The 125,280-nt window shown below is 32.4% G+C and overlaps 3 protein-coding genes and 1 long non-coding RNA gene across 5 annotated transcripts; 2 read left to right on the top strand and 2 right to left on the bottom strand.

The window, feature by feature from the left end:
* Positions 1 to 3,746: 3,746 nt before the first annotated feature.
* On the top strand, positions 3,747 to 16,184 carry LOC136986876 (transcription factor ces-2-like). The gene is made up of 2 exons (XM_067284506.1): positions 3,747 to 4,189; positions 15,609 to 16,184. Exons 1-2 carry the CDS (start codon positions 3,853 to 3,855, stop codon positions 15,902 to 15,904), a joined length of 633 nt encoding a protein of 210 aa, XP_067140607.1. The 5' UTR covers positions 3,747 to 3,852; the 3' UTR covers positions 15,905 to 16,184.
* A 9,668-nt stretch (positions 16,185 to 25,852) lies between these two features.
* LOC136986753 (protein adenylyltransferase SelO-1, mitochondrial-like) lies at positions 25,853 to 52,013 on the bottom strand. The gene is made up of 14 exons (XM_067284361.1): positions 51,425 to 52,013; positions 48,316 to 48,454; positions 47,774 to 47,919; positions 47,567 to 47,690; positions 46,790 to 46,902; positions 44,462 to 44,565; positions 44,215 to 44,384; positions 42,768 to 42,799; positions 36,988 to 37,188; positions 32,903 to 33,023; positions 32,524 to 32,690; positions 31,116 to 31,288; positions 27,317 to 27,430; positions 25,853 to 26,308 (listed from the first exon to the last, which is right to left on the bottom strand). Exons 1-13 carry the CDS (start codon positions 51,748 to 51,750, stop codon positions 27,339 to 27,341), a joined length of 1,908 nt encoding a protein of 635 aa, XP_067140462.1. The 5' UTR covers positions 51,751 to 52,013; the 3' UTR covers positions 25,853 to 26,308; positions 27,317 to 27,338.
* Positions 52,014 to 59,737: 7,724 nt separating this feature from the next.
* LOC136987186 (uncharacterized) lies at positions 59,738 to 60,833 on the bottom strand. The gene is made up of 3 exons (XR_010882586.1): positions 60,745 to 60,833; positions 60,417 to 60,487; positions 59,738 to 59,911 (listed from the first exon to the last, which is right to left on the bottom strand). It is a non-coding gene; the product is annotated as an uncharacterized lncRNA (long non-coding RNA).
* A 14,545-nt stretch (positions 60,834 to 75,378) lies between these two features.
* Positions 75,379 to 86,668, top strand: LOC136986738 (zinc finger protein 235-like). 2 transcript variants are annotated; one of them, XM_067284343.1, is made up of 3 exons: positions 75,379 to 75,423; positions 81,858 to 81,927; positions 82,351 to 86,668. In XM_067284343.1, exon 3 carries the CDS (start codon positions 82,551 to 82,553, stop codon positions 84,246 to 84,248), a length of 1,698 nt encoding a protein of 565 aa, XP_067140444.1. In that variant the 5' UTR covers positions 75,379 to 75,423; positions 81,858 to 81,927; positions 82,351 to 82,550; the 3' UTR covers positions 84,249 to 86,668. The 2 variants fall into 2 exon arrangements, with proteins under 2 accessions (XP_067140444.1, XP_067140454.1); XM_067284353.1 differs by lacking the exon at positions 75,379 to 75,423 and adding an exon at positions 75,440 to 75,499.
* Positions 86,669 to 125,280: the final 38,612 nt, after the last annotated feature.

Here is a 125,280-nt window from a genome sequence, read left to right as displayed (position 1 = left end):
GTACCCTCCATGCGCTACAAGTTGTAACGCTGTGATTTCGTGAAGCTGTATAATATTATTGTTTTATCCACTCTATGTTTTCATCTTGTCTCTTCAATGTAACATTCTGTAGCGTCAATTATATTATTTCCTACGCCCTGGTTGTGCCACTGGCAGGTACAGAGCATGTAAAACTCTTTACGTTTAATAAACAATGTACTGTACTGTACAATGTACCCAATTTGAAGCTTAATACGAGTAACTCCTGTACTGTACTTTCTGTTAAAATTTTATGAAATTTTGCAGGAAGGTTTTCATATTACGGTGTAGATGCTAGTAAATTTTTGTGATTAAAAGACAAGGGGTGGAGAGACAGAGGTCATATCTCGAGTGGGGCCGGACTTAATGAAGATTTTACTCGTTATTAACATTTCCATATTTTGTAAAACTCATTGCTACTCTCAAAATTAAGCTTTGTACCATGTTATAATAATTAATAATATAAAAAGTTTTTTAATAAAATCTTATAAAGGATGACACGACACTCAATTTTAACATTTTTGCCGGAAAAATTACGCACATCGTTGCTGGATTTTCTAATATGCGAATATTTTCTAACTGATATTTCGTTCATATAAATAGAAAGTAGACTTATAATAACAAATTCGTATGTCGCTAATACATTGTAAAAGTTCCCCTAGAGGCCTAGACAATGCCTCATTTCTGTCTCCACATCGTGCACAATAATGTGATTTATGTGACCCCGCTCCTTCTTTAAATTGTACAGTACAAGTAATTATTGGATGGTCCTATATTATATTTCAGATCAGATTTAATATCAAATTTAAATTATTTATTAATGTTTTCTTTTCCAAATTGAATGTTAATATTTATTAGATCTAATCAAATCTACTTTATGCTAGATTTAAATTTTGTACGTGCATCGAATAGGTAAAAAGTTTATATTGGAAGTATACTAGATACATCTAATACACCTTATTGCTGAGAACATACATTTATTACGTATAACTAACGTTTTCGGCCCACTTTATGGGCCATCCTCAGGTTACAGTTGTTCGACTCTAATGCAAAATCGAACACGTTCAAAATTAAACTAAATTAGAACATACATTTTAAATTTAAACAAATAGAACAAGTATAACACCAAATAATAAATAAGAAAATCCAAATAAAACACAAATGTAAATGAAAATAAAATACGTGTTATACTTGTTCTATTTGTTTAAATTTAAAATGTATGTTCTAATTTAGTTTAATTTTGACCGTATTACGAACGTATTACGGTAACTAACGTTTTCGGCCCATAAAGTGGGCCGAAAACGTTAGTTATACGTAATAAATGTATGTTCTCAGCAATAAGGTGTATTAGATGTATCTAGTATATTTAGTAAGAAGGCTGAGTTTGAGTTAGTGATATATTGGAAGTATTTGGCTTATTGATATAGGCCTATAGATTAAAGAAATATTAAGTGCGGAACTGGAATAAAAATAAATTTTATTTATTTAAGTTACTTGTTTTTGTTCTTGCTACTTTTACTCCCGACTCACACATAAGAATATGACATTCAAAAGCTAGTTTAATTTAATTCGTTGTTAATTAGCATAATTCAAATATACATTTTTAATGAAGATGTTATGAAGACATTGTCTATTCTATTTCGTTGATTATATTTATGTATTATATTAATTATATTAATATAGGGCCTAATATAAATTATATTAATATATTTATATAGGTGCCTTCGCCCTGGAATTTTTACTAGTTTTATGTATCGAGGAGGAGGGGAAGGCTTCAATAAAAAGTCCTCCCGTCTTCGGTGTGTAAAACGGACGTATTGTGAACACATTTATTGTTTATTGTACTTTATTGAATATTAAAAAACATTTAAATATTGATGACAAGAATTTCATAGTAAATTGTTTTTGATAAAGGTTAAAATGTTCGAAACTTATGCCGTAATACAACAAGTTCTCACTTAACATCGTTGAAGAAAGATACAAGTGTAGTACATTTGTGATCATTTACAATTATTTTTGTTGAGTTTTTGATTCTGTGTGGTGGAAAATAAATACTGGAGGTTGTAAACACGATCCAATTAGAATAATATTAACCGAAATATATCTTGTTTATATCTTTTAAACCATAGTAAATTGGTTTCGTTATACGTCGTTTCGCTTAACGTCACAGTTTACAGGAATGACATTAAGTGAGGACTTGCTGTATAATCTAGAAAACTTTTCTCATAAACCTATTCATGTATGAGAACTCTCAACCTATATTAAAAGAAATATTTTATAATCATATTCTTATGTATAATATTGTAATGTAAAAAATTACATTTTATTTATTTTATTACCCTATTAATCCTGTTAATCAGTCTATTGGGCTACTTATTATTCTTTAAATTCCATTAATTCTATTAGCTATGCTTTCTTCCAAGGCAGAATTAAATAAATAATTAATTTTTAAACATAGCCTAATCAGTAAGTCTTAGAAAAGTGAACATAAAATCTAAATTATCTTCGTATAGATCCTATATACATAATAATCCTCATGTAAATTTTACATAAAAATCCTACCAAGTTACTTTAAAAAATAATAACAATTATTTTTAATAAATATGTTTTGTTTCGTACGCTATTAAGACAACATAGCTTAAGCATAATGAGATTTAGGCCTAATAATTTACAAATATATAGGCCTAAACTGTAGATAGATCTAAACATCAGTTATGTATAGACCTATCTATATTCTGTCATTATATTATTTAAATTAAACAAATTCTCTTATAAAATTAATAAATAATCACTCCATTAATTATCAATTCAAGATATTTATAAAAAATTATTTTTTTATCTGTATCTGTATAATTAATCATTCATTCTTTATCACGCGTATTTATTATACTTCATGTAAATAAATAAAAATATTTAACATTCTAAAAATTTCATTTTATCTGTCTAATATCTTAATTTTGTTCTATTTATCATCATAAATAATAAGATAAATTATGTAAATAACATCATGAATTTAGATCAAATTATTTTACTTTAATAAACCTTTCAATTTTATGAAATTCCTGTTTTGAATGACCTGAAATTAAATATAGTCGGCTTAATTCAGTTGTTTATTTATTTAAGTAATTAATTAATAATTATAAACTATAATCAAATTATGTAGTCCCACAAATTAATTATTACTTTACGTGTTGTAGTATTAAATTTAAATGATTTAAGCCTGTTTAATTTAGATTTCACGCAAAGATCTTTATCTACAGAACTATATATTTATAACATATATACAGAATGCCACGTGATCAAACAAATTTTTCTGTTTTTCTCCCTGATTATCATTATTAAAGTTATTAAAACAAGTTTCGTTATACAAAAATCTATCAAAACTTATGACAGCTTTCCAGTAGCTTTTTTGCGATATTTCGTGCTAGATTCTTGTTTGTATAATTTATTAAATCGAAAAATAAAAAAAAAAAATTTCAATGTGTAATTAAGAAATTCTTCAAATCGTTATTGGTTACATTCAAAAGCAATCAATCAAATACGTAACGCTTATTAGCTGATATATAATTACGCATAATGAGCTGTAAGCGCATTGGCTAACACTTAACCAATAAAGACGAAGCCTTAATACGATTGATATTCTGGATGTTTGATTGGATGATCATCGATACTAGCTTGATTTCATTTATTTTTTATTGCCAGAAAATATTCGGAATGATTTTAAATGTTATTCCCTTTGATGTTTCAAAATTTTTCATGTTTACATAACAAAATCGTTATAAGATTCTAGAAAGTTGTTTAGATTTTGCATTAGAATAAATAATAATAACAAATATGAATATGGGAGGTGGACCCGGTGTAGTGACTGCTTTAACCAATCTTCGTTATCCTCGAACATTGTTAGATTTAGATTTTCCTAGTCCTTGGACCATTTCGGGACACGATCGAGAGGATTCTATGCCTAGTCTATGGCGCACATTGCCTTGGTTACCTTACAGCGGATTATGGCCAGAAGGGAAGATTTCCGAAAGTTTAACGGAAGGTAATAGCATATGCAGTAACCAAACTATTTCTTCAGCTGGAACCGGTGTCTCTAATTTAACACCAACATCTCCGACGTTACAAGTTTCACCAGTTTTAGATCCAGTAGTCGCCTTGAAAGCGTTAGAAGGTAAGTTTCTTGTCAAATCTTTGTACTGAAAGACAAATTTTGTTGTAAAGACGTTTAAAACAATCTATTTGATGAATTACGCTTCTTTAAAATAAAATCATATCATTATTTGTTTAGATCTAGTTAACGATTTAAAGATTCCTTTAACTAAATATTTTGGTTGTTGATGCTCAGAATCACTTATCATTAGTATTAGGCCTACTTACTTTATATAAGTTTAAAAATAACAGAAATAAAATATAAACTTTTTATTAAATAAGACCTGAAAGTTTGTAAAACAAGCTGGCAACTTTGGGGCTGGACTTTTCCGGCATTTATGCGTTTTCATCCCTAATAATTGCTACCATTAACTTTATAATTATTCGGATTGGTACGGGTGATATTAAAGTGGTGGAGCCACCATATCTCTCGAATCCGTGGTCCGATTTTCCTAAAAATTTCTAGAAATATTTCTCGCTAATACACAAATTTCCTTGCAAATTTTCAGAAGTTTTTGACAAAAGGCACAGAAATTATTAAGCTTCAAATCGGGTTAAAAATTCGTGCCCCACATACACTTCCATACGTACAGAAAAACCTCCCCTTTTTTTATATAACAGCCGAGAAAGTAGTAATATTAACTTAAAATATTCAATAAGCTCAATTTGTTTATTAATAGTATTTTTTTATAAAAAATTTAATACAGAATACCTTTTATTAATTATAACTCTTTTTAAATTTAAGTTTAGATAATAAATATAAAATAAATTACCTTTTTTGTTTAATTTCGAAGTTTTAATTCTTTCACACTTGACTAAAAACATCGCCTAAACCTTATAGGCTATGATTAAATATCTCATGAATCTTTATAATTTCTTTTAAAATCACTAATTACACTAAATTAGATTCTATAAAACCTTTTATTTGTTCAAATCTATTAGGCCTATATATTTATAAGAACGTATGCAAAATAAAATTAAAAATTTATTCTAAGGGTTAATTTTCAGGTCCGTAGTTTAGTATCCATTATTAAAACAGATTAAAGATGATAGGAAATTGAGATTATCATTCTGTATAATAGCATTCTGTTTTGTAAAATAGATAATTACAAAAATAATTATATTTTTGTTCTAATAAATCTCTTATTTAGAACTAAATTTATCTGCTAAATTTATAGAAAAAGATTCATTTTTATATATTTTATAACCATTCCATTCATTGGTTGTTGGCGGCAGTTGGTACTGCATGTAAAATTATACAAAGAAATTTTTTTTATAAAATGCAAATTTAAGTTACCATTTGACATTTTTACTTTCAGTAGAGTGTGATATTTTTCTTTTGTAAATTCAAAAAAAGAAATTAACGGATACATCAACGTAAAGTGATGAACATCACGCAGATTAATTCCACGTGTATTTAATTAGATTAGTTGTATTAATTTGTTTAATAAAATAATTAAACTTTATTTAGTAACGAAAACATTACAATCCATTACAACTTATGTTTTTTTTAAATTATTTTATTAAATATTAATAAATAATGTAGAGATGTATTTAAAATTTTCATTTTAATTTCAACTTATAACCAGTGAAAAATAAAAATTATTAAATTTTTCAGCACATATTTTGTTATATTTTAAAATATTAATAATTTTAATTGGTTCTTTTATTAATTAGAATAACTTTAGATTGTTAGATTCACTAGAATGTGCCGATTTGTTAATATTTTTCACTTCTAACAAAATAAAAATCAATAATTATCATATGCCTAACTGTATCTCTTTCTGAATGAAATAATTTTCTAACTATAACTTAATCAGCAAGCAAATAAAACTATTACAACGTCATTAATTAGCATATTTAACAAAACAAAGATATGTCGTTGTTGTATAGAAGGAATGAAAGACAACAAACAAACTATTAACATTAGGTCTACTAAAATGTGAAATATGACGAAAATTTAATAATTCTTCACAATATATCAAAATTTTGGTACTTGTAAAGTATAAAGGTACTTTTAAACGTTTGGAAACGTTGTATTTGTTGTTATAAATGATTGTGATAAGTGAAAAACTTCACCAGCAAACGTTTGAATAAGACAAATACAAACATTACAGCAGTGTGGGTACGTCCTTCCTACATAAAAACAAGAAAGAAGATACGGTCCCTGTGCCCAGTTAGTGTTAAATAAGAATAGTACCCGGCATAGGAGTACACAGAAAAGTTCCAGGAAGGGGCAAATAATTACATCAATAAATTTTTTATTTAATTTTTGGGGGGTTTTTCAAGTAGATTACAGAATACAGTATTGCATGAAAACGTCCATGATCGAGGATGTAAGGTGACGTATCTCAATCACTTTTACGATTATAATTTGTAGAATTTTTTACTCCATCCCAGGAGAGGGCAAGTTTCCCGTTGCCCCCCTCTGCATACGTTCGTGACGTAGGTCCGGGGAAACGTATTGTACTGTACTGTACGTGTATCAAGGGTTAAATTAAAGTCACGTGATAGCTACATTCCAATATATTTTCTTATATTCTTTTCTTCAGTTGATATTTTGCATATATTTAGAAAATTAAAGTTTTATAGTAATTACATCCTTCAATGTAGAGTAACTAGAATAAGCAATAGTGTGTATTAATAATGGAAATTTTCAACAAATAAAATATAGATTATAACACATGATTCCGAGGTCGGTGACAAAAATACGGGTAGAGTAGCCTATTCTTAGTTTTGTCTTCGACTACTGAAAACTTTTTATGTAGCCTACTATTTATATATTACTATACTTTTACTTAATAATTTAATATTTGCATAACGAACAAACAGAATTGCGAGAAGACAAAAAAAAAAAAAAAAAAAAAAAAATTATAAAATTAATACATTTATCCAATTAATTTTAGCAAATTAAAATATGTAATTAATTGCATCAACGGATTTGGAATTGTGTCTTAGAAGGTTTAGATCAGTTTAAACAAAAATAAAATATTAATATATCTGACACAATTTAAAGTGATCAATTGATATTCTTTCTGTATATTCACTCATTAATCTCTTTATAAATTTATATTCTGTTGCTTGCATTAATAGGCAAAGGGGTCTATATTTTACAGACACAAGGATTTACATCAGTCTATAATATTACTGTATAATACAGTAGTTACAATAATACTGTTTGTGTAGATTCCCAACAGGATCGATATAGGAATTTTGAAGGGGTCAATGGAAAAATCAGATAATTATTATGGTTTTTTAAATAAGAATAATAACAATTATGTGACAAATTCGTTAACTTATTTAATAATTTGCTTGATATATTACGCAAAATCTCGGGAAATAAAAATTTTAAGGGATATATTGAAAAAGATATGTTCTTTATGGGAGTCAACTCAAGAAAAAGGTCGGAAATCCCTTGTATAAAACAAAGTTTAATACAATAATCTTGGGATAATATTGAACAGAATATTCAATAAAGACAATGTATAAGCTGCCATAAACACAGTTTTTCTATTCGGATCTTGGTTTCCATCTTCTGAAGAGACATAAAGTAGTACAGTAGAGCATCGTTATCCGACCTAATTGGGGACTAGGGTTGGTCGGATAACTGAAAAATCGGATAACCGAAAAGTATGAAAAAATACATTATTAGTATAGTGTATTAGGCCTGGTTTAAATACTAGCCTCCCTTTCATGGTCGAGCCAGTGCTGCCAGCTATGACATGCAAAAATTTAACAAAAATAATATTATAGTAGCCAAGACATAACCAAATATTGTAGCGCCACATCACTAGCGGACATTTGAATTTACCGACTAGAACGCGGTCGGTTAACCGATAAGTCGGTTAATCGGAGGTCGGATAATCGATGCTCTGCTGTAGTAGTATCCTATATAGTAAGTCCTATAATTTATCTGTATATTATTTGCTTATTAATAATCCCAATCACTCAGTATGCAAAGTTTTATGAATGTTGACTAGTTACAATTGATTTATAATAATAAACACTCTATGTGTTCCTATATAACATAATCAATAGTTGGATATGAACATGTCCTACTTTTTTAATAAATATACATTTAGATTTTTGAATTAAACCGTCAGAATTTGAGTTTTTAATTGAAAATTTATCTTACTTCATTATATTACTGTAAAGTTTCTTTATTCTCGTAAGTTAGTGTATGAATTTTAGGATATTCATTATTATTTCGACTCCCTTCACTATTGCATTAGCGTAAATTATAAAATGAAAATGTTCTTATATAGAAATATCATCTATTAAATTATATGTTATAAAGTGAGTCACTTAAACATAAATTAATTTATTTTCTAGACAATATTTAATTTAAATACCATACTTGATATAGGTCTGAAATAAAATTTTCAGCAATTAATTTGAGACTAAAATTGCCAAAATTTTTCTGCTTATTTTAAATTTGTTTTAATAAAATGATAAATAACAAAATTAAATTAACAACTGTAATAAAATTTCATAAAATATAGCCCTGAAACACTAAGTATTATTACTATATATTAGTACACGGAATTATTACTATATATAGTACAAATAAGTAAAAGACTGATTTTATCTGACTTCATCGGTTTTTAAGATAAGAGTTTTTAATAATTTTTATCTTTTACATAATTTTATTAAGTATTATTAAACAAATAACATTAAAAACTATGAACAATATGAACTAAATTTATATACTCATTAAAATAGCATCGGGATTCGTAGAATTATGTTGTTAAAGGAGTAAATTAAAACCTCTAGGAAAAGAAAAAAGTAAAATTCAAATAGAAAACATAATTTTCTAGTGTTTTTGTTTGTATTTTTTTTTTCTGTAAATATATTCATATAGGCTAGACTAAGATACTACAGTTTAAAATTCATTGTAATTATCACTCAGTTACTTTACAAACTATAAAGCCGGATACACATGTAGTGAAATAGTACACCTGAACGAATTTTATTCGTTAAACCGGGTTTAACGAATAAAATTTTAATTCTTTATCTTACTTCCAAAGCAACTTTAGTAATCAGCAAGAAGAGATGCTATCAAAGGCTAACGTAGATTATTATTATTATTATTATTATTAAAACCCTCTACCCGAATTTAATTTTAAGTTTTATGTAGTTTATATTACGATTTAAATCGGAATTATTTAAAAAATTGTATTAGTTTATCTAGCAATATTTACATTTCTTTTTAATCTCGGTTTGAGAAAATGTCATACAAGTAGAAGTCTTGTTTTAGTTATTCAGCAATAAAATTAAACCATTAAATCGCTTATATATATATACAGTTATTTAGGCTACATACAGAAATTCGTTTCGTGCTATATTTTTATAACGTAAGAAAATAAGTTTATCGTGTTTTTGTTAAAATACGTTTTTGAATTTTCCTTTCAAACTTCGAAATAAATCTTTTTAATTATTCAAATTGTTAAGTTTATATTAACCTGGGTTACAAGTAAACAGGTTCGAAAATATTATAGGCCTATAAAAGTTTCTCGTGAAGTTTCTCCCATGAACCTATGGCGTTGCTCCGTCTTTTGAGGGTCCGAATTCATTATCTTGTAGGGCTTAATTGTTTATATTTTCAATTACTTCGTTTACATGTTCCGGGTTTAACTGCACACTTTGATATATATTGTTAACAATTTAAATACCCTAATAAATAATAATAATAATAATAAAATTTTAAAGCAATTTTTCTATATTTTAATCTAAATTTAATAAACAAAAATACTAAATACAGTTAATTTATTAATTGTTTAATTAGTTCAGAGAGATATATTTTGATGTAAATAAAATTTTTGAAATATTTAACATTCAAAAAGCCTTTTTCAGCATATTCTTCCATTTTAAACCATTAAAAATAAATGAAAATTTTAGAATATTAAATATCAACGACTTGCTTGACTTATCACATCAAAGCATCAGTAACTGCAATAGTCTTCATAATAATTTTTAAAATTTTATATTAATATATTCTAAATTAATAATAAATTGATCAAAAACTTAAAAATTTACTCGCACGCGACAAAATTTAGTTATTTTTCCTGTTAAAATTCTATTTTAGCGATCAAATTTCTGGAAAGTCAGCTTAGGAGGATCGTTCTCTTCAAGGTCTTTATCATTAAAATGTTATTAATTTAACGAAATTTTACTAAATTATCACCCTTTCAACCAACTCCATCTTTAAATAACATTGAAAAAAGTAGGATATTATGTTAATCTGCCTTTTTTTTTTTTCCTTGATTAAAATTGTTATACTAACTTGTGTTTAGTTTATACAATGATCTAATGCTATTAAGAGGGGGAAAGTGTGGCGATTGGTCAAAAAATGTTTCCCCTCCAAAATTTTTACATTTTTGGACTCAGATGACCTTGAATTGTCGAAAAATGCAAAAATTTGGGGATTTCTCTGTAAATATTGACGTTAGTGTATCTGTGTTGAGGTCACGATTCTGTTTACCCTGTTTGAAGCTTAATAACTCCTGTGCCTTTCCTCGAAAATTTATGAAATTTCCCACGGAGGTTCGCGTATTAAGGGGACTGATACTGTTAAATTTTCGTCGTTAAAGGACGAGAGGATGGGAAGATAGAGGAGGTCGTGTCATATCTCGAGTAGGGACGGACTTAATGACGATTTTACTCGTTATTAGCATTTAAAAATTTTTATAAAACTCATTTCTATCTTCAAAGTTAAGCTTTTTACCAGTTTATAACTATAGAAAATTTTAGAAGTAGCATTAAGTAACTTGTATGATAAAATATCAAATTAAAGAAATTAAAGCGCTTATAAATACATTTATTGTATATTTAGAATATAGGCTATATAACTCCTAAAAATCAAAGATTAATTTTTTATTTATTTGTAATTATTTTTATAATGTTATAAATTTTACTTAACAAGATAGAACAGTAAAAAATAAAAATTTTAAGTAGAAACAATACAGGATCAGGCCCACATAATGGTAAAAGTTACCAGAAGTGTCTCCGTTACAAAAAGAAAAAAAAATCCCAAACTTTAGCCTTTATGTAGCAAATATGAGTGATAAGCGGTGAAAAAATCTGTTTATTTTATTGTATTTGTTCATGTATTTTTCTGACTTTTAAGTCTGACATTTGTTAATGATCCGAACTGGTAACACTCCACTTACACCTGACAATATAGAGCTATAATGAGAAATTACATCAAAATCATTATATTTTCGCCATTGTTTTCTCGTAAGTTCTATTTTTTACCATCATTTTCTTTCTGGACTTTAATTTTCAAATCACAGACCTATAGGCCTAAATTCCCACATCCGTTCGTCTGTCTGTCCGTTAATCTCCGTTAGACAGATGAAAATCGAGACCCGGTATTGAAAGCTTAGGGCCAGAGCTTCGATTAGCTATACATGTACTGTATTTCCGGTCTGGGCCGGAATTCACGTGATTTTTTTGCATTAAAATATTATTCAAAAATTGCAGCCAGGCAATGTGGCGATTTCATAATAATATAGGCCTACATTAATTGTTTTTTAAAATAAATTTGTTAAAGAATTGAGCCATTTTATATTAAGTTTAATTTATATTATTCACATTAAAACTTGCAATAAAATATTTTAAAAAATGCCTAAAAAATGAAACAAAGTTTTTAAAAGGGGGTCATAATTTACACGTAAAGTTAAAGTCTTTTCATAATAATGCCCTTTTATGCGCTTGTAAAATTTGACGTTATCGCCGGTCACGTGTTTTCGTGGAAATTTCGCATTATTTCCCTCTTGTTTGAATTACTAGATTATCAAACATGATTTTTCCATTAAGTACTATCGTGAGGTTATTACCACGTGTGAAAGTAGATGGAGAGTAATTGTTAAAGCATTATAGACTTTTAGAAGTTCATAATGACTTGTTGTTTGACAAACATTGAATTTTGTTATATCAAACAATAGATCTGAGCTTGATACTAAGTAATCCGTTAATGTTTAAAAATTGTTCGTGCAATAAATCGCTTCGTTCACGGCATTCTGTAACTTATGTATCGACATACAGGCTTGTATGTCGATACATATAATTAATAGTTGCAAATACATGCAAAACCTTAAGGTTTCTTTAAATATTTAAATTTAAAATATTCGTGAAGTTTTTATGATAGTTTTTCTGCAATAATCAAGAATAATTTCTGCATTTTACTTTCCAGGCTGTTATACAATATATAACGAAGGGAAAGTTAATGACAATCGGACAAAAAATTATCCCCCTCCTCAAGATTTTTGAACTCGGGGCATCTTGAAACGTCGAAAAATAAGAGTAGGGGGTTTTTTCTGTATGTATACGTGCAAAGAGTAGGGTTTTTTCTGTATGTATACGGAAAAATACCTAAAGTTTTATATTAAAAAAAAAGACATTATGTATACACTACACAGTGTGTGGGAGACAGTAATTTGTTCACCTAGTTTGAAGCTTAATAACTCCTGTGCCTTTTGTCAAAAATTTCTGAAATTTTGCAAGGAGGTTCCTGTATTAGGTGTATTAATGCTGTAAAATTTTTGTGGTTAAAGGTCAAGGGGTGGGGGTTATGTGTCGTATTTCGAATAGGGTCGGACTTAATGAAGATTGTACAGTACAGTACTCGTTATTAGCATTTACAATTTTTTAAAATAAAACTGATTTCTACTCTCAAAATTAAGTGTTTTTGCTTCTTTACAATAATTAATAATATAAAACGTACTTTTTAAAATAAAATCTCATAACGGTGCAACACACAATTTTTAATATTTTTTTCGGGAAAGTTAAGCCACTCGTTGCTGGCTTTTTTTCCTACGTGCCTTATTATTTGGATATGAGATTAAATAAGACCATGTAAAGCCTAATTTTAATGAATAGAAAGTTGGAATAATTTTCTAAGACAGCCAAAATGCGAATTTCATACAAGTTAACATTCATTAAATACAACAAAATTTGAATATGGTCCCATCCATGTATCACTTGTGCAGTTTAAGGAAAAGGGGGTCGAGTACGGGATAAAGTTAAGTGCGTTGTACAGGTCGAGGCATTGTCTACTTGGACTTTTTTAGTAGTAGGCCCCTATCAGTGGCATGCGAATTTGTTCTTATAAGCTAGTAATGTAAATAAAATATTTTCAGATCTTTTTAAATTCATTCCTTCAACGTCAGGGGATTCGTGAACTATTCTACACGCAATTAAAGGGGGAGAGGGCTTACTAAAAGCACATCATTGTGAAGGAGAGGGGAGGTCAACAGGCCTCAAAAACTGTAGGTACTGTAATTAATGTATAACCCTTAGGCCTATAGTATGAAAAATAAATAAAAATAAATACATTTCTATTAATATAGCAATAGTCTACTAAATTTAAGAGCATAAATTATACTTTTAAGTGATTAAATAAAAATATTTTAAACGATAATGTTTATTTTTATATTAAACGAGCAAATTTTTATCCAATCTTTGTCAAAATGTTATAATATTTCAAATATTTCTTTTATAAATCCGACAGAAAACTATATTCATAAAAATAAAAATTTCGAATTGTAAACTTCAAAATCAAACTTTAATATAAACTTACTTCCTAAAGTAAATAAATTTATAAATTTAGATTAAAATTTTAAATAAATTTACAGTTTTTAAAAAGTCAGTTATAAAATTAGAAAATCTTTAAAATATATATACTTTTTCTCTCTTATAATCGAAAATCCATGGTAATAAAGATGCGGGTCAACACGTATCTTTAACTGTATTTATGAAATATTCCTTTTATATAACATTACGGAAAAAAAATATATAATTTAAAAAACAAAAATTATGATATATTTATCTATTTTTTATTAAAAATGTACTTTATGGTTTATTTTTTTTTTACAATGCTCTACAATGCTTCACTTTTGGGTTGCTATGGCCAGGATCTGCAACCCAAAACTGTAAAGTGATTTGATATTTGAGGTGTTCATTTCCCTTTATATAAATCGGCAAATCTATTGTATTTCCAATTTCTAATGAATATATGTAAATAAATTATATTTCTTTTGTCTGTCGAATTTTCGTACTTTCTAGCTGCAGACGTTGCGCCCATTTAGGCATACTGTCTGCTATTATTCCGCGCCATAGGAGAATATCGGACACTAGTTAGTTATCTAGTTTTTTAATTTTTGGAGTAGGAACTGGTTATATTTCTTAATGTTATATAGCATATACTGGCCAATATATTAGAGTATCAATTCGTATAAAAATGTGTAAGTTTTCCCTAACGGATCTTATAATACGGACTAACAAAATCTTGTCCCCCATTCCTCCAGTCTCCTCTATAACTACTGTATTATGTAAGCTATATGTTTGTATTTAGTACCTATACTTTATCTATTCATTCGTACAGCGTCTTGTGTATTGTATATATTTCAGATTAATTGGGTGCAGTCCAATTTCAATTAAGTTTAAAAAATTGTAGACCTATAAATTACCACTGTCGTCCGTGTGTCTATCTGTCTTTCCTAAATCTCGAAAATGGTGTTAGATAGATGAAAGCCGATACCAGATATAGAAAGAGTAGGAGAAGGAAAGCCCCAAGTAACTATACATGAACTGCTGCTTTGGACCGGAAGTCACGTTATTTCAACTCAAACTTTTTCTCTTGAAAGATAGATGACCAGCTTGAACGGAAAAGTATGATGTACTGTACAATACAGGGGCAAGATAATACTAATTTGAAGCGGAGAGGCATATATTTTAAATTTAAAAAATTATTAAAACTATGATTAAAAATTACAGTCCGGTATTGTGACGATATCACAATAAATAATTTCTCGTTTTAATTTACTTCATTGTTAAAATTAGGCTAATCGAGCTTCCATCCAAACTATTCGACTATAAAAACATTTCCATAGTCTACACAGGTCTGTATACAAATTATATTTTACAGATAATAATAATATAGTGTTTATGTGCAAATAATTTTATCTTCCATTATATCTTATGCTTGTCATTAGCGATAAGTAATACTCATCCGATACTTTTAGGCTCTCAAACGTAGACAAATAGTCTACGTTTGAGTAGTCTTAGTATGCCTTCAAATTCCGATTTCAATACTAAATAGAGCCTATTCTAGGTCCGCATAATAGGCCTACCAAGGCTCGTGTTATACGAGTTTTACAATATACAGTACAGTACTGTACTGTACATGAGCCTATAGAGAGACGCTTATATCAGAAAGGCCCCACTAGTCTATGCTTGTTTAAGGCCTTATGCAAACTAAAACCACTTAGTTTGAATAAGGTCTTTTTACAACTTAGTAAAAATGTACTTCTTCTCTCTAAGAAAAATAATGCATAATTTTAATAAAATATTAAGAATTTTTTGAAAAGCTCTATATATAACCTTAAATATTTTAAATTAATTAATTAGTTTATTATTATTATTATTATTTTAATTTTCAGTGAGTCCTGCTATAACAAGAGCTTTAGTTTCGACTATACCAAGACGACAGAGAAGCGAAAAGAAACCAATTCCAGACGAACTTAAAGATGACAAATACTACGAAAGGAGAAAACGAAACAATGTTGCAGCCAAAAAATCTCGCGATGCCAGAAAAGCCAGAGAAGACGAAATTGCATTAAGAGCATGCTTTTTAGAAAAAGAAAATGCCATCCTTCGAGCACAGGTGGCTACTTTGAGAGAGGAAGCTCACTCGCTTCGTCAGCTTCTCTTACACAAAAGACATAGAATCGTGTGAATTTTACGATATTGCATTGCGTAATAAGCTCGCTCGGATTCGGCGACACACCTACAGGGTGGCCCAAAAGTCGGTTAACCGCTGTAAAGCGTAAATTGCGAGTAATTAATCTAATTAACCGCGTACGGTAAACTTAATTGTATTAACTGTCAATCGTTTCTAACTCTGTTAAAAGATGGAGCGAGAAGTTAACCAATTATCATCTTCTTTACTTATAGTATGTGAAGGCTTATTGGTTAACTTATAAGAAGGCTGTGAATATGGTCGTATAAAGGAAAATACTTCAATTTAAGGCTGGCATCCTTGAGTAACACAAGATAACACGCTATTAACGGACTTTTGGGCTTCCTGTATTTTTATAAAGGTTATCTTAAGACGGTGATTGAAATGTTATTTGTACACAAAAAATTGTTTTCTTAAATTATATGAAAAAAAAAATAAAATAAAAACTAAAAATTGTTTTTCACTATCTGAAAATCCGATAGGATCTATTACACGATGCAATATTTTGAAATGAAATAGGAAACGTTATTCGGATATTTATACATACTTTAAATAGATCTGAACTTTTCACGAATCTCATTTATTTATTTTTATTTTTAATAAATGCATAAACATGTGGAGAGAGTAGAGCCAATAGTTTCCTTTTAACGAAGATTTAGTTGAAATGTAATTGTTTTAATAATGATAATTTAATAATTGAGCAATTTAAATTAAAATTTCGTTTTTTTAAAAAAAACGTTAATTTTGGCCTACTTCTTATCTTCGATCTTTATTAAGATTGAATTTGAAACTTTACAATGTGCAAATGAACTTAATCTACATTTCTCTTAAACTTACCGCATTTAAAAATCGTTTATTCAATATTTATTCTATATTTACTCTTTAAACCCATTCACAAAGTAATTAATTCAGTCATATAAAGTTAAATTCAAATTTAATTGCGTAATTTATTTTATTTTGTTTTGCTTTCACATGCTTAGACTGAACGAAATATATAGCTATCGAAAATTCTGTTACAAACTTATATACTGCATAATATTTTTAATACTTTTACCTGTAAATCAATAACATAGAAGATTTTCATAAGAATTTGAAAAAAAGTTTGTTTAATTTAACGATTTATTTGAAACTACTGTAAATCTTCAATCAATCATTACTTCAAATAGAACTGTAATAGATATCTGTTAAAATTTTAAGCTTTTAATTTGAAAATTGAAAGAAAATAATGTGCTAAATATCCGTTAGATCAAAGGTTTAAACGATTTTTAATGCACATTTTTCATAAAATATCGAAATAACGATTTCTTTGAAAATGAGGGAGGAGTCACATCGCTTTCCTGTCAATTTTTACTTATTCAACCAATCACTGCTTGAGTTAGTCCTCTTCGAATCAATCTTAGTTAAAATGTTATTTCATGCTTTTAATTTAAAACTAAAATGAATTATTTCAATTGTATTTTTATGTAATTAAATTTTAAATATTCAACGCAGCAAAGATTTAAGTAATTTAAATTAATATTGTTAATAAATTGCTTGATTTAATTTCTTTGAAACTACAGGCGGAGTTACATCTCTTCCTTCTACTTTATCAACCAATCAATGCTTAACATAATCCACATTTTAACCAATCTTCGTTAAAATTGTTTAAGTTGTTAGTTAATCTTACATATTTTTCGAAGATCCGAATATATTTAATGAACATTTATTTGATTATTTTGTTGATAACTATTTTCGACTTCAATATCGAAATATTGTACTTTAAATAAAAATATCGATTAAAATAATGTTTGAATTAAAACGAATAATGTTTAATCGATAGCTAAAATTAAAGATTAATCGATTTATTAGGCCTACTGTAATATTTTATCTAGTCGCTGAAGTTAACTAAATTATTTGCTTAATTATTTCTTTTTTAAAAATTCTGATTATTAAATAAATAATTGTGAAAACTTTCTCTGTTCATCACAATACGTCCCTTAAACAGTAAAATTCCGTCCACGATAAAGTTATTAAAAATTTTAGATGATATGTAATCATTAGTTTGTATTATATAAAATGTTTAAATTTTGAAATTGTTTGTAGAAAATAAAACGTTGACATTAAAATTAGAATGCTGTCATGTTAAAATTGATGGTGTTTCTGTTGTATTTTCTGTAAAGAACTTAAATTTCTTTCTTGCAGGTATTAATTAAACATGATCTAATTTACCTAAATACCTTAAAATATCTATAAAAAAAAAATAAATAAAAACAGTGGATTTAAAGTTATACTTTGTCTAATCAGACCATTCACACTAGAGTCCTACTCATAAAATCGATTCCGGAAACGAAGTCTAGCGTAAACTACAGCTACATAGTGTAGCTTTGTGCTAGCTAATTTACACATGTAATCCCACAGTTTTTAATGTGAACCCTTAACCCAAGTCTGTAGAATGTAAAAAGAGGCAAATCTATTGTTTGTATACGGCAACACGACACGTGGGCGATCATGTCTCCCGGAAAGACTTTCTATGGGAAACTGGTCCTTATTTAAATGTTACAAACGTGAAAAATTTCGGAAAACTCCACGTTGTCGAGGACCGAACCCGCGACTAACTACCAGTGTTCAGTGGTTTTATCCACTCGACACTAGTTAGGAGAGACAAGTGTAACTTGAGAAATACAAACCGTTAATATAAAGCCGTGTTTTTCTTTATTTTTTACATTTTGGCTAAACATATTATTAAAATTATATTTCCAATTTAATCTCGAATAAAAATTTTCAATTCAATTTGATCAAAAATAATTGGAGATTTTTATAACTTATTACTGTCCTTTCTTTCTCTACCACATGTAAGCTATTTAGTATAAAGACTACTTATTTATAATTCACATTCGGCTGTAAATTCGTGAATAATTTAAATATTAAAATTTAAATAAAATATATTTTAAGACTCTGGGCTTTAATAAATAATATAAAAAATGCTTAGGGTTTTTTCTTAGTATACATTTTTTTTATTCGTACATTCTTAGAAGAACAACAGCCCATTCGGCCTGTTCATGGACATGTATATCCCTCAAAATTTAGTGTTTAGTAAATAAATAAATAAATAAATAAATAAATATATATATATATATATTCATTTATATCACTTATATATATATATATATAGGCCTATATGAAAGTGATATAAATGAAATACTCACATGTCAGACATTTCTATGTGAAGAAGAAAGAGAGGTAGAGACTAGACAGAGAAAGAGAGAGAGGATAGAGAGAATAGAGAGGAGAAAGCAGAGAGAGAATAGAGCAGAGATAGAATAGAGAGCACAGAGAGAATAATGCAGAGAGAAGAGAGATAGTAGAGAAAAAATATAGAGACAGCAGAGAGAGTATAAAGAGAATACAAAGTAGAGAGAGCGAATGAAGCCATCGAACAAGTCAATTTGTGACTAGTTCAAAGGGCCTCATTTCAATTCTATCAAGTTCAGAGAATAGAATTAGGCCCTATTTTCATCGCTTACATATTCACATCATGTAGATTTAAATGGTTTTAATTATTTAAAAGCATAATAGTAACTATAATTGAATTAGAATACAAATTGAAAATTAATGTAAATAACTCTTTGATGTAAATTTTCTTTGAATATCAATTCTTTTTGCTGCACGAAAAATACATAAATACAGTAAGTTCATGTTTTATCAAGATCATAAATTTATTATTTTTTTTTAAATTAAGTATTAACATTAATATACAATAAGTAAATTTAATAATTTATTAAAATCAGAAGTAATAAACTTTAATAATTATTGGATAATAAAACAACTGAATAGACGAATTTTGTTTCATAAAAATGGTTATTTTCAATATCTGGATTGGAGGTTCGACTGTATTAAAATTTATTTGTTCTGTAGTAGGCCTATAACATTTATTCTTCTACTTGTAAATAGAAGAAATTTAATTAAAATTTTCAAATGTTTTTGAAAAATACTTTATGGATATTTATTATTTTAAATAACTGTTATATATTATAATTTTAGTCGTGAAAAAATTAAGAATATATCGACTATTTATTGTATTAAATTATTCATTATAAATACATTTTTCAGAAGAAATAATACATTTTAATCTACAAGTATTAAATATTTACTTTTCGAATCAAAATACTAAATACAAGATATATCGGTTAACTGAATTTTAGACCACCTTATATAAAGGACTATTTCGTAAAAATATTTATGCGTTTTTGCAGTAGTCCTACATTCATTAAACTTTTTCCTATGAAATAAATCTACTGTTTCTTACAAGTGAGTTATCTATAAAATCTGATATTCTTTATAGGGTTTCCTATAGCCTGCTGTTTTCTATATGTGAATTCCCCAAAACTCTGCTTCTCTTAGACTATATAAGTCTACTACTCTGTAATAATGAATTCCCTATAAGTCTGCTGTTTCCTACAAGTAAGTTCCCTATAACTCTGATGTTCACTATAAGTCTGATGTATCTACCTACACATTTCGCTCTCTATTAATATTTAGAAACGTTTTATTTATACTTAATTTTATTTTTCGTGAAATAAATCTCGGTGGAAGCTTTAAATGTGCCAATTTATCATTAAAACTTAATAAAAATTAAGAAACTTTCAAGCTAGTCTCGATCTTTGTTAATATGTAAAATCTATTCTCAAGTGTCTATAAATATTTATTAAATGAATAAATCAAATTAAATATTTATTATCATTGACGTTAATGTAAAATAATTAAACGAGTTCATGCTTAAACTACTTTAATTTAAGATACTTTAATTTATTTAACTTCATTTAAGTGAAATTTATTTATCTACTAGACAGAGTGTTTTTAAAAAAGAAGAGATTTATTTTTACTACATTTCCTGAATTTTAAGTTAAAGTACAATCTTAAGTTTAAGCTATTTCGTTATTCTAAGCCCACACATAATGAAAATTTGAATGCATTTCCTGTTTATTTTATGTGTTGTATTAATTACACATTATTTTAATACATTTTAAACTTTTATTCTTTCTATTCTTATTCTTTCTACATTTCTTTCTTTACACTACTCTCTCTTCACTACGCTCTTTACACTACTCTTTTCAATATTTTCTCTACTCTCTCGAATATATTCTCTTAAACGATTTACTCCTGTTTTTCTCCTTATAATCCCTTTTAAATGGGGTGCGCCTTATACATGAATAAATATGATAATTTCAAAATCAGATGTTTCAGTGATATTTAAGATTTAAAACAGTTACTAAAGTAAAAAAAAATTGTTTTTTTAGATTTAATAACAGAATAAATAATAATATAATTCACAATAATCAATAAAAATAAACATAAGGATGTTTCAAGAGAATGTTAACACTCTTATGAGACCGTAGCCTTTGTTCAAAATTTTAAACAGTCGAATTTGTGAATAATTAATAATTCACAAATCAGGAATCACTAATAATAAGCTATGTATTGCTAGCGATCACTTATATTTATATATATGAAGCTTCAAAGGAATGTTACATGAGAATGAAAGCAGAACTTCACACGAGAAGAAATATTTGAAGGATTAAAGGATCAAATGTTAACATTATCGAAGAATTCCATAATTAATTTCTTCTTCAAAATTCCACTCGACACAATTAATAAGTTCAATACGTGACTTGGAGGTAACAACAAATTCAAGCATTTCACTTGTCAAAGTCAACCTTTTTTTCGAAGATCGTCACAGCCTTGAAATTTTAAATAAATTCACCACCAAAGTAAATTTTCAGCTAATAAAATCGAAATTTAATTTAATTTTAAATACAGACCTAACAAAAACACGATAGAGGTTACTAATACCAGCAAACGATTGGCAATGTATTATCAAAGTCGTCATATTTTCCGCGTAATTTAAGCACTTTTTTTAAATATTAACATAAATTATCCGATAAAGAATTCACAGGAGAGGAGAATTATTGGCTTTGTGGTCGAGTGTAAACAAATAATTGACCTAATAGCGGCTGTTGGTTTTTAACAAGAGCACAGACAATCCACTTGTGTAGCATGCGTGCGCGATAATAATATAAAATCGCTGATCTTCGTCGATCGTAGCGTGATATCACCGGTGTGTCACGCTACTTGGATGGAGATCCCTCGTAAAATATTTATGGAAAGCGAATGTTAATGGAAACATTGCATGCACGCGCTTGATTTCGTGTTATGGATTTGGATTGCTTTCCTTAACACAATCACTGCTCAGAATAACTAAATAAGTTTGTTTCGTCGAATTCGTAATTTTTAAAAAGAATTGATTTAAATTCGCCGTGTTATTTTTATCTCTTTTATATTATTTTTTTCCTTAGAATAAACTAGAAACGTGGACTTTCTCTAATAATTGCTACCATTAAGTCTCCAGATTGGTTCGGGAGACATTAAGGAGGAGGGGTCCATATCTCCCGAACAAATGGTCTGATTTACCTGAAAATTTCTAGAAACGTTCCCACTTAGTACACAAATCTACCTGCAAACTTTCAGAAATTTTCGACAAAAGGCACAGGAGTTATTAGCCTTAAAAGTGGGTTAAAAAAATCCCTCCACAATACATACTCTGACATCCATAAACATGCATGACATTCATTTCTCGATGTTCCAAGATCTGTCCAGTCAAAAAATGCAAATGTCTTGAAGAGGGGCTGTTTTTGACCGATCGCTATACTTTCCCTTTGTAATATCATATATAACAGCCAGAAAAGTACAAATTTATGAGTATTATCATCATTATTGTTTTAACTGTTAAGTTCTATCTTCTGATAAGTATTGACTTAATGGATTATTAACTTGATAAGTTCTCTAAATTATTAACTTAATTACAATTTTTTCAAAGAAAATATTGAATTTTCTATTTATAAATATCAAATATATATTTTTATAAGGCATTTCCTTGATTTCTTTGCATTTGAAATATGAAATTTGAACGAAATTTATAATATACAGGGTTGGACTCGCTTGTAGTGTTCAGCAAAAACACATAAAAGATCCTTCCCATCTACCAAATAATACATGTAAAAATATGAGGCCCTAAGCTGTAGACTCATAACGAAGGTCCTAAGTTACTGCACGTTTTAATCACGTGTTAATCCAGCCCTGAAAATAAAAATATTTCCACCATTTTTAATTCTATTTTATAAAATTTATTCAATTAAAAATAAAAATAATAAATCTCGACAAATTTTCCTTTCTCTTCTCGAGATTTCTAACATAAATATCTACAAAATAAGAAAATAAAAAGTACAGTACAACGTATACGGCGTTTAATATTTCAACAGCAAATTTTAGAAATAAATAAATAATTAATTTTTTAATTATACATCACTTATAACTAAAAGTAGTTTCTCAAACGAGGTTTTTTTTCTGGCATCGTGTTAAAGCATTGATTACTCGTGTGAACCGACACGTGTTCGTCCTTTTTATTATTGACATTACCATCATATTGTCAAGTGAGGTCCTCCTCGCGTCGTCACTCAACAATGGCTTCCCACTCGATAATTATAGTGACAATAAAATATGCCCTCACCTGCCGATACCGGCTTCCTTTGTTTCTTCAATGTCGGGTCGTTGCAGGGGCTAAAATGCAATTTACTTTGGCATAATTGATTCGAAATTGATGTGCTTTACTGTTTTCTTTCTTGTTATATATTTATTAAAATGATATGGATACTTTTCCATGTTTTCTTGGAAGGTTTTTGGTATTTGGATCGTGTCGAATGCCGTATTTTTTTTTTCAATTTCCACAGTAAAACCTGTCTAAAACGGAAACTTGTCTGAAAGGATAAAATTCTACGGAACGGAGCGATTTTAACGAACAAAACCTGTTAGAAGCGGAAACAATATGCCATTCCGGTTTACCCAGGTTTTACTGTAAATGAGGGAAAGTATGGGGTCAAAAGGTGACCCCATCCCAAATTTTTACATTTTTTTGAACTTGGGGGTCTTGAAACGCCGACAAATGCAAAAATATTGGGGGGTTTCTGTATGTATGGACGTTAGTATGTGTGGGGGAAGAATTTTTGTTCATTCTTGCGCTTTTTGGCGAATATTTCTGAAATTTTGCATGGGGTTCGTGTATTAGAGGAGTTGACGCTATTAAAGTTTGGTGGTTAAAGGTCGAGGGAATGGGGAGATAGAGAAGGTCACGTGTCATATCTCGAGAGGGGGTCGGACTTGATGATTTTACTCATTATTGGGAATTTACAAATTTTTATAAAACGCATCTCTGCCCTCAGAATTAAGTTTTTTGCCATTTTATAAAATTTAATAATTCAGAAAGCTTTTCAATAAACTATCATAACAGATGACGCCACACACAATTTTAAATGTTTTCTGCTGGGAAAGTTACGCAACTCGTTGCTGGAGTTTTTTTGTATACTTGTGTAAAGTTTTACATTGATTCGAGAAAAATTTAATGATATAGATAAATTAAACTACGTCAAATCCGATGCACAAAAATCACGAATTATACAGCCGAACCTCCAATAAAGGTCATCTTTAAACGGCGGACATTTTTCTTTTCTTACGTACGTACAAAATAACCTCCAAACAACGGCCATCTTTCAGAGGTTTCACTGTACTGTATTTGGATTTGCACTTAGGATCATTTTTCCAAGAACGTTCATTCTAAAATTCAATACAAATAACCTCCGAACAACGGCCATTTTCACGTTTACGTCAGTGGCCGTTATTCACAGGTTTGACCGTATTTATTTAAATCAGTAGCCGTTGTTTCATCCGGAAAGTGTAGACACTTTAACGTCATCTCTTCAGTTTTTACAACGAAAAAAATTTTAAATATGACGTCAAATTGACTTACGTATCAAAGACATGGATTCGGATCACGCTATTATTATTATTATTATTCCGATAACTTTACGTCTGTATTGTTTACAGCCGAACGGTTAATGGATTATAGATTGTTACCACGTGATAAAAGTTGTCGTTGGGAACATCCAGGTGATTTTCGATAGGTGAATGCTTATCAGGATTATCTGACGAGGACAGTTGTTGTAGTGTGATGAATCAGACAGTAAACTTTGCGACACCTTTGTTCACTGCGGTTGACATATAATTACAGGAAATGATCGGGTCACAGATAGTTAACGCACTTCCTCTTCTACACCCTCTGCTTAATACATAATTAAAATATATTTTTCTATGTTTTGCTGATTATAAAAATCAAATATTTCTTCAATATATTTAGATTTATTCTATTGTTTTTTATAACAGAAATGATTTTATGTTGCATCCAAGACCATGGATGCAAACATAAAACACTAAAGTTTATGTAAAAAATATATAAATTAAGGTTGATTTGAGTAGCAAGGCCTCATATTTTCTGCTGAGGGGAGATGACATGGCCCAAGTCCCACTCTATCCTTCTTTAGGCTAAATGTATATATGAGTTTAATCTTAATAAAATACTTCAAATCACACAACTTTATGCATATGAGCACTAAGAGGACCTTTTTTACAAACCCATTGTGAATTTGGCCAGATGCACAATGGGAGTGGATCTGTTGAGGAGGGATGAGACATGACATATCTGGATACTTTGAACACCCATTCCTCGTCAACTGGGGGATTTGTCGACTGACCGACATAAAAATTTTTTTGGAGTTTTCTGACCTCACGGAGTCAATCCGGGGCCCCAGAGCAGTAGGCTGAAACCTTAACTGCCTTTCCCATCCATTAAAAACTTTATATATTGTTTTTGCAACTGTAAACTGTGATAAATCTTGAATTTAAGTAATGATATTTGTTCTTCTATAATAATAAAACATAATGATTACTTAAAAAGTTAAATCATAAAATAAATCAGTTATTTCTAATAGTAATCTTGCAAATTGAGTCAGCAATATTCCATATACAAGAAGTAATCAGTAAAAAATATTAAAAAATGCATCTATGCAAGAGGAAACAATATTTCGTCACTATATTTTTTATTTTGTACAAAAAAAATATAAATTTTTAAATGCTCTCTTATTAAAAAACTGGTAAAGATAACTTTTAAAAAATTACTTGCTTTTAATGTAACAACAAAATAGTGTTATTTGTTCCTTGATACATCTGGTTTATATGATACATTATATTATCAGAATAAATTTACACTACATGCATTTAATATTTTAACTTTTATTTATATTTTTTACTTCATAACATCATATTAATAAATTTATTATAACAATAACAGAAGAAATATATTTATTATATTTAACAAAACAATTTTACATTGCATTTGTCGTTAAAAAAATAACTTTTTTAGTGCCCGTTACCTCCAATATTTGGTCTTTCATCAGAATTGAAACCAATATCTTCATGTTGTATTATTAATACAGGGCATCTACTACTAGTGATTTTTACATTCTAAGCTATGCTTATCTGAAAATAAGATGACAATAAATTAAATACATAGTAATTCAGAAAAATCTAAATGTAATTTATATATATATGTATATATAACAAATTTCATACATATTTATAAATGTATAACAGATACAAAGTGTATATTTATATATGTTACTGAATATCTGTTATAAATATCCTACATTGTATCATTTTTAAAGTTACTAATAGAACACACACACAGTAATTACAATTATAAAATAAGTTATAATGGAATTAAAATTATATATACATGTACACTATTCCATTATATAAGTATAATGTACTTTGGTATTTTCACATTCCTAACACAAACTTGATGCTTTTGTAATTCATCATATTCTTCACTTTATAATAACCAGGTTAAAATACAATATGGCTGCTGACATGCACCTCCAAGTAGAGGACACACTTCTCAGTCCCAATGGTGTCTATTATTCGGAGGTTATACTGCATAAGATTTTGTTTTTAAAAATTATTATTTATATAATGAAAAGTAATAAATTAAATCGTGCCATTGAGATTAGTCATTTTTTGGTAAATCCAAAAAGCAGTGTATTTAATAAACTTAGATTCAATGAAGCTGAAGTATTTATAACAACCAACATAATCATTTATTTTCTATGAATGCAGAAGCATTAATGTTTCTTCATAAGATTTTATCACTCTTGAATTGTGATTTTTAATAATTAATATTTGCTCAAGATACTAATTAAAATTATATTTGTTTTGGGGATAAAATGAATAATATTTTTAAATATTTGAGATGTTAAATGTTATTTTTATTCTATTTTATGTTTTATCTTTTTTTTTTTTTTCTTTCTTTTCTCTCTCTCTTTCACTCCCCAAACTAATCACTATTCAGCTGAATAGTTCAACTCATAAGAAATATTCAGCCTAAATACTGAATTCGTAATAAGGCTGAATATACCTAATTACTGAATAATGCCAAATATTCAATCCAACACTATACACAATCATAAAAATATTTATAAATATGCTTACAGTGCATAGGATTTTATGATGATCAAGTGACTCTAAGACTTCTTGCCCACTCTGGTGGTTTACAATCATAAAAATCCAGTGATTTCTGAAGTTCTTCAACATGTGATGATGTTGCTAAAAATACAAGAAGATTAAATTTTAATATTGACAAGTTATCGTCAAAATTATTACTTAATTATTTTCATAAATTATAATAATTTAATTAATAATAAAGCAAAAGTATGATCTTTACTTAAAATTTTAAGCATATTCACATATTTTATAATTTTATATTTACTGGTATTACATATACTTGCAACTTTACCAAGTATGCTTGTGTATTTTGGCTACACATCATCATCAGACTGATATTTTCAAAGCATAAGAGCACAACTCTATAAACATCACATCATCCAATTGTGAAATATAGGTATTTCAGTGTAGTTCTATTATTTTCTGACAAAACACACATGCAAAATGATGTCTCATCAGATGAACTATAGGAAAGCAAACTGGGATAGCTATTTACACTGTCATGGCTGCAACAATGTAAATAGCTATCCTAGTTTGCTTTCCTATGATTAACATTCCTAAAATTTCATTCATTTCATTTCATATATTTTTGCTATAGCCTTTTTATTATCTGATTCTGTATTTAGCTATAGTTTTTTTATGATCTGAGGAAAATCTTAAAAAAAATATTTTAATAATATTTTAAAACCACTAAATAAGAATTATTTGTCATCTATTCAATTATAATTTAGTTTAATATATATTGGGTTGTTCGGAAAGTAATTTCGTTTTTTTATTACTAGAGGAATTAGATGTATTTTCACCAGCCAATTTTATTTTAAACCACATTTTCATTATATACTTCCACAGCTGACATTTTAAGGCTTACTTGTGAAAAATTTTGTTTGATTCTGTACAATTGTTTTTTTTGGTGTCCCATCAAATTTGGAAAATTGAAAGCATCATTTTTGGCATATTTTGCATTTTTATAACCAAAAAACCAAAATGCTGTTCAAACAAAAAAAAATTCTGGTACATGTTTGGAGAAGATGTGTTGAGAGAAAGACAGTGCCAAAACTGGTTTACAAAATTGTGTTCTGGCAATTTTAATATCAGAGATACACCACATTCTGGATGGCCATTTGAAGCCAATGAAAACAAAATAAAGGTACCGATTGAAGCAATCCGCCATATAACAACACGTGAAATCACTAAGACATTAAATCTGTTAAATTAAACCATTTATTATTACTTAAAATGAACTGGTTTCGTTTCAAAGCTCTATATATGGGTTCCACATGTTATTAACGACAGATGCTCTCTATGGTTGGATTTTAAAGAAATTTGTTTTTGAGCTTTTACCAGACAATTTAACAATTGATTCGAAAGTGTACTGCCATCGCGTAAACAAATTGAGTAATATCATCAAACAGAAAAGGCCAGAATTGATCAACAGACAAAGTGTAGTGTTTTACCATGATAATGTCAAACTTCACACAAATTTGGTAACTCGTCAGAAACTGTTATAGCTTAGATGAGATGTGTTATCACACCAACCATATACGCCAGATCGGTCACATGCCGATTGTTACTTGTTCCGGTCTATACAAATTTTTTTTAACTGTAAGACATTTACTTGAAATGACAATGTCAAAAATCACTTGGATCAGTTTTTTGTAAACAATGATCAAAACTTTTATGGATAATGATGTCTCTAGTGTTGGATAACTTGTATCTATGTTTATTTGTGAAAGAAAAAAGCCCTACTGAAGAGGCCGTGGAAGGCGAAATGCATTTGGGGTAATATGGATAATAATAAAAAATTTTTTTCTCTCTCATAGATTACCTGTTTGTCTTACAACCTTTTTATCTTCTGATTTTATTTGGATTGGTTTTTAAAAAAAGCAGATTAGAATACTTTAGAATTTTTAGTCTCCGAACGTCGGAAAAGAATGGAAATAAACTTTCCGTGTACTGATATATACAGTGCAAATAATAAAATGAATGATTTTATCCGACGCCATCGGTTTTTAAGATAAGAGTTATCTTGTAGTAATTTTTGTCTTTTACATTATTTTTATTAAGTTTTAAAAGACTGTGTACCTCAAAGAACTGTATTTAGATAATGTTTTATTACATTACTAGTGAATTTAGAAGTTAACATTAATTTGTTAGATTTAGAATATTTTATTTTATTTTTTTAAAACAAAGTTCTAAAGCAAAACAAGATCTATGTTCAAATCTGTTACTAGATCTTGAAACTTATTCCAATGTTCTATATTTCAAATAGTTTAAGTGTTCAATCTGATTATGAGATATAAAATGTTTTTTAAAACATTTAATTGAAAAATAAATGCATTTGACTTCTTCAGTTGTATAGCATTGCTTTCACTTCAAATATTTTTTTTTTTTTAAATAAAAATTTAGATAAATAAAATTTAATAGGTATTCATATCTACAAATAAATTTTACACTAACTGACAAAAACGTTACACACCCAGATAAAATTTTTTACTTACTGAAAAACTTGGCATACAGCTATGTTTCAGACAGGTAATTATAGTTATACGGGTATCCCTTGTTTAATGCAGTTTTGCTTAATGCAGGATTTGTGGTTTGTTAAATTATGGCAACACGACACTTGGGCGATCTGCCTAGGGAATGTATTTTTAAGGGAAACTGACCCCTCTTTAGGCATTATAGATGTGGAGAAAACCTGGAAAATTCCACTTGGCCAGCCCATCCAAGCAAGGCACGAACTCACAACCGAACTCCCAGTGTTCAGAAAACGAAGACTGCTTGGACACTGATGGGCCACTTAATGCAGGATTTGATTAGTGCCCGAAAGTAACTGTGGCAATACCTTTTTATATGTGACAAAAATTTCAATTAACATGGCTTTAACAGCTGTCTTTATTTAACATAGATATGTTCTCAGTAAATAAGGTGTTAATGAATTTGCTATTTTTGTTTATTAAAATAAAAATAGTATTAACCAAAAATTTGTTCTAGAGGGTGGGGATTGTTTAGTTGAGTACCAAGGTACCTCTGTATTTGATTAATGCAATTTTGATATATGTAGTAGCATCAAGGAATTAATTAACTGCATTAATCAAGGGATACCGGTAGTCCAACCGCATGCCAGGTAATGCTACCTGAGTGACTTAAAATCATTGCCCATCCTATAAAAAAGCTTATAGACTCATTGAATTCACTATCATTAGTGTACTTATTATTTGAAGGTCTTTGAATGCCAGGCATACTTCTATGATGCAAAGATATTAAACTCAGCTGATAGAGTTAAGTTGCAAAATGTATGGAAAATCTGTAGTAGCAGTTACAACAGCTCTGGGAAAATTGTACTGTACACAGGTGACATACAATGACTATATGCCTCTGACTTCACTACATTACCTTATGTATCCAGGCAAGAGGTTATTCTATAAGGTACTAAAAATTTCTTTAAACTGTACTGTTATTCTACAGAAAATTGTCCCTTGCTATAATATTGAAATCACTTATTATCATTGTTATTACAATTACACTAATAAATTACAATTTTATTTAATTCCAATACATCCTTCTTGATGCATAACATTTTTGTTGACGAGTGTATATTTAAATTACATGTGACATAATCTAAAAGAAAGTACATTAAGTTGAAAATTTTGCTGTAGAGCAAAAGTATGTGAAACATTCAAAGAATAAGATGAATTCAAAAATTGAAAATCAAATTTTTCAGCTTAAGGTACCTTTTATAGATTACATCACAAATATTAAAAAAAGGAAAATAATTAATAAGCATTACCATAATCATTATCATTTGTCTTATCCAGACAATCTGTATGTTGAAACGTTTCATAAACAGCTGTATCACTAAATGGATTTTCAAGAAATTTTAAAACTCTATTTACTTCTTCAAAATCACCATTTTTAGCCTGTCTTATTGCATTTTCAGCAATATAATTCCTTAAGATAAACCTAAAAACATATATTAAAATACATAAATCTACTTTGTTCTCTAAAAAATTTATAAAAATCTAATCAATAGTTAAAACGGATAAGGTATAGAGAAAATTCTATTCTTTGGAATTAAGCAATTAAATTAAACATGAATTATTGAGATATTAATTCTTTTGCCTCTATGTCCTTATATTGTCTACGTTGGTTAAATGGAATTTACTTCCTCTATTTTCTAAAATGGAAACAACACCAGTATAATAAGTCCTATTAATATACAGAGTCCAATGTAGACAATGATATAATAAAGAATGAATTATTGAAATTTGGATTTTCAATAATCCATGTTTAATTGCTAAAAAGACCAATTGATTAAATATAAATTAATATATTAAAAATAATTTTTTAATATAAAATTGAATTATGTACATTAATCTACCATTAAAATTTGAACATTCAGTAATCTAAAATCATTATTTACTGGAAAATCAATAATGAATGCTGATTGATTTGTATTATGACTTTTAGCATCTGCAAAATACTCTTCATTTTTTCTTGTATGTGTCCTAAATTTTCCAACATTTATCCTTCAAATCAACGACTAATTTGGTCATTGATTTGAATTTATCTTCCGATTTTATCTTCATAACAATCTTTTATTTCAAATACACAACAATCCAATATAGCCCAATAGTTCTGAATAAGACTGTATGGTTTCTGGGCTAGCTAATCTGTGGTTTTAATATTCATGTCTTCAAATTAATCTGTGATTTGATATTTACAATGTTCATTAGAACATAAGCAGTGTGAATGGAGTTTATCTTGCTGATGCAAATTCGTAAAAATTTTTTCTTTTACCTTATGAATACTAAGAGGGCTTTTATCACAAACTCTTTATATTTATAGCTAGGCCAGTAATGGGCCAACCATTAGTGGAAAACATTGTCCAAGTAGGCTAGATCATTTAGAAAAATTCTTGAGAATCCAAATCTAGACTTGAATCTCAGTTCCTCAAAGTTGTTGCATCAGAAGTCCCCTAATGAACACTGAGAGTGCTATTGTCCACATTAGAAAACACTGATTTTATACATTTTAATTATTATTCAGTCTTTACCAACTTTTTGTCTGTCCTGTTTCAAAACGTATGTATAATTAATTTAACTATTAAATTTTTCAAATTAAAAATCCATTCATATTCATTCACAACTAAGTGAATAAAGTCAATAAATTAATATGAAAATATAAAATATATTTACCTTGGATTACTACTATTCATTATTTCCATTCTTTCTTTTTGCAATTGTTCCAATTCTTTTACATCTTTAATGTCCTTTATTTCTTGATGTAATCTTTTATTGTATTTCTCTACCCAACCAGACCATATTTCATCATCGTTAGTTACTTTTTCTTCTGGTTTCAATTTCTAAATAAGATTTAAATGTTTATATTTATTAATAATAAAATTATATATATTTTATATTTCATGCTGTTTTATGCATATTTTAAAGTCCTGGTTTAATTTCTTAAGAGGCATTATACGGTATAAGATAACAATATATCAAATTCATCGGAAAAAATATCTTGTAGCAAATGTAAATTTATCGAAAATAGTATTAAAAAATTGAATTTTATTACCTTTAATTTTTCAGCATACTCCATTTTTTGCATGACCCTCTCTATTGCTACTGGGCCTTTTCCTAATTGTTCTAACAATTCCGGATTCATTTGCATTAATAGCAAAAACATTTGAAACTGCCTTAAAAGATTATTTTTATTATTATTTATTGCATTTTATAAATCAAAGATCAGAAAATATTAGCTTTTTAATATTTAAATATATTTAAAATAATGTTACAATAAATATATTTTAATATGAAAATGGTGAGCTGCAACTTTTAATCAAATTTTTATTTATTTAATTTAAAATATATACTCTTGATCTCAAATTAGTAGTTTCTTGCCCCCATAAATCATATCTTTCTTGATAACAACAGAGTCATGCCGGTTATCTACGTAATTCTATTTTGGGAAGAATTTAAAATTCAAATTATGTGATTTCCAGTCTGAACCAAAAGTTTGTGTATAGTTAATTGAGACCTCCTGCCCCTAAGCTTTTCACATATGGTCTTGACTTTCATCTATCTAACACTGTTTTTGAGACTGAGGAAGGACAGACAGGCATACAGACAGAAATGGACACCAGTGGAAATTTATAAGTTGATAATTTTTTAAAATTTCAGCCCAAAAAATAACAAACTTATAATCCATACGATAGTAGTGTTATAATACTGTATTTAATGTGATATAAGACACATCCATCGCAGCACGGAATATTAAGAAAAAAATATATTTAGTGTATTAAGTTGTCCTGCATCTTTGGCACTCGATCCCAAAAACTGCTTAGCTGTAGTAAACAATGATAATCTAATAAGTTTAATTAAACAACAACAGTTTCATTCAAGAGTTGGGACTACATAGAGGTTAGTTAGCTGTAACCTACTAAAGGCTGGTTGGAAAATTCGTTAGCCTGTGAGAGATCACATCTTTTTATATGACAAGAAAGTTTTGAGCCTTTCTTCTTAACAAACATTGAGTCCCATAAAATACAGTAAAAATATAAAATAAGTAGACGAAACACAACAAGAATTTATTTTGTTTAAAGGACAGAAATCCTAAACCATTATCAGCAGGAGTGTAGAGAATAACTTATGTCTGATTGTGCAAATGAGGTTTAGGGGAAAAATAAAGCAATCCTAGAAAAATCTGTGGTAGAAAAATATAGCATTCCCATAAAAATATTACAATAAAATGGAGTATGATATTGGCTAATCCTGTAGACATTAATTGGAAAATTTTGAAAAACAGAGAGATCTTGTGTTCTAAAAATAAAATTAGAACATTCAATATCTAAATTCAAAGTTTGAAAAAAATTAGGTATGCACAGACATGAGTGCAAGAAGTACGTGTCTCTGGCTGCATTCTGCAGACTCAAAAATTCTGGATCTGTTGAATGCCCTCTTCAGGAGCACTGTTTCAGAACATGTTTGGTGTTTTGCCATCACATTTAGTAGTGTATTTCATTTACACTACCTTTTGCTGCTGCAACTGTTCAACGATGGCTATGGCCAAGCAAGAGAATAAAGACATTATATACCAATATAACGGTATTCATTTGCAGCATTAATATGCTAGTAAGTGTTCCTGAACCACTAAAAAAAAAGGAGGTCTAATACAAATTTAAGAAAAATCCATCTTTAACTTAAATAAACACAAATTTGTACACATGAAAGCAGAAACTACTTCCTGTTCCAATGCATACATCACTCATCATTCAGCAGATCCATATTGCTATGTAACTGCTATGGATTGAAACACCTTTACACAGTTACAACTGTTGACTCTGCTGAACATAGCCATCATGAGGCAGTATTGGCTGTAGTGCCTGGTGTACATTTGGGTGATGAGTTCCCAATCCTACAGTAGATTTATGGTAGAAAGAGATGGCAGAGAGTGTTGCTTATTCACAGTCACCAGTCACAATGCTGCCTACTTACATTCAGTAGAGATGAGTCAGTCTTGATTACTAAGTTATGGTTTAGATAAAATAACACATCAAAAGCACACTGCGATAAATAAGACTTACATCCACAACAAACTAAAAACAGTGCGTAACTCAACTATACAGCTTTCACTAACATTTTTGAACCAATGGTTCTTCTTCAGAAAAAAAAGAGGAAAAAAAACTGGACAAAAGAAATTTTTTAGATTTTAAATCCTTGTACCTGTCGGTTCTTCTGCCACCAGCATTTTGTGCCATAAGAGATCTATTGTTCAAAATAGTGGATTATGCTAACCACCACCATCAAATTTTAGAGTTGGCATATTTATTGTGCTATAACTCTTTCTTTCAGTTCAAAAGCACAGTTTATGAACAAGGAAGAGGTGTACCAATGGGGAGCCCGGTCTCGGGCGATTTATGCGAACTGGTGATTAAACTCCTAGAGGATAAAGTCCTTCCTGACCACCTCCACAATATACTTTTGTATAAGAGGTACATGGACAATATACTCATCTTGTGGAAGTGTAAGCGTGACGTGTCGGCATTTATTGACTCATTTAATAACAACTGTTGCGGCTTAACTTTGGGCCCGGAACAAGTGAGTGACACCCAAGTTCATTTTCTTGATGTCAATATCATAGTTAAAGGAATGACGATCATCACAGAAGTATACAGAAAAGCTCTTTCAGAACAACTGCACATTTCCATAGAGTTCTGTGACCCAATGCATTATAAAGTAGCAGCATTTAACACCTTAGTCAAAAGAGCTTACACCCACTCATCGACATCGTACGTGCTTGAAACAGAGTGTGGCAGTAACCACCATGATGTATTTATTTTGTGAATGTTTACATGTGATGTTTCTCTTATGAATAATAATAATTTTAGTATGTTTATTATTAATGTGCTGTCTGTGTAAATAATTGTGGTTGTTATAATATTTCTCTATATTTTTGTTTTTCTAAATTGTGCATTTAAATGTAACACAAGGGGGCGCTACAGGTGATGTATATATAGGGGATGTAAAGGAGCATGGGATATCTTTTTCCTGTGTGAGAGGTGAAGAAAGGATCTGTTTGAGGAGGAGAGACCAAGTAAGAAAGGAAAGGATAGACCAGGTTTGAAATTTCTAAAACATTATCTCTACAAAGGCGAGAAGTTGGACTGGACACCACTAGTTATATGTATTGTGAATATCACCAATGCTCCCTTGCTGGCTGTATACCTAAGTTTTGTATAATTAAATGTTTTCTTTGTTCTTAGTGTTGACTGTTTCATTGTGCTCAAAACTCAACACTCCACAAGAGATTAACACAGTAACTTGTATTGCTAAACGCCATGGTTATGGTAACCTGATAATTATGTTATCACAGAAAATACTTCATCCCCAATGAAGTATTTTCTGTGATAACATTTTATATCCATTAATCAACATATTACATCAAGTTTATAATTGTATAAACATACGTAATGGTGCTACATTCTTAAAGTATTCTTTTAATCTAAAAAGTTTTTATATAGACATTGAATAACCCAATTCTTGATTAATACCAAATTATCTGCAGAATTGTATCAGGCTATATTATGGCTACGTTTAATAATTAGACATTGAGTAATTATGCCTAGAGGTAGGCAATTAAGTTGGCAAAATTACTCAATATCTAATTATTAAATATAACCATAATATAGCCTGATACAATATGACACATTGTCTGGTATTAAAGAAATGTTTATGTTAATTTATCAGTTCAGTGTTGTGTGGCAAATTATACATTAAGCAATTTAAATTATTCGTATGATTTATTAATTAAAATATTTCAAATTATGTATTAATTATTAACTCTTTCATAAAATAATGTGCAAAAATTTTGTACACAGTAGGCCTATTTTATTATATGCAGGACTAAGTTTGAATTTTTCAAACTACATAGTAATAATTACTAATTTGTTCATAAACATTTTATTTTGTGTGTTGATGTGTAACAATTTTCAGGAAAAGTTGGTGTCGATAAAATAAACTTTTACCTTTATTTATATTGATAATACTAAAATTTTAGTATCCAAGGGTAACAGAAGATTACATGGCTAACTCAAAATCATACCACTTGTAAATATAATAATAATAATAATAATAATAATAATGATTAATAATAATTCTTACCTAGAATCCATACCAGACTGATTCATTTCAATTAATTCTTCTAATGAACAACACTGCTCTAGTAGCATTTCCTTTAAATTTGAAAGATTAGCTTCATAATCTGGTAATCCTGGTAATGTAACTTTACTTAAATTTCTAAATGAATTTGTAAAATCAGCACCAGTTTCAGCCATTGCTTTATGAAATGAATCAATCAATTCCCTATATTAAAATGAAAATTATTTAATTTTAATCATTACAATCTTAAAAGTTAAAATAGTTATTTATTTAAAAAAATAAACTTTTTATAAGCACTATATGATGGATGGCCAGATAGTCAAGGTCAGCCAAGGTGGCAGCCTACTGCTCTGAGGGACCTAGGATTGAATCCAGATGGATCAAAGAATCCCAAAAATTATTTTGGAAGGATATTTTTGACACTGACTTCACCACCTATGATGAAATGTGAACCTGGCTGAATCCATACCACCAAAGTGGGAATTTTACAGTAAAAGGAATGAAACTGACATATCAGATGAGGAATACAGCCTTATAGAGTGTATGGGATGAATTTAATATTGGAAGTTGAGGGTAAAGTTGAAAAGACAGTCAAAGGAGTTAAGAAATATGTTGTTAGAATAGAATATCATTTGATGATTGTAAAGACTGTTTAATAAAAGGAGCAATACAGAACAATGAATCTACTTCAGAGTAAAAAACATGAAGTGAAGATAAACAAGGTAGCCTATCATCATGCTGATAAAATTAATTGGTCGAGTGTTTTGCAATATTAAACATTACCTTCAAAATTAATTATGTAGTTTAGAAATTAGTTGATTGAAAAGAAATATCAGCAATTTGATGAGCCATTTATTATAGAAGTGGTTGTATATATAGATATCAAGAACTATCAGAGCAACCATTGAAAGATTAAGAGACTATGTGGATTGGAAAACTATTATGAAATATCAAAAAATATCTGAAGATTTTATAATGAATCTTATAGATAAAACTGATTAGTGTGATACGCTATTGCACAGAAAACTTGCAGATAAATTTATCAATAGAAACTATAAAAGTATAGTAATTTCATTATTAGCTAGAATGTCATAAACTTATTTGTAGATAATATCTTCCCTCAATTGTTGATAACTGGACATACTGAGATAGAATCCTCATGACATATTTTGTTTTATTCTTCTCCAAAGATATCTATTGCAATCATCTTTATCATTTTGTATAACTTTCAGTAGAACCTTTCAGCTTTTTCTTTATTTCAACATTGATTTGTATAATATCTTGTGAAAATGAGAAACTCTTGGCATCTTCATTTATTTAGTGAAATAACAAACCCCCAAAATTGAAGTCTTAAATGGAATAATTTTTATCACTTTTTCCTGAAAATTTATTGATAAAATTTATGTTTTTGGCATATAAATAAGGGCTGTTTTAGAGACTTAAATTTTTGAGATTTTTGCCTAATTTTTCATGATTTTTGTCAAACTTTTTTGTATTTTCTTGCATTTTTGATAAAACTGTTAAAATTCTGTCATTCACATCTGGGTGAGAAGAACTAGTATATATGTTACTGTAAATGCTTGAACTATGGTAAATCCTAAGATCTTCTGCTAAAACCTAAGATTTACCAACTTTGTGGTAAAAGTCTGAAATGTTCTGCAATCATTGTTAATTTTGAACTTTTACCAGCATTCACTCAGTATATCTTAGGTTTTATCTCAGAGACATGGTAAATGTTGAAAAAATAGTCCCCGCTACCCGCACCGCCACCTTCACTCACCGCATTCCATCATTTGACACATTAGAACGCACACGTTAATTCTAATCCTGTTTGAGATTTTGCTGTCTAAAAGTTATTTATGAATAAAGATGAGTGTGAAATGGAAATTTTTTGAAATAATGGATGAGCTCGTGGCAAGCAAGAAAGACAATAACTTTTATCTCAATAGGGACAAATATGCAAAGTATTTGGAGAAAGTAAAAGCTGCAAAGAACATGAAAAAGAAACTAGCTGTTCATTTCAGGCGTATAAAGTGTTATGACATTTTGTTGAAGAAATGCATGTTGTCGTTGGCCACGGTGGAAGGACATGGCTGCTAAAAGAATGTAACCACAAGTACAAAAATGTAACAGTTGAGGCTACTATGACATATTTTAAGCTATGTCAACCTTGCCAAAAGAAACAGAAGACTTTGAAAAAGGGCATTGTTGTCACATCTATACTTCAGAGTGAAATGAACTCATGCTGTCAGGTTGATCTAATAGATATAGAAACTACCCCAGATGGAAATTATAAATTCATTTTAGTTTACCAAGACCATCTTACCAAATTTGTGATCCTTTGTGCGCTTCAAACTAAACGTGCCGTAGAAGTTGCGTACCATCTTTTGGATATTTTCACAACTTTCGGAGTGCTGAGCATCCTTCCTTCGATAATGGTCGCAAATTCTCTAACCAAGTTATTGAGAGTTAATGCTCCATGTGGCAGATGTAAAAATCATACACGGAAAGGCAAGACATAGCCAAAGTCAAGGATTAGTGGAGCACGCTAATCAAGATATGGAAAATATGTTGAGCATGTGGATGGAAACCAATCAGTTATCAAAATGGTCAGAGGGTTTAAGATTCATCCAAGCGATGAAAAATAGAGCATATCACGAGGGAATCAAATGTTCCTCCTACAAAGCAATGTTTGGTTGTGGAATGAAAATGGGCCTTGCAACTTCAGCAATCCCTAGTGATATGATTAGAGTTACAAGATCTGAAGAAGATTTAGAGAAGTTGTTTCGCATGACAATATGGAACAAAATAATGACGTCGAAAATGCAATCAAACAGGACAAGGAAGAAAGCATTGTTGAAAATGAGTCAGAAGGGAACTTAGTAAGTTGACTGTTTATAATAATTACAATAAATTATTATTAAAATACTCATAGTTTTATTTCCAAAATCAACATTTACTAACCGTCTTTCAGTGGCGTGCCGTGACATTTGATGATAGGGAAGCTGTGTTTCTGTAAGAAGCCGACTTTCAGGGGCAATCAATTAATTGCGCGTCAGGGCCCGTTCGTATTCGTTTGTTCGATAAGCCAGTAAAAACCGTATACTTCTTTAAATGTATATTTAATAGATTATCCGACGTACTTAATAAATAAAAAAGTTCAATATAATTACCTCCGTTATTAGATTCAATAAATTTCCTACGCCCTCTAAATGCCAATTCTCGCTTTGAGAAAAAACATATAACATCTATTAATTTAGATATATCTATTAATTGTAATTATCTTATAATTTTCAATATTTATTTTATATTGTCTACCAATGTTAAATTCTATTCCTCTTTGATTTCCAAATTGCTTCAATTTTACGAAAGAATCGTCATTCGTCATAAATTTTATCGTCAAAATGTCGAAATTTTTTGTTCGACGTATTTATATTTAATTTAGGCATTGGTCTTTCTCTTTTAATAATGTTTTCTTTTTCATTATATGGTCTTGAGCCAAAACTTTTTTAAAATAAATTTTTGAATCACTAGCCACGATATAAGGGCTAATATTAAAATTATCAGAAAAACTTACTTGGTAAAACAAAATGTGTGACGAATACATACCTAGTACATACCTAGTACAAAACCATACGTAATACATACCTAGTACAAAAAATTCTTCAATTGTACGAATATACTTTTAAAGAAACTTATAATTAAATATAACTTTGGGAAGAAACGTACATAAAAATAACAAAATGTTCTTTACTTTTTAAATCTTAAAACAATCCACTTAGTGAAATACTGTAGCTCCCTACGAGTGGCTAATGATGGAATCAGAGACGGTCCAGGTAGGTGTGTCCGTGCCAAATCCCGAGGGTGCCGATATCGGTCAATGTCAAATGCCTCTTTTGTCGCGTCACTAGTATATCTCAAAGGACGCGACGGGGCCGTTGTAAATTTTAAACGTTCCTCACCATAGATGTAAATATGTTAAACTTAATAGTCATTTGTTTTCTAACTACTGCAATTCGTTTTAGTACCAGGTGTACACGGAAATCAGTTTCCCACTGTACTGAGCAAGTGACTGGTTCGGTTAAGCTTTTGTTTAAGTAAAATTCTGGCTCTTTCAGTAGGGTTTTATTTATGTCCCCATTCCCTAATCTCTTAATTATTTAACTACTTCTTAGTAGAAATAAGTCAAAACCAGTTACTTTGTACTTGAATATCTGTAATCTTGGGAAAACATTGGAAAGACAAATTTTTATGACAACCGATACTTAGATCGTACATTTAAGGAAAATAAATTCTAGAGCTTTTTTTGTACCATTGTACGTCTCATTCATTAAATTTGGTTGTAAATGATGATGCCAAAGTAACAGTTAATTTTTTAACATTATACAAGAATTGTACACGTTTTTTCTGCATTCCCTTACAGATGGGACATACTATAATCGTAATATCACCGGTTTAACATTGAAACCCGTAAGTAATATAAGATGGGAGAGCAGACTAAATACAGAATAAATATATCAAATATTTTAATGGATTTTTTTAAACTCCTGTCAACTATACAGAACTATCATAAAAACATGCCAGTAAACTCCTATCGGTTGGGTTAAGTTATAAATCTAGTCTAGGGTGGGCAACCTTTTTTATAACACGGGCCAGAATAAATTTTACGTTTTTCCGCGGGCCGTAGTAGTTAATTGACGCCTTTTTGTGACTCGTAATTTTTTTAGTCTGCAAATATGAAATAAATAAATAAAAAGTTTATACTACATTTATTTCTCTTATCGTTTTCGAAAATTACAAAGAATTGGAAAATTAACTATTAATTAGTTATTTTTCCAATTTAATAATCTATTAAAGATCTCGCGGGCCGGATAGAAACTTTTCGCGAGCCGTAGCTGGCCCGCGGGCCGGGGTTGCCCGCCGTTGATCTAGTCTACTCGTGATTCACGTAATCGGGCTAGGGCGGCCGAATATCTAGCAGGCAGGCGGCTAAACAGCCCACAACCGGTCCGGGATATAAAATTAGAAGCTTTATGTGTGAAGCATCCACCAGCTAAACCGGGTGACGTTGGTGTTCTGTAAAGCGCATGCGCCAATGCCTATAATCTGGCTGCTTGGAAGTTGACAGGCAGGTGGCTAACAGCCCACAACCGCTCCGGGATATAAAGCTGTACTCTTTACAAGTGTGTCGCTTCTACCAGCTAAACCGGGTGAGGTTGGTGCACTGTAAACCGCATGTGCTAATGCCTATATAATCTGGCTGATTGGAGACTGACCCGGTTTCGACATTCCTTCCGCCACCGAATTATTCGAATATACAATAGCAATGTTATCGTTTTTTTTCACATGTAGTATAGAAATTTGTAAAAGATACATAATGCAGTTATAATAAAATATTAATTTTAATTAATTCAAAGTACGTTAAAATATGAAAATTTATATTTTATAAAATACAAGGGAAGGTCATTAGAAGGTGGAATCGGCGCTTCCATCGCTTCCAATGACGGCACGCCACTGCCGTCTTTAGTAAAACCCAGCATGTACCAAATTCTAATGGTAAAAGCCCGAAAAATCATCTCACTTTATAAAAATCCTTACATTTACCAACTCATGTTGGTAAATCCAAAGATTTACAAGTAAAACCTAGGATTTACCAATATACAGGCTTTTACAGTAACGTATGTATATAGTACTGATACAATGAGGGGTTAATGTAGTCACATATATACTGTAAGAAAAATTGCTTTTAAAAATCATATTGAATTAAAACTAAAAATGCTTACTTATCTTCCTTTTCAATTTTCATCAGTCCAAACTGTAAATAAATAAATTATTTTATTAATTACCATTTAATAACAAATATGTAATAATAATATTTATGTAATAAGGAAAATTTGTGATATAAGTATAAGTCAATATTTGAGCCATTGATTTTGAAAGTGAGGCAAGTCCATTTCGTGAAAAAATAGTTAAAGCTAATTCTTATTACAAATTAACATAAAATTTATGATTTTATCAATTCACAATAAATATCTTATAATATCAGTATAAATTTGTTACTAGTAATTTATACTATCAACGATATTTATTGCGTATTGATTTTGAAAGTGGGGCAAGTCCATTCTAAAGAAAAATATAAAGATATATAATGGATTTATTACCCTATGTACTGTACCACCCATTTATCATAAATACTTTAAAAATCTGCACCATCTAAACTAAGAAATATAATTATATACAGGCAACTTATTACTGAATATTTTTTCTTGTTTTATCCACTTTTCCTATAAAATTAAATTTATTTTTTGTTTTATTGTAGCTTTTTGAAAGTATGAAATGTTGAAATAAAATAAATAAGCAAATAAATAAAATATTCAATTTTTTGTTGTTATAATTACATTCCATTCAAAGAAAATTAACATTTTCAACAAATCATTGCTTTTGAAAGTGAGGCAAATCCATTGGCGCATACCAAACCAAGATTTTTTTCACCTAACACATATAACCATTATTGCATATTAAGACCAAAAAAATATAAAATAAGTCTATTACTGCTTATGAATATTTTTAAATTCATTCCAACGCAAACCATTAAATATCCAGCAATAACATAAAATGGACTTGCCCCAATTTCAAAATCTACAGCTCATTTGTTAAACTTAATTATATGAAAAATGATATGACAAATAATTTTTACATTATTCTCTAAAATTAAAAATGTTAAAACTGAAAGATCAAGTAGTTAAGTAAACAAAAAATTTATTATTATTTAATACAAAATTTCATCTGCATGTAAACTGATTTACATGTACAGTACTGTACATTGAAAATGGCCCAAGCTATGAGTCAGAAAAATTTCATATTAATTTTAGTGACCATAATGAAGCAGTTTTTCTGGTCTACAAGCAGATGTTATAATTGTACTTGGGTAAGGTGTTAGACTCCAATGACCTAAGCACCAGTTTACAGTGTTCTGGAAAGGGAGCTTCCCATGAAAATGCCCTGGCTCTGAATGATGTCAAAGGTGAAAAATGACAAATAGGTAGCTAGTTCTAAGATTTACACATGCAATTTCAGAGAGAGGTTGAACCTCTGTAGAAGGAAATCTCTTAATTGACAGAATCGCTGCTCTTGCTTGATGAAAAGATACAAGCAGCTTTTGTTTATTGAATATTACAATGCACAGTTTCACCTATTATAACAAAATAACAAAAATTTTAAACTTATTACCTTCTTTCTCATTTTTCCAAGATAACATTTCTCAAATTCTGGTTGATATAATTCTAATAAAGGAAGAGTATCAGCTAATGGAACTGCATTTTGGATAGCTTCAGCTAATTTATGTAAATTCCACAAACATATTTCCGGCTGCTTTATAAAAGTGTATCTTCCTCCATCATCTAATTCAAAGTTATAAATTAAATAGAAAATTTAAATAAAAACTATTTAATTATAGATAATTACAATGATTTACTACCTGATGCATTGCAGATATGATCAGGATTAAATCTGTCCAGAAAACCATAAGGACCATAATCAATAGTTAACCCAATAATGCTCATGTTATCTGTATTTAATACACTGAAAATAGATCAAGAGTATAGCTAATGAAAACAAATAATGCAAATATATATTTATATATATTCTTCAATTAAAAAATTATAGCTAAAAGTTAAAGCAGATAAAGCAACTATCTATCTATTTCTACTACTAAATTATTTATTAATCAATTTATATAGCATACAATTAGACTAACAAGTCTGATAACCTGATTGATTATTAAACTTAATTAAACCTGGTCTTATATAGAAATATAGTGGCAGCTACAGAAGACTTGTATCACTATGATATATATCAACAAATATTAAGCATATGCAGAAAACAGCATATTTAAGCTATGATCACAGTTTGTAATGACAAAGGGTGAGGTTGGATGGAGGGCTTTCTTATGTCCCTCCAACTAATTACGTATGAATGAGCTTTACCTGGTTAAATTGGCAGTTTGCAGTGCTAGATCTTCTCTTGATAAGTTCAGCCATCTAGTCAACCAGCTCAAAAACACATTATTTCTGTAATCCACCTTATATTGTAAGGAATTGGTTGTATCATAAACCATTCTGTATCTGTGTCCTCTCCTTACATATTTGCCAAGATTTTAAAATATCTGGTTATATACTGGCACTATCTCCCCAGCCCATAGGATCCTTTGCAATGATAAAGACAAGGTTACACTTTTTGAAAAATATGGAGTTTACTCTATAACCCCTACAAAATCCACTAACTGGTTCAAAACTATTACATATAGGAGCCAGAATGCTCCTCATCTTGCATAGCATCATGATGTAGGTACAGTGCAAGTGTACAACAGAACTAGCCAAAATAGTGATAGAGTGTATCTTCAATCTTCTTTAATAATAAATTTTGGTCCTAAAATGCTGTGGGAACAGGAGAACACTGTTCATATGGGAATCCCTTTACATTACATGAATGTTATTGTGCAACTCTCCCACACTTGATATACCAGAGCTGTGGGTAGCACTATTTAACCAAAAATCATAAGTCACATTGTATGTTTTATTGCAACATCAATGGCAGTCCAATGTATTTGTTATCAATTCTGTTAATTTTATTAGTGTTATTCATTGTATATCATACTTATTTTGTAATTTGTAATTATATATCAGTAATTTATGTTCTATGCTCATGCCCAAGAAACAATTTGAAAGTGTTCTATCATTTTGCCTGAAGAAGATAGTTTATACTGTCAAAAGTACTCATGAATTAAACATATTTTCTGTAATGCCAATAATCAGTTCTGTGACTTATCTTTTATTCACATTCCTATTTATAACTTATAGTCTGCTGACACTGTTACTGAATATACAACCCCCATACCATTAGATTCATAGGAAACTACTATCTGCACCAAACAATTTCATTTTTTCCTTGCTAACGTAGGGATTTCTCTCAAATCCATGCAGGTTAAATTTGGATTCATCTGAAATCCAATATGTCAATGTTCCAGTCTGCATACTGTTTAGCCCAGATAAGCCACTGTCCATGCATTTTAATCAATTTTACTCATTAGTAATGGTTTCTTATGTGGATTCTGGGCTTTTAAACCCATGTCACATGGACATAAAACGGTTTGTGCACTTACTTTCACACCTGTCTGCTTTTTCCCACTTTACTTTCAGTTCAGAAGAACTAATAGCAACTTCTTGCAGGCAGAAATGCTTCAGCATTCTATTCTGACAAGACTTATTTACCTTTACTTCCTTATCCAACTTTTCTTTGAATGTTATCAAGTTCACATCTCCTTTGTAATACATGCAATATTGTTGATTGATGACATTATAGACAATATATTTTCTTCACTATTTCACAAGAAGATAAACCTTCAGCATTCAAAGTAGCAATTGTGGACTTTTCTCACAGTACTAACTGTTGAAAACATTCCATTTTTCTTTTTCTTATGTAATTATATACATGAATTTTATATCAATGAATGATACAATCACCAGAAACATTAATGCAGTAGACTTTGTCAATGAAAAGAATTCTCATCTTTATGTCATGGATGATGCTATCTTTTATGGTTTCTTGCAGATCTTCTGCAAATTGATACTTTAAATTAAAAAATTAAACACAAATTTACGGGATTTTCTAATTCATACAATTTCAATGACTGCTATGATGTCTATTTTTCTTATATATATATATGATATTAAAACATCAATATGCAATTTAATTTAATTATTTTGAATTCCACGAATATGACAGTTATCTAAAATAATATATTTACCCATGACAAAATCCAACACATTGCCATTCAGCAACTAATCTTGCAGTCTTTAAAACAACTTCTTTAAAGAATGCTTGATATTTTTCAACTGGAGAATCAAAATTATGATGAATCTGAAATTATTATTACAAAATATTTACAAAAAATGCATAAATTATTAAAGCAATTCTGATAATCTTTGACATATATTTTAATTAAATCTTTTTATCCAAAGTTCAAAATGTTTGTTAGTTGGAAATGTACAAAAATTCAAATTTTGCTACAAGAAAGCAATTTGAGGGTATCAAAGTATTGAAAATAACAAAAATGCAACTGTCTTTTGACATTATAAAGAGTTTAATTGAACAAAATTCATACAGATGTAATGTGTTGATGTCACCTGAGGGTGACATCAATACATTATTGAAGGGATATCCAGTCAACTAACGAACCTGTTTTGTTACATAACAATGTACATAGAATACAAAGGATTTGAAACCACTTGTGTTCTATGTCAGAACTTTCTTGCCTGAAGACAACATTAATACACTGTCAAAAGTATTTGTATGAATTTTGTTCAATTAAACTCTTTACAACTCCAAAAATCAGTTGCATTCTCTTTATTTTCTTTATATGATTTTTGTATGAAGTGATTTGAGTTCTATCAAAGTATTATGTACAAAAGAGAGATGTCTGAATGTCAAATGTCTGAAAATTGACGACAGCCTACGTAATACAATAAAAACTAAATTATTATTCATTAGTTTTATATTTAAAATTAACTTGAATATAGCCAACCTCTGGAAAAAATGTTTTGATTGTATATTCTAGCATTTTCACGAGAATATCTGTTCTTCCAACACTGGGACCTACTCGTCCAGTGAATTCATCAATTGTTTTAAAGATTTCAAAAGAACCAAACCTTAAAATTAAAAACATTATTATTGTTTATTATAGTTTAAATTAAATATATTAATTTTTATATCATATTAACGTATTTATTACCTGAGAAATGTAGGAGCAATTCTTGAAACTATTGTACATCTTTCTAAAACTGGATGACCATCATAGAATATGTCTCTTATAACTTTAGTGTCAGATGTTACACAAGAACCAGCTCTTGTTGTTGGAATTCCTAAATAATGCATAGCCTGAAATGAGTAGTTTTCAAGTTAATCAAAATTATTAAACTCAAATTTTTCATCTTTTATACATGAAATAACAGTTCAGCACCAAAACATATTAAACATTCTTCAATTCTGAATAATCTAACTATAAATAACCAATTCAGTAAAATTGTAGTTTAAATTTGCAAACTTTTAATCAATTTTCATTATTAAACAAATATAAAATTCCTTTCTAAAAGGAAATTTTATTGCTATAATCTTACTACTTCTGTTTAAGATTCTGTATTTCCTACGATTATTTATAATTTATCAATGTGAAGTGGTGTTTTAACTTCTGTTCTTTAACAGTTGTCATATTTTGTTTTTTGGTGTTGAATTATTATTCCATTAAACACTTTACAGATTTCATAGAGGTAGTACCTCACTGCACAAAAATTCCCTTATACTTGATCTTAAAACCTTCCTACCATCAGCTTGTCGTGAATAAGGAGTTTTACCTGCACCTTTTAATTGAATCTCCCATCGTTCTCCTTTACTATTGATTACTTCTCCTAAATACCTAGAAATATACATATAATAAAAAACAACCTAGATCAATCAATATTTATAAATTAAATTATAAACACAGTTTTATTCAGTTCTAAAATTAGTTATATAAAAACTTATTATATATTTCTATAGATTGTTTTATAAATTTGGTCAATCAAATAAATTAAATGTGAGCTATAATTCCATATTAAAGTAAAACACTTCCAAGCTCTTTAAAAAATATAATAAATAATAATCTGTTTTAGTAGGGTTCACCTTAATAAATTCCTTTCAAGTACTTTTGGACAGCCAAGTCCATTGTCAGATGATGATAATGATGAGCTTGGTTGCCTGAAAGTACTGCATTTGAAACTTGTTTAGTAAACAGTTTAGTTTGCTGCGGTGTAATATTATTCATATATCCTAACAATATAGTAATATGTCAACAAATATGTTGGCAATATGGTAATACACCTCATGTCACACAAATATTTAGTTCGTTCATCTTCCATCTGGACTTACAGTTAGTGGTAATGTATAACACCTCTCAAAATCTCACTACGATCCAGTAACAGATTTAAAGCATTAACAAATGTTTTCAGGCTCTATCTGAGCCCCGCTTCATGTTTTTGGCAATCTATGAAAGGAATACGTATGGAAGAACCTTGGTCAAATTGAAATTTAAATCACTATATTACTAATAGGTCTATGAAACAATGTATAACACAAATATGATATTGATAATGTAAAACTCTTCATTGCCTTGTCCACATACACTTCTGTTAATGACATTACAGCTATGTTACATCAAGCAAGGTTGATTTGTATGGCTAGGCACAGTAAAGATATTGAAGATATAGAAGCCCTGGAAATTTTTAAAGCTGACAAGAGGGGAATATGTATCAACTATAAGGAGGAAAAACAAATATTGCACACATGGCAAGCAATGTACAAAGCATCACTATGAATAAGGCGCTATCCAGTCAACATAACAAACCTGTCTTGTTACGTAACAATGTGCATTTGACTCCAGAGATTCATTGGTAACATAAAAATTTAAATTTGAATTCAACCAAGATTCCTCTATACATGTTCCATTTGTAGATTATCAAAAGCCTGAAGCAGGGCTCAGAAAGAATCTGAAAGATGTTTGTTAAAACTTTAAATCTGTCACCGGATACTAGTGAGTTTGAGGTGTTATACAAATATTTAGTCATACTTGTGGAAAAAAAAAACCACCAATTTTAAACATTTCAGAATACTGTTCCAATGTTGTTTTTAATTTTTGTCAGTTTTCACAAATCACTCAGCATGATAGGATACATTGCCTGGTAAAACTGCTTAAAGTGAATTTATTAAAAGACAGTGTTTGTGTTAAGTCAATCATTGCAGTAATAGTGCAACAAAGTTTGGAAGTACTAAACAAAAAATATGGTAAACAGTAAAGTAATTGAAAAATTTTTCATTGGAAAATTCATGTGCTGCTGATTATCTCCAATAATATAATTTTAAGTAATCAGACATCTTTACTACACCTGATACATGTAAAGCTATCCACTAACCAAAGCCGTTGCTGGATAATATAATTTTAATATCACCAGTTACAAATTTTATCATTTCTAGTAACATTTTGATTTACATAAGAATGAAATTAAAAAATGGTGTAGTAGTAGTAATGGTACAATTTCCTTTGAAAGTGGATGCATGGGATAAGGCACTGCAATGCATGAGTAATCTGCCACCCAGGACAACTTTCTACGACAAACTGATCTGTATTTAGGTGTCAGGTGAAGAAAACCCAGAAAAGTCCATGCAGTCAGAACATTGATTTCAGATTTGTGCATACCAACCACCAGTGTTCAGTAGTCTTATTCATTTGGCCACTGGTGGGCTCCCTTCAAAAGTGGGGAAAAATCACTAAAAACAATTTCTTGCAGCTTCACCATGCAACATATCAAATTGTTTTCACACCCATAATTCTTTTGACTTTTGCTCATAGAAATGGTCCACAAATCTAGCAAAGAAAACACCTTGTCATAATCAGTACTTTTCTGTTAATTGGATGCCAGTCTATGTGTACAGCAACAGTTAAGATTCAAGCTCTAAAGGAAGGGTTTCACACTACCCCCAGAATTGTCGACCCTTTGCGAGATATTCACTTCCAAAGGTCAGTTTTTAACACGTATCAGTATACTGCCTACTCTACATGCTTCACATGCAGTCATGTGCTTCTGTGCAAGCAATCGGCACCTCCTAAAACTATATAACATCAAGTACTCTACAAACAGTCAAGTGGGCTAAATAATTAAAATGCAATAGTCTTAGCAATTGATATGGACAACAGTATCACACATCAGACTAAAGTTACAACTGACATCCCATTAACAGAAAAGAACCCCATAATCTTATATTAGCCATATTATCTCAACATAAAATTATGGGTACATTTTCTAGTAAAGCCGCTTAAAGCTGCTTTGTTAAAAGACAGTTAAGCTATTTTTGCTTTAAGTTAGCCACCGCAGCACCAATGCAGGAAGGTTTACAATAACTAAAGACAGAAGTTAAGACGGCTGCCACCATAAATTATAAGCGTATTACATATCATATCTCAAACGAAGATCGCGACATACGAATATTTATTTTAAACCGGTTATCGGAAAAATTAGAAATGCAGTTTTCCACGTAATCTTCTAAACGTCTTCAGATTTATTAGTAACGACGAATGCACACATTCTATCTTTGTTCGCCATATAGGTAATTGCATTTTTTGCAATATCAAATTTTCTGGACGAACCGTCTCCGATACTTTACAGAGTCGGCGACAATTCCGCACGGTTTCCGACCGAACATTTTTATTCGTTACAAAGACAACATACACAAAGAGCGAAACAATAACGTCAAAGCATAGAACTGCTTCTCGGGAAAGCCGAAATTGCTTAATTAAAGCAGCTTTACTAGGAAATCGCCCTCTAATTAAGACTAAGAATCACAAATCACATACATGGCCGCACCGTCTCCGAGCTGACCGGAAAAGTACCCGAACTGATGACCGCAGTAACAATGAGCGGCGGGTTCCGAACCTTTCAACAATTTATTTCCCGAAAAATACTGAGAAAAATCATCACGTCGGAGTTCACTTTCCGGCAAATCTAACAATTGAAATGCTCCAATAGAATAAGCAACGGTGACGGGATTTTCCACGGGTGTCGGTTCGACACGTGAAAAACAAGCATTACGAACATTCCTGACGTAATTTTCCTCCACGGGATCGATGGGCAATTCTCTAATTGCTAAATTATCGAAACGTAATCGGTCTAATGTCGCCATTTTTGAAATAAAATCACATTTTCTCCTAATTTTCCAGTAAGTGTGTCGAGCTGCCTTCGCGCAGCCAATAACTCGATTTATGAAACTTAACTTCAATGCCGATTCCGTGTTGCGTATTTACAGTCGCTATTTAAGACTATTATTTATAGATAAAAATAAATAATTGTCTGCCGTGAGAATTTTTTTTATCGAAAAATTTATTATTTGATAAATTTATCTTATTTCGTAGCAGAGTTCAAAATATAATACGCAATTTCTTCCGTCGGGAAAATTTCACTGTTGCCAATCTCGTGTTAAATTTTTGTTAACTTTCCGTGTTGCCAATCTCTTAAATTTTGATTCTGAAACACTAGTGTAATAAATTCGAACACTTTTATCATCTTTATTTTAGTTCAGTTGATACGCGTTTAAAATACACGTCTCGGGGGTAACATGCCCCTCTTCAGCCAACTAAAAATATAACAATAAATACATACAGTACGTAAAAGGTTTAAAAATACATTCTTAAATTTTTATTAATTAATTATCGTTAAGTAATATTTACTTTGAAAATATCTAAATACTAGCAGATGAGCCCGACGTTACCCGGGCAAAAATAACAACAAAAAAGATTAAGATTATTACATTATTCCGTTCATTTAACCCTTCTATTATATTATATTATAGTATTTGATTTATATAACTGTAAAGTTTATATCATGTAAGGGTCAATCACACCGAGTAACCAATCTAACACATTTTAAAAATTCTTAATGTTGTGTACAGTAGAGAAATAAAAAAATTTATAAAATGCGTTATGTTGGTCTTTTTTTACATAAGTTTTTATTAATTTTAGTTTTGAGAAACTTCGTTCTGCTGTGGCCGTCGTCGCCGGTAAAGTTAAAAAAAAAGAAAGAAAAAAAAAAGAGGCATGCTGCAATAATGTCGGAGAAGCTACTTGTGGCTGCGGTGTGAATTAAAAGTAGTTCGGCAACTTCGCTTATAGAAGTAATTTCTTTTACCTGGCTATAAAAACACATTTTAAATCGAAGCAGTTGAGGTCCAAAACTAGACGAAATGTCGGAGGGGTTTTTTTTTTTTTTTTTTTTTAACTCTTTCCGCCCTGTGGGCACTAAGAGGGCCTCTTTTAGTAGGCCCATTATGGGTTCGGCCAGGCCCACAATGGGGCGACCGGGTGGTGAGGGACGGGGCCCGACATATCCGAACGGACCACCCCCCGAAAAATAATGTCGGAGGGTTATGCCGATTGTAACAATTCTGATCCTTCCGGAATATATTTTATCAGATGAAGATATGCGGGTGATAAGCACTTAAAAAGTGTACAAAATTGTTAAACGGACTCGAATCTAATAGTTAATTGATTAATTATTAAATTAAAATTTCTTTTTTTACAAATGTTTTACAGTTTTTATTTCGCCCTTTCTAACTTGACGCCTCGTGATTCGTGCGTTTGGAGCACTTTGCTCCAACTGCTCCACGGTAGCTACGCCTCTGGTTCGGATATGTCGACCCCGTTCCTCACCAGCCGTGTGGTCTCACCCAGTGTGGGCCTGGCCGAACCCATAATGGGCTCGCTAAAAGAGGCCTCTTAGTGCCCACAGGGCAGAGAGTTAAAAAGCAGCGTGTCACAACTCCGTCTTAGTCTGGCTATTATATCAATTGAAAAAAACAATTGCTTGTGTACTTAATCTGGAGAAAGTGATTGACCAATTTGCAAACGAAAAAGCCAGAAAACAACAATCTTGAAGTTTTTTTTAATGTATTATTATGTATTTGTTACGAAACTAAACTTGCATACATTTTATCAATACAGTTTATATAATTAATAGGTGGTCGTCTCTTTAATCCGAAAAAATTCGGTAGACTGCCTTACAGCTAAAAGGGCTTAAAAACTTTTTTATTGGTTTTTCATCAAATGCATTTCGGACCAGTTTTATGAGTCCTGGTCCCTCATCAGTGCTACAGGAAACAAAGGTTTTTTATTAACATGAGTGACGCGAGTACAAAAGTAAGGTTTACAAAATTCCTCAAAAAACATTCTTAAAAGCACATTTTTTATACCTTTTTAGTTCTTCGTATACTCCTTATTAACAATACAGTGCTCACTGGGTTGTTTTCATATTCGTTTTTTTAATTCTTATTTCCCCGTGTACTTACAGTAGTGCTACAATTAATTATAAAGTTTTCTTATATAAAAAAAAAATTTTTGGAGCAAATAGTTTACAAAGTTCTGTGTGACTTATGCAGAGTTTTCTATAAAAAATACGTACTTACTATTTTTTCCCGGATGTATTCTAAATATTTTCCAATACATTTTGGTTCTATAAATATACCCCTTTTAAGACTATTCGAAAAGCGTTATGCTTTTTACAATTCTAGAACGTTTTTCACAGTAGAGTGCCAACACATAAAACAATTAGCTAGTTGCGCCCTCTATTACATAATCACTGCTGGTCGATTTGCATCCCATTTGACAGATTTACTAAATCACTATTATTGTTATGTTTTATTATTTCTACGTGTTCTTTAAACCTACGTTTATATATATTTTTTTCGGAATGTAAAATTTTGGTGTTATTTTTTTCTATTTGGCAATTGTTGTTTATTATGTGGTTAAACCAAGGGGAGGTGTTATGTTTCAACCTGATGGCAGCCATATGTTCATTGATCCGTGATTCCAACTTACGCCCAGTTTCACCTATGTAATACTTCGGGTGTTGACAATTGCAGTTGATTTTATAAACTACTCCTGTTTTTTCCCATTTATTACTATTATTTGGTTTTTTAACATTAACAAAACATCGCAGCAAATCGGTAAATTGTTAATTTGTTAATTTCGTCTGTCATCGAGGATGTTGACAGATTACATTCAAAACTTTGCTCTTCCAATTCATTATCTACATTTAACTGATGAGAAGAAGAGGCATTTCGTCCCGATACTGTCTTTGTGTAATCGAGGTTCTCGTTTTCTGATAATTCATCTTTCTCCTCTTCGTAGATTATACCCAAAGCATGAGGAAAAGCATGTAAACTCATCAGGTCCTGCATTAATGTCCGATAATCTTCATTTTCCATTACCGAAATTTGTTTCGGAGTCAATGGAACATAAGCAGTCTCCTGGTGAACAGAATTATGAGAAATAAGATATTGAAGTGTTTCTTGAAAATTACGTTAACTTAAAACAATAAAGTTAAATTTATGTTTAACAGTTTTACCATAAATGAACGTAATCCCAATTAAAATTTTATTACACATTCAATTGAAAACAGAGGAAATAGAAAATGAACCCGATTGCCATCACGAACAGGGGCGGATCTACATAGAGACTAATAATGCTTAAGCCTTGGGCTGCAAGTGTCAAGGGCCCACAAAAATTGAATTATTCTCATAAATTTTTAATACGTTTTTATTAATTCCATTAATTTTATAAATAAATAAATTTCAACTCTGATTTTGATGTTATTAAAATGAATTTTAAACCCCACTGTAAAGAATTTTAATTTAACAAAAAATGGGGTTCCATTGAACGTCAATGAGCCCTAGACCCAGAAAAACCTAAATTCGCCCCTGATCATACTCTTCAATTATTTTTTCTTTATTAAGCAAAACGAAATTTATATAATAACTAGCAGGTAGGCCCGGCGTTGCTCGGGCAAAAGTAACTATAGCGAAGATTAAAATTATTACATTATAGTCACAAAAAAAAGTAATTTCATCAACGAACTAAGTTTTTCTAAAAGAAGGTCGAATTTGAAAATCGAATGTTCTAATACTGTTCGATTTTCACGACGTGTTCTGAATATATCATTCAATTTTCATCAAATGTTCTAAAGAAGAAAGGTCGAAAAAAAACCGAACTAATCTGTTTAAATTTGAAAATCGAATATGTTCCAACATATTACTCTTTTCTTTCTTTTTTCAAGCGCCCGTAAATCTTGCACGTCGCTTTCTCTCGTTCTCCATTGTTACTTAACACTTTGGTACTTAAATCTGGTACCCTAACTGTGTACCAAACAACGACGACGCCAGCCAATGGGTAAGGGGGCAAGATGATGTAAATTGATACAGGATATTAATTGTATGTAGGTAAAATAAAAACGATTCATAAAGTTTTAATCATTCACTATGTACCGGAAAAGAAATATCTCAAATAAAACATTTTCTTTAACTTACAAGAAGCCTAAAAAGATTATTTTAATTAAAACTTAGCATTTAAATAACTTTTTCGAATTTCTAAGGGAAGGCAACTGCCCCTCTGCCCCTCCCCCTGGCGACGCCCTTGGTACCAAATTTCAACTTTAAACTCCTAACCGTTTTAGCGAAAATTAAGATTATTACGTTATAGTCAACCTTACCCGTTTTCACAGAATGCAAGAATTGGGACCCCCCTGTATCCAGAATAATCACACAATATTTACATGGATCTAAAACTATGTTAATTTCTCGCAAAAACGAAAAACCTGCATCTGCGTCTTGACGTCGCTTTCTCTTAAAACTTCCATTGTTACGTAACACTTCCATCGTTGATTGAAGTGTTAAAACTTAATCCCGTCCCTCCCCCCGTGGAGAAAAATTTCGAAAAATCCCTTCTTGGTGTGCGTTTTCGTGACGTTCCCTAACTGTGTACGAAATTTCAACTTTCAACTCCTAACCATTCGGACACGTGTCGATAATGTATATGGAAGCTTCAATTCCGTCCCTCCCCCCGTGGGAAGAAATTTCGAAAAATCCCTTCTTGGTGTGCGTTTTTGTGACGTTCCCTAACTGTGTACGAAATTTCAACTTTCAACTCCTAACCATTCGGACACGTGTCGATAATGTATATGGAAGCTTCAATTCCGTCCCTCCCCCCGTGGGAAGAAATTTCGAAAAATCCCTTCTTGGTGTGCGTTTTTGTGACGTTCCCTAACTGTGTACGAAATTTCAACTTTCAACTCCTAACCATTCGGACACGTGTCGATAATGTATATGGAAGCTTCAATTCCGTCCCTCCCCCCGTGGGAAGAAATTTCGAAAAATCCCTTCTTGGTGTGCGTTTTTGTGACGTTCCCTAACTGTGTACGAAATTTCAACTTTCAACTCCTAACCATTCGGACACGTGTCGATAATGTATATGGAAGCTTCAATTCCGTCCCTCCCCCCGTGGGAAGAAATTTCGAAAAATCCCTTCTTGGTGTGCGTTTTTGTGACGTTCCCTAACTGTGTACGAAATTTCAACTTTCAACTCCTAACCATTCGGACACGTGTCGATAATGTATATGGAAGCTTCAATTCCTGTCCCTCCCCCCGTGGGAAGAAATTTCGAAAAATCCCTTCTTGGTGTGCGTTTTTGTGACGTTCCCTAACTGTGTACGAAATTTCAACTTTCAACTCCTAACCATTCGGACACGTGTCGATAATGTATATGGAAGCTTCAATTCCGTCCCTCCCCCCGTGGGAAGAAATTTCGAAAAATCCCTTCTTGGTGTGCGTTTTTGTGACGTTCCCTAACTGTGTACGAAATTTCAACTTTCAACTCCTAACCATTCGGACACGTGTCGATAATGTATATGAAAGCTTCAATTCTGTCCCTCCCCCCGTGGGAAGAAATTTCGAAAAATCCCTTCTTCGTGTGCGTTTTTGTGACGTTCCCTAACTGTGTACGAAATTTCAACTTCCAACTCCTAACCATTCGGACACGTGTCGATAATGTATATGGAAGCTTCAATTCCGTCCCTCCCCCCGTGGGAAGAAATTTCGAAAAATCCCTTCTTGGTGTGCGTTTTTGTGACGTTCCCTAACTGTGTACGAAATTTCAACTTCCAACTCCTAACCATTCGGACACGTGTCGATAATGTATATGGAAGCTTCAATTCCGTCCCTCCCCCCGTGGGAAGAAATTTCGAAAAATCCCTTCTTGGTGTGCGTTTTTGTGACGTTCCCTAACTGTGTACGAAATTTCAACTTTCAACTCCTAACCATTCGGACACGTGTCGATAATGTATATGGAAGCTTCAATTCCGTCCCTCCCCCCGTGGGAAGAAATTTCGAAAAATCCCTTCTTGGTGTGCGTTTTTGTGACGTTCCCTAACTGTGTACGAAATTTCAACTTTCAACTCCTAACCATTCGGACACGTGTCGATAATGTATATGGAAGCTTCAATTCCGTCCCTCCCCCCGTGGGAAGAAATTTCGAAAAATCCCTTCTTGGTGTGCGTTTTTGTGACGTTCCCTAACTGTGTACGAAATTTCAACTTTCAACTCCTAACCATTCGGACACGTGTCGATAATGTATATGGAAGCTTCAATCCCGTCCCTCCCCCCGTGGGAAGAAATTTCGAAAAATCCCTTCTTGGTGTGCGTTTTTGTGACGTTCCCTAACTGTGTACGAAATTTCAACTTTCAACTCCTAACCATTCGGACACGTGTCGATAATGTATATGAAAGCTTCAATCCTGTCCCTCCCCCCGTGGAAAGAAATTTCGAAAAATCCCTTCTTCGTGTGCGTTTTTGTGACGTTCCCTAACTGTGTACGAAATTTCAACTTTCAACTCCTAACCATTCGGACACGTGTCGATAATGTATATGGAAGCTTCAATTCCGTCCCTCCCCCCGTGGGAAGAAATTTCGAAAAATCCCTTCTTGGTGTGCGTTTTTGTGACGTTCCCTAACTGTGTACGAAATTTCAACTTCCAACTCCTAACCATTCGGACACGTGTCGATAATGTATATGGAAGCTTCAATTCCGTCCCTCCCCCCGTGGGAAGAAATTTCGAAAAATCCCTTCTTGGTGTGCGTTTTTGTGACGTTCCCTAACTGTGTACGAAATTTCAACTTTCAACTCCTAACCATTCGGACACGTGTCGATAATGTATATGAAAGCTTCAATTCTGTCCCTCCCCCCGTGGAAAGAAATTTCGAAAAATCCCTTCTTCGTGTGCGTTTTTGTGACGTTCCCTAACTGTGTACGAAATTTCAACTTCCAACTCCTAACCATTCGGACACGTGTCGATAATGTATATGGAAGCTTCAATTCCGTCCCTCCCCCCGTGGGAAGAAATTTCGAAAAATCCCTTCTTGGTGTGCGTTTTTGTGACGTTCCCTAACTGTGTACGAAATTTCAACTTTCAACTCCTAACCGTTTGGGCCCTGCGCTGATTATTATTATTATTATTATTATTATTATTATCAACTGGTCTCGATTATATATATAAGATTAAAAAATGTAAGAGCCAATTTATTAAATAAAACATCTGATTGTGCATTACCAATAATCAGCTTTTAAGGGATATCAGAATTAATAAGTTAGTTGCAGACAATTTAATTAAATTTAAACTTACGAGTGAGAACAATTCCATATCATCTGAGTGGTCCTCACACATTACATTGTCGATAGTCTCTGTAATATTAGAGATCTTTTCTTGTTCATTAGGTTGTACAGTTACCGTATCAGTTTCTTTGACTGAATTTTCAGTGCTGATGTCATGGAAATTAATTAGAGACGGTTGGTTTGTGCCACCAATAGCAGTTTCAGAATTAGAAATTAAAGTGTAAAAGAAAAGCGCAAAACACAGTCATTAGTAAACAGATGAATTCAAGTGTTATTTAAGAATTTAAATGAGTAAAGCTACAAAGAGATTACACGAAATAAACGGATCAAATGCGAACCGACAAAAGATATTTTGAAGAATTACTTAAAAATATTCGGGTTATATTTTATAATTTTGAACATGAATTTTATGTATTTTATATTTAGTATGTTATTATTATTATACGTTTAACGGAATTTACCATTAATGTGTGGATCCATAAAATTAGATATAAGTTCACAAGTTTCAATTGAGGAAAGCTCGTCGGGTTCCGTATTTGTTACTTCTTTCCGGATCTCATGTTCCGGTTCCGGATTATTTTGCAACATATTTGGATGCCCCGGATGTAGCGACATTTCTGCTACAGAAGAAGAATCCGACTGGTGTATTTGCATCCGAAATAGAGGATGTTCTTCACTTCCATTTATTTCTGCTTGTGGCTGATACTGAAATGCCTGTAGGCCGTAATCCACGACTCCAGATGACAGTCTGTAAACACCATCTTCACTTAGAAGTGGATAAGCAAGTATTGTAGGGGCTTGCTGATTTGGAAAATATTGAAAATATAATCCATATCCTTGTGGCAGGACATACTAAGGAATTAAACATAGAATTGATTAGTTATGAAAATATCAAATATTGAACTTATTTTTAATTTCTAATTGAAACAATCTAATATAACTTGTATAATTTATTCTCTTTAGTGTTTGATTTAATTAATACAAATAACAAAGAAGGAAGAGGGTTTTAGTTCTAAATCTCAGCCAATTATTGAAATTCTTATAAACATTACGTGCCACCCAGTAAAATAAGCGACAAGAAATACTGTAATCTTGATATTAAAGTCTATATTGAAACACTATTTATAACAGAATGATAAGTTTTAATTAATTTTAAGCTTCTGTATCGGTCAAATACTTTGTCTAACTGAAATATTCTTATGTTTAATCTTTGTCTTTTGTTTCATGAATTTTTACGTGATAAATCCAGGATTAATTAAGAATTCTCATTGACATTATTTGCTAAATCATAGAACTTTCTGCATTCGTTGTGGTTGAATAATATTTACAGTATTTTAAAATTTCTCATTTCACTTACCTGATAATCATAAGTTACGTAGAAACCATCTTCGTACCGGAAAATAGTTTCGATACAAAAGCATTCAATATCTGTAAACAGTAATTTTATAATTTTCAAATGTAATTAATGGCAGTCGGTCATTTTCTGCTTTCAATCAACTCATTAAAATGAAAAAATGTATTAAGGATATTCATCGAAGTTTACAAGAGAATATTTTCATTTATTTTCTAAAAGTTATATTAATAATTGCAATGAATGGGGTACTTTTATTTATATTAGCTACCTGCAGTCATCAAATGAATATGATTGTAATTACAGTATATATAATAAGATAAGGTAAACTTACTTATTGTATTCATATTGAAAAAACTATTTCGCATTAATTAAAATCGCATCGAATAAACTCTTTGACAATTAGCTAAATTCGCTTTGACAATGGCCAAAACTAGAAGCATTTATTGTTAACGCAACAATTGACGACAAGTATTGTTGCGAGGCGCGTCGGTCGCGCGTCAAACGCGCCATAATCAGTTAATTGGTTATTTCAATATGAAAAACCTAATATAAGAAATTGGAAGGTTATCGCTACTTGAAATTAGTATATTTGCTACATTTTACTGGTTATGCTATTATTCGTTCGTCAATAAATTGGCTACGAACCTCGATTTAATACTTTTATTTGGCGTGTCGCGTGGCGTTGCGTTACTTTATTAATCTTTATTTGTGTGGGTGAAACAAGTCACGTGCGGAAACAAGCCTCTAGTTTTTCGTTACTTATAATAGCCGTTTTGTTATATTAGCAGAAAGCTCGGTAAATAAATAATCCATAATTAAATACAGTAACATTAGAATATAACGAAAGCAAACCAAACTTTTTCGAAATTCGAATATGTATCCAATAAAAGACAAATATTCAGTGAAACCTTCTATTTTCAATGATTCTAATTTCCAAACGTCCTGAATTAATACAGTAGGGAGTCGAAAATCGGCATCAATTGGAGACTGGGGTTGTTCAGATTAGGGATTTGTTCCGATTACGGTCTATGTACGAAAAAATATATTAACCTGCCCGATGTTCAAATTTTTCTTCGTTGCGTGTCGCTTCCTGTTGAATTTTTCTCCGTTGCGTGTCGCTTCGCGTTGAATTTTCGTCGATTTTAAGCCTAACGAAAATTTTTATAATAATAATCGAGGCTATCGTATCGTTAAAAATTATTTCTTTATTTTGTACAAACAAAATAAATATATTGAAGAATATAAAAACATGAAAATTATACTTTAGAAGTAAATTTAGTATCAAAAACGTTCGATTCAGCACGACACAGTCAGACAGAAAATCGTGCCGATTATCGGGCGATTCCGATTACCAGGGTGCCGATTTTCGACTCTCTACTGTATATTTAATGATAAATACTGGATATTACTTCAACATATACTCAGTCTCTTTAAATATTGACGCAAACACCTTATATTGCTTTAAACCGTTTTCAATTTGATCAAATCAAATTCAAAGAGGTTCGAAAATACCAAAATATACAAAAATGAAACAGAATAGAAAAAGTGAAATAAAACGAAGTAAAAATACGAACATATTAACATAATATATATAGAATTATATCGACCCCGAGTTATGTATTAGATTTTAATGAGCTATTCTTCATCATATACTGTCAGGCCGACGCTAACACTGTGGCATCTTTGTAATTTAAACATTTGCTAGTAAGGCTAGATTTATATATTTCAAACGTTTCTGAACTCAATGGTGGATTTGGTGAGCGCACTGGTTTAACAATCTTTGTAAAATACAAAAAACCCAAGTGTAGCGAACAGCAATAATTGAGTGCCGCTACGAATAGCTAAATGTAGAAGTTAGTGCCAAGTGGCTGTTAGTAGGAAGACTTATATCTACTTAATACTAATAAAACTCAACGCGAGCGCGAATCTTAATACTACTTAACAGTTAGACAACAGTGCAAAAAGCAAACGAACACAATGACAAACTAGACGAAGACGAACAGACCGACAGAGACAAACGAGCAAGACCCCAAATGTTTTTTTTTAAACGCTAACTCACTAACTAAACTAACCTACCATAACCTAGGAGAAAGCTAACCAGACGACTAAAGCTAACAAACCATAATCTAATTTAACCTATCATAACCTACCCGGAAACCAAGCTGAGTCCCTAATCTAATTTACAACTAAGACTAACCGAATTTAGACTGAAAGAAAGACTGAAAATAAGAATTAAAATACAAAGTTGAAAGGCAGCTATATACCGACAGTTGAAACAAAACAAGAGAAAGCTAATTGCCCAAGAGTGAGTGCTCTCAAGAGCACCACTAAAGCCCTGATCACACTATGCGATTTCCAGCCGCGCAGGCGACCGCGACTGCAACAAGCACGAGTCGCGCGCGTCTTCTCGTGGTCACGCATTGTTCGTTGACGTTGCAACTCGGAAACACGTGACCTTATAATAAACCAATAAAATTACAGTAGCTTGTTTTTGACTACTTCCGCGAGTTTGAAGTAGAACGTAAAATGTCGATAGAGTATTTACGGAACTTTAGCTACTTTCCTTATTAAAACAGCGAGCAGTTCCTTTTCTGGAATGAATAAAAGAAAAAAAGGCGATAATTTTGTTAGAGCTGGCGAGAATATACGAAGAGAAAAATAATTCATGCTGGATTAAAACTTGGCGAAATGAAAATCAATGGATTAAACAATCGTGCTTTCACCAGAATTAATTCATTCATCACCAGAATCGTGATGAATGAATTAAGGTTTTCGGATGCCGAAAGTTATAGGGGATATATCCATATGAATATAATTTATACTTATATATAATTTAGACGAAACGTTTCGTAGTTTGGCATATCAATTTAGAGTGGCCCATAATTCGATATCAGTCATTATCCCAGAAGTTATGGATGCTATTTATCAATCTTATAAAAGTGAATACTTGAGAATAATTGTTGTTTAGAGGAAAGCTTGAATGATTTAATTCATTTATAATCGATATATTTTTTTTTCTTTTATATAAGCATTTATTTTATTCAATTGTATATTATTAAAAGTAATCAAACTTTTTAAAATAAATCTAACAATAACTTTTATAAATTCATATTTGATTTATATCAAATATAGCATTTAAATGTACTGAAACTGAGTTAATACAAATGTTATAATCAAGGTACGTTGACAAATACACAACACGAAGTATGATGTGGCACAAAGACGTTTTCTGATTGGATGCGCGTTTGCAACCGTCGCGAGTAGAACAAACTTTTTGTTTCTAGTTGCGGTTGCAGTCGCGCCGGTTTTCGAGGGGGATTACTAGTTAACGGGAACAGCCGTCGCGGTTGCAGTCGCTTGCGCGGCTGGAAATCGCATAGTGTGACCAGGGCTTAAGGGATATGGAACATTGTACGCGTGTGAATGAGTTGGTGCAGGCCCCTATTCAGGCGTTACAGACGTGGAGAAAACCTAAAAACTCCAGCCCGTCCTGGCGAGGCGCGAAGCCACGACCGAACTCCCAGTATTCAGGGAACGGGACCACTTGGCCACTGGTGGGCTTGCAAACAAAATGTTACATCGGCAAAACACAGCTCCTCCTGGAGAAAAGAGTGGCAGAATATAAAGCAGCCATCACACTAAACCACAGCTCGATCAACATTAACAAAAACGTTTCTTTTCTTTCGAACACACAATGTAGCGACGTAAACTTAAACACTGGGCGAATTTTTCATCCTTTTTATTCGGTTGGAACGCTTTTTTATTACATAACGCGTTTCGGGCCGATGCCCCTCTTCAGCCAACTAAACATTAAAAAGTAAGAGATGGCTATATACAAATATTTAAAATAAATACCGCGACGGTATACATAATTAGTTTTTAGACGTTATTACCTTCTAAATCCTGGTGGTGAGAGCTTGTATACCATTAAAAGCTGGTCCGTACCTCATTCGGTAGTTTAGACGGATGTAATAGTCCAAGGGTACGAATCTTTATAAAATTCGGTAAAAAAGTTGAGTATCAGTCTGTAGAAGTATACTGGGTTATTCTTCACAAATCGTATTCGTGAAACCATACCTGGAATTCGTCTACCGGTGTGTTGTCTAACGCTGATCTCGTACTCCTCCACCTCAACTGCGGAGTACGATCTGTTTCTAATTTGCATATATCTGGTCGAGCATCAGCAGGGGAATATTCCTTTTAATAGGTTTCTTTTCCAATAAAATTATTCGGGGACCTGGCGGTGATTTTTTAGAACTCATCAGTACACAGCGTGTGGCCATTGCTATTTTTTCCGCTTTTAATATTTTTAATATCTGTCGCTATGCAAATGACGTAACATCAGATCTTAAAACTGTTTTTTATTTTATAGTATATTTTATAGTAGTTTAATCCAATTTTCATTAATTTTTATGCTTAGATTAGTATTTATACAGGTCTTATTTTTATTTTTAATGATTTCTACACTTTCTTTGAATTTCCTGTTGTATGTCTTCTTTTCTCTATGTAGAATGCTTGTTTTAGTATCATCGATTTTACAGTTATTTAACACACAATGGTCGTGGAATACTGAGTTTAGTCTGTTGTACTTTAAATCGGCTATATGTTCTTTCACTCTTATTTTGAGTTTTCGTTTTGTTTCTCCTATATAGAAGTTTGTATTTTCGCAAGTACATGGTATCTTATAAACTATGTTTTTCATATCGTCTTTTTTTATCTTCTGTTTCTTTTTTCTTTGTTTGGCTTTAAGTCTAGATAACAAGTTTACGTATTTTGGAGCAAGTTTTATATTATTTTTCTTCATATCTATGTCGATTTCTTCGTAAAGGTTCCTAATGTATGGGAAGCTGGCATATTTTGGTTTCGATTCGGTTTTTTTATTTTTTATTTTTGTTTGGTTATTAGTAATTTTATTTTCCCATTTATGAATCAGTCTGAAAAGGAAAATACAAAACACGGTTTCCTCAAGATACAGATAGATTAACAAAAAACCTTTGATAAAATTGCCAAAACAAATAAATTTAGTAAATAAATTACGTATTTTTTTGTTGTTTTTCATTTTCGTATGGTGAATAAAATATTTTTTAAAACAATTAAAAGACAAAGTCGTTCCAAAAATTAGACGATCACCATTTTTTATTTTCCTTTAGTGTTCCAGAACCAGATCAGACACCAGACCTTTCTCTATAGGCTACTTAGCTGCCCTAAGTGTTTTCATTTAATTTATAATATAAGCCATTGCACTATTCTGCATTTTTACTTTTAGTTTCCCGAAGGAAGGGTAGAATTGCAGCATTTTAAAGCAGTTGTTGATGTAGATTTCAAATTGCCAAAGGATTAAAGGCATGCCCGAATGTGACTGAAATACATGTATACCCAATAACTTCCAAAGAATGAGTGTATTGCTGGCAGCTCAAGTAACACTTTTTTTACTTATATAATCTGATTTGATAAGAATACTTTTATTTATCTCATTTCTTTATAGACATTTAGTAATACTTTTGCTGATGCTATGCTGTTTTATAAACAGCGTAGGATTGCTGTCCTAAAAACTGCAGATGTTACAATAAGTTTCATACGTCACATCAATGCTCTTTTTAATGCTTTAAATTGCAGATTGCCACAGGACGGAATTAGACACGATTCAAATGATCTCAAGGTAATAGTAATGATTCACTAGGAAAAATTATGAATGTTTTAATTAACAACTTTTTTAAAATAGGTTATTGAAGAATTTCTAAAATGGTTAAATAGATGGGAAACATTCAGATTACAGATTGGAAGCAGTGATCAAAAGGGATTTTCGAGCCCTCAGACAGCAGAAAATCTATGCTTGACACTGACTAGTATCTTAGCACTCATCAAACAATTGCTTCCAAACTCATATTACATCTTGACAGCTCACTTTAATCAGGACCCATTAGAGGTAAAATTGACCTAGTGTAATGATTATATAATCTCGAACTAAATTCTTAAAGTCACATGTTGGCCTGAAAGAGTCGCCGTGACACAGGTGACGGTGAATTTGCAAAATATTTTTCGGATGTTCCTTACATCAGCGTTTCTCAACCCGCGTGCCGCGACACACAACTATATCGCAAGAGTGCCCCATGTTGTCGTGGAAATATTAAATATTTTTTTAGAACATTGAAAAACGAAATTTTAAAAAACTGCTTAATCTTTTATCTTTTTATTGCTGGCCGGCCGAAGTGAGAAGGCTGTATGAGCCTAAAATTTGTGGCCTTAGAATATCCTCGAAATTTCGAAGTTTGAAAAAGTTTTAATGCAACATATTTTGCTACAGTAATTTATTGGGCTGGAATTTTTCAAAATTGTAGATCTACTCCTGCTGTTGTCCGTCATTGTATGGCTGTCTTTCCTTAATCTCGACAATTGAGTAAGATGAAAGTCGAGACCAGATATGGAAATCGTAGGGACCCGAGGTCCCGACTATACATCTATACACATACATCCGATGCAAACCGGAAGTCACGTTATTTCAATTCAAAACTTTCCCAAAAGTAGTTAATAAATGACCGGCATGACTCTATTGTTAAAGGAAAAGTATGATTTACATAGACAAGTATAGTACTTCTTTTTTTAAAACTCTTTCTGCCCTGGGCACTAAGAGGGCCTCTTTTAGAAGACCCATTATGGGTTTGGCCAGGCCACAATGGGGCGACAGGGCAGTGAGGGACGGGGCCCGACATATCCGAACGGACCACCCCCCGAAAAATTCCTGGGGATTATTCGACCCGTTCGGATTCGATCCCCGGGTCCCCCAGAGCGGTAGGCTGCCACCTTGACCGCTCGGCCATCCGGCCGTCAAACAAGTATAGTACTAACCAAAGTGGAGAGCATATATTTTAAGTGAAATAAATGAAAAGGAGCAATTCGTAACAATGTCGGGCTGCAATTTTTAATCAGTTTTTTGAATTTGTTTAATTTAAAATATATTCTTTTTATTTAAAATTAGTTGTGAGCATCTCCGTAGAGTACATCATACTTATTTTTAAGAATAGAGTTGCGCCGGCTATTTATTTTTAAGGAGAATTTTCTGAATTTATATAACACGAGTTCCGCTTTTTATTGAGAGTTTTTTATAGTTAATTCTGACCTACGGTTTCCAAGATTGTCATATCTGGTCTCGCCTTTCATCTATTTAACACCGTTTTTGAGATTACGGAAAGACAGGAGGACGGACGACAGTGGGAATTGATAGGTCTTCAATTTTTTTAAATTGCGGTCCAAATACGACTTAAAATTGCATTTCGGCATTGTGTTAATGTTACAATAAATAATTGCTTCTAATATTTTGCAAGAAATTTCAAATATAAAAAACAAAGTGTTTTTTTTTCTGTTTGCTGCTGTTGTCTGCTGCTTGCTTAGCTACAGTGATTACACATTAAAGATCCAGCACGTTTGCTTCGTTCTTATTCTACGAATCTAGGAGATAAAACAGATTAAGGATGAAAAGTTACAGTACTAAATGTTAAAAACTTACCAAAATAATATTCACCGCCTTTGAAATAAATGAGTGGTCCCTAAGAGAATTTTTCATAAGACTAGATGATATTTTTTAATTGCTAAATTCTGCTACACCAGCACCGCTTTCATGCTATGCGATAAGTTTGTTTTTCACTTCAGTCATCGACGTTATAACTTTCCTCTTAGACTTTGTTGCTTCCACACACTTCTGATGCTATAATTAATAAGTAAAGGTTATTTTTTTATGAAATAAAAAGACTTAGTCGCTTCCAAAAAATAATTTTTGGTGGATCACCATTTATTTCCTTACATTGTTCAAGAATAAGAACTTTGGGACGACCCGACCTTCCTTTTTAGGCTTCACGGCCGCCCAGGAAACAATTCTATAAAACACAGGAAAAACTCCAATTAAAATTATAAAAATTTCACAAATATTGGAATTGGTGACCTTACGACGTCTTGAGTTGCATCCACGACTTCCATTCGGGATTTTCGGACCTTATATCCACTTGTAAATTTGCGCTAAAAAATTTAATAATAATTCGCCGCCAGAGGGAGAACAAGATAATCTACATTTTACAGCGCAAATTTACAAGTGGATATAAGGTCCGAAAATCCCGAATGGAAGTCGTGGATGCAACTCAAGACGTCGTAAGGTCACCAATTCCAATATTTGTGAAATTTTTATAATTTTAATTGGAGTTTTTCCTGTGTTTTATAGAATTGTTTCCTGGGCGGCCGTGAAGCCTAAAAAGGAAGGTCGGGTCGTCCCAAAGTTCTTATTCTTGAACAATGTAAGGAAATAAATGGTGATCCACCAAAAATTATTTTTTGGAAGCGACTAAGTCTTTTTATTTCATAAAAAAATATTTTCATCCAGCGAAATTTTAAAAGTAAAGGTTATATTAGATCAGTTTTTGGTATTTTTAACAGCAGTCGTTATTTGGCATAAATGAGTGTTAAATTCACAACTGTTGTAAATTAAACGTCAGTAGTAACGAGAGATTAAAATAAGCTAAATAAATACAAACTTTCAACGTTATTAAAACAAAATTTGAAGTAACGTTGAAACGTCTTCAGATAAAAAGCCTATTCAGCATATGCTTTCCGAAACAGTAAAAAAACAAAAAAAATCGTAGAGTGTATGGGGACAGACGTTCCTGAAGTTCGAACGTCAAATGTGGTTTTAAAAACTTCCGTTCGGAAAAATTTGAACTAAAGGATACAAGACGTACATGTGACGGACGAAAGGACGAAGGTGTGCAATCAAAACTAAATTTTTTTTTTCCACCATTTTTATCAAAAGATCTGTAGAAACCCATAAAAACGTTTTTCCCACGAACTTGCTTCCTCGTTGAGGATGACCCATCCTCGGGACGTATGCCACCAGGAACTTTTAAAAGAAATTTACGGATTGGACACCCGACCCTCATGGAAAAAACCCGAGTGAAAAAATAAAACGAACGAACGATGACGAATCCGGCAGTCGTCGTTTAGTTATCGGGACAATAATCCGGACTCTTCCCGCCATCTTCCGAACCAAGACCCTTGTGGATTTATACCAAGACCATAGTGCGGAATATCTTGTGAACTGTTCCTTCAAATCGTGATTATCCGTGGATCGTATCATCGCAAGGATACCCGACGCCGGCTCCAAGACTCTCTAAGGTATTTATCAACTCGCGAATCGTTTGTAACTCTCTCTCTCCGCGTATCAAAAAATACATCCCGTATGAGCGATGCGTCTTATTGTACTTTTGTTATACTCCCTTATTAAAATTAGCCTTGTTATTTAGCCGGTGTGTTGAGTGACTCACTTCCTCGGTTCTCCTACCTCCATCTCCACCGCGAACGTACCCGCTCGCGCAACGAAAAACCCTCTGCGTCGCGATTTCCGAGTCGTGACCGACTCGGTGGTGTCACATCCTGACGAGGGGTCAAAGAGACCCCGACCCTCCGGTCACATACAGATCGCCCAAACGTTGACAAAGGAAAATTGCAGAAAGAAATTGTTAAATATCGACGATTTTTAACAATTTCGTGGTTAGTATTATGATAAAACACATCAAAAATAAAGCGAAAAAAGCACTAACCTACAGTAAGAGCATGAGACGACTCGGGCACACCAGATCGGTGTGTAGTGAAAACATGAAACGAAACTTCGAACTTAGAGGCAAATTTTTGTCGAATTTAGCGTTGGAAGTTAGTCGTTAAAAGTACGAGGTACCACTGTGTACGAAATTCAAATATCATAGGTTGAAATATTTTTATAGATATAAAAGTTGTATTTACAAGTAATTTAAGAATAAAATTGTATAAAAAGTCGCCAAATAAGAGTTTAAATCAGTTCACAACAAATTAACACGAATTTGGTCTATCCATTCATTTGATTGTTATTAAATGAAATTTTTATGTGCGAATATGAAAAATAGTAAACAAAATTATTTAAAATTGCATACTCCACAATGATTAGTAATTTCCTTCCGGATACTTTAAATCTGAATTAAAAATATACAGAATGCAGATAATATAAAATTTCTTTTTTATTATACTGTATATTCATCTATAAATACAAATATAGCAGGTTCAAAATTTATGATTTTGACAACTTTAGATAGATTGTAAAATCAGTTCATTGGCTGATGTAAAATGAGACAGAACCATCCACCATTCGTCTTTAAATAACAAACATCAGAAGTGATTGCTATATTATATTTAAATGTCCATTTACGTGTCATCCTTCTGTCACATCCGGGATTTAACGTCACAAATCCGAGGAAAACTGTCACATTCGGGTTATTTGTCAAATTCGGGCTTACTGTCAATTCCGGGTTAAAATGTCCAATCCGGGAGTCTGTTACAAATCGATACAATTCTCTCCACTTGCTTTAAGAAGGTACAGAACTGCGCCGGAGGAGCTCTTTATCTCAAAACGTACGCCAACTTCCTTCTCGAATTACTCTGCAATATCTGAAAAATTAAATCCAATATTAAATACTTCGTCAAAGAAAGAATCGAATGAAAAGAACGTGCAATCTGCCAAAATGTTCACTTACCCAGATATTGGCTATCGTATCCCTGGTTGCAATATTGCTGAAAGTTGTTTGGATAAACGTCAGCATTGGATTCTTCGCCTCTGCCGAAACAACAGAAAGAAAGGTTCCAGCCTATCTTGGACTTTTCTTTATTTTCAGGCGGATCGCTGGACACTGCGCACTGGAAATTGGCTTTGATTTCCAGCTCGTTTTCGTACTCCACGAAAGCCTGCCTGAGTCTTGCTAGCTTGGCTTTGACCCAATGAATCTTGGGATTCTCCCGCTCTGTAGGTTCGGGAGGATGCTCTGAGGACTCTGAATAAGGCCCACTGACGCCTGGATCCTTTTGATACTCCGAGGACACTGACGGAAGTCCTCCATCTTCTGGAACCTTCGGATATTTCGAAGATTCCAGCGGAAGCCCACTGACTTCTGCTTCCGGAAGAGGATCATTAGCCTCTTCCTCTCTCTTCTCAACCTTTTCTTCACTTGGAGGTCTTCGTTCGAAAATCCTTCCAATCCATCTCCAAAATCTATTCTTTTTTTCACTCATTCTTCTGAAAAATCGCAAGAAACCTCGACAACAAAACGAAAGCGCTTCGAAATAAAAATCGAAAAACAAAGATATTGTTAGGCGCGCGTCAACAATTATATGTTGTTCATAGAAGTTAATTAATTTTAGAAATTTCGTTTTATACTTCTCAAAAGTACTTAAAAATATTTTAAATCGCCCTTTTGGTCGGTTTTTGAGTGCTATAATTTTTTCTTCCAATAATTTCAAAAACGAGAATATTTCGAGAGAAAGCCTGAAATGTTTGTACTTATTTGTGATCCTATATACAGTACTTTCATAGCTTTATGAACATAAAGCTTCATTTCAATAGCGAGGTTGAGGCCGAAGTTTTCAACGCGAAAACGTGTACGTCGGACGTTCAGCGCCGCTTTCCTGTAAGCCTAGAAGTTTGACAATGGCCTTTGGAATGTCGAGATTGATGATTCCAACTGACTTTCCAAACGCCATTGTTAGCCTACTAGGTTTACAGGAAAGCGGCGCTGAACGTCCGATGTTCACGTTTTCGCGTTGAAAACTTCGGCCTCAACCTTGCTAATATCTTTGTACGAGAAGGATATAATCGAATCTCGATACAGATACAATCTTCCTCTATATAACGCCGTTCTGCTAGAGCACCAATAAGTTCTGTTAGAGCACCAACCCTCTTTCTGCCCTGTGGGCACTAAGAGAGCCTCTCTTAGCAAGCCCGTTATGAATTCGGCCATGCCCACAATAGGGCGGTTGGGTGGCGATTGACGGGCCTAATATATCCAGATGGCCCACCCCCTGAAAAATTCTTGGGGATTTATTGACTCATCCGGATCGAACCCGGGTCCCCCAGAGCGATAGGCTGACAGCTTTATCGCTCGGCCATTCGGCCACTACCATTAAGTACTGTACTGTCAGCGGATGTTTTCAATTATAACTGATTTAGAGAAGAATTCTTCAGTATCTGAATTCGTAAATGTCCGATTTTCCATTACGAATGATAATCTTATCACCAAATCACGTTTCTTTCAAATTCCTTAACGATGTCTACACATCGTGTTATTGCATTCTAGCGACGTGTGCCTGGAATTTAGCAAATAGAAAAACATTTGTCTTCGCACATCGATCCGAATAGTTTCTAATAAACATGACAAATACAGAGCGAAGTAGAGAAGACAATTATAGGGGTAACGTCAGTAAGAGACCTCCTATTACTATGCCTAACAGGAAAATAGTTGCAAATTGAGTGCACTGTAATTTTATGTTATCTGTGATTGGTTTTTCTTTGCTTTACTTTGTTTATATGTGTGTTCATGAAGAGTTACAAAACAGTTTTTACCATTTATTATGTTTAAATTTAAAAATACAATAAATAAAAGTATTTGGAGCTTTGTTAGATTGCATGGTATTAGGTTTTAACTTATGTTTTCTTTAAAATTTGCGTTTCTTTGGAATGATAAGACAAGGAAGTGGAAGCAATTCTCATTCCACAACAGTACAGTTCTTACACCTGTACAGACTAATGGCTGTGTAGTTTGGTTCATCCTCCCAAACTAGAGCTTTGAAATTTAATCACTGCTGAATTCTCTTATTGAGTCAGAAAGATCGACAAATATGAAGAAATTCAGATACGTGTTGAGTAAAAATGGAAATTTCTCTAAAATTAACAGAGAAATTTACTCAAATCGAACTTTCTGATATTTTAATGCAAAAGATGTTTTTTGTCGCTTTTTTCCTAATACTCTGGTGTATTATGTGTCAACAAACGCTGTTACTCGGTTTGCTGCTGTTCTAGACGATTAACATTCGGAGTAGAATATCTGTTTCAAAATCACTTTGTGGGTTTACGAATTGAGAAAAAAGCGACGGATGCGTTTATAATCCAAATCCCGATATAATAGTTAATTATATTCTTTTGTTTTATGTGTGAGGTTGCAGACGAGGTCCGTAAATCACGAAATTCTTGCATTTAAATCGTAACAATAGATTATATAGAAAAGAGAGAAAGAGAAAAAAAAGAGTAACACTCTTGATCTAGATATCGCGACGCAAAATGTAAACAACGAGTGTCGAACACGTGCCGGAACACGTGCCAAAACACGTGTTAAAAACGATCCGTCTATGTCAAACGGAAGGGTAGAATTCTGACACGAAAGCTCATAAATAGGTGAAATTCTGACTCGAGCCCTCATAAATAGTCGATCTAAGAAGACAACTTCGAAAGGGGAACAGTTTAATAGATAGAAAAACATCGCGCTTGAATCGTAAAAGTTTTTAGATGACAGAAATCGCAATTAACAGGCTAAATTATGAGTTCGAGTCTTGTAAATTTATCAACAATCTCCGAACACAATGGTCAAAAAGGCGCCAGATGGACACCCCGAATCGGACATTTCCCACGACCCGGGTCGTCCCGAGTTTCGCCTAGAAACAAAGGAGAGACCAATCGGAAAATGGGAAAGGGGATGAGGGACCAATCGGAAATTGGAATAGCGAGCGAAGAACTATAAAAATCGGAATCTCCAAGGTCGGAGAGAGTCTCCTCCGCATCCCGCAAAGAGCCGTGACCGGTGTTGTGTTGTGTCGCCGCCAACAACGTAGGACGCCTCAGCACCTCTGCGAGCAGCTGTCCAGCGATCTCATCTCGTCCGCCCCGGGGCTTCGACGGAAGGGAAATCCTCGCCACTCCGAAGGACTGTAGAGAAGTGGACTGTCAATTGTGGATGTAAGCATATATGTTATCCAATAAACGGGTTTCCGTATGTAAAACACTTGTCATCATTTGCCTCCTCCGCTACACCCACATGCAAACGTCCCTTAGGTTCATCCTGACACGGGATTAACGGATCTCCCCTGTCGGCGACCTTACATATGTAAGAAGTATGAATGTATACACTGATAATCTTGTATTATAATTGGTCAAGTTTTATTTAAGTATGCTTAAAGATTGACAAATAGCTGCAATTGGACTCTGATCACCTTCACTCTTAAGTCCATTTAGTAGAATATTTTATAAATGTTTAATATATGGCGAACTCAAAAATACAATTTTAAAAACTTTTCAATTGAGCGTAGTAGGCTGCTTCTCTAATAAATTATGAAACTAAATAAAAACCTCTTAATAGGAAATTATTTTTTCATTTTTTATTCTTGCACCCTATGAGCACTAAAAAAGCCTTTACTTCCTAAAAAGGCTTTCCTATCTAAATTTACGATAAAACACGCTGTAGTATATCGTATCTAACGATACTGTATTAGAAAAATTAACTTTTTTTAATTCTCTCAACTGATTTGCATTTATCTAGTTTCTCTGTGAAATAGGTTCTCCAAAAGCACCAATGGGAACCATTTTTACTGATACAAGAACTGGACATCCCATTTCGCAGTCTACGCGCCTAATATACGGATTGTACAATCAAACGGCCAAGGGACAAATGTGGCGGCTCACCGCTCTGGGGGTCCCAAGATCAAATCCGTACGGATCGAGAAATCACAGGGGCACAAATTATTTGGGGGCCGTTCGGATACGTCGGGTCCGGTCCTTCATTACCTGGCCGCTTCATTATGGGCCTGGCCGAACCCATAATAGGCTTGATAAAAAGAACCCCTCTTAGTGTCAATAGGGAGAAAGGAGTTTTTTTTAAACTCTTTCCGCCCTGCGGGCATTAAGAGGGCGTTAAAGCAAACCCAAGGGTTCGGCAAGGCCCACAATGGGGCGATCGGTTGGTGACGGTCGGGACGTAATCTGCATTATTGTGAGTCTCTACTGGATTCATCATTGCTTATAGCTAAAATAATAATATTAATCTCTAAAAAATGTTAAAATTCAAATTAATATTGAAAATTTACACCTGTGCGAAAATCTAAAGTGATTTCGCTTGGCAGCACTGCATAATTTGAGCAGAAAGAAAATGGCGCCAGACGTTTGTCGTCAAAACAAAATTAGGTATAAATAACGAATATAAATAATTATTTTGAGAAAGCGGGGTAGAAATTTATGGATAAGAGCAAATATTTAAAGAGTAAGAAACCGTAATAATACTATCGAGATTTTTTCGTTACGAAATTATACAAGATAATATACATATATACATGTTTTATATCCTATGGCGGCATTTCCGGTCGCCATCTTATTTGTGAACGTGACGTCCATAAACAGGATGGCGACCAGCCCAGCTACAAACTGCTCGTTGCAGCAGCTGCACACATCTGTGTAGTAACTTTACAACAACAAATTCTACAGTAATGACGAAACAACATGGCATATGTACAGTTGGCTATAATCTCAGTTATTTAATGTTAATAATGTAAACGTAATCTTGTCAATTTTCTTTGATGAAAGATAATGACGTTCAACTAGAATGCAAGAGTATTCTAATACCCGATTAAGCTTAACAAGAGTAGTCATCAAACAAACGTTTACATCTTATGTATTCATTTTTTTTTTATGTAACAGATTGGAAATAACATTATAATCAAGAATTATCGATCATCACAAGCCCATCCATCCTGATAAACTGAAAAAGCACCTGAGGCTTCTGTAAATTATACTTTCAAACTGCACATTTGCTTTTTATGATGCAATCTTATTAGTGACAATTTCACTTTGAGCTTCCTGCAGTCGCTGCGGCACTGCTGAATTTAACAATGATCTGTAGCCACGCCGGCATTCAAATAAAACAAATTTTACTCGCCGTTGACATTTCTAATTTCTTTCATTTTCGTCGGTAAAGAATTAGACGAACAGGGTTCGACTGATTGTTTTGTAAATTTAACTTTTTTGATAGATATTTTTTTGTTTTCTTAACACTCCTGTCAACAAGCTTCCTCTTATAATGTTCAGATTTCTTGAGGTAATTTTCAGGGCTGAAGAAACTCAAAACTCAAAAAGTCAGTGTACCGGTACTGCTACCTATTCGCTATGCTTTGCATCGTTGAGGTTTGCTACCGCTTGCCTTGACCAATAGTTGTGCACTTTGGTGCAAGTGATAGTGAGCAACTTGGTGCCCAAGGTGGAAACAAACTTCACACTCCCTAAAACTATATAACATCAAGTACTCTGTAAACAATTAAGTTGGCTACTCGAAACCAACATAGTTGTGTATGCTAAATAATTAAATGTGATAGTCTTAACTGCATGATGTAATTTTGGGGGGCTATAACATACTATCTAAAATGTGAAATAGTTTGAACTTAATTTAGAAACCAGGATACATCATGTAATAGTGTTAGATGATTGCAACATTTATTCTAACTATTCTAAGACTTATGTTTAATATTAATTTGAATAATAACATTTATATACACATACAATAAAATGTATGTATATATATGGTAAAAAAAAATGAGTTTGTTTTCTTTTTAATGTACATGTCTCTTTGCCTCAGTATATTAAGTTTGATATGGTTTTAGAGCCATAATACAAATAATAATGAACAATCAGATGAGGCATTTCAAAATGTTTTGAAGAAAATGATATAATGTGATTACATTTCAGTCAAAAAATAAATGAATGGAATTGTGTACATTTATCATTATCACTTTTTTTGAGTTTTCAATAAAAATAAAAATTATGTGCACTTACATAATGTGTTATTTTTAAGGAAATTTTTAGTATATTAATTTTTTTAAAATGACACTCCATGAATAAGTATTCTGGTTCATATAGTAAGATATATTTAACAAGTAAAACTTCAGTATGTATTTGAACATTAAACAAGAAATTATTTATTGTGACATTGTCACAATGCCAGGCTGCAATTTCTAATTTATTTAATTTAAAATATATGTTTGCCACCTCAAATTAGTAATGTCTTGCTCCTGTACATCATACTTCTCCTGTTAGCAAAAGAGTCACGCTCATCATTAACATCTTTCAGGGGAAAATTTTTGAATTAAAATATCATGACTTCTGATTTGCATCGGAAGTTCTTATAACTCATCATAGACTGCATAACTTATCAATACAACTTCTTATGTAGTTAATCAGAGCTTCCTGCCTTAAGGTTTCCATATCTGGTTTTGTCTTTCATCTATCTAACTCTGTTCTTGAGATTAAGGACAACCTTTTTAACTGATGCAACTCTGAAATATAATGGTGCTGTTTGTCAGTTAAAAAGATAGTAAATTAAAAACCAGCTGAGAAGGACAACTTTGTTTTTTGTTGCTGAAATGCATACTGAAGTTTTAATTGTTGAATGAACATAGGCTAATATGACGAGTCAATTGTTAGTTGTGTTTGAACCAAATGTTTAATTAAGTATTGGTGTACAGGCATCCCTTCACTATAGTGGTTAATTAATCCCTCAATGCAACTGCATATATTAAAATCATGTTAATCAAATACAGTATATATGTTAAGTAAAGACAGCCACATTAATTAAAACTTTTTCTGCATGTATAAAGGTATTGTTACAATTAATTTTGCATGTTAATCAAATCTCGCATTAAGCAAGGGATACCTGTATTTACATTTCAAATAGAAGTTACTTTTAGTTAATTTGTATATATTTTTATACATACACAAATTACCTAAAAGTAACCTCTACCATAGTTCAGTTAGTATCATTACTTGAAATTTTTCATTTCATTTTGAATTTTTATTTTAAAATGTGAATTATTCTGAGCCTTGTTTTTTAAACAATGGAAATTTAGGAAAATATTAAAACACCACACACAACATCTTTTCTGTTCCAAAATTTTTGAACGTTTTTTAATTAGATGTACAGAATAAAAACAAATACAGTCCCACCTTAGAGTCAATATACCGGTTCCTCAACTACCAATAGCTCTAATGCTATGAAAGTAGTTTAATAAATATCTGTTAATTATAAAGCTGGAACTATATTCTAAATACAGATAGGCCTCCTACAACGTGGTAGATACATTCCTTGAAATTACCACGTTGTGGGAAATCACGTTATAGGAGACACCAACTTAATACAAAAACTGGTATTCAGTTCTAAAAAGAGAAAAACTGCCTTTTATGGTGTAACATTTTCATCATTTTTTAAATTTATGTACATAAAAAGCTTAAATAAAATTCAACATCTTATAAAAACTAAAAAGATTATGATTTCAAGTCAAAATCAAAAAGAAACAATGCTATGCTCACAAATTCAGTCCTCATTCTCACTTATTATAGTTGTTCGAGAATGTTTGACTGGCCTTATTTCAAGATCTGAGCTTGTTTCATCAAGTTCCACTGCACTTATGTGATTCGTCGCGATTTTTCTGTTATGTGAAAGATAATTCGTATCTAAATACCCTAAACTGCGTTGTAAGAAAATTTCCGTGTTTTTCTAACCCCGTAAAGGTACCACGTTGTAGGAGGCCTATCTGTACTAAAATTCACACCTTCCTTTCATTTTCCATCAATATACTGATTAAAAAATATTTCTGCCACTTTGAGCATTGCAATGCTTTGCAGCATAAGTTTTGTTTGAGCACAGCCATAGTCAACCATAAACATTTGAAATTCTTTTAATACATGAAATTTTCTTGTTTTTAACCCAGATATTTCTTTTGTCCTTTTTAAAGGACTGCTTACAAATACTATCTAATTCAGTTTTAAACAGTATTTATTTATAAATGATGCTAATATTTATAATTCTATTAACTGTCATTTTTGCAATTTTAGAGTTTAAATTGATTAAATAGTTGTTTTTTGTTCACAATTTGTTTTCATTTTTAAATATTTTTGGGAGTTTTCATGAAAGGTAAGAAAAGGTGGTCAAAAAATTATAGTTAGGTCTGACCATAACATTATTAATGTGGAATGCCTTCAGGATTCCTGAGAACTCTCTGGATCAGGAAGAAAAGAGGCTGATAAGAATTATATAAATTTAATTGTTGAAATTTATAGAAATGTTAAACTAAATGTTAAGGTAGGATAGATTTAAAGTGTTATAAAAAAAGGAGATTCAGGATGGCTTTGTTGTTTAGCAAAGTTAAGTGCCCTTATAAATATATATATATATATATATATATTATTTTTTTTAAATTAATAAATATCTGTGAAGTAAATAAAATTAATAAATATTAGGTGAATTATTGTAGTTTGCAGTGAGAAAGAGAGGACCTCAAATTAGTACTGTAGTGTCTTGCCCCTGTACGACATACTTTTCATATTAGCAATAGAGTTGTGCCAGTCATCTATCTAACTCCTTTCAGGGGAAAATAATTTTAATTGAAATAACTTGACTTCCAATGCAATTTGGAAGTTCGTTACAAGGCTCCTGTCCCTATGCTTTGTGTATATGGTTTTGACTTTCATCTATCTAACACCATTCTCGAGATTAAGGAAGGACATATGAACAACAGTGGGAATTTATAGGCCTACAATTTTTTCAAATTGCAGAATAATAGATACTGTTGGAATATTAATATTGTTTACACATTAGGTCCCCAATTATCCAATGTAATATGGACTGATGCAACTTCAGCTGAGCCAAAACCCAGATTAAACAAATAGTCATGGCTATTTCAGATATACAAATATAAAAGATTTATATTGTACAGTGAATGATTAGTTAACGAACATAATCTGTTCCAAGACCATATTCACTACTCAGATTGTTCATTAACCGATTATCAATTTACCTTTATCAAGTGGTAGTCTCTTTAATCTGATTAACGGTAGACTGTCTCACAGCTAAACAGGTTTAATAACTCTTTTATTGGCTTTTTACATATGCATTTCGGATCAGTGTTGTAATTCCTGATCCCTCCTCAGTGCTTTAAGTTCTTCATATACTCCCAAACACCCTGAGGAGGGATCAGGAATGACAACACTGATCCAAAATGCATATGTAAAAAGCCAATAAAAGAGTTATTAAACCTGTTTAGCTGTGAGACAGTCTACCGTTAATCGGATTAAAGAGACTACCACTTGATAAACATAAAATACAGCTACTAAAGAAAATTTAATATCAATTTACCGTAGATTTTTTATGGTAATTTGATTAATTTGTTCTGGAGACCCCGAAAAATAAATAAAAAAATATATACTTTCTTACAACATTTATTTACATGCAATATCAAACTAAAAGCAATCTCTCCATTTTTTTTTCTATTAGATGTGATTTTCTTTATTATTTTTTCTGCTTGAGTCTTTTTGATTATACCTTTGGCTCACCAGTGACCAAGCGTTCTCTGTACCCTGAACTGGCAGTTTGGTCGTGGGTTCATGCCTCGCTAAGACAGGCTGGCCACATGGAGTTTTCCGGGTTTTCTCCATGTCTGTAACACCTAAATAGGGCCAGTTTCCCTTAAAAAGACCTCCCAGAAGGCATCCTGCCTAGGCAGATCCCCAAGTGTTGCATTGCCATAACTAAACAAACAAACAAACGATTATACCTTTTTTAGCTAGATTGTGCTTACTGTAGACCTGTTGAAGACCTGCCTGGCAACATCAGACATCTTTCTACTCTATGTTGGCTATTATCTATTGCTTAGTTTCAATAGTGAACACAGTTCTTGACACTTTACTCTTTTTAGGCCCCATAATATCATTTTTCTTAAATAAAAAGTTCAGAAAAGCATAGAAAAATTCAGAGAACAGAAATTAACTAGTGCAAAAAAGGTTATGTATACAACTAGAGTCTTGTTCCATAAACCATTCATAGATACCATTAAAATATAGTTTTACAAATATTAAACACAGTGTTGCTTCTTGTTTTTGTTTTGTGAGGTGTTTGTTATTCAAACATAAAAATCTTTCACGAAAGTGTTCGTTGTCCAATTTGTTCACAGTCCAAACTGTTTGTTGACCGATCACCCATTGTATATCATTTATCAGTTTCTTTTTTACATGTTAGTGAATTTAATCATATATAAAAAATATAATTTTTACATCATTTATTATACAGCTAATGTAAGTACAATAGGTTTAAGAATAAAAATATAAATTGTTATAGTTATATTTTATTAGAATTTGTTTCACATTGAAGTTAATTGGTAAAATGTAACAGAAAGAAATAATTTTGTAAAACATGTTACTGTTTTGAACTGGTTTTATGAATTACAGTAAGAAAAGTAGTATATTAACTTGTAGGTTTGCCTTTGATAATCAGAGTTCTACTGTATTTTTAAATACAGTAATTATCATAAAGTTTGTGTCTGCATTTCATTTAATGCTATAATTTTTAACATGTCTTTTCACACCATCAATCCAACATGTGTCTTTAGACATCAATTATTTTAATTGTTATTTGCTTTTAATTTATTAGTTTAAATTGGTGGTATTTCTTACTTCAGTAATACTCTAGCTATTACTAGGAGGCAGGCAAAAAATATAAATGAGTTATGCATTAATTAATAATAATTAACAAATCTTTATGTTATTTATTTTTAAATTGTTTTAACATGTTTTCTTGACAGATTCAACAAAACCAGACTTTTCATTAATTGAACTTTACTTAATGTCAATCAGTTATTGTCATCAATATAGGTGAGTACATATGATTACAAGTGGATTATATTGTATTTCATTAATGATTTTAATGCTAATATGTCATTTTTTCAAATAAGTGTAATTAAATATTATTTATAATATTTTTTTCTTTAATAATCTAAATTTAAAATATACATCAAATTAATTTTTTTCTTATGAATAGATTCAATAACAAACTTTAATAGTCTATCCTATGATATATTTTACTTACTGGAACAAATGTTTTTGGAAATCATTTGTGGCTTTGTAATGAAACATGAAGAAAATAGATGACTACTTAAAAATACATTCAATTAAATAAATATTAGGATAAAAGAAAAATTTTGTTATTGATATATCAGAATTTTTTTAATTGATTTTTTTTTCTAAATCATGTATTATCTGCTTTCAAGTAATTGGATTAATATTTATATTTCATAGGAAAGAAAATGATATTTCAGCTCATAAGAGTAGTCTACAATTTTATAACATGTAATTAAGGAAATTATACAAACAGTGACTATTAATTACAAACAGCAGATCATAATCATTGATTTACATTGATTAAAATAAGAGAGACAAGTGGATTAAAATGTTAAAATAATTTTTGGGGGAAAAAAGGGGAAAAGAAAAATTCTAATATGGAAGGTAGCAATGTCAATGAAATAAAGTTGGAAAATCCAGATGAAACATGTGAAAATTTGGTCACTTTAAACAATGAAACAGCTGTAGAATGCAGTGATAATATAATTTTTGAACAAGATAGTCCTGAAGAAAACTTTGATGGAGTTATTAAAACAGAAGAAATTAGCATTATATACAAATGCTGTGGAAAAGAATTCACAAAGTATACTGGATATAAGATTCATCAGAGAAAAATACACACTAAACAAAATGCATTTCCATGCAACTTATGTAATAAGTTATTTATGAATAGAATACAATTAAAACTGCATTTAAAGAATCATACAGAAAAGGAATCTGAAACATGTAATATATTTAATACAGAAAATGAAACAAAAAATAATTTAAAAACTAACACAGACATAAATGATGTTGAAATATCTTATGTTTGTGATTATTGTAGAAAAGAATTTCAAAGGAAATGTAATTTACAAACACACATTCTTGTACATACAGGTGAAAGACCATACTTTTGCAATATTTGCAAGAAAGGATTCATAACCAGTAGCAAGTTAAAATCGCATGTGAGAATTCATACAGGTATTAGTCCGTATGTTTGTGATTTTTGTGGTAAAATGTGTATTGCAAATAGTGATTTTAAAGCCCATGTTAGAATTCATACTGGAGAGAAACCATATTTGTGTAAAACATGTGGCAAAGGATTTAGGAGGAGCTGTGATTTGCAAACACATGACAGGGTTCATACAGGAGAAAAACCATATGTTTGTGAATTATGTCATAAATCATTTATAAATAGCAGTAAATTGAAAGCACATGCAAATCTTCACTCTAGTGAAGCACAACATGTATGTGATATATGTGAAAAGGTCTGTACTACTGGAAATGATCTTAAAACACATCACAGGATACATACGGGAGAGAAACCATATCTGTGTAAAACATGTGGCAAAGGATTTAGGAGGAGCTGTGATCTGCAAACACATGACAGGGTTCATACAGGAGAAAAACCTTATGTTTGTGAATTATGTCATAAATCATTTATAAATAGCAGTAAATTGAAAGCACATGCTAGAATTCACACTGGTGAAACACCATACGTGTGTGATGTATGTGGAAAAGTGTGTACTACAGGAAATGATCTTAAAACACATCACAGGATACATACAGGAGAAAAACCATATCTGTGTAAAACATGTGGCAAAGGATTTAGGAGGAGTTGTGATTTGCAAACACATGACAGGGTTCATACAGGAGAAAAACCTTATGTTTGTGAATTATGTCATAAATCATTTATAAATAGCAGTAAATTGAAAGCACATGCAAGACTTCACTCTGGTGATACACCGTACGTGTGTGATGTATGTGGAAAAGTGTGTACTACAGGAAATGATCTTAAAACACATCATAGGATACATACTGGTGAGAAACCATTCATATGTGATTCTTGTGGGAAAGCCTTTAGAAGAAGCTGTGATCTGTCTACTCATCTAAGAATTCATACTGGAAATAGACCTCATGTATGCACATTTTGTGGTAAAGGATTTATAAATAATAGTAAGTTGTTGATACATCAGAGAACACATACTGGAGAAATGCCTTTTGTTTGTGATTTATGTGGTAAGAAATGCATCTCAAATCGCAGTTTGAAAATTCATCAGAAAACGCATACAGGAAAAAAAAACATTCTTACATGATATATGTCATAAAGGATTTATTAATAGTACTAAATTAATATCCTTAAAGAACTGTTACTGGAGTAAGACCTTATACCTGTGATTCATTAGGTAAAAGTTTTATTCATATTAATAATATGAAAATTCAAAATAAAAGGATTCACACTGCAGAAAGACCATACATATGTGATACTGTTTTTTAAATATTGAATCAATATACTTAAAAAGATATATAAATATATCTAATTATCTAACATAGTGATGGCAATTTTTCAAGTAATTACTAATTCTATACTTTATAAACAGCATATTAATTAATTAGTATAGTTCAATATCGATTGTATTCGAATTGATCATGCAGTAGACCTAAACATAACACAAAAATAAAATGAAAAACCCGCACATACGTAATTTGTTATTTACCATACAGAACCTGCTTAACCTTATATACTGTGAAAGGATTCTTTAAAAGTGAAGTTGCAGAAGCACTATTAGGACCTCATATTGAAAAACAAAAAACTGGTAAACAAAGCTAATAGTAAGCAACTAATTTAGGAGAATGACCCAGAAAATACAAACTGGTAACACTTCTATAGAACTACTCATAAACATTGTTTTATTTCCTTAAAAAAAAAGGCAATATTGAACTTACAGTAGTTGCAAAAATCATGTATGCAATGAATATTCATATTGTTTATGCATAAATTGTCCAAGTAGTAGTTTTTTGTTTTGTTTTTTGTAGCTTAGAATAATAAATAAAAATCAGTCTATTCAAGTTTGTGTTTATAAACATAACCAGTAACAAAAAGAATAAAATTGCAGTCAAATATGTTTTTTAAATTAGAAGTATTGAAAAAAAGCTACATTGAGCTGTACACATTTAGAGTATTATATCTTAATTACATGTAAAGAATAAATAAACTTTAAGTCAATATTTCCAGTCACTTTCTTCAATGCTGTGTAAAAATAGTAATTGTTATATAAGCTCAGATTTCAGTTGGCTTTGTTTTCCTTGATAATATTTCCAGCCTTTGAGAATAGACATCCACATGAAACAGAACTTGTAATAAGCAATTATTTATTGTGACATTGTCACAATGCACTTTAGTTTAGTAGTGTCTTGCCCTGTATATCATACTTTTCCTGTTAACAATGAAGTTATGCCAAGTCATCTATTTAACTCCAATCAGGAGAAAAATTTTGAATTGAAGTAATGTGACTTCTGGCCCAAAGCAGAGATTCGTATATAGTTAATTAGGCTCGGCCCTCCTGCCCTAAGCTTTCTCTGTCTGGTCTTGACTTTCGTCTATTTAACACCGTTCTCGAGATTAAGGATGGACAACAGTGGGAATTTATAGGTCTACAATTTTTTCAACTGCAGCCCAATAACTGTCAGATATGTTCCAGGAACTGTTGTTAAATTTGGATATATTTGTTTTACATTCATTCAATATTTGTATGGATCAGCATTTCTATGGGATAGAGGTATCTGCAGATAATTATGAAGTTCATATTCAAGTGTGATTAGATGAAGATCCAGCACCATTCTTGGAGGCTTTGTGAAGTAGTTCTTTGTGAATATTCCACAGACTATTTTGGTGAGTTGTGTTGCTATCATTAGATATGAATGTATGCTCTTCAATATTGCTTCCACTAAGATATATTTGTTCATGTTGAATTAACTGCAAAGCTTTTGCTAGAGATAAAGCATACACTTTCAAGGTGAAACGTTCCTGCATTGTTACTAGATGTCTAAAAATATTCTGCTCTAATTATCAAAATATATAGTGCAAAAGTAGCCCAAATTTATAATCAAACATTAATGCAAAATACAAATATACTGTTATTAGTAATTTGTTATGTGGCTAATTTAAAATGCCTGAAACTACTAGTGGTGGTGGTGGTGTGGCATTTGCCCCTAATTGGCAGCAACCTTTGGCAAAAAAAATTTGTGGTAGCATGCAAAACTAAGGGTGCATCTGTATGCTTTATATGAAAAACATCGTGATAAATGTCAATTGTAACACAATTTCCAAAGGAACATACTCGATCTTAGCGATTAATCTGCATTATAAAAATATTGGTTAATGCAATTATTTAAATCATGATTTATCGATATTTGCCAATTATAAATAATCAATTGCCATCACTAATCTAACGTATGGTAGCTATTAAATCATTTTAAAATTATTAAGGAGGCATCTTTTAGAATGGACAATAAGACTTATATCCAATTCAGTTTTTGTTGCAAAGAAATTATATACAGTATATGTATATATAAAATAAAAACATTGTTTATTTTTCTTTGTCAAAATGTAATTAATAAATAATTTTTATAATGTAGTAACTAATGAGAAGTAAATATTTATTATTCTACCTCATTTCAACAAACAACATGTATTTTTATTGCAAAAGCTATTGAAATAAATGATCTTAAACCACGTGTATCAACATTTACTTGGTAACAAACCACACTGTTAAACTACTACTACTATACTACTATGATAAAACCTGTGTAAACCAAAATCACACAATTCTGAATATTTTTTCCACTTTAAGCAGGTTTCTGTTTTGGACAGGTCTTAATGTATAGTCTTTCCAACAATAATAGAACATACAGTGATTGCCTAGAAACACTATTATTTTCATGTACTAAAAAATTTTATTAAAGTTACATTTTATAACAACAGTTATTGCACAAGTTTGGAGAAAAACTTTAAAAAAACACTTCTGGACTGTCCAGGTAAAATGTATTTCGATTTTAAAGTTAAATTCATGCCATTTTTTTAGGAAAATAAAGGATATTAAGAGAAGGAAATGATATTAAGGAATTTTTCACTTTTTGTAAAATTAAACAAATCTCAAAAGTTATCGAAGAAAATAAAATGCTTCTCAATTGTATTAGAGAAAATGACTAACACTCTACAGATTAACTTGTACAGTTTTTGTAAGTAGAATCTCATTAATACAGAAAAAGAAATTTATATCTTTAAGAATTAAAATATTTGCTAGATTTGAGATGTCAACAATACGATTTTCGTAATTGTCGAGAAATTGGTTTGTTGAAGCTTTGCGATTTTGTTCGACTTATTCGAAGGAAATGGATAATTACATTGTTTTTATTCTCATCTGCATATTTTTTCGAATCGATGCAAAGAAAATATTTCTCACCGGTCATGACGAATTATACCCAGCGGACGAACTGGAACGTGAAAAATTGTCGGTTCGATCTGAGCAACGAAAGGAAAACAAAAATTCCAACGAAGGCAGTCAAGTTTTCTTACCTGAACATAGCATAAAGACCGAAGAGGAACGAAAAGATAGAATGCCAAATCTTTACTTAAGAAAGGAGTTCCTTCCTCAATTGTAAGCTCCAAATGAGAACGAATTGAATATTAAAACGAAACAATACAGTATAAAGAAGCAAGACGATGCTAAAGTACTTCACGTGATTAAAAACATTCAATCCATTGATGACTTAATAAAGAACGTGCGTAAGAACTTTATAAGCCATAGACAGAAACTTTATTCGACACACAAGTCTGTCAGAAGATATAAAGGAAGAAGTCAAAAGCACGTCGATGGATATTTTCGTGCAGTAAACAGCACTATAAACAACAACAGTCAGCAAGAATCTAATAAACACCAACAACAATCCCGTGGCAACATCTATCATATATTATTCTATGTTGGAATCATGGTAGCAATTTTAACAATATGCGCCTTCGTGTACATTACAATGAAATTTATTAACAACCCAGACGCCTGTTTTTATTCAAAAAAAGAGACGAGAACAGAAGTAAAACTAATAAAACTTTACGATTTAACCTCTCCAATCTGTTACGACAAGAATCTAAAAAAAAAAAAAAAAGCCACAGATGAGTCACTATCATCTTCGACCGATTATTTGAAAGAGGACATTGCTGATGATTCCAGGAAGATAAGCTTTTCTCCGGATAACGCAAATTATACATCGATTGAAGTAACTTCTTTGATGAATGAACTTTATAATGTCTTAATCAAGATGGACAATGAAGGGTTTTTCAGAGAAAATTCTGTGAAGAACTCGAATTATAACAACGAAATTAACAGAAATCCCGATAAGTTTGAATCGGAGACAGTTCAAGCTGCCCCATCACAGAAGTGTTTATCTGAAGAAGAATTCGAAACAACTGATCCATTTATAGATCAGTACTCGGAAGAGGGGGATGTTTCTCCAGTGTAGTTTACTAAAATTCTTGTGCTGAACAAGAATTGTTCTTTTGCTTTATTTACTTTTGTATTATTCATCGTTTAAATAATACATACTATTTTAAAATATTACCTACAACTTTCAGTAGTATTTGGCTGATTTTATTTATTTATTTATTTTTTCGTTAATTCTGCGCACACACTTAATATATGCCGAATTATTTACACTAGAAGCAGGGACGAATTTAAGTTTATCGAGGCCTAGGGCTTAAAGTCCAATGGGGCCCCATTTTTTGTTAGATTAAGAATCTTTAAATTGGGGTTTAAAATTCATTTTAATGACATCAGAATCAGAGTTGAAATATATTTCTTTATGAAATTAATGGAATTAATAAAAACGTATTAAAAATTTATGATGATAATTCAATTTTTCTGGGCCCTTGACACTTGGGAGCCTAGGGCTTAAGCCCTATTAATCCTTATGTAGATCCGTCCCTAACTAGAAAAATTAGTTTATGCATTATATCTATTAACAATTTCCCTATTACTATTGTATTAGGAAGAGACGAGGTCCTGTAATATTTGTTTCTTTTTACTTTCCCAGCTGTTATATATAACAGAAGGAATCTATAGCGATCGATCAAGAAATAACCCCCCCAGAAGATTTTTACATTATTAGAATAAGGGGATTTTGAAACGTTGAAAAATATAAAAAATTGGGGTTTTTCTCTATGTATGGATGTTCAGTGTGGGGGGCATCATTTTGTTCACCCTGTTTGAAATTTAATATCTCCTGTGCTTTTTATCGAAAATTTCTGAAATTTTGCAGGGAGGTTTGTGTATTAGAGAGATTGATGCTGTTAAATTTTAGCGGTTAACTGTCTACAGGGTGGAGAGATAAAGGGGGTCGTGTGTCATATCTGAAATAGGGTCGCACTTATTAATTACGACTTTACTAGTTAGTACCATTTACAAATGTTTAATTATTATTATTATAAAACCCATTCCTACCCCGAGATTAAGTTTATTGCCATTTCATAACAGTTAAAAATATAAATCGAAAAATAAAAATGATAACAGATGCCGCCATCAAATGTTGCTGGAAAAGTTAAGCAACTCGTTGCTGGATTTTTAAGGATTTTTACGCTGATGTTAAAAACATGTTTATGAAAAGGCTCGCGGATCTCATTTTAATATAATTTTATTTTCCATGCAATATTTTCACTACTGAATTCCGTGTTTTTCAAATCATATTTTGTTGATTTTTGTTTCATTATGAATATTTGCTTATTTCATTCCTCATAACTGTTAATTATAATTAGAAAATAATCCAAAAATGCGTCATTTTAATATTTTGATAAATATCGAATCTTTAAACAGTTAATATAAAATATAATAAATTTTATTAAATATAAAAATTTATATACAATCGTCGGACTTATTAATGTGTTCAATATGTGTTCAGACCAAAATTCCACGTACAAATGTAATTGTTGAAGCAATTATAATTCTGGTCTGAACACATATCGACTGCAAGGTGTGTTTGGTTAAAGTTCAACGTGGAAATGTTTTGCATTATTCTGTGGAGAAATGTTTTACTAGTAGAACATCGGTCGAAATATTATAAGTTGCCTTGGCCAGTTATAGTCGTTTAAACAGATTTTAATTAAACACGAGAACACTGATGTTTTGTTGTCACTTTAATCGAAGTGCAAGAACGAATCTGGAATGATGTAGAAGTATCTGTCTACAAATTGCGATGGAAAGTCAAGTCCAGTTGATTAAGTCGTAGCCGGGTGAACGTGTCATATTCGGGTGAAAGGCCACTTCGGGGTGGCTGTGTCACATTCGATGGAAAGTCAAAATCCGTGCAAGAAGGCCTCGGCAGAGAAGAGGTTCGTGTTTTCCAGCAGCGAAGAAACCTTTTCCACCAAGGCCTTTTACGCTCGACGGATTCTTCCTCCGTTTCTTCGGACTCCTTTCTCTCCAGTCCGGTTTCACGTGACCGTATTTCCACCGTCTATTCCGGAACTTTGGGGTATCGCCGCTCCAGATAATGGACGATAGACGAGGCGCTGTCGTCCGGAGTTATTAGCAAGGTTGAGGCGGAAGTTTTCAACGTGAAAACGTGTACGTCGGGACGTTCAGCGCCGCTTTCCTGTAAGCCTAGAAGTTTGGCAATGGCGTTTGGAACGTCAGTGGAATCATGCTCGACGTTCCAAACGCCATTGTCAAACTTCTAGGCTTACAGGAATGTTCTAGGCGGCGTTGAATGTCCGACGTACACGTTTTCACGTTAAAAATTTCGGCCTCAACCTCGTTATTATAATAACCACCCGTTTGACGTCGGGTGTATACGACTCCTCCGCATCTTTCAGAAGCATCTGTATTACATGAGGCGCCATCCTCGAGCTCGGCATGGCCAGAGGTATGCCAATCGTTGAATTCTTAGAAATTGTCCATTCTGCAAAGAGAAATGAGCCAATGTCGTAAAAATAGAACTTGCATTAAGAAATATTCCTATTCTAATGTAAATTGTAAATTTTTAATGAAAAATGATTGTTTTAATTCTTTCAAACTCAGAAATGAATGTTATAATAAAACCTCTATTATATATAATGATTTTAATGTTTTCGACGATTTTTAAGTAATGTTCGATAGAGAAATTAGTTCATAAAAAATTGTACTATTCCGTTGACTGCCGTAACACAAAAATCTGTGAAGAGAGGAAACGAGAAGACGAATGAACTCGAATTATTCTAATTAAGTAAGATTCAGACGGGATATTAATGTACAGTACATACGCATGTAATATATAAACTATAGCGGAAATAACAGATTTAAAGTCGGATATTTATTAATTTTCATTTTGCTTTAACAATTTCATTGGAAAATTAACGATAAAAAGACTATTTTGGGGAAGCCGATTCAAAGGAAAAGATCCGATTCCTCTGAAGATAACCGATCAATTGTTTTAAAAACCACCGCCGCTAAATGTGATATTTTGCTTATCAAAGTTGGAAAAGATCGTAGTCTAAACTTATACAATTCCTGCAAATGATGCAAAACTCGAAAAAGCTCTCGCAATATATAATCGCATGAGTCAACAATAGAACCTCTCCCAACAACAAGAAAATTTTATTGTTGCGTAGCGACTCAATTTAATATTAAAAATTTGGATTTTTCGGCGAATATCATGATTTCCATGTCTTTCTATTTCTAAAGAGAATGATTTTGACAGATCATTGCACCAGTTCGTCTCGAGCCTTTTACTCGTCCTCACAGACAGGAGTTGCTATAATAAATTCGCATATTGTTAGGATATGCTCGAATATTAGGAGGCTGTCCATAAATTATGTCCGCATTTTTATTGAAATTTTTCTCGCCCCTCTCTGGTCCCAGTTTGTCCACGTTTCCTTAACCCCCTCCCCTCTTCGGACGTCCAACATTTATCACTTTATGAACGATACCATAAGTAGAAATAAATATACAAGAATTTGTGTTATGTGGCCTCGCGATACCCCGAAGTTCCGGAATTGACGGTGGAAACACGGTCACGTGAAACCAGTGGCGTGCCCTCCTTGGAAGCAGTGGAAGCGCCGCTTCCCTCGTATTTTCTAAAAGATAAATACATATTGCCCGATTACTTTCATATTTTAACGTACTTTGAATTAATTAAAATTAATATTTTATTATAACCGCATGATGTATCTTATTACAAACATGTGAATAAAACGATAAGATTGTTATTTTATATTCGAATATAAATCCGTACACGCATTCCCAATGGAAGCGCTGTATTATCGAATACGGAACAGTTTCCACGACGAAAATATTTGAATGGTGTAAAGCAGCCAGATCAGAGGCGTAGCTACCGTGGAGCAATTGGAGCAAACTGCTCCAGGCGCACGAATCACGAGGGCGTCAAGTTAGAAAGGGCAAAATAAAAACTTGTAAAAACATTTGTAAAAATTTTTTTTTGATTTAATAATTAATCAATTAACTATTAGATTTGAATCCGTTGGACAATTATGTACAGTTTTCAAGTGCTTATCGCCTGCATATCTTGTCACGTCATCTGATAAAAATATTCCGGAACAATCAGAATTATAATCGGCATAGCCCTTCGACATTCGTCTAGTTTTGGACCTCAACTGCTTCGATTTAAAATGTGTTCTTATAATTAGGTAAAAGAAATTACTTCCATAAGCGAAATTGCTGAATTACTTTTATTTCACACCACAACCTCTAATAGGTTCTCCGATATTATTACAGCATGCCTCATTTTTTTAAGGCCAGGAACACACATGCGTAAAATTCAGCGTAAAATCTAGCATAAAACAGAAAACATAAAAATTTTTCTGAAATTTTGGCTGAAACAGAACTGGAAAAAAGAGTAGAGCATGTCTCTACTTTTTATGCCGTAAAATTTTTACGCCGAAATTCCTGCAATAAAGAGAAGTCTTTTCTATGACGTCAAAGTAGACACATGGTTTTTATTCTAACAATGGCGGCAATAAGGGTTAACTCTACAATTGTGACGGTCTCGAAAAAACGAAAAATAAATGAAATAGAGGAGTTTATTGAATCCGTTCGACCGCATAAGTGTCATGCATGCACAAAGACACTGTATTTAAACAACGTTTATGGATGGCTATATGTGCAAAATTTCAATAACAGGTAGGTCTAGTAGAATCGACATATAGGCCTAGTATTTAGATCACACGTTCTTTATTTGAATTCGGAATATAAGTCTATTAATTTAAATTTTCTATATTATAGCAGAGGAAGTGGAGAAAAAATGGAAGGTACAAAGGGATAGATAGCCTATATGAGAGGAAAAAATTAATAAAATTAGCACTGTTAGTGACAGTGGTGTTTCCTATTCGGCCAGAATTTTTACGTATGTGTGTTCTGGCATTAAAGCGTATAACAGAAACTGAACTGAAAGCTGATTTCTGATTCAGTTTTCTGCCACACAATTTTACGCATGTGTGTTCATGGCCTAACTTTACGGGCGACGACAACGACAGCAGAACGAAGCTTTTCAAAACTAAAATTAATCAAAACTTATTTAAGAGGCAGCATGTTACATCACTAACTCTGGTTACTATATTCCGAAGCGGATCTACACAGGGACTAATAGGCCTTAGCCCTGGGCCCCCAAGTGTCAAGGGCCCACAAAAATTGAATTATCATCATAAATTTTTAATACTTTTTCATTAACAATGAGCATTTATCGTATAGTAAAAATATTAATAATTATATAATAGTGATAATTTATAGTATTATTTGTAATAACAAAAAATGGATTTCCATTGGACTTCAATAAGCCCAATGCCCCGAAAAATCTAGATTCACCCCTGACTATATCAATTGAAAAAACAATAGCTTGTCAACTTGATCTGAAGAAAATGATTGACCGATTTGCAGAAGAAAAACCGATAAGACAATTTTGAAGTTCTTTTTATTATGTATTTGTTATGAAATTAAACTTGCTTAAATTTTGTCAATACAGTTTATATAATATGTAGTAAATATTATTAGGTATGCCGGACTTAAAGAATAATATTTTGTTTTATTATTATATTAATAATTGTACTAGCAGATAAGCCCGGCGTTGCTAGGAAAAAAGTAACGATAAGAAAAATTAAAATTATTAGATTATAGGCGATCTTACTTGTTTTCACTGGGTGCAAGAATTAGATCCTCCTCTTCCCAGAATAAGTAGAAAATTTTTAGATGGTTCTAAAAAGATGCTCGATTTCTCGCAAAAACGCGAAATACCGCATCTAAAATAGTACAGTAGAAGCTAAATTCGTTAGAGCAATCCTTAACCCTCTTCCTCCACAATGAGAAAATTTCGAAAATTCCCTTCTTAGGGTGCATTGGCATTACGTACAATAACTGTGTACCAAATTTCAACTTTCAATTCCTAACCTTTTAAGCTCTGCACTTATTATTATTATTATCATTTTCATTATCAACCAATCTCGATTATATTGTAAGATTTATTGAATCAAACATATTATTGTTTAAATGCCTCGAATCTAAGATAAATTGTTATTAAGTAAAGTTTCAAATCGAAATACTAAAATATATTTTTTAATTAAATGTTCAAAATACACTTTAACGCGAACTCTTCCCAAAACAAGAAAACGAACCGATTCAACTTGCTCCAAGTCTCTGAACATGTAGATACCACCACTTTCCCGCCGGACCGCATAGAGCGCTCCGGCACTCCAAATATTCGTCACGTCCTGTGTATGTTGTCTTGTCCAATTGTTTGAACCCACCACTTTCCCGCCGGACCGCATAGAGCGCTCCGACACTCCAAATATTCGTCACGTCCTGTGTATGTTGTCTTGTCCAATTGTTTGAACCCACCACTTTCCCGCCGGACCGCATAGAGCGCTCCGACACTCCAAATATTCGTCACGTCCTGTGTATGTTGTCTTGTCCGGTTGTTTGAAACCACAAAACCACCAAAAAAGAAATAATTGTCAACATCTTCTTTGAAAATGTAAAAAGGGTGAAGCTAGTTGCAAATTATATAGTTTGGGTGCTAGTGAGTTTTGGGGCTGGTTTGCGATTTGGGTGCTTTTTAGGTGGTAATCAAGTTGGCAATGAGTGGGCCTACTGCACTAAAATTAACTTAGTTTGTCTTTTTACACTCTGCTTCTTTCAAAAATCGAAGTTGACGCGACATTGAAACATCAGGACCTTAGTTATTAGACTAATTGCAGATGAAAGATATGAATCTTCAATCTGGAATCGTATGTTCATTGGACAGAGAGGACTAGAAGATTGTCTCTCACCCGAATAGCGAAATGCGTGAATGAATAGCATCACTTTTCAAGCATCATTCTACAATAATAAACTTATATCTGGGCAATAGAGTAACTTTTATATACCATTTTTTTACTGCATCAATGTATCAAAACATAGTAGAATGAAAATTAAAACACCTTACCTGTCTGTTGTTTTGCTGCTTGTTAATTGTTTGAGAACAAGAAGTTTCCGAAATGTTTCTACGTCTCTTTGGAAAATCGATTATAACATTTGAGAATGATACTTTTTACTAGAATAATTTAAGAATTTAATTATTAAGAATAGAAAAGATCCAGATGATTGATTAATTAATTACATATGAAAATAATTTTCTAATACAGCACATTTATTGTTTTATTGTAAAGAATATAATACAATATCCAAACGAATATTATTTATAATCTGATAAATTAATTTAATTCGATGCTAAACGGAAACAACGTTAAATATTATTTATTAAAATATAAATCTAAAACCAGAAAAATAACTCGCAATTTCCAGGAAACTTTCTATTTCAAGATGGCGCTGGAGAATACGAAATGGAACGAATTCGAATCTGCTGAACGTTACGAATTATTGCGTCACGCCTTACGTCATAAGTTATACGTCAGAATATTAACTAATTGCAAATATTTCGTTTAAAATGCTAAAATAGTCCTTTTATTTGTAAAATATCGTTAAGAAAATTGTAATAAATAGAATTATTAAATGTTACAGACCGCAAATCTAGATTTAAAGCGTATCTAACTTAAATTAAGTTATTTAATTTTGATAAATTATTAATCGAAAAATATAAAGTTACCTACGTTTCGTAGGCTTTCGTTATTAAAATTCGTTCGATAAATGTCAAAAAGGAGGGAAAAATAACTAGCAAATTCCGGAAAACTTTCTATTTCAAGATGGCGCCGGAAAATACGAAATGGAACAAATTCGAATCCGTAGAACGTTGCAATGCGTCACGCGTTACGTCATGCATTCTACGTCATAGATATGACATTTCGAGGATTTTAATTGCATTTTTTAAAGGAAACTTTCTTTTCAACAAATTTTTTTATCTCGAATTTGGCAAAATATTTTTTAAATGTAAAACTTTGTTAAAAAGAAAATTTATTCAGATAAACGTAATAAAATCACGTAGATGGCACACAATAAGAAATAATTTCTAATAAAATACGTGTTAGTATTTATTTTTTCGATTCTAATGCGCATTTTTTTTGGAATTTTTTTTAATTTAAGGTGCCCTTATAAGCGAGCACAAAGTAGACTTAAATGCTGCCTCATTGACAGTTTTTTCCTTACTCCACTCGGCAATTCGCGTACATTACGTCGTTCTAAACCCTCCCACTAATTCGGTTTTGTTTAGAATGGGAAAAGGAAGTGGGGACTGACTACCGCATTTTGATTCTATAATACCAAAATATGGTCAGTTTAGTTTACAGGGAAAAGGATTCGTTTGTTTCTGATGATTGCTGACGATGGGAAACGAAGTGTCTTTGATGATGCTAGATTGCACCCGTCGTTTGCAGTGGCGTGCCGTCATTGGAAGCGGTGGAAGCGCCGCATCCACCTTCCAATGATATTCCTTTATATTTTCTAAAATATAAATTTTGATATTTTAACGTACTTTGAATTAATTAAAATTAATATTTTATTATAACCGCATTATGTATCTTATTAAAAAGTTTTATACTATATGTGAAAAAAAACGTTAAGATCGCTATTGTATATTCGAATGTCAATGGCGAAATGGAAGCGCTTCCGAGACCGCTTCCACGGCGAGAATAACTGAATGGTGTAAAGCAGCCAGAGAGCATTGGCGCATGCGCGTTACAGAGTACCAACCTTAGCCGGTTTAGCTGGTGGAAAACTACATACGTGTAACGCTTCCAACGATTTTATCCCTTAGCCACTGGTAGGGAGCTATCTGACTAAGTGAATTGTTTAAGATATAAAAAATAAGAGTATTCAATGTTATTTTTATGTATGTACGTGTTATTGCAAAGTTATATTTGATTATAATTTTCTTTTAATTATACTGTAATTATATTGACAGATTTTCAGACAAAATCTTTAGAATTTTTATCACTTTTAGATGTTTTTCATAATATTAAAATTATTAACAATTTTTCCGAGCGTGTTTTAATTCTTTAAATTAAGTAAATTTTATGGGAAATTTTTTGATTTATCTAAATTACGTAGCGAATTGCAATACAGCAGAGCATCGATTATCCGACCCCCGATTAACCGACTTATCGGTTAACCGACCGCGTTCTAGTCGGCAAATTCAAATGTCCGCTAGTGATGTGGCGCTACAATATTTGGTTATGTCTTGGCTACTTTAATATTATTTTTGTTAAATTTTTGCATGTTTTAGCTGGCAGCACTGGCTCAACCATGAAAGAAAGGCTAGTATTTAAACCAGGCCTAATACACTATACTAATAATGTATTTTTTCATACTTTTCGGTTATCCGACTTTTCAGTTATCCGACCAACCCCAGTCTCCAATTAAGTCGATAATCGATGCTCTACTGTATTTATATTCGCGTCCGGACTATATTGACGAGTAACTCTTAGACATAAAACATATTATAATTAACGTCGATCCGAACAAAGACGTACTAAAAGAATTATATAATTTAATATCATTAATTTTTACGGTACCGTCTACCGGTGCGTCTGTTGAGCGCAGTTTTTCGACCACGGAGCGAATTCATACATTGGCCAGGAACACTCGGTCGGAGGACAAATTGTGGTCGCTAGCGTTGCTTTCGATATAAAAAGTGCTTTTAAATACGTCGATGGAGTCGACGACCAGCGACTTTTATGATAAAGTAATCAACGACTTTGCGGAAAAAATCGCCGAATAGAGTTAGTTTATAAAAAATTTTAAAACGTTTTTCTATCATTGTTTGTATCGTGTCAATTTGTATTATGTATGTATTATTTGTATTTTAGAACTAAAATACATGAATTGTTTATTTTTGTCATTTCCAGTATTTGTTTAAAATTTTTATGGAAATATCACGTACCGGACAGGTCTGACCCGTCACGAAAGACGCGAAAAAACGGTTAATTTAGAGAAAAATTTATTAGTTTAAAAAAACATAGGTAAAAGTCGCTTGTAGACACCCGTTGTTTATATCAAACTGCCAGGCAGAAACCGTAAATCGCGGAAGGAAGTCGTCCTATGATCGATAAAAGATCGAATTCGTCTTCGATTTTGACTTTTCTCACTCTCCAGGTAAGTCTCGTTATGTTTAGTAACCTGGAACCAACCACTCGGGAAGCGTGATTGAGGGAAACGACCAATCAAAATGGATGAAAGAAAGAACGGAGATTGATATAATCTCCGACAATCGAGGACACCTGGCACTCGGTTAACGTTCCGAATAACCAAAACGCCGTGTGTCAACGCGTTAAAAAAAAAAAAAAAAAAAAAAAACAATTTCTCGTCTATTGTGAAAACCTGTAACCCGTGTCACAACGACTTTTTTCCGCAAAGTCGTTGATTAGACCGTATTCCCGACTCCAACGGACGAAGTCTCCCCGTGCCTTACAGACTCGTCAACGCCACTGTCCCGGGGCCACCAAAGATCCACCATCAAACGATCCACCATCATCGATCGACCCTCGAAGAACCACATCGACGCTCAGGACGTCCGAACGGCCGATTGTCCTAAAGCAAACTATTTTGTACATAGTGTATGTTTATTTTATGTTAAAATAAACGGTTTTTGTCAGATACTTCTCGTCTTTGTCTCTACAGCCACCACCCATGTACGAATGGACCCTAGACCATTACTGACGCGCGATTAACTGATTGCCCCTGGAAGTCGGCTTCTTATAGAAACACAGCTTCTCTATCATCAAATGTCATGGCACACCACTGCATGAAACCGGACTGGACAGAAAGGAGTCCGAAGAAATGGAGGAAGAATCCGTCGAGCGTAAACAGCCTTGGAGGAAAAGGTTTCTTCGCTGCTGGAAAACATGAACCTCTTCTCTGCCGAGGCCTTCTTGCACGGATTTTGACTTTCCATCGAATGTGACACAGCCACCCCAAAGTGACCTTTCACCCGAATATGACACTTTCACCCGGCTACGACTTAATCAACTGGACTTGACTTTCCATCGCAATTTGTAGACAGATACTTCTATATCATTCCAGATTCGTTCTTGCACTTCGATTAAAGTGACAACAAAACATCAAACAGTGTTCTCGTGTTTAATTAAAAACTGTTTAAATGACTATAACTGGCCAAGGCAACTTATGATATTTCGACCGTTGTCCTACTAGTAAACATTTCACCACAGAATAATGCACTACAGCCAGGGCCCGCTCTAAGTGCAAACAACCCGGACATTTGTCCGGGGCGGCAAATCTAAAGAACGGCATTTTGGTTGTAAATGTGACAAAATATTTATACAGGCAGTCTTCTACTTACGAACATTCGACTTACGAACTTTCGAAGTTATGAACAAAGCCGACAGATGGCGGGTTAAAGTGCAGTTGGGTATTTTTCCATGTGTAGTCAAGTTTATTTTTGAAGTTTTACGATAAAACATTTACAATACAGTACCTGTACATACATATGTACTGTACATTTGTAGATGTTTTAAATGAGTAATTTTAAGTTTGTTTTCGTCGCGAAGCGGCTACTCGAACGGCGGGCGAGTGTTTCCTTATCAGCGAATTTATCGCAAAAAAATAACTTAGCTTTGGAGACATCATTAATAAAGATATAATTTTTATGGCCGTTGAATAATAAATGTTTTTAGTAGGTTTAGTGCTCGTTTAAACTCAATATTTTATGCTATGTGTGCTATTGGACTAGATTCGATTAATTTTGTCGCGACACGAGTCGGCGATGCCGTTTAGTTGTGTTATACGAGTTTCTTTTAGCGTGTTATCCGAATACTATCGCAATTTTTTCGCCGTGTTATACGAATCCGTGTTATATCAACTTGTGTTATACAGGAGTCTTCTGTATAACAAATTCTAATTTGTCGAACGTTACGATTAAAAATATTTGTTCCTTACGCTACGCGATGTTTTGCTAATTAAATATTTACAAAAATAATCGATATATAATAAAACATAACTTTTAATTTTTAGCGAACTATCAATTTCAAGATGGCGGCGGCCAGTGAAATTATAAAAAAATTTTACTTTGTCAAACGTTACAATTAAGAATGTTTCGTTTCTTACGTGACGCAATGTTGCGCTGAAACATTTGTACATGAAACATCAAAATAATAATAAAAATAACTTTCAATTTTTCGCGAGCTATTCATTTTTAAATGGTGACGGCAATTAAAATATAACAAATTCACTGTCAAACGTTACGGTCAAGAATATTTCGTTCCTTACGTCACGCTACAGAAATTTTGACAAGAAATAAGAAATTAGCGAAAAAAAAACTTTTCAGCAAAAACGATGTATAAAAAGTTCGTGCTACAAAACATCGGAAGCAGCAACACACGTTACAATGGCCACAATGTGAGTTTAAAAAGCGGTAGTATAGCAGTTTTCAAGCTACACATTAAGGTGTGTCGCTTAGTATACTATCAAGCAACTGCTTAAGAAACAGAAGTAATATTAAGAAAAAATTTTTATAAATGACTAGCAGACCCGGCCACGCGTTGCTGTGGCTCAAAATGTATCTATTATAAATGTATAACGCCTCCCCCGTGGGGGGAATTTCAAAAAATCCCTTCTTAGTGTACATTCTCTTGACGTACCCTATTAAAACGCAATCAAACACGCATCTAAAATAGTATAATAAAAGTCGAGTTCTTCACAGTAAGCCTCAATCCTGTCCCTCTCCCCGCTGGGGAATATCGAAAAATCCCTTTTTAGTGTATATTCTGTTGACGTAACCTATTAAAACGCAATTAAAAACGCAAAAAACCGCATCTAAAATAGTATAATAGAAGCCAAGTTTTTCACGGTAAGCCTTAATCCTGTCCCTCTCCCCCGCAAGGGATTATCGAAAAATTCCTTTTTAGTGTATATTCTGTTGACGTCACCTATTAAAACGCAATTAAAAACGCAAAAAACCGCATCTAAAATAGTATAATAGAAGCCAAGTTTTTCACAGTAAGCCTTAATCCTGTCCCTTTCTCCGCTGAAGAATATCGAAAAATCCCTTTTTAGTGTATATTCTGTTGACGTAACCTATTAAAACGCAATTAAAAACGCAAAAAACCGCAGCAAAATAGTATAAATAGAAGCCGAGTTCTTCACAGTAAGCTTTAATCCTGTCCCTCTCCCCCCAGTGGGGGGAATTTCGACATGTATATTATATAAAAACACGTGCGTATTCGAATGCAACGTGGTGTCAAAATTTCAAAGGAATCGGTAGGAACAAACGAACGTTATATTTTATTTATATAGACAGATAGAAAATGATCTGCTTTAGTCCATTCTCACAGAAAAGCATAATGCCTCACAGAAAAGCAAACTTAAGTCGTCGGAAGTTAGCGCCATCTGTTGGACATGAAAGGCTTAATCCATATATAAATATATTTTTGAAAGGGGGGAAATGGTGGTCTTCACATATGCCACAAACCTTCGCGAGAGTGTATTAAACAACTTCCCGAAGTTTCATGGCAATCGGATAAATGGTGTGGTAATGCATGAAGAACAGACACACAGACAGACACACACACAGACAGACATACATTCGTCTTTATATATATAGATATGTAAAAAGCTTTGACGTGGAGGTCATTAATTTTGTTCAAACTCGATTAGAGTACTGTACATTGCATCCTTAACGACTGAAATGCGCCAAGTATGAAATGCAACCGCAAAAACTAAAAGTTGAAAATCCGACAATCACTTAAAAGGCTTAAACTGTCGCTTTTTTCGCGACCGGCTGGTGGCTCGTAGGAGCGCTCCGGTCCCACTTGAGATACTAGGCCTCAACGTTGTGGGTTCGATTCCCTGATCCCGGAATCCTTTTTTATTTAATTTTTTTCGTTTCTATTATACTATTATGTTTATATTAATTTTATTTAAAAATTATTTTCAAATATTCATGTTCACGTGAGGTTTGTTCATAATTGCTACAAGCTGTAAAACACAACGAAATATAAACAATACTATTAGTCCGGGACGCCGCCAGAGGGCGTTTGAGTTGCAGCGGTGTAACTAAAGCTTTGTTACACGGTGGATCTTTCCCAAACACATTTATTAATGAAACCAAGTTTAAAAAGTAAAGCCCAGAAAAAACATTTAAATAAAGGAAACTATTGAAAGTTGATCCATAAGAATAGTTAATGTAGATTTGACAGTAAGACTCAACATGAGAATATACACAGACGACAACTACGAAAAAATTTTGAATAAATCCAAGTCGCTTTGACAATAAATAGGAAAAATAATAAAGCAAAATATATTCTCATATTTTAAACGATTTTGGAATATTACAAATCACTTTAAAATATTGAAATTTATTCATAAACGGATATTTTTATTCTAGTTCTGTGCTCTTACTTAACTTGAAGAACCTTATGATTACTCAATGATAAATTTTTACATCGGTAATTCTATTTTTATCAAAATATTTGTACTGTGTATTGTGTAATTTGCCAAAATATTACTCACATTTATATCCGAAGCAATTATTCTCAAGAAATGAAGCGAAAAATCGCAAAAGTTTCTTTCTCATTCGAAAATCGTCCACTTACAACAAAGAAAGTGAAACAATGGAAAAATGTATTCTTGCCGATATTGTTGCGTTTCGCGTGACGATCAAGCCGATTTAGTAAAATATCTGATTATTCTTAATTTAATGCATATTTATTTATTTATTTTCGTTTTAATGATTTTTATTTCTTAAAAGCTTATTTTGCCAAGTGGGAACAAAGGGGGGTCGGCTTTTTACATGCTATATAAAGTAAACTCTTTAAAGTACTTGCAGGAGATAATAACTTACTTTATTTAGGAACTTTCTAATGCACATGTAACAATTTTATTTCTTAATATATAAAAATTAATATATTTTTATAAATTTATTTATTTAACAGTAGGAAACAATAGAATAACTTAAATTTATCTTTGTATACTAGTACATTTATCAATTAAGAAGACATTATACTGAAAAATTATGGATGCAGATATTTAGTGTTACAGATCAGAAATAATATTTTTTTATTTTGTTCACCTGAACTAAAAATATTATTTCTGATCTGTAACACTAAATATCTGCATCCATAATTTTTTAGTATAATAAGTCTTGTTAATTGATAAATGTACTAGTATACAAAGATAAATTTAAGTTATGATAAAGGACACAAAGGCATAATAATTGAATAGAAATATCTATTTCAACTATATTTATAATTTTATTTTATAATAAAAAGATTTTATGGCAACACAATTATTTATTTGAATATGCAATGGAAAGTATGTTACATTACTCTCAATTATTATGAAATATTATTTTAAATGGCTGAAAGTTTTAATTTTAAATACTATACTTTATATGAAATTTTATTCTTTGCTTTTAATCCAGAAACAATATTATAACATTTGTTCTCTTCATTAAATCTGTTATACTAATGTTTTTGTAATTGTGTTTAATAATTTACATAATGTTGTTTTACAACCTTTCAAACAAGTACTGTACAACTTTACGACAAACACACTATAGTCTAGTACTGATCTGAGAACTATGTTTTATTGTAATTTGAACACGGTTAATTAATTTTCAATATTTCATAAGTCTTATTATTATTAGTGTTGCAACGAATAGTATATTCGGTTCGGAGCGTGGCCGAATACCGAATATTCGGCCAAACTATTAGGTTTGATTAACGCAGGTACGAAAATTGGCGCGCAAACCGCATTATGGCAAGGACCCTGCTTTCTGTTGGCCCGCTGTCACTACGCTTCGCCAATCGCGTTAATTTTTGACAGTTGTAGCAGACAGATAAGAGCGTCATTGCAGTATGTGATAAGTGATGACATAATTTGGATAATAATGACATGACCTACATGTGTGAATAATGGAAAAAGAACAGAGAAGGATTGCGAAATGAAAATGTGAAAATAAATATGAAATTGAGTTAATATAATCGAACAAGTCGAGGCAGCTTATTGGCGCGAAATTCGCGGCCGTCAATGCCAAATAATTGTTCTCGTAGACAGTGACGTAGCGAACGTAACTGGCGCCCCCTCTTCCTTCCAGAAACACATACAGTTTGTCTTGGAGACCATTTTGGCGCCCCTCTGCGAGTGGCGCCCGGGGCATGATTTACCTCCTTGCACCCCCCTTCGCTACGCCACTGCTCATAGATTTCGGCAAGCTAAATGCTTGTAATGAGAGTCACTTAGCGTGCACGCAGTGGCGTAGCGTAATGGGGGCGGCAGGGGCGGCCCGCCCCGGGCGGCACTTTTAGGGGGCGGCAAAATTTCACAATAAATAATAATAATATCTTGTAAAAATACCTAAATAAGGGGCAGGCAAAATTTTCCTCCGCCCCGGGCGGCTGACACCCACGCTACGCCACTGCGTGCATGGGCGAAAGCCTGGGGCCGTTCAGGCTACCAAGCTGTCTCAAATCTGTGAAATCATAACTGTGACTTATACCGACGTTTTATCTGTCTCTTTTCTCCGTTATCACCAGGCTATGAGTTACGTACTTGTAAAATGGGAAATCTACGACGGAAAAGTGACGAATCGAAAGTATCATGCGCGCACATTATGATGTATAGGCATACGAGGACTAGAGCAGTGTTTCTCAAACTTTTTGGAGTTTGGTCCGCGACCCCCCCAAAAACCAATTATTTTCACAATTAATGTTAGAATTCTTTCCAAAGAATCGAGATAAAAGAAAGAAATTTTTCGAATTTTTATAGTCGAAATTGCTTAAAATAAAAAAAATAATTTAAACATTTAATGGTACGGTACATTGTTTTTATTCTTTGTTTCTATAAATAACTAAAACAGAGGTATATTCTCTCTTACTCTCACTATCAGTAGTGAGAATAAGATAAGTGATAGAGCTAAACAGTGAATATTTGCTATCTATGGTGATTAGAAAGAAGGGGAAAAGGGGCATTGTACTGTACCTCATCGAGGTGTAAAGTGAAGAACGAACGTTTACGACGTGAAGTGAGTCGTAAAATTGGTTTGGTAACTTGTTGACACAATAGAAGTATCTTCTGTCCTACCACTTAAACTATAATATTATAATATCTGAAATTTTAGAAAGAATACTGAATGCTTCCGTAATATAAGAATATTTTTCGTCTCGGGTTGAGCCAACCGGTTGATATACTCTCACTCAATGTACAATGTATAAATGTGAATATTATTTGGAGGAAAGTGTCTGTTCGTGTTCGGTCGGAAACGGCTAAAATCTCTTTTGGATAAAAATACATTTTTAACCTACTGGCCTTTCATTGTAAAGCATTCTTACATCGAGAGCGCATCCTCGTATCTCTCTATTCTTCCGCGATTTGGCTCTAGTATGATTCATTTAATTAATCTACAAGAATGTAAGGTCGATAAATCTACCCTTCCTCATTTTTACGGAGAGGTTATCCAACATCTTCATCTCTTACGAGTCGTTTTAGCATCCTCTAAAGTCAAAGAAGATACTAAATCGACTGGGTAGAGATGAAGATTTTGTTATGTTTCAAATGATTCTACCTAAAGATAGGATTTCGCCGTATCAGTTTTTGTAGTAATAATGTGTTTATAAAGTAAAATAGAAGAAGCAACTCTATCCACCATTCTCATTTTGTATTCGACAGTTGTTACCCGCCATTATTAACGTTTCCTTCCAACTACTTTCGAAAATGGTAAATATTTTACTCGCGTCATCGATATCAAATATTTACCGGGATATAAAATAAATCCTTGGTTTTAAAAGCGTACACCTCACTATAAAATATCTATCACCTTTTCGAATTTCCGGAAGTAACGGAAAGATTGCATATGGTTTTTATTTCCTTCCGGTGTACTTAAAAGGGGGAAGAGACGAAACGTAATACGGGTTAACATAGGTGACATCTTGCCTTATTAGATTTTAGCAGGGTTTTTGGCAAGAAGGATAAATACTATAGTTGCCCCACACCCAATCGAATGTATCCTACGGTGCGGAAGTTGCAGTTCTTGGTTTATCCTTTCTGTGCATCTCCGAAACAACGAAAGTATACGGAGAATACAGAAGACGTCTTTCCGACAAATAGATATTATTGTGTTGGATACGATAGAAATAATTTCCGGGAATGGGTTTTTTTGTACTTCGGTTGTTTTCCTTTCCGACTCCTTTGTACCGTTCGTTCTACTAAAGGCCAAACTTTCCTCGGATTTCTATGCCTGGCACGAATCCTTTCTAACTGCTCGCCCCCTTAATCGTCCCCTCCTAGGTTTGTTTAGCGCCACCCTAATCATTGGTCTTTTCGGATTTTCCTAGGATACGTCATCAAATTTTTTTCCTTTTATAAAATTAGGGGACTTGCTTTTCTAGTCTTATTTCTCTTCGTATCTTTTAGTCTAAACTATTAATTTACTGTTAAGATAGAATTTAGGTGCTCCCTTCTGCTAATAGAGAAACGTTTCCTTCCATTCCCTCTTATTATATGTTCACCTTATATCATTTTGTCTTAAATTAACATCAATAGATTGCAGAGGAAGTCTCAACTGTAATTCGTTAGGAGGTATACAGAATTACCGGAAGTACGAGGAATAGACTACGTCATTTACATGTTTCGGCCTTAGTATAGAATTTAGTCTATCTCTTGCCTCCCAACTATTAAAATTTCATAATATTAAGCATAAAAAGTGCTAAGGAAAAGCCAAGAAAACTTCGAAAAATCTTTCATTCGCTCCTTCGACGTTAATGTAAGCCATAAGTTGCGAAAATTTCAATAACTACGATAACTAAATAATCGATTTTATGACTCTGGCATCGCAAGTTATACATCCCCCTGATAAATTTTGCGGTCCTAATTCCATTAGTAGTCACTTACATTCGATGTTACGACGTCGTCGCGAGAACTTTAAAAGACACTTCTTCTTATATCGCTTCGTTTATCAAAATATTTACTTAATAAACACCATTAAGTTAATTAAACTGAATAAGTGTTTAATCCTCCGAGTATAAAAAATGAAAAAAAGAAATAAATAAAGTTTGCTATCGTCTCGTTTCTTCGTCGTAAACAACATCTGTTATGCCAGTCTTAGTCTCACGGTTTTTCCAGAAACTTTAAAAAAATTCCAGTCCGGTTAATTGCAATTATTGTTACAGTTTTCAAGATTTTTGTATTTTCGTCTTGGCGCCAACTGAAACTAGACAATAACAAGGAGAAACGATGTCTTCTTTTAAAAACCCGGTAAACAATAGCATGTTTTTTCCCCCTCCTTGTTAGTTGCCTGCTAGTAAGTACACTTTTATTTAGGAAGAAAAAAGTGGTCCTTAGCCTTCTCTCACGAAAAATCGGAAGATAACTGTCGATAGTTTCTCGTATTTAAAACTGCACGGATAAAACTGCACGGAAGTCGTCTTTTAAACCGGAATACACGGTAATTGTTTTAATACATCATTTAATTAACTCAAAAGCTTTTCCATTGTTAAAATTTTTAATGGTTTTATCTCGTAAATTATTCCAAAATTTTTCAATTTCGGATTTTAGGTCATGTATAGTTGAATACTGCTTGTAATTAGCATGTACTACGTAACTGTCTAGATATAATGCCCCAAAGGTATGGTTCATGTCTGGGCTTCTAGCTGACTACTTTATGAGATTAACATTATTTTTGTAAACCAGGTTTGAGTTGAGTGAGACACATGAATCTTGCTGACATTGCATGACATTATCTTGCTGAAATATCCGGTTATTTCCAGCAATTGTTCTCCAAAAGGTAAAAGATACTGTTGAAGAGTTTCTTGAAAAAATTCTGAGTTTTGTTGTCCAGAAAGGAATGCAATTGAAGTTTTCCACCATATCCAAATCTTGCTCAAACCATAGTGTCTTCTTTCTCATTGCTGCTACTGAAATACGTTTTAGGTTATCTTTTAATATCAGGCCAATAGAAGGCCACCCATCAGGGCTATCTAAATTTCACTTTTTTAATTAAATCACTATACCTACACTTTTCCATTGTTCTTTCCACAACCTCTGTTTTCTTGTCCAGTATAACCTTGCTTCAATATATTGCGGTTTTAAGGGAGGTTGTTTGGCCACTCTTGCGTAAGTAGTTGTTGATGACGATTTTAATGTATTATGAATGTTGCTTTTACATACTGTACAGTCTAAATATACTGCAATTTTCAAACAGATGGTGTAGAATTTAAAACAAGATTTAAAATTCTCCTTTCATCATGTTCAATAGTCACTTTTGGTCTTCCAGATCTTGGTTTAGGCTTCCAATTTTCACCTTTTTCAATAACTGTAAACCATGCAAAGTGTGCAGCAATGACATGCACACAAAAGAACAAGCGTGGGCAACTAAAAAGAGCGATAGGTGTGCACCTCGACGGCAAGAAAATCAAAACAGTTACGGAATTAAAGTACCTCGGTATAAACTTCGACCAAAAATTGAACTGGCAAAGCCACATTGAGGACATATGTAGGAAAACTAACCAGAAGATAAATTTGCTGACATGGATAGCAGGCAAAGAGTGGGGGCTAAATTTTCGGAACTGCAAAATCATTTACAAGGCGGCAATAGAGCCGACAGTGCTTTAAGCAATACCTGTTTTGCATGAAACATTAAATAGCATACATAGAAGGAGGAAACTCATGTCCATTCAGCGCAGGGCGGCCCTACAAATGTGTAGAGCTTACGAGACGACACCCACGGACGCACTACTGGTTCTCGCAGGTATACAGCCCATACACCTCACAGCCAAGGCTCACAGCCAAGGCACATGGAAATGGTATTTTTCCAAAGAGGACATCACACAACGCACAGATCATGGAAAGGACAACAACAGAAAGGAGAGAAAAATTCCAGATAATTGTGATGATTTAATAGACAAAATAAAATGCCACGGGATAGATGATTACGAAAACGAGAGGAACTATTTCCACTCCAGCTGACGAAAACAGACTACAATGTTGACCTACAGTTTGAGAGTATAGAAAACACACCAAGTGATTAGGCTGTCTACACAGACAGGTCTAAGCAGGAAAAGGAAGTGGGTGCAGGGGGCCACATTTACACGAAATGGCTCGGAAGACCTTCCAGGCACACCTCAAGATAGCACCTTACCGCAGTGTTATGCAGGCTGAGCTTTGGGCAATGCACAAGGCTCTAACTCACATAGCGACCAACATCAATTATTACAAAGGGACAATAAATATCTACACTGACAGCAGGGCTAGTGCTACACACACTTGAGAACAAAAGGAGACCCACATCGACTAGGAAAGAAAACTAATAAACATCGCGAACGTCTCATGCGATGTATAAGATCATCAACTTCAACTGGATTCCAGCCCACAAAGGTTACGGATGGAACGAAACAGTAGACTTGCCGGCCAAAAAGGCTTGCACACTCCACTCCTCCACACCTATTCACGCATACCGATGACGATGATCTGGGAGAAAATAAAGTCAATTACACACACCCTACGGCAGACTGAATGGGACAACTCCATGACAGGAAAGACTCTGCCATGGATTTATACGAACTCTAACGGCAAGGAAAAAGCTCATCACTTTGAACCCGATCCAGACATGACCAAATGCCTAACTGGTCATGGGAAATTTCAGTCTTACCTTTACCGCTTTAAAAAACGCACAGACAATAAATGTGATTGTGAACTTAAAAGTGAAGGACAAGCCGAACATTTTATGTTTCACTGCCCTAAATTCCACCAGCATAGAGCAGAATTTTTAGGGAAACCATGACAAGTAGACTAACATGGCCACCACAGCTGGCAGACATCTTTGCCACCAAACGGCTGTGGTGCAGCCTACAAACATTTGTCAAGAAAACAAAAGAACTAAAACTGGACTACCTCAAAAAACAGCAACAGACACCGAATGACAATAGTCCAATCCACCAAACATCAGAAAGCGAAACAGATGATAGCAAGGACGGTTCCTGAACATACATGCTTTGTCAGAACATATAACTTTCTCGTGTTTACATTAATTGCTAGTTATTGCCTTATATTAAATTGTAAACCTTAACCCTGTATACTGTATATATTGTCGCGCCATTTAGTTTATGTGGATCTCCGTAATTGTTTATGCTAGTATTGTATAATGTAACCGTATTTTGTCTCATTTAGTTTGTTGAGGCGTTGCGGGCAGCCCATGGAACCCATGGTCGCTTCCTTCCTCTCGCTATCTATCTAACTTCCTCTTGCTGCTTATCACCTTACCTTCGAACCTTCTTTCCGTTTCCTATCTAAACGGGCTAAGTCAGACAGCTAAACGACTGACAGCTCTCTCACCCTCTTTTACAAATACAAATACAAATAACTGTATATATTCCCGAGGCAGACTTATGAATTTCTTTAGCAATTTGATTAACTGCAGCACCTAATGCTTTTCTTTTCCAAATGTAAACCACATCATTGTCAGTGAATTGTTTTTCTTGGAATGATTAATATTACAGATAAAGCAAACTTGTAGAAACTTGTTAAAATAACACTCCCTTGTGATATTTTAAAGAATTAAATGAAATTATTATTAATACTTGAAAAGCTTAAGGATGTAAAAAAATCCAATAAATAAAAATTACCTAAACGTTTTGGACACACATTATTCAATTTATTTGAATTTTTATCGAATTTATTTAAATTAAATTATTGTGTAAAGTTCTTCTAGATAATAAGAATTATTAATTAATATAATAAAACATATTTATATTTAAATAGAATTTTTCACAAAAAAAAAAAAAAAATTAAATTATGCCGACATTAGCCTTACTCTTTCAGTTCGGCAATAAAACCCAATTGAAAACAAAATCGAATATATTTTAACTTTTCTGTTTCTTTTTATATTTTCAATTGTAATTTAATCAACAAATATTTTGTATATGATGTCAGCAAAATGGAAGTCATCTCTTTAATTTCGTTCTCGACATTTACAAAAAGTGAATAACAGAATAAAACGTAACACTAAACGAGCAATTATTTATTGGATGGATGCAATTTTTTGTCAAAGTTCTCATATTTTAGGGACACCATCACAAGTGGTAAAGTATGATGTACAGGGACAAGACACTAGTCTTGCCCTGTACATCATACTTTTCCTATTAGCAATAGAGTCCTGCCAGTCATCCATCTAACGCCATTCAGGGAAAAATTTTTGAATTGAAATAACGTGACTTCCGTTACAAACTGGAAGTTCGTATACAGTTAATCTGGTCTTCTTTCTCTTACGATTTTCCACGATTGGTATCAATTTTCATCTATCCGACTCTATTCTCGAGATCAAGAAAGGACAGAGACGGACAGACGACTGTGAGTATTTATAGATTATAATTTTTTCAAATTTCAGCCCAAAAATTGTACTCAGAATATGAAAATATTTAACATTTTCATTTTAAAATAAAAATATAATTTTACTTCCAATTAAATTCGGAATAAAATTTTCCATCGTTCATATCAATTTTAACTTATTTTTATATCTATCTACTAGTAGCGCGTTATAGCTTCACGAGGCACAGACGAATTTGAATTAGCGGGCCCCATGTGCAGTTTAACTTCAGAATTCTTCTTTGGGGAAATGTTATCAGGAAAATATTTTCTTGTAAGATTGGTTTGAGGCCCAGGCAATTGCCTTTTTTGGCCAAAGGATAATGCGCCACTGCTATGTACTTTAAAATGTTTTTGCTGTTGCTTAAAATTTATTTAGAACGTACTTAAACATCGTGATAGCTTGAATAAATAGACTAGAGCAGTGTTTCCCAAACTTTTGACATCTGTGTACCCTTTGTATAATTTTCTTAATGCTGAGTACCCCTCGTCAAAAAAATTGCATATACTTTAAATCAAAAACCAAAGATAACGAGGATATTCCATTTCTATATGCTGCTGTAATTGAAAAATCGAAAAAGCCAAAATAGAAGACTATGTGGAAAATATTGTTCCTAGATATAGCGATATGGACTTTAGGTCTTATTTTCGTCTTTCTAGAAGCACTGTCAAAGTAAGTCTCTGCTAAGAATTGTTAGTTGTAGTAACTAGCTACAGAAAAATTGGTTTATTCGGCAATTTTAGCTTTTTATTAATACTAAAGCACATAACAAACCATTCCTGTTAGAAAAATCGCACAAAAGCTAAAAATACACACGCGCACATTGTAACAATTCAATGTGTAGATACTGGAGGTTTTTGTGTGACTGTCGTCTTGGCCATAAGGTGGAGAAATACACAGAATCACAGCATCCGGCGAAACCGCTAAGAAGTAACGAAGTTTTTTATTATTTTTCTATGTTCGTAATCGAAAAAAAGTAAACTGCTTGTTACACCAGGAACAGCCGAAGCACGGTGCAGCGTGTACCCCCACTAAACTCTTCCCGTACCCCTGGGGGTACGCGTACCACACTTTGGGAAACCTTGGACTAGAGAATTAAAACTCAAAAAATGATTATTATTAAACTGTTAACCGAAAGACTTTTTAATTATCCTTTAGTTTTACGATAAGAATAGTTTATGCAGTACCACAATTACACTAAAATTTTTGCCAGCTCCAACATAACGAAAGTTCTCTTACAGGTATATCACTCTACAGTAAAGAGGTGTTCCATTGTGATTAAACGTAATGGAATAGGTTTTCCACTTTAGAAAGACTTCCAGTATACAATTAATTCCCCCCAAAAAAATTATCTGTGATTTGCATTCGTTTCAAGTATTATAATTCGAAAATAATCAATATGAAGCCAACCTTTCAGTTTAGTCTCATCCGCATTTAGGTTAATATTCTTATTGCATTTTAATAAGCAATATGAATGAAAAATTAGTGTTAATCTCTCATACAGACTACAAAATTTAACTTATGAAAAAAAGTTAATGAAAAAAAGTGTGATTCGGGACTTTCATGTTTTCAGCGTTTCACAAAACACGTTCCTAAATTCGAGCTGAGGTGCTGAAGCTAGAGGATATCTGGTTGGAGAGTACTTTACGAAGCACTTCGAGAGGTTGCTTCTGCTTTTTCTGCTTAAACAAACATGGTGGCAATCATGTACGAGGAAAAAAAATTTTTTTTATGGAGAAGCTTCAAAGTAGATGCGAACAGCGATAAATCATCTTTACTTTTCTTCCGCTTTATTTTCTCAGGATATTGCCATAGGAGGAACATAAAAACATACAATTCATAAGTAACTTATCTGATCTTGGACGACTGGTAACAGAAAATTTCGAAAGGACGCTTATTTGATGCAACTTTAAGTATTGTAATGAACGGATTGAAAGGTTAACAATTTCTTTTTAAATATTTATTTATTAAATAAGAGTGAAAAAGTCAACATTATAGATTTTCGCGCTAAATAACGTCTTAATATTGCAGAAAAAAATTTAACAGAACAAAAAAATATAGTTTACATTTAACTATGGAAACTAGACTGACTATTCTTGAAGTATTGTTTGATATTAAATTCAAGTAAATCTTTAGCAAGGATTATTATATTAATAAGAATTTATACAGTATATATCAAATTATTTATAACAACAAACCTGTATAAACTTTTTATTTGCTAGCTGTCATGAAATTCATTTCTGAACTAGAAAACTTCTTTAGCTTAATGGTTCCGTTCCAATTTCAAAAAAAGAAAAAAAAATTAGTTTTTATAAAACAAAGTAAAAAGTTTTTCTCCTCATATATAAAACAATAGTGATTAATTATTCTTATATAAATTCTTCTTGTTTCCATTTTTAATACAATATGATGGCAGCAATATATTCTTCTAATTTTTCTTCGCAAAAATATTCTCAGTTCGTAATAGTAGGTTCACTTATTCCGTAATTCCAAGCAACAATTCTAAATAAATTGATGATAAAAGTAAATGATTACATATTTATCTATTTTCAAAAATAAATATAGCCTACTTTAAAATTTTCATGGAAACATATGATAAATTAATTTCTATAGAAGTTTATCGCAATTATTACACAAAATTAGTTGTTACTGGATTCAGATAGTAGAATGATTCTCCAATTGCAATTAAAAACATATAGAGCTAGATTTCTTTTTAATATGAGATTTGTATATGGGTTATTTACATCCAGTCATAAAATTCGTACATATAAGGAATATGTACGAATTTTATGATTGGATGAGATGTGTTAGTAGAATGATGTCCTAAATATTCTGAAAAATGTTCCTATTTGAAAAAATTATTCTACCAAAATCATTATGCAGGAATATTTTGATCAAAGACAATAGTATATTATATAATTAGTTTATAATATAGGAGATTATGGCATGAATGGAAGTTTGGCACTCGAGCGGAGCGAGTGGTCCAATTCCATGAATGCCATAATCGCTAATTATAAACGAATTGTCATACGGTATTTTGTGGTTACCACACGGGTACTTCAAACACTGTTTACCACGATTTTGAGTTTCATAAGTATAGTTTTTTTTTTTAACTCTTTCCGCCCTGTGGGCACTAAGAGGGCCTCTTTTAGTAGGCCCATTATGGGTTCGGCCAGGCCCACAATGGGGCGACCGGGTGGTGAGGGTGAGGACGGGGCCCGACATATCCGAACGGACCACCCCCCGAAAAATTCCTGGGATTATTCGACCCGTTCGGATTCGATCCCGGGTCCCCCAGAGCGGTAGGCTGCCACCTTTACCGCTCGGCCATCCGGCGTCTACATAAGTATAGTGTTATAGGTGTAGTCTAACCACAAAAAAAAAAAAAAAAAAAATCTAAATGTGATGTAAAATTAAGTTTCTTTGATAAGTAAGGAAAAACCATTTTTATTTATTTTATATCCGTTTTGCTTTCATTGTTTATTTCTATACCCAGGCCGTTAAGTGAGAGGGAAGCTGGAAGTTTTCCTATAAACAGAGAAAACTTAGCAGCCTGTAGTGGTACGTACTTTTATAAATTAATATTATTTTTGATAACAGAAATAAAAATCTTTAAGAAATAAATCATAAAGAAATATTCTACGTATTTCATTTATTAAAAAACTAGCAGGTAGGCCCGGCGTTGCTTGGGCAAAAGTAACGATAGCAAAGATTACGATTGTGACGTTATATTCACAAAAGAAAAAGAGTAATTTCATCAACAAACCAAGTACAGTAGAGCATCGTTTATCCGAACAAATTGGGGACTGGGGTTGTTCGGATAACTGATTTTTTCGGATAACCAATTATGTACGAGAAAAGATATTCACCTATCCGATGTTGAAATTTTTCTCTGTTGCGTGTCGCTTCGTGTTGAATTTTCGTCGATTTTAAGCCTAACGAAAATTTTTATAATAATAATCGAGACTATTGTATCGTTAAAAATTATTTCTTTATTTTGTACAAACAAAATAAATATATTGAAAAATATAATAACAAAAAAAAATTATACTTTAGAAGTTAATCTAGTATCAAAAACGTTCGATTCTGCACGACACAGTCCGACTGGAAAGCTTTCGGTTGACCGGCTTTGGGATAAACGATGCTCTACTGTATTACTAAAGAAAGGTCGAATTTGAAAATCGAATGTTCTAATATTGTTCGATTTTCACGACGTGTTCTGAATATATCCTTCGATTTTCATCGAATGTTCTAAAGAAGAAACATCGACAAAAACCGAACTAATCTGTTTAAATTTGAAAATCGAATATTTTCTAACATATTACTCTTTTTCTTATTTTTCCCTCCAGCGCCCGTAAATCTTGCACGTCGCTTTCTCTTGTTCTCCATTGTTACTTAACACTTCTATTGTTGACACTTCCATTGTTACTTAACACTTTGGTACTTAAATTTGGTACTCGGTACTTAAATTTGTGTACCAAATTTGAACTTTCAACTCCTAACCATTTTAGCGAAAATTAAAATTATTACGTTATAGCAACCTTACCCGTTTTCACAGAATGCAAGAATTGGGTCCCCCCTGTTTCGAGACTAATTACAGAATTTTTAGATGGGTCTAAAAATATGTTCGATTTCCCGTAAAAACGAAAAAAACTGCATCTGCGTCTTGCACGTCGCTTTCTCTTAACAATTCCATTGTTACGTAACACTTCCATTGTTGATGGAAGTGTTAAGTCCTAATCCTGTTCCTCTCCCCCGTGGGGAGGAATTTCGAAAAATCCCTTCTTAGTGGGCGTTCTCGATACGTACCCTAACTGTGTACCAAATTTCAAAATTCAACTCCTAACCGTTTGAGCTCTGCGCTGATTATTATTATCATCAACTCGTCTCGATTATATATACAGATAAAAAATCCGAAAAGCATCCGCTATACCCGAGTAAGAAACTAAGATTTCGAAGCCCTATTTATGACACTCGAAGATAGGTTGGCCATCCTACATTTATTTTGTGATTAACTCAATTCTATTTTTGGCCCAACTATCTACATGTAGTAAATGTAACCGTAGAAAAAATAATTTTGAATTTTGTTCGTTACGAAATTAAAAACTGCTTTACGAACAATTTTCATAAGAATTTTATGATTGGTAAGCCTTCAATGTATTTTTTCTTTTAATGCATCTCATTTCATGTTGTATTATCTTATTATTACTGTACTTTAATATATTTTTTGATCTTTAAATGTATTTTAATTTACTTGTATATGTGTAAGCTTACTTTTAGTATTATTCCCTGTTCTGATGTCAGCATGTTTTGCTTATATATGAAAGATTTATTTGTGGATAGTGTTAAAGCGTTATACTGTGTAAAATGTGTATTGTTAAAATGTATTTTATCTGAAAAATTGGTATTCTTTTTTTAACCTCTGAATACCGGACACCATCGAGACCGAAAAGTTTGTCCTCTAATTAGAGGTAAATATAGAGTCTGGGATTGTAAAAACGTTCTTTAAGCAGAGGCGTCCGCTATTCTGGAGTGTCCGTTAATGCAGGTTTCACTGTACTTACTTTATACAACGGACGAATGTATCTAGGAGCTCTGGAGTATCGACGTTCTTCTTTATCGTAGGCTGTAAATGCATCTAGAAAAGACCAGCAGAGGCCACAAATAATTAATATGGAAAAGATATTAGCTAACGTTTCATTGCACTCTTCCTGCTCAAATCCGAAATAGACGAGATCCGTTGCCAGGACGACAAACGTAATATAAAATAAAAGTATCAGACAGTCAAATAACCGCGATTTCATCCTTCTGTTATAGCGAAGAAATAATTGAACGTGTATACAAACATTCAATACTTGCCACAATGTTAAATTGATGCTAATGCTATACATTTGAAAATTTTCTTTTATTAAACGTATTGTACTGTACCTTAAAAAATTCTTACAGCAGACGATAATCGAATGATGCGCCACATCAAAATTAACATGAAATTAACGTTGTTAAATTATCGGTGATATTCGAAGTTCATAAATTTTAATAAAAACATTCAATTAATATATAATACATAGGAATTTTATGTTTACAGAAGTAATATTTAAATAAAATTTTAATATAATTTTTAACTAATTTTACATTTTTTACTTGAGTTGGCAACTTGTTTACAGAAGAGTGCTGGACAGTATTGCCGTTCCTAGTACATTTGTACTTTTCGAGTAAATTGAAAGTACACTTAGATTTTTGGGTGTACTATAGATCAGGGGTGGCCAACTTTTGTGCACATAAGATCTACTTTTTATCGTAAAAATGTGTCGCGATCGACTTGTTGTCATAGGCATAGTCTAAGTGGAAAGGGGGAAGTGTGAAATACATACTATGTTTATATACTGTTTCAGTACAAAGTGCACTCACTGCTTGTGAGTAGAGTCATAACTGCATGCACACAGTTGCGTTCGGTTACAAATATAATACATTAAGTCAAGACATCGCTAGCGATCTACCAAAATTGGCTTGGCGATCGACTTGTTGGCCACCCCTGCTATAGATTACCACTTATGGAATTTCGGGACTTTGAGTATATGTTTGAACTCAGAGGACCGAGACGAGTTTAACGGTACCCTACTTTTGGGCCGGAGGCAAAAATAAGAAAGTTATACTTTTTCCATCGATCGCGCGATGATCGGGAGTCGCGTCGCTCTCTCCGCTAAGCCTATCGCGTGTTTAACAGGCAGTCCGGCGAGTCGGCCATATATACCTTCAACAAAGGCAATGTTGATCCACGAGCACAGTGACCGTCTACAGTTCGAGTTGTCTTTTCCGCACACCCTCGCGCTCGTCGACCTCGGGGGCTACGGCTTCTCAGTCTCGCTATCGCTCGCGGTCGGCTAGTACTACGAGCCGACCGCTCTATCGCGATCGGGAGTCGCGATGCTTCAACAAAAGAAAGAAAAGGAACTGGAGTTCGACTGTTCGTGTCCCGACGGACTCCCCCTGAGATGGGAGCCGCCGATTGTTTAACGTCACTAGTTATTGATTCACGGTAGTTCTTGAACAAAACAAAAAAAAAAAAGAAAATGGCGTTCGACTGTTCGTGCAATTTCTTGCCTTTCAGAGTGCTTTTTTTAAATTTGTTTGCAGACTTTACCGCGAGATGGCAGCACTAGCAACTACGGTGCCGTCTGCATGAAAGCATTAAAAAGTATGACAACTTAAAAACTATGATAACTTTCTTATTTTTCGTCACCGGTCCAAAAGTAGGATATGTTGAACTCGTCTCGGTCCCCTCGGTTCAAATATATACTCAAAGTCCCGAAATTCCATAGGTGATAATCTATAGTATCCCCAGATTTTTAGTACATTTTGAGTACATTATAATATTTTAGTACCATTTATGGTACTAAATAATATTTCATGCCTTAACGAGAAAATGTGAAAAAAAATTAGTTTAATAAAGTCTCCCTAGTGTGACTAGTGTCACTACTTGCTAATTTGATTTACCAAATCACAACACAAGGTCCTAGAATATGTCAGGTTTACAGCCGGTTTAGCCACTTCCTGCCAGATTCCGGATATACGTCATCCGTAGTCGAGCGACTGCTTCATAACAGTTAGCGACAGAAAAAAATTTTGGATTTTCACTATTTTTGTTACTTTGTTGAGAGTTTTTAGACTCTTAATCTTCGAAGATAAATATATCTATGGTTATTACTATTATTAAAAATAATTATGTTGATAATTATATCGATAAAAATTGTACAGAAGTTACAAAAGTGTTCCTAGAACCATTTGGTATTATGTCGTAGTCTTTACACTTTGTTCTGTAGAAATTACAGAATATGATTATGGATAAAATATATTGATTACAGTGGCATGCCGTGACATTTGACGATAGGGAAGCTGTGTTTGTGTAAGAAGCCGACTTTCAGGGGCAATCAATTAATCGCGCGTCAGGGCCCGTTCGTATTCGTTTGTTCGATAAGCCAGTAAAAACCGTATACTTCTTTAAATGTATTTTTAATAGATTATCCGACGTACTTAATAAATAAGAAAGTTCAATATAATTACCTCCGTTATTAGATTCAATAAATTCCCTACGCCCTCTAAATGCCAATTCTCGCTTCGAGAAAAAACATATAACGTCTATTAATTTAGATATATCTATTAATCGTAATTATCTTGTTATAATTTTCAATATTTATTTTATATCTTCTACCAATGTTAAATTCTATTCTCTTTTGATTTCCAAATTGCTTCAATTTTACGAAAGAATCGTCATTCGTCATAAATTTTATCGTCAAAATGTCGAAATTTTTGTCGACGTATTTATATTTAATTTAGGCATCGGTCTTTCTCTTTTAATAATGTTTTCTTTTTTATTATACGGTCTCGAGCCAAAACTTTTTTAAAATAAATTTTTGAATTACTAGCCACGATATAAGGGCTAAAATTAAATTTATAAAAAAAAAACTTACTTGGTAAAACAAAATGTGTGACGAATATACATGCCTAGTAAAAAAATTTTCTAATTGTACGAATATACTTTTAATGAAACTTATAATTAAATATAACTTTGTGAAGAAACGTACATAAAAATAAAATATTCTTTACTTTTTAAATCTTAAAACAATCCACGTAGTGAAATACTGTAGCTCCCTACGAGTGGCTAATGAATGGAATCGGAGACGGTCCAGGTAGGTGTGTCCGTGCCAAATCCCGAGGGTGCCGATACCGGTCAATGTCGAATGCCTCTTTTGTCGCGTCACTAGTATATATCAAAGGACGCGACGGGGTTGTTGTAGATTTTAAACGTTTCTCACCGTAGCCGTAAAAATCTAAATATGTTAAACTTAACAGATTGTCCGTCGTTCGTTTTCTAACTAATTCGTTTTAGGACCGAGTGTTCACGGAAATTTCCAAAATTTACAACTTTTCGGTCACTCTCGTCGAACTGGAAAAATTTCTGTCTTTATTACATCTAATATTACGAAGAGATCAGACCCCACTGTACTCGGCAAGAGATTGGTTCGGTTAAGTTTCTGTTTAAGTAAAATTTCGGCTCTTTCATCGGGGTTTTATTTATGTTTCTAATTCCCTAATCGCTTAATTATTTAACTACTTCTTAAATAGAAATAAGTCGAAACCGGTTACTTTGTACTCGAATATCTGTAGTCTCGGGAAAGAAGTGGAAAGGAATTTTTATGACAACCGATACATAAATCGTAAATTTAAAGAAAATAAATTCTAGAGCTTTTTTGTACCATTGTACGTCTCGTTCATTAAATTTGGTTGTAAACGATGCTGTCAAAGTAACAGTTAATTTTTTAACACTGTACTAGAATTGTACACGTTTTTTCTGCATCCCCTTACAGATGGGACGTACTAAATCGTAATATCACCGGTTTAACATCGAAATCCGTAAGTAATATAAGATGGGAGAGCGGAATAAACGCGGAATAAATGTATCAAATATTTTAATGGATTTTTTTAAAACTCCTGTCAACTATACAGAACTATCATAAAAACATGGCAGTAAATTCCTATCGGTTGGGTTAAGTTATAAATCTAGTCTACGGTGGGCAACCTTTTTTATAACGTGGGCCAGAATAAATTTTACGTTTTTTTCCGCGGGCCGTAGTAGTTAATTGACGCTTTCTTGTGACTCGTAATTTTTTTAGTCTGCAAATATGAAATAAATAAATAAAAAGTTAATTACTACATTTATTTCTCTTATCGTTTTCGAAAATTACAAAGAATTGGAAAAATAACTATTAATTAGTTATTTTTCTAATTTAATAATCTATTAAAGATCTCGCGGGCCGGATAGAAACTTTTCGCCAGCCGTAGCTGGCCCGCGGGCCGGGGGTTGTCCGCCGTTGATCTAGTCTGCTCGTGATTCGCATAATCGGGCGAGGGTGGCCGAATATCTAGCAGGCGGCTAACAGCCCACAACCGCTCCGGGATATAAAGTCGGACTCTTTACGCGTGTGTCGCTTCTACCAGCTAAACCGGGTGAGGTTGGTGCTCTGTAAACCGCATGTGACAATGCCTATATAATCTGGCTGATTGGAAACTGACCCGGTTTCGACACTTTTTCCGTGACCGAATCATTCGAATATACAATAGCAATCTTATCGTTTTTTTTCACATGTAGTATAGAAATTTGTAAAAGATACATAATGCAGTTATAATAAAATATTAATTTTAATTAATGCGAAGTACGTTAAAATATGAAAATTTATATTTTATAAAATACAAGGGAAGGTCATTGGAAGGTGGAATCGGCGCTTCCATCGCTTCCAATGACGGCACACCACTGCATTATATGATATTGGAATAACAAAGTAGCACTTGTGGTACAGCCTTTGCTTATTGACTCAGTGTATACGGTGAGGATGAATATGAACAGATTTTTATTTTCTTTCTAGTCATTTTGTAGGCTGTAGTATCATGCTTCGTATGCATGAAAATACGATAATAACTAGCTAGGAGTGTTGTTTTTCACATAAAATAATATTTCTGTTTAGAGTAATATTTGTTAGAAAGCTGAACAAGGCAATTTCAACAAGAAAGTTCACGAGATCTTATCTTTGACTTCGTTTCCGTGTAAAGTGATATATGTTCTTTTTAATGCGACTCATTCCAGAATCTGTTGTTTAAAATGAATTGAATAACGAGGCAAAAGCACGTGGTGCAATTGATGCGTGCAGGACTCACAGACATTAAATTACAGATCGAACTCCACCAAAAATGATTTATTTTCCTAACAAATAGTCATTCGGTCAAGTACAATTTGAAAATGAACGTCCGCACAAGTATCTGTTAAACTACGTTTTTACATACTTCTGCTGAAAAGCACCGTAATGCCAAAATCACGTGACAGAAAAAACTAGTTTATGTATGTTAATTTCATGCCAACTTACGCCTTATTACATATTTACAAGAATACATGTGTATAATCTAAATTTCGCCTACCTTGTTTACTATTTTTGCCAGTAACCCCGTCCACGAGCCGTTTTCACTTCCACGTCCAAAATCTTTAGGTATTGGTTTAACAATACAATAACTACGTAAATTAAGTTAAATTTACTCTGTGTTTATTCATTCAATTAAAACTTTGTAAATTTATTATCATTGTATTTACCGAAACTTTAATTTCTGTTAAACAGCTTTGAACACGTGAAAGTAAAATCCGTCCGTGATTTTTGTTTCTGTTTCGTCCAATCTCATATAATGCGGATTCTGTAATGTGTATCTCACGTTATAAAATCAGTAAAATCAATTATTAGAATAAAGTCGTCTTACCTGTAAACCAACAATTTTCCAAACATATGAATTATTCTTTGCTCCTGTAAAGTACTTTATAAGAATTTGAAATATTTTAAAGAATGGCTGATATTATTTAAATTATTTAAAATAACAATATAATGGAAAGATTGTCGATTTTCGATACTTCAAAGATTAATATTAATACTCTATAAATCAGCGTGAAGAATGCATTAATGTCTCATATAGGTTGTTTACTTTCACATTTAACCAAGCTTTCCTTGCAAGCTACAATGTCTTTAGTTGTATTAGTAGCAATGCGATGTTTACAGTAATCTTTTTGGTCATTTGGACAACTATAGATCCTAGGCGTTCTTACATTTTCTTTGTGTTGTTAGTGTTTAGTTTAAGTAGGTCTTCTGCACACACTCGTTGCCTGTCTTGTCTTTTATCTGTTCTGTTTTGCGCGAAACTCTTACTCTGCGGAATTATTCAAGATACATGCTAGCTTCTGTGACGTCAAAGTCTTATCAAAGCTTGAAACACAAACGTAAACAAGAAATTTGTTCCCAGCCTAAAATCTTTTTGCAATATTTTCATTTCGATTAAAAGTAACAGAAGTTTTATGCATGTTAGAGCATTATGCGCAGAAATGATGGAAAAAAGTCATTATTTGAAGCATCGGCTAAGACAGCAAAGATTGTTCGAGAAGTATACTTCGCATCTAGAAAGTTATGGAATCTTCTACCAAAGTTCACTAGTATAGCAAATAAACTATGCGGGTTATCTGGCTACCCAGAAAGCCTGAGTGAATTTTATACAATGTGCTAATTCTAATACAGTCAAACCTCGGCTATCGAACCACTCATTTTCCGAACAATCGGTTCGCGAGCAGAATTTCGACCTCATGTTTGTCACGGTTGCAGTACTCGGTTGCTATTTTAATTAGATTTCAACGCGCATACTACTTCCGTTATTCGGTACGCGCCGCAGCCGAATTTAATAAATAAAAACCGCGTAATTCGGCATTCGCGTAATGTAAATGGCATTCGAGAATTCGTTTTAAATGATACTTAATTACGTCAAATCGAATAACAAAACTTTATTATATTCTATATTGATTTGTCAACATTTGTAGCATAAAACAGAGATACAAAAGTAAAAAAAAAAATCTTTGGTGTCAGGACCGAATTATGTTTGACAACAGAGTATTGACTGTGGGCTTAATTGTTTTTTTTCAAAATTTCACTTTTGTGATTTGTAAGAAATGTAAATTCTCATTCTATTTATTTCCGAATATGTTTGTGATAACGGCCATTACCCAGTGAGGCGGGTTATTTCAGAGCCATCGTTCTCACGCAAGTTTCCATTTATATCGGAATATTTGCGAATAAAACGTTTATAAGGTTTCTCGGGTAGTCATGTTGTCAGTAATTAATAAACAAAGTTATTACAGTGTAAAATTATCGGATTCCGAGAAATTAAAATAAATTAATTCATTTCACACGATTGTTCCTCTGAAATAAGGAAATTTTCAAACAATGTGCAAATTAAATTTATCTTAAATTAAATTAAATTTATATACAATGTGCAAATTAAAAGTGCGAGTTTTATAAATTTTGTTGAAGTACGCTGCCAATATTTTTGAAAAATTATTGTCACCATGCATTCTGCTAATTAACAGAAAGCTGTAATAATGGCTTATAATCACAAACACTTTGTGAGACGATTATACTTTGAGGAAACGAGACGCAAAGCATGAAAAGCAGCTCAAATTGCACGGAAGTAATTTGATTGCACCAAGATCAAGATCAACACGTTATAAACATATACAATAAAAAAAAATAATCAGTGTCTGTTCATTTATACTGATATTTTATTCTTTACAGTCTGAACTTATTTGAACTAAATCCTAAAATAATTTCCTTCCATTATCTTTATACTGAAATAAATGAACGTATCGGTGCTGAACTACCACGTGATTTACACGTTCGTTTCGAGCAAATTAATCTATTTAGCCGCAAATCGGTGATTCTTAACTTATCTCGTGCCCCGGACCATTAAAGTCTTCGCAGCATGATGGACGGAGGACCACTAAGGGTCTATGCTCCATCATGCACCGGTTGAAAATCGCGGCTGTAAACGGCAAAACTAATATGTTCTCCTATTCATTGCAATGCCAAACATTGCCTTAATAGTGAGTTTTGAACGTAATTGTTCTACTTGTCTCTGTCTCTATGTTCTGAAATTTCACTATACATTCCTATTGCATTTGGACTGTAAATTATCTCTGAAGACGCCGATGTAAGATTT

Source organism: Centruroides vittatus, unplaced genomic scaffold, assembly GCF_030686945.1.
Source record: "Centruroides vittatus isolate TY-2023 unplaced genomic scaffold, ASM3068694v2 contig_1215, whole genome shotgun sequence".
Classification (NCBI taxonomy): domain Eukaryota; kingdom Metazoa; phylum Arthropoda; class Arachnida; order Scorpiones; family Buthidae; genus Centruroides; species Centruroides vittatus.
Note: the sequence above shows the minus strand (reverse complement) of the source record. Positions and strands in the feature narration are given on the sequence as shown.

Excerpts from the sequence above, each read along its gene's own strand:
- LOC136986876 (XM_067284506.1), top strand. The coding sequence starts at position 3,853 with ATGAATATGGGAGGTGGACCCGGTGTAGTGACTGCTTTAACCAATCTT. Across the intron at positions 4,190-15,608 it reads CGCCTTGAAAGCGTTAGAAG|TGAGTCCTGCTATAACAAGA; the intron begins GTAAGTTTCTTG and ends TTTAATTTTCAG.
- LOC136986753 (XM_067284361.1), bottom strand. The coding sequence starts at position 51,750 with ATGGCGACATTAGACCGATTACGTTTCGATAATTTAGCAATTAGAGAA. Across the intron at positions 47,691-47,773 it reads ATTGCTCCTACATTTCTCAG|GTTTGGTTCTTTTGAAATCT; the intron begins GTAATAAATACG and ends TTTAATTTTAAG. Across the intron at positions 46,903-47,566 it reads TCAAAACATTTTTTCCAGAG|ATTCATCATAATTTTGATTC; the intron begins GTTGGCTATATT and ends TAATAATTTCAG.
- LOC136986738 (XM_067284343.1), top strand. The coding sequence starts at position 82,551 with ATGGAAGGTAGCAATGTCAATGAAATAAAGTTGGAAAATCCAGATGAA.